The sequence below is a fragment of the Varanus komodoensis genome, unplaced genomic scaffold (assembly GCF_004798865.1).
Source record: "Varanus komodoensis strain SLA01 unplaced genomic scaffold, ASM479886v1 scaffold30, whole genome shotgun sequence".
NCBI classification, from domain to species: domain Eukaryota; kingdom Metazoa; phylum Chordata; class Lepidosauria; order Squamata; family Varanidae; genus Varanus; species Varanus komodoensis.
In genome coordinates, this window is record NW_025335762.1 from 3,348,349 (window position 1) to 3,490,597 (window position 142,249).

The 142,249-nt window shown below is 47.5% G+C and overlaps 4 protein-coding genes and 1 long non-coding RNA gene across 6 annotated transcripts; 4 read left to right on the forward strand and 1 right to left on the reverse strand.

The window, feature by feature from the left end:
• The first annotated feature begins 769 nt into the window (after positions 1-769).
• CHMP7 (charged multivesicular body protein 7) lies at positions 770-19,196 on the forward strand. 2 transcript variants are annotated; one of them, XM_044437548.1, is made up of 10 exons: positions 771-1,117; positions 4,202-4,376; positions 11,291-11,476; positions 12,950-13,083; positions 13,404-13,452; positions 14,027-14,146; positions 14,499-14,597; positions 14,803-14,863; positions 16,066-16,245; positions 17,438-19,196. In XM_044437548.1, the coding sequence occupies exons 1-10, from the start codon at positions 828-830 to the stop codon at positions 17,500-17,502; spliced, it is 1,359 nt and encodes a 452-aa protein (XP_044293483.1). In that variant the 5' UTR covers positions 771-827; the 3' UTR covers positions 17,503-19,196. The 2 variants fall into 2 exon arrangements, with proteins under 2 accessions (XP_044293484.1, XP_044293483.1); XM_044437549.1 differs by lacking the exon at positions 14,027-14,146 and having other exon boundaries at positions 770-1,117.
• Positions 19,197-29,955: 10,759 nt separating this feature from the next.
• Positions 29,956-31,323, forward strand: LOC123027033 (D(1) dopamine receptor-like). The gene has a single exon (XM_044437377.1). The coding sequence runs from the start codon at positions 29,956-29,958 to the stop codon at positions 31,321-31,323; it is 1,368 nt and encodes a 455-aa protein (XP_044293312.1).
• Positions 31,324-37,586: 6,263 nt separating this feature from the next.
• On the forward strand, positions 37,587-56,132 carry R3HCC1 (R3H domain and coiled-coil containing 1). Its single transcript, XM_044437378.1, has 9 exons — positions 37,587-37,682; positions 41,189-41,546; positions 42,965-43,094; positions 43,594-43,731; positions 45,706-47,074; positions 49,350-49,522; positions 50,884-50,954; positions 51,678-51,773; positions 55,911-56,132. Exons 1-9 carry the CDS (start codon positions 37,587-37,589, stop codon positions 56,057-56,059), a joined length of 2,580 nt encoding a protein of 859 aa, XP_044293313.1. The 3' UTR covers positions 56,060-56,132.
• Positions 56,133-57,012: 880 nt separating this feature from the next.
• Positions 57,013-110,512, reverse strand: LOXL2 (lysyl oxidase like 2). Its single transcript, XM_044437604.1, has 13 exons — positions 110,167-110,512; positions 109,078-109,253; positions 91,368-91,579; positions 87,071-87,290; positions 82,782-82,965; positions 78,414-78,565; positions 75,518-75,685; positions 70,106-70,268; positions 68,675-68,918; positions 65,082-65,197; positions 63,931-64,067; positions 62,534-62,645; positions 57,013-60,655 (listed from the first exon to the last, which is right to left on the reverse strand). The coding sequence occupies exons 1-13, from the start codon at positions 110,510-110,512 to the stop codon at positions 60,582-60,584; spliced, it is 2,304 nt and encodes a 767-aa protein (XP_044293539.1). The 3' UTR covers positions 57,013-60,581.
• LOC123027138 lies at positions 70,210-72,467 on the forward strand. Its single transcript, XR_006415455.1, has 2 exons — positions 70,210-70,464; positions 72,311-72,467. It is a non-coding gene; the product is annotated as an uncharacterized LOC123027138 (long non-coding RNA).
• Positions 110,513-142,249: the final 31,737 nt, after the last annotated feature.

Genomic DNA, 142,249 nt, shown 5'->3' on the forward strand with positions numbered 1-142,249 from the left:
CATATTAGGGCAATTCAAATCTCTCTCAAGACTCAAAACAGGGTTGCAGCAGTGCTCAATCTATTTGCATGGGGAATGTGTGGCTGGACCCAAATCTGCCTCAGCTTCACTTCTTAACCCGAAATATTGGTTATGATCTACATTGCAAGGTCGTTGCAAGCCATTCTTTCTTTGCCACAGTTCAGATCACACCACGCGCTGATTTTTGAGGATATTGGAATGCAGTGACGTTTTTGTGCCTTTCAAAAATTACAGTTCTCACATGCAACAAAATATGGCTGGATGGAGCTTGCTGTTATTGTTTCTGGTGGTGGTACTACTAAAATCGTGGATTTCTCAATTAGTTGCTATATGAGAGAGAGAAAAATAGCATCCAAGGAACCAGGACGTTTATCAAAATGAAATTAGTGGGATCTGGAAGAATGAATGATATAACTAAGGGCAGTTTTAATAACTAAAATGAAAGATTATGAGAGAGCTAGTAGTGGAATAATGGTTAGAATACTAGACTGGGACTCGGGAGATCTGGTTGCTATTCTCCAGTCAGCCACGAGGAAACCGGGTGACTTTGGGGTTAAACCTTTGTTTAGCCTACCTCCCAGGGTTGTTATAGAGATAAAAATGAAGAGCAAAGGGACCGCGCAACTTCAATCGGATTATCCATCTATACTTTTCTATCGCTATGGTTGGACTCCTGCCAACCGACTTGGCTCTATGCGCATGCCGAATAGAGGGGAGGCGCATGCGTGGTTCTGTCGCTGAGGAAACGCCTGGCCAGGGACAAGCTAAGGGGACTAGGCCTCACTTGAAGCCGGGGGCTCGCGTGGATGTCTTCGCCGGAGGAGGCGCGGGTCGCGCCAGCCCCGGAAGGGGACCTGCCCCCGGAGTGGGAGACGGACGAGGAGCGCATGGCCTTCCTCTTCTCGGCCTTCAAGCAGAGCCGGGAAGTCAATGCCACCGAGTGGGACAGCAAGATGGGCTTCTGGAGCGAGCTGGTGCTGAAGTGGGGACGCCGCCGGGGAGGGGTCCGCACCTGTCTCCGCGAGCTCCAGCAGGCCTTCGAGCGGCGGGGCAGCGTGCCCCTGGGGCTGGGCACCGTCCTGCGAGAGCTGCTCAGGTACCGCCGCCTGCGCTCATTCGCTTTGATCTATTTTTGCGAGTGGGGGGGCGGGAGGCCGCTGAAGCGTCTCAGCCCCGCGACCCACTTTTGGCGCAAGAGTGCCTCTGGGCGCGTGCAGAGCGCACGTTCCGGGACTGTTGAGCACGGGGGCGGGGGGGTGAGTTCGCAGGCAGCTGGTGAGGCTTCTGGAGGAAGGAGGGGGCGACATGGCAGGTTTTTGAGGCATGGCAGAGCCTTTGTGTGTCTGTGCGAGCGAGCGAGCGAGACCTGCTTCCATTTTATTTATTTATTTATTTATTTATTAAAACATTTTTATGCCGCCCCATTCGCCGAAGCCTCGGGGCGGCTTACAACATAGATAAAACAAGTTAAAATCCATATAAAATAATCTTGATTAAAACTCACATTATAAAATAAGCCGCCCTGGCCAGATAAAATTCAATTTTCACCAACTTTTGTTTATGTTTGTGTGTTTATATGGAGTTAATTTTTGTTTGTTCATTTCTATTATTTATTTATTTAAAGCTTTTCTGCCCTGTCCTATTACAAAGAGTCTCAGGACGGTCTTTCAATAAATAAAGTAGAGCACAGCATCGCATCTTTTATAAACCCCAATTAAAATAACAATTGAGCCTTAAAATATTGGGAAAATAAAAAGGTTTTGGCCTGGTGCCGAAAATAATAAAGTGTTGGTGCCAGGTAAACCTCTCTAACCGGGATGCCACCGTAGAGAAGGCCCTTCTCTGTTTACAGTTTTCTAACCTGCACTTTAACATCTGTTAAAGTGTGACTTTTGTCTTTTGGAGGTACATGACGTTAGTAACTCCATGGATCAAATGATAATCTCAATCTGTTTGTCTCCATAACAACAAGACAGAGTTTTGGTGCTTTAGCAAAATGTCCTTTCTTTAACAAGGCTCTCATTTTTGCAGAAACAGGCTAACATGCTCAGTCCACTGCAGACAATATTGTGAATGGTTACTGTGCTGAGACTGAATTCTCTTGATCTCATATTCAGAACTACTTGTTCTGTGTTACACGGCCTTTGACCACACAGTTACATCCCACCCCTGTGAAATCGTTCTCTTTCATTCCTGTGGTATCTGGGAATAACTCTACATGCAACTGATGAATATGTGGAGTCCACAAAGGCCCTCTGGCCCAATCATTCTTCAGTTTGTATATTTTTAAGGTGCCCTAAAATACATTAAGTAAACACAAGAAAAGAGACCAGGACTTAATGTATTTAGTTTTTCTATTTCCAGCTCACATTCTAGGGCAAGATCTCCCTAAGTAGTTAATAGCATGTTAAAAAATAAAGCCACTGAATGAACATAGGAAAAAGTAGTATCTGATAGAGAACATGTATAGGGGAGCAGTGATAAGATCAATATGAATTCTGGATGATTTTTTTTAAAGAACTGCTTAAAGGCAACATAAGGAGGGGGAGAATAGAGTTCTTGGGAAAGGAGTTCCTCACATATGGGAAACTGAAAAGGTATACAGTAATCTTTTGCACCAGGAAGTAAGACTGGTTTTAGGGTACACATTTGAATAAATTGGCTCTAAACTATTCAGACCTCTGTTTATATCTTATAATGACCATTAATGAAATTAATACTAAATTTAGGCCTAATGTATATTGCATTCAGAATATTACTTCTAGGATTACAAGAAAGGGTCTTTTCTATAGCAGTACCCTGACTTTGGAATTGCCCTCCAAATGAGATACAATTGGGACCAAACTTGCTTGTTCTTATTTGCTCGGGCATTTTAATATTTGATGCTTTAAAAAATCTTCACTGGTTGCATTATTTGTATGTCTTTTCTCTTTCAATGTTACTATATTTGTATTTTTATTTGTTGTCTATAATAAGTGTAACACACAGGAATCCCATGTAGGTAAAGGATGGTTAATAAAATTTTAAATATATACACATGTCTGATATAAGAGAAGGTGCTAACAAATCCATTCATGAATAAAAAAGTGCAGAAATTGTCAGTTAAGATATTCACCTTAACCTCCAGGCCAAGGAAACAATAGATATGTTATCATGGAGCATGCACATATTCACATTTATCTCTCAGAAAGAATGAACTTTTTTCTGTTGATTATTCTTGACTAGTGGTTCCAGCAGCCCTTATTATCCCATAACTCTGAGTTAGGGCTGTATAAATCTGTTGAATTTTCAGAGAGGTGGAAAGTAATGCTGAGTCTACTAAAACCAAGCAATCCAGACTCGGCTTGTTCACTTCAGTCTTCCTCTCCTTAGAACGGCAGTTACGTGGGTTGCTCATTCATGCTGTTTCAGGTGGTCCAGTTCAATTAGTTCATAGAGTTTATTGAGAAGTAGAGATAAGGAACAGTAGAAAAAATAGAGAATACATCTTAAGCATGCAGCATCAACATGGATTAGCTTGACAATGAACTTACTAGGAAGTCTAAAATGTTTTAATAACTGATGTTTCAGAGCACCTGCATACAGGCTTTTCATGGACACCATAAATTCAATGAGAGAATGACACTTGCCTGAGTCAGCAAAGTGGAGTCAAGCTATTTTCCCACATTGTGCTATTTTTAGAAATGAATTCCTAGAAGGGAGAAACAAGGACTTAATGTAATTCTGTTGGGAGAATTGCACATATGTATGGCACATACTATGCTTCCTATGTGTGCACATGTACAGCTGCTTCTTTTTTGACAATCATCCCTTACTAAGCCTGACACACTGCTTTTGTTATGACCATTGGCATTTTCTCTCACTGTTTTAATGCCCGAGGTCTACAACAAGTCCTGCTTCCTCAGTAGCCCATAGTGTTCTCTTCCAAACAAAGCTTCAAGGTCTTTAAGAGAAACTCTTCAGTTGCATACAGATTTCAGACATATACATAACTCCCCAAGCCCCAAAAGCATAAATCTGCACAGTGTGTTCTCTGTATTTATCATTCTCACTCCTCCACAGAAGAAGAAAGATGCAGCATGGCAAGCAAACAAGGTTGTGTGTGTGTGAATTTAGATAAGTATCCCTTTTGCTTTTGCTGCACTTCATTATATTTGCTCCTCTCTCTCTCCCTCATCAGACGTGGGAAGTTGCAGAGGGAGTCTGACTTCATGGCCAGTGTAGACAGCAGCTGGATCTCCTGGGGCGTGGGAGTCTTTATTCTGAAGCCACTGAAGTGGACCTTGTCTAGTGTGTTAGGTGACAGCAAAGTGCCAGAGGAGGAGGAAATTCTGATTTATGTGGAGTTGCTTCAGGTAGGTTGAAGGTCACTTTCTGTGAAGAATTTGGGTGTCCTTGATCCATTTTGCTTATGCCATAATAAAAAATATTACCTTGTGCCATGGCATATTTTGCTTAGGCCATGATTTAAAAAATGTGAAAAAGACATGAAGAGACCTGTGACTGTTCTTGATCTGTGTTCAGAGGATCACACAGAAAGGCTTTCACATAAACTCAGCCTCTGTCTTCCTGTTCATGATAGATGTTCGGTCAACTGATATTAAAATATTGATTCATACGTCTGTTCGGGATCACTAGCAATGTGGCTGTTTTACATCTGCAATATAAGTTGGTATCTCACTGTGTTAGTCCAGCTGGGCTGCTAAACATTCTCATAATAGCCTCTCAGGTATCCCCTTAAATCACTGATTTATATTTGTACGTGCACAGTTTTGAAATGGATTGTCAGAATATCATGTTAAATAGTTAAAACTGTTGCTGTTACAATTCTGCATAGCCTTCTGCTACAGTCAAACAATGTTGCTGTATTGTGTTAACCAGAGGGACCTGCAACAAAATGTTGCATTGTGGAGTGCTCTTTTTCAGGGGGGCAGCCAGTCATCATGCTTGACTTCAAGATGCTCCATTTCTTAGTTCTTCCCCTTCCACCTCTCACTTAGGGCGATTTTTTAATTTTGTTTTGGTTACTTTTGCAGACCTTGAAATTCTCCCCTGCTTGCTGATACCTCCCTTTTGGCTAATGTAAGAATCGATGTTTGGAGAATGAGTGCTATTAATATATAGGATAAAATGCCATTTTGGCCTTGTAAAGACACTTACTTTAGAATGTGTAGAAGCTCAGCCTTGTACCTGGTCTTGTTAATCTTAATGGCATTATATTATTAATAGTTTGACACAAAGCTTGTATCTTCTATTAATTATGCTTAAGACACTAAATATAAAACTTATTCTGTTCTTTTTATAAGGAGCCTCTTGTAATTCATTTATTTATTAGATTTATGTCCCACTTTTTTTGTCCAAAGGCTCAAAGCGGTTTACATTATTTTCCTGCTGCACTCAATCTTATCCCCACAACAACCCCATGAGGTAGGTAGGGCTGAGAGTGTGACTGGCCCAAAGTCACTCCATTGGCTCCATGGCTGAGCAGGGACTAGAACCCAGATCGCCTGAGTCACAGTCCCGTGCTCTTAATCATTACACCACACTGACTCTCATAGCTTCAGTCAATATGTATGATATGTGAATATGTAATACCATATTAGTTTTTTGTCATGTGGTAGTTCTTTAAAAAGGAGCCATGAGGAAGAGGACATGTTTACAGGCAATAATTATGAGCTTGCCTTTACTGCAGCTGTAATTTTGTGGGGTGTAGACTGATTCTGGTTGCTGCCAAACTTAAAATGAAACTTGCAGCCAACTGTTGTGCCAAAAAGGGGATCCCAGGCTTTGTAGCTGGACACATAAGATCAACAAAAGATTATATAGTCCTTTCTTGGGATCTTTTTTCTGAGTATGTGAATGCCTCTTTGTGAAACATGCATGTGCACCTTGATCCAGCAGGGATCATCGTCTGGATCATTTCTTTTGTACGCGAAGCAGTACAGCAGTCAGACAGGATGACATCCTGCAGGGTGGGCTGTGTGCTTCTTGCTGGATCCTAATGTGAACTCTTTGGGACATGCATGACAGTCGTAAATCGTGCCATCACTGAGCAGGCATTTATTTATTTATTTATTTATTAAAACATTTCTATGCCGCCCCTTGCCGAAGCCTCGGGGCGGCTCACAGCATAAAATACAATAAACTACAAAAATAACAATATAAAATTAACAATATAAAGTAAATAACAATATAATTTAGCATGTTAAAACTGACAATGCTAGTTATCTCTCTGATATAGAGATCCACCTATGTAGCAGCATGCAAGAATCCCATGCAAAATGGGAAATTTACTAACTTGAACTGTGCTGTTGTGTTTTGTGCCTCTCAACATGAGAAAAAAATTAAGTTGGCCTTAACAGATCAGATATGTTGGTTTGTTATCAAGTTATTTACATACCTAACTTTATTGTATCTTCTGTTTTGTTCTAAGCACACATTTATGCTTCCTCTTGTACAACTTGTCCCATGCAAGTGCAGCTTTAGTAAAATACTCAGTCGTTCAAATATCATTTCAGCATAGTTGCTATAAGTGACTTCTTTTATATTGTTATTTATTTTATATTGTTAATTTTATATTGTTATTTTTGTAGTTTATTGTATTTTATTTGTGCTGTGAGCCACCCCAAGGCTTCGGCAAGGGGCGGCATAGAAATGTTTTAATAAATAAATAAATAATAAAATAAGCCAGTTAGTCAATTCTGATTAACTGAACATTTTGTTGAAGTAAACATGTAGGACAGATCCCTGTATCCCTGGAAAAGCAAACACTTTGCAAATAAAGTTTTGTAGAAAATATAGCATTATCAAACTTAAATATTCAAAAACCATTTTTGAAAATGTTTGACTTTCTCACCCATGTGGGCTGCAGTGTCCCAACAAAAGCAACGTATATATCTTTCAGATTTAGATCATGTTTTCACTAGAGATCTTTAGAGAGTGGGAAAATAGCTGTAGGCCAATTCACTTCCGTAAACATGTGCTATAATATGTTTGAGGAAATGGTGAAATCGGCAACAGCAGCTCCTCAGGAAAAGGTAGGATTATCCAAAATAACACTGCTAAGCAAGTCTGGTCTAAAAGAGGAAATGTTTACATTTCAAACACTAATGTTTTCATCAGGCACACTTTCATTTCAGAAATAACTAGTTTTTCTTTTCACCCTGTGACCCTCAAGCATAATTGTATCTTGGAGAGATGACTGACCTACTGTAATAAGGAATGAAAGAAAGTGGAAATAAACAGGCTTGTTACTTTTTTGTTTTGGTTTTAATATTTGAACACCTCCATTTTTCTTCACACCTGAAGAACCGTTCAAGTTCCAGACCTTGGAGTTAACCTTAAAATTAATATTGCTTGCTTACTTATTTAAATCATTTTTGGTTATGAATAGCTTATTACTGACTTTCTAGAGGTTTTTAATGAATTACACATTTCTGACCATAGCCACTTAATTTTGTAGCCTGGGAGCTAATTGAAACAGCCAATCAGGGACATTAGCTTTTGGATAAATGTTAGTGGATCTGAAAGAAGAGCAGAGCACCATCTACAAAGAGTGAAATTTTATATTACTGGTCTGCAGTCATTAAGAATGTAAGAAAGGCATTAGACCAAATGTCCATGTTGCCCCAAGTAAGATACGACTGCAACTGCATCTTTCTGTTCATGTACCTGAGCAGGTAGTATATGTAGGCATGATGCTTCTGATACTGAAAGTTGCCTGTTTGTTCAGTGGCACACGACAGTGGCTCAGATGCTGTGCTGAAGAGCACTGAAAACTGTGGGCATCCCTGATGTACACCAGAGTGCAGTGGAGTAGGTTTTTGTCAGAGGTTACTTGTCAGGGATCTGGATGTGTATATATTACACAGAGCCCATCTATGAATTGGGGGAGATGCTTAATCTGTGCCTGACACAATCAGAGGCCCTCTCAGCAATAAGAGGAGCACTGCAGCTGCTGTAATGTTGAACCACAGATGCCTCTGGTCTGCCCTTTATCTTACTGGTACAAAGCTACTTGATCTGGATGTATGACATTAGAGAGGCACTCACCGAGTCATGAACAACGCGAGCTGTTAGGATGTTGACAGCTACACTTATAAGAAGGTTATGTGTCTGGCTTGACAATAAGGGGAATACTGGCATTGTACATATGACCTGGCAGGCATTTTGTTTCAGTTTTTCTTGCTAATAGTACTGGAACTATTCTGTCCTTGAGCCATGGCGTGGCCATCTGTCTCAGGTGTTCTGCCAGCTTCTGGGCTTTTTATTAATTCCTCTTTCAGGTTAAGTCAAGCAAATACTTCTTTTGGGCTTCCAAGAAGACCCAGCATTTGAATGTGCTGCAAGAATCTACTGACTCCTTGTTCAGGGATGCGTTATTTCCACAGAGTGGAAATGTGCATGAGAAGCGATTTAACAGTTCCTTTGTCTTTCTGTAACTGACCCTGGGGATCCTCGGTCCCATCAATTATTGCTTCTTTTTTCTTTTTCTGCTTGGTATGATATTCTAGAACCCTATGGTATAAAGAGGGATTGATTTTAACATGAGGGGAAGAAGAAGGGAAAATAAAAAGAAGTGGAAAGCAAGGATGATTAAAGAACACAGTCTCTTACTTTGCCCACTACTGTCTTATAAACCCCTTCCTCCTCTCCTTCCCTGTGAGTAGCCAGTTTCCAATGCTAGCCACTCTATCTAACTTTCCGGAAAGGCTGGTGTGGATGTAGTTGTCACTGTCCACTGCCTTTTCTGGCAGTCAGTTATTGCTTGTGTAGAGGGTATTTTAAATACTGTTAAAAGCTTAAGTATAAAAGTTAAGCTTGAGGTTTTCCTCCTACTTCCGAAAGTGTGCTGAATATGGAGTGAGGTGCTATAAGGTATAAACATTAAGCTCCAAGCTTGACAGTTCTTCTGCTGGTGTTCTATACCCATAGTTCTTTTCACTCTCTGTAACTTCCGCAAGTAAACTAGAGCATCAACTTTCTCTGTGCATAGCCTCTTTCTGTGATTTGAACCCACCCCCTCCCGCCATTGGCATGCAAGTAAGTTTTACTGGGTTGTTTAGTTTGCATAGTCTTCATGAATTGCTTCTTACTGTCAAAGATGTCTATGGTAAGTCTTATTTTAGTTGGGCCAGCATTCCAGAGTATTCTGGACTGATCCTGTTCTGGTCTACCCCAGCACTTATGTTGAGCAAGTTGGAAAAGGCTGGTGTAAGTGTAAAAGTCTGCATCTAAAATTTTGTTTCCAGGAGATTCAGGACTTAGTATATGATGCTGTTGCACGAGATGCTATATTATTCTGTGGTGTTATGTCTTAATCCTTCCACAAGTTCAGTATCTTCAAAGGGGTGGACTGCATTGCTGTGACATATAAAAAAGAGTGCAGAGTATTGCGTTATACATTGCCCCAAATTAGAGGTCCCTTTGTTTTGCTCTTGGTAGAGGTGGATCGCTTATCTATTTGAATATTATGGTGTATGGGGACATCATGGGCTTTGAACTATTTGGGCAGCATTACACAGACTTCATCTGATGCTAAAATGTTTTTCAGTAAAGCTGTTACAAAGTCTATCATGTTACTTGCCCCCACATGCCTGTTGAACTCAGATTGCCTTGTTTGCAATGTCCTTCCAGATCAACAACTTTGTTTTGCTAAATTGCCAGATCCCCTTGGCAGCATTGCATATTTGCATCCAAGACCCTATTATGAACCTATATCTGATGCACACATATTTTTTTTGGTCCCACTTGTGTGGTGGCCTTGTCTGCCATAGCTTTCAGCTTCTCCATTTCTTGCCTCATGGCATCCATACCTTCCTGAAGGGCTTTTGTTTAAATTCACCTACTCTTTCTTTTTCCAGGTTGCCACGTTTGCTAATGTTGGGGCCTGGGTTGTGTGCTCTTTATTGCTCATGGCTCTGGCCTCGAGGATGAACCAGGAGAGGATCAGAGCTGTTCTTTTGGAGGAAGAGGCAAGGAGGGGTTGCCACCTTTGGTGCCCAACCTCCTCCAGCTTCCTTTACTGTGAATGAAATGTATAGGCTGGTGACCCATTCTTGCTTCTGGCTCCATGTGGGGGGATCGGATGGGATCCAAGTTTGTGGGCATGGCGTGGAGAGTGGTGTTTGTTTTGATTGCCCTTTGTGCTTCTCCTGCCATGCCTGGGCTTTGGATGTTGTGGCATTCACTGAACTGGGGCAGAGAAGCTCAACTTTTTTGCCTGGAGAGCCCACCAGAAGCTCCATTTAAAGCTTTTTATTTTGCTTTTCAGCTGAAAGGTATTCCAGAGCAAGACTCTGTACATGAAATCAATAACAGACAAGACAGGTCTTGCTCCCACACACACACATGTACACGTGCGCGCACATGCGCGCGCACACACACACACACACACACAGAGAAAGAGAGAGAAGAAAGGGGTGGGTAAGAAAGAGGAACCTGAACAAACTCAGACACTCATTTTTTAATGACCTGCTTGAATGAAAACAATTCAGAAGGAGAAGGAACCACATGGAACAGGACAGTGTTCTTCCTTCCTGTATCGTCTCTGCTGTAACTGATGAAATATATACATCATGTGGAAATAATGTGAGCTTCAAAGCACTGAGTGCTACATTTAATAGAGAGATGGTGCTTTGAGTTGGAAAAAGCATATCCATTCAACACAACAGCTGCCTTTTTTTTTTTGTAGCCTGGAGCTTCCAGATCCCATACAAATACTTGTTCTATTCTTTTAACATTCTTTTCTGTGGTTTGGGTGCCAGAAGTAGGTGAGTGTGTTGTAGTGGTTAAGAGTATGGGACTGGGACTCAGACGATCTGGGTTCTAGTCCCCACTCAGCCATGGAGCCAACTGGGTGACTTTGGGCCAGTCACAGACTCTCAGCCCAACCTACCTCACAGGGTTGTTGTTGTGGGGATAAAATGGAGGAGGAGAATGATGTAAGCTGCCTTGAGCCCTTTGTAGGAAAAAGGCAGGATATAAATCGAAAATAAATAAATAAATAAATAAATAAATAAATAATTGCTAGACTGCCTGCTGTGCACTTATTCAGCCCTTCAGCTGTATAGTAAAAACTGCTGATCAAGACAGTCCTCTGTTTCAGGTCATACGGTGGATGATAGGACAATTTTAGATGATGAAAATGTAAGCTGTAGTTGTGGCTTTCCCTAACTGAGCCGTGTTAATATATTGGGGATTGGTTTGTTTGGCAACACTGTACAGACAGGAAGTAGAGTTCTATGCTATTGTTTGTTTGTTTGTTTAGGAGAAGGCAGAAGAAGTGTATAATCTGTACCAGAATTCCACACTTTCTTCACACCCTGTTGTTGGCCTATCAGAGCTGCGCTCCCTGTGCAACAGTGTCTGTCCAGATGAAAGAACATTCTGTCTGGTGCTGCTCCAGCTGCAGAAGGAAAAGAGGGTAACAGTCCTGGAACAGAATGGCAATAAGGTACAAAGCTAAACTGTCTTTTGGGGAAGTCTTCTCAACCCTACTTGGAATTTGGCCTGCAGTAATTCAACAACAGGCTTACGCTTCTAACTTAAAACTCCCTTCTAACATGAAAATCCAAATCTAAGGTAGCAAGGAAGATCTAGAGCATTTAAGTTGGAGACTTCAAATAATAAAAGTAGATAGTTGCTTTCATATGCACTTGTCATTTCATAAATAACAGTGGAAACAAGGAACGTTGGGCCGGAAATAAGGCATGTTCTGTCTCTTTGTTTTACAACTACATAAAAGTCTGGATATATGGGAATTCAAATTTATTTGGCTAAGAATTGCAGCACAAAACCCAATTCTTGAAGAAGCGCACTGTGTTTTCCTGAATGAACAAATGCAGCTGAGATTAATAAAAAAACCTTCTAGGTTCAAAATTGTGCCCCAGGCAGCATGTTTCTTCCTTCTGCTATAGTAGGTATTGTCTGGAGGTGCAAATTCTATCCATCTTGTACTAACAAGATAGCTGATACAAGGAAGGCTGGGGGAGAAATGAAGAAGTTCTTAAGTTGTGGAAAACAAGATCTTGCTGTTGGTTGTCAGTTTGCCATCTCTCTGGATAGACTGCAGCACAAACTTCTGGGCAAGTCCTTCCTTGCCCTTCCTTCTTTGTCTTTAGTGATATGTTGGTGTGTTCTGGGTTATGGCACCTGCAGTGTATTAAGGATGGCCGATACATTAAAGTTGTATGAAGAATAGCTTAACACAAGAGATGAGAGCTCCCAAAGCAAAACAACTTGAAGTATGAATACTTTCGCTTTCCAGCATTTCACAGGTGGAAATAGGGACATAATTGTAACACCTTTTATTTTCATCCCAAGAATCGCCACTTCCCTATACTGTGATGCTTTTCGGCTCCACCTACTCCATTTTCCTGTATCCAGTTACTCTATAATAGCTTTCCCATACTGTTTCAGAAACCAAGAAGTGTTTGTTCTTTTGGTTAAAGAGATGCTAACCTCCCTCTGCCAGTTGTGCTACAATTTCTTAGCACTGGATTCAAAATGAATGTGATTGGTATATGAAAGAGCACTTTGGGTGCAATGTGTCTCCTTCATGTTCATGCATGTACATTAGAGCAACTTTCCCCAACATGGAACTCTTCCAATATTTTGAACTACAGCTCCCATCAGCCACAGTCAACATGAACAGTGCTGAGGGCAGGTGAGAATAGCATACAAAACTTCTGTAGGATACCAGGTTAGGGAAGGCTGCTTTAAAAACACAAGACGGCTCATCCCCAGAACACAAGATATTTAATTTCTAAAGGTGAGGGCAAAATAGGTCGAAACCTGACACAAGCCCAGACAAAAATAAGGACACTGGTTTACCATGGACAGGTATCAGAAAAATATATTTTGTTCCTGGCAAATAAGAGACAGTTGAACCATACGGCTTAAATCCAGTGACAACATTCTTTTGCAGATAATGAAATTTGCTCGTGGTCTGCATGCCAAAGTATCTCCAGTGAATGATGTGGACATTGGGGTTTATCAACTAATGCAAAGTGAACAGTTGCTGTCACAGAAAGTGGAATCCTTGGCCCAAGAAGCAGAGAGGTAATTCGGGGTGTGTGTCCTTTATCACTGCAAAAACTGCCAATTCTGCTACAAGTAAGGCATTGCTAAGCTGTATTCCTTGAGGCAAGGGATAACTCTGCTCCTTAACGCCAGTAGGACAAAAGTGCGGTAGGGCGTGTTGCTGTTGCTAGTCGGTGAGACATTACTGGGAAGTGGTTTGATCACTGGATAGAAAGAAGCATGGGAGAAGCGCTCAGGAGCAGTGCTGAGAACAGGCCAAAAATGTGGGAAGAATGACTGAGGGATTGTCACTTGCCCCCAGTCTAAGTAACTGAGCTGCTGACACTTCGCTTTTGTAGATATAAAGAAGAAGCTCGGAGTGCGTGTAAAGCTGGGAAAAAGCAGGTGGTAAGTACTGCCCTCCCTCAAGGTTCAACTTCTTCTCAAGAAAAGCTGCATTTTCTTGCATTCAATATCTTCTTCCCTCAGCTAATAGTACTTACCAGTTTACCTGTAGAATATAGTGACATAAGTGGTCATCACTACCATTTAATGGTGGTGCTAAGGGGGACTACAAGACAAGTGAGTCCTCCATAGTGAGCAAGTGAAATACACCAGGATAGTACTTTTTTCCCCTGTGCACAGTGAGTTGCCACATCATGATCTTTTCTTCTACTTCTTAAAGGCTGTACATCCTAATCTATAGCACTGAAATGTTATAGGAGGAGAGCAAGAAGATGTGCAATGATTTTTTCTTCGGTTCCAGCAGAAAGACCGTCCTACAAGTGGCCATTATCACATTTGGGGTTTTGCGTTCCATGATGTCTGTATACTGTGCTTTAGACCACTAGTTTACACATTGAGAGGAAGCGAAAACCACCCTCTGTGTCTGTTTTTCTGCACTGAAGTTATTGTGTAAGATAGGGTGTCGTTCAGGCTTCCTCTTTGCTTTTTCATCAAAACAGTGCTGATATGTTCTTAGGCGCTTAGGTGTTTGAAATCCAAGCGAAGGACAGAAAGACGGATCGCAGAACTTCACTCCAAGCTGGATGTTGTACAAGGCATTCTGGATCGGATATACGCCTCTCAAACAGATCAGATGGTATCCCGCTTTTTGCCGTGTTTAAGTCAGCTCTCTCCTCTTGCTCCCACTTCCTTTCCCCTGCCTCGCTGGGTGACTGGTGACCTTGGGCTTGTTCTGGGCAGCTCATATCTCTATGTTTATTTCTAATCTGTCTGTCTGATGAGGTGCATGTATCGTCCTTGGCCTCTCTATGGCTGGGCATTGCACGTGCGCCTGCTACAGGGCATGGTGCACCCTGTGATTCATGGATTCTGCCTGGTATTTCTGCATGCTTTGCCATTCTTGCAGCAGGCCAGCTATGGCAGAAGTACTGCAACAGGCTGATGAAGGGGCTCTTGAAATGACGGTCCACTTTCTTTCCTTCCATGAGGTATTTAATGCCTATCAGGCTGGAGTGGGTGCCCTGAAGCTGTCTATGAAAGACGTCACTGTGGAAAAGGCGGAGAGTTTGGTGGATCAGATTCAAGAGGTACTTTACCACACAGGCAAAGAGAGGGGAGCATGAACTGGATTCACGTGGCAGTTGCTTTGGACTGGAAGATTGTGGTCTGATTTCAGTCTCGTAGCCTGAGCTACCTTGTTGAGATTAAAGTAGATATATGGAAGGTACTTGAACTTATTTGAAGGAAGGTAGGATAAAAATGTAATTATTATTTAACTTGTGTCTTTCCCAGCTTTGTGACACCCAGGATGAAATAGCCCAAACCTTAGCAGGAGCAGGAATTAATGGTTCAGGTGAGTCAAAACTAGTTAAGTTCCAAGATTGTCTCCATTAGACAATCCAAATCCGGGGATTGTGGAGCCTGCTGCTTCAGTTTTTGCCTGTGTGAATTGGGCCCCATAGTTGTAATGCCTTGATTGGTATCTACTGGAAGACTTGATTGTTAGGAATGAAACTGGCTGATTATTTTTACATATCCACCTCTGACCTTGTTTTGCCCACCCTTTATTCCCTAGTGATATCTGACTACTATATCACTGTTTCAATATTTTTTGCAAACACCTGCACAAGATTTGAACAAGAATTATCAAAGAAATCTTCAGTGAAATTAAAAATATGGCCATGGCTAGTTAAAGAAAAATAGTAACAAACCAAGTTTTTCATGGTTTGTGCATCAGTGCAGCAAGTATCACTACCATTGGTTTAAGTGGTATTGTGTTTTGTGTGAAGTGTCTTAGCCAGTGTTTTTATTTTCTGAGCTTGCTCTGTGAACTGCTCATCATTGTTTCTAAGCAAGTAGTCTGTTTACGTGGGGCATTGTTTAAAAATCAAAGCTTCCACCCACTCATATTTGGGTAATAAAATGGGTGGGAATGCTTTCCCTGAAAGGCTTACATTGAAAAGGCAGGTCTTCTTTTATAAAAGCAATTTATATTTGCCATAGAAAACCAACATAAGTTTGTTGGTAGTCGTGGGTTACATTTGCATTGGTTGGAAGAACCAGGCAGAGTTCAAAAGAATAAGAGAGTCTGCCCCTAACTCCTCCACATCTTAAGGGACTTGAGAAGGTTGTGGATGCATCCTGGGGCATGACTTCATCAGGGGTCGGTGTGCCATTTGGGTGGCGGCAGCCTCAGGCAGCAGGTGCTGCAGGCAGGAGGGAAGGCGCTGTGATGGCTTGCTAGAGGACAGGGCCGTGAGTACTGTGCAGCCCCAGGCACCCTGGAAGATTTTCATGCCAGCTAAAGTCAGGTTCAGCTACTGATATACGCCGCCTCTACACTTGTCATGGGAAGAGGTATCATATTTCCCTTCTCTTGAGACAGCAGAATGGCTTGGGCTGGCCTCAAGTTCTCTTCCTCTTGAGCTCATCTTGCAGTTCTACTGGAAGCTGCTTGGTTGGAAGCCCTATTTAACTATGAGTCCTAACTGTGAGTAAATGTACCTAGGATTGAGCTGCATGTCTGAAAGAAATTAATTTGATCTCTGATCATAGAAGCTGATACTGAGGAACTGGAAAAGGAACTGGACCGTCTCCTCTTGGACTCTTCAAAAGACCTTCTGGACCTGCCTTCCATCCCACAGAAGCCATTATTTCCTACCTCTGTGGTACTTCCAAACGTTTCAGATGCAGAGCTGGAAGCAGAGTTGGAGAAACTTACCCTTTCAGAGGGAGGTATGTTATTCTAAGACTGTTTCCTGGGGGGGGGGAAACGGCATGCAAGAGGATTCTGTTACCTGGCTACTTATAGTGCTACCCTGCTGCTTAAAGTGCTGTCGTTCTTCCCAAGTGGATCCTGTGCTCTTCTTTTGGGCTGGTGGCATATTTGCCTGGGCTCCCAGCTGGGAAGATCTCTCTGGTGCTTCTAATGATGGAAGGCACCTGCATTTTATTTGGCTCCATGTCTTTTTTGTCCAGCTGTCGCTACAATACCACCCCAAATTTCTCCATTTCCTTGTGTTGCAGGGTCATCACATCCTTCTAAGCATAACATAGGCTGTTCTTCCAATGACCCTTCTTAGGATTGAAAACTAAGTGTGGATGTTAAAATACACGGCAGGCAGTAGATCTTGCCTCTTGCGGGGACTTAAACTTTCCTGGTCTACTAGAAAGACACCTATGGAAAGATTTTCCTGCTAATTCTAAGTCCCACTAAGGAAAGGCAGCTGTTTGGCAGGGGATGTGCATGTTAATACTTGCATATTTACACAGCAATATAAATGCAATTAATACTTTACAAGTGGCATAGTAAAAGGACAGGTTCCTGTCCCAAGGAATTTAAAATCTACATTTTGAAGATAACGTTGTTAGCAAGGAATGCACAGAAGCTTTCACATAAGTTCTAATCTAAAAAGCCTAATGGTTTGGGACCTCAGTACCTCTTGGAGCACCTCTCTCAACCACAGTCTATTCAGACACTCTGCTCAAATTCTGGGGTCTTTCTCCAAGTGCCCACAGGGTGGCAACAAGGGGGAGGGCTTTCTCCATGATGCTCCCCTCATCTATGAAACAGCCCCCCCACTGTGGCCCAGCTGGTGCCAAATTTGTCATCTTTTTGGCACCAGGTTGAGATGGCCCTTTATGATCTTTAAAAACTAACTCAGATATTCAGGGGCTTAAGGGGTTTACCTTTTCGAGGCATGTTACAGTCTCAGTTTTTGTAGTTGCTTGTTTTAAACTGTTTAAATGTTTTTTCTGTTTTTATGATATTTTTATTGTCTTTTACTGTCTGTCGTTTGTATTGTTGGGAAGAGCTTTGGCTTTTGAAATACAGCAACTACTATTAATAGAATATTTAAGTTCCTGTTATGATTGCAGACCTCTTCTATTCATGCCATTTCTTTCTGTACTGTTACTGCACTTTCAGAATTGGCACAAGAGACTGACCTGAACGCCTCTGACCCCAAGCGAGCTCTTGAACTGCCCCTCTAATGACTCAATACCATCCTCCTACAATGAAGATGTCTTAACTTCAGTGATCATAACTCCAAAAGTAACTTGTGGAATGTGGGCTACGGACCCTTCTTGCTAGACAGCACTTTTGTAAGAAACAGGATGTACTGCCACGACAATCCATCCTCTTTCAGATAGACCCCAGCTGCTGTTTCCATTGTTATTTCAGTGCCAAACTACAGTGTCTCTGGTTGACCTGTGTTGCCAGGCCTGGCTGCCCGTCTCTGACAAGTTGACTCTTCTGCTGGGATTTTAATTTGCCAGGCCACACCTCAAGGGCCTTCCCGCAACTTAACCGGACTGAACTTAGTAGTTACAGCCTTTGAGGAGAACCAAAAATGCAATAGGATCACATTTTCCCAGGCATCCAGTTGTTGTGCAAAACATCTGGTGCACACAACAAAAGATACTGCTCTGGTATCCAGCTGTTGGCAGCAGACATACACTTACGTTGATGGTTGTTCTCTTCTTTATTTGTGTTTGCACGGTTGTGGACGACATAGATGTGTGACAGTTTTATTGTAGGAGATTTTTGGTTGCTGTTCGCACAAGGGGCCAGCACCTGCCAGCACAAAATAAAATTTATCCCCCTTTCCTCAGTGCTAGTATAGCCTCAATGGGACCTGCAAAGGATTTTAAAATGAAAGTGGCTAGGCTTTTGTTAATACTTGAAGGTGACCAAGTCTTAATAAGGGCTTGCCGTCTGCTTGCAGGTAGGACAGGCAGTGTTGTTTTTTGCTTTGGTGGAACACTTCCTTCAATATTTTCAGAAGGTTTAAGGTGTGCTTTTAAACCAGAACCACATAGGTGGTGACTTTATATTGTCAAAAAGACTCTTTAGTCACAGCTGCTGGAAGATGTTTAAAATCACTGAACTCTGAATTGCTATCTCTGCACTTCTGGCATCTTTCTTGGATCATTACTGTTTTCTACCAATCCAGGCAACACATCAGTGTAACCTGACAGAAAACAGGATAACAAGTTAGTGGGTAACAAGCCAGTTAACCTACGGGGAAGGCTTTCATCTCTCTGGAGAGAGTGCAATTGTTCATCCCTTTTGCAGGTCACCTTTTATAAACCATGTATGCGCACAAGAGTGTGAGCTTGTGTTCTTTCTTGATGGCACTTGCTTTCTGTGCAGTCCAAATAACTGGTGGAGAAGAGACTGGCACTTTGCTTGAGCGTTGATGTCCTGCATGGCTCTCCACATAGTACCCAGAGGGTGGGAGCTGGATATAGGGAGAAGCTGTGATAAGTTGAAGCTGGCTGTAGACTCAAAGCTGAGTCTGAACAATATATGCTTGAAGGCATAATGGTGTTTATGACATTTGCAAAAGACATTTGCCTGAATCAGAAGTGGGCAAACAGCTAACTGTGCATCTTCAGTGTGCTATGTCAGAATAGATACTGTGCTGGTTCCCACAAGGCAACTGTACTGTGTCTTTGTTCATTTTCTCTCTCCTTTTCTTTCTCTTCCCTATCCCCCTCTCTCAGTTCAACACATCACATAGCCTTGTAGTTAAAGCAGATGATGGAATTGTGTTAAATAATTTTAATGGCCTTGTACTTTGTTTGTTTAGAAAACAGATGAGAGAGGGAGGAAAAGTAATCACTGTTGGCTTTTTCAAAAAAAAAAAACCCCAATGATGTAATAAAGGGGAGAAAACACTCAAGCCTTTAGTCCTCTTATCATTGTCTATAACACAAGTAACCTTTGCATATTTCCCCTTTAGTTTTGTTTTTCTTTCGGAAATCAGGGGCAGTGCCTGGACAGAGCACTGCCTTGGAGCATCTGATATACTGATTCTGCGCCCAGAGCATGTCATGTCTTTGAGGGCACTGTGCATGCCCTTACCTCTAACTAGAATTGCCGCCAGCCTCCTGCCCTGCTCAGACACGGCAATGGCAAGTTTGCAAGTTCAGTCCCCGCTACTAGCACCAGAGGGCTCCATTTCATAATAATTGTCAGGTGAACAATGCATTCTAATCATTTGGAAAAAGTAGCTCTCCTTTTGTTTGGACTTGTTTGTGCTATTCAGCCAGCCATCACGCTTTGCCACAGAATATAGTCATTCTAAATTTAGGTGCAAATGCTAATTTCACAAAGTGTGCTTTCATTTCATAATCATTGAACAATGACCTTCCTCCTTACAGATGGAGCTAACAAAAATAATGCTCGACCCATTCATATAGAGTTAATTTTGTGCATTCTGCCTTCTCTCTAAAAACTGATGGATAAAAATCTTGGAACTACTACTAATGCTGTAGGAATCTTGATCCTTATTGTGCTGCAAAGAAACACCCAAGGTTAAATGTGCTGATACTGGTTAAAAAGGTAGTAGCACAAACCTTTGCATTCTCTCAACTTGGTTGGAGTGCCTTTTCACCATTTTTGACAACTATCCCCTCCCAGCCCCACCTCTATCCCAATAGAGTTATGATGAATGAAAATACTAATACCCAACTGCTCTCCCCAGAAAAGATAATTTATTTGACTTTTTTAACGCAAACTCCATTACTAAATGGAGAGGCTTTCCAGGGGCATGACCCCTTTGCATAACTCACACAATCACAAGCTTTCTGCCTTGTGAAACTTCTGAGCTATTTGTGTCCACAAACTTTTGGAAGCATATCTTTGTAATCTTAAACACTGGGAACTTTTTAAAACAATCACATTAATAGGAAACTGAATGTTGTACCCACTACTATATTTATGACATATGAGCATAGCTCTAGCTAAATGCACTAATTTTAGGAGATTATTTGTGCTCTGAGTCCTGTATGCCTTGTAAACTGCTCTATTCTGTGCTTATGGGTGTGATTAATTCTATAAAGGTTAAATGCAGGATTAATTCTTTACTTTCCCTAGTTCCAATTCCTGGATCCTTGGGATCAACAATATTTTCTGCTGCTTTCATAACAGCATCCCTTTCTCCCCTAATCTTCTATACAAGAATAACATATTTACTGCTTTGGACGGCTGAAAGAGGCATTTAACAGTTAATACTGAACAGCGTGTGCCTTGTTTGAAGTGGTCTGTAATTTTCATGCCTTGGCAACAAGTGGGAATGTAATCAAGACAAATGAAGAAAAAAGGAAATACAAAGTCACAATTGCTAAAAGAGGGTAATTTATATGGAGAATGCAGATCTATTGGATATGGGAGTGAGATTAAGGAATCACTGCAAATTTAAATAGTGGTGGATGAAATGCTAGATGAAACATAAATAGTATATAACACAGACAGGTTGAAATTCTATGGACAGTGTTTCAAGTCTTGTAGTCTTTCCCCAAATGCAATTTTTCTACCAGAATTACTGTAACATTCAAATACATATGAAGATTTTCTTATTCTTATAGTTAAGCAGTTAAGCAGTGTGACTTGTGCAATTCTGGATTTTTAATTGCTTTTGTTATGAAACCTGATTTGGATGGCATGGTATGGTTCACAGTGGTTCATTTAATTCAAGATGAGCTGTGGCACCCACAATACCTATACAACTGCCACTTGGGAGTTGTGTTGTGAGAACCCAGCGAGTATGGATTATGTGAAGATTAAAAAAGCCTCAAATTACCTTTGGTCTGTTCTAGGGTTCTGCAAATACGGTTTAACCCATGCATATCAGGTTCACATGACACAACAGTCACTACCCAGCAGGTAGACATGCAGCGTCATCATGTGTTACTGTGTAGTTTGAACCAGCTGAGTGTAGTGATAGAAAACAAACTGTAGATAAAATACATTGATGGGTCCAAGGTCAACAGGTAATAGATGGGAAAGGAAATGTTGCTGAGTGATTGTAGGAAAGGGATCAGTCATCCAAGAGTGTGCAGTGGTGTTGACTTTGGAGGTTTTGGCCTTTGCATACCTCAAGGGCTTAGCTGCTAGAATTTTAAGTGTCTTCAAAAATGAAAGTTTAATTTTGTGATTGATAAGCTGATAAACTGTAAGATTCCACCAGGAACAGGCCTAGTTATATGGGCTTTTCTACTAGGTAGGAAGCAAAACAACTTTGGGGCTCGCACATTGTAGGAACAATCAAGACTATTTTGTAACTTGCCTGAGGTAGCCTTAAGTTAGCCACACTTTTTTTAACCTCAGTTGCCTCTTCTGCAATGCAGGGATAATACTGATGACTTTACCTTGCAGGTTTCTTGTAGGGATTATGATGAGAGATAACATACATGAAACATTAAGCCACACAGGGAGTCCAATCATGGGCTATGGTAGTGGCATATAAATTGAAATAATAAGTAAATGAATGAATGCTTTATATTTAAGTATTTTGTATTGTTCAGAAGTAGGCTAGGTTGATAGAGTATGTGGCCCAAGGTCACCTTAATGACTCGGGAAGAATTTGAACCCAGCTCTTCTGGGTTCAGTACTGTATTCAGTGTATGTACCAGAGATGCTTCTTCTGTGTGTAGCCCCAATCCTGAGGTTGCCTGCCCAGAATCACATTCTGCAATGACACAATACATTTAGATTGAGCCCTTTTGTTCAAACTAGATTGAATTATATACGGTCGTTGTGAAACTTAGGATAATTTATCTTTTCTTTTAAAATCTTTTCCAATGTTGGAAAACAGCTCTCTTGAAATAGGTCAGTAATTGGGGTTTGACTGAAGTACTTTCCTATGTAGTGTGTGTGTGCTGAAGCACTTGGTTCTTAAATGAGGACGCAGAGCTCTGTCTGGAGACAAATTATACCTTCCCACCCTCCTTCCCCACAAAATGATGAAGAGACGAGAGTGGCAGTTACTGCCTGTGATCTGTATGCACATCTCTTGTTTCTGTTAAATGATTCTGTGGAGGGGAGGGAGAAATTACAGGTACCGAAAAGATCTTTTGTAGGGGCATTGCTAAGTACCAAAAGGATCCAGAGCTCAGGACCACAGGACTAAAATAAAATAAAATAGATCTGCATATGCTCCAAAGTCCTCAAAAGCTCCTGCCTGGGTCCCTGAAGATAGCCCCAATTTGAAAAAAGTGATGTATACAGAGGGGGAAATGGGGGGGGGGATATGGCTTCAGGAAAAACCTCAGGCAGAAAGGTTTGGGGAGTGGGGAAGCAGGAGGAGGTGAGTCATCCGGTGCTACAGAAATCATCCAGGCTTCTGCACCTCCGTTGCAGCAAGTGCTTGCCACAGCAGGGCGGTGTGCCGCTTCAGGTGAAAAATTCAGGGTTCCTGCGCTTAGAGGCCCATCCTTTAACACTGTGATTGACCTCTTGGACTAGAGAGAACAACAGGCTGAAATGTGGCTTTGATGGCGGTTGCAGGTCAACACATCTGCATCGGAGGGAAAGAAGCCGATATTGTACCTCTTCTACATACCGTATATTTCGGCGTAGAAGACGATCCTTGAAACCAAAAATAGCAAAGCAAAAATTGGGGGCCGTATGGACACCCAACATATGACAAACACCCGAAAAACAGCCTGCTTATATGTGAGTCACATTACATGCTGATATATGATATTTTCTGTCTTTAGCCAGAAAGCAAAACCAGCAGCATATTAAAGAGTAGTAACAATGAAGATGTACAAGCTTGCTTTTAAAACAAACACAGAAAAACTTTGCACTTTTAGTAATTTGGTACCTCTTTGGTGTGAACTGGGCAAGGTGTGCTCAGGCTGGTAAGACAGCGACCATTCAAGAAGCTGTATGCAGTTTTCCCAAAATCCTCTACCTTTTATGTGAAGTCATCTGCATTCCCGAGCTCGAGTCTCTTTGTTTTCACTTGGAGGCATTGAGCTGCTCTGCTGGATCAGTGGGAAGGAAGAGGTACAGCGGTTGCAGTGAAAGAGAAGTCTGGCTGTGGGGCAATGCTCTTTTCCTTCAGCAAGAATCCTGGGATTGTGCACAGGGAGACGATAATTCCACTAAGACCCTTTGCGGGATCGTGTGGGTTGTCAGCAGACCGACTGCTGTTTCCTTTGTGAGAAGGAACACTTTACAAGCACCGAGTCAGGTCACCGTGAAGTGTTGTAGCAAAGGCCAGAGTAATTAAGGAAGGATAGTGCTGAAATGTGTAACTCAGGGCTGGTTTCCAGGGGAGGATTTTAACTTCGCAAGGTTTTGCTGCTTGTTCCCTAGGGAACCTGTCAAAGGAGGAATCTTAGCAAAGTTGTTTCCTCATACTGAAACAGTGAGCAAGCAACTTCCTATAGGGGCTGGCACAATATGGCCCAGCTGCTGCAGCACTGGAATATATTGACGATGGGACTTAACATGGTCCTTCTTGTTAAAGTTTACAAAGTGCACTTAGAAGCTTTAACAAAGCGATATTGCTAAAAGAAATTTTGACAAATTAAATTAATTACTGGAGTAAAATGCCACAAAATGAGGTGGCCACAGGCTTTATGAAAAAAGGACTAGGAAACTGCCATTAGACGAGGTGAAATCTATTTGTCCGCTTAAGCCTGTGTAACCTTCATTGGCCAGCAGCGGATTTCCAGGGTCTCAAGCAAAGATGTTCCCCTTCAGCTGCTGCCTGATTCTGTTAACTGGGATCTACAAGCAAAGCTGGTGCTGTAGCAGTTAGCTATGGTATCTCCCCATGGAAGATGGGTCAGTCATCAGCTCTTAACCAAGAGGTAATTGCTTGCTGATTGCTAGGATTCCTCTGGAAGACGCGGGTCTGTGTTCCCACTACACAGCATTAATCCATTACACAAAAGGTTGTAGCACAGTCCTAGAGCCTCAGCCAGCCATGTAGCAGAACAAGGAGTGTGCATCTCTCCAGACTATGGGCAACAGGTGCCATTTTGGATGCTTCTTTGTAATGAAATTTCTTACATCTAGAGAAACCACACACCAGCAAGAGACATTCTAGCCAAGGCCTCACCTTTGTTGTGCTAACGTTCACCCTGCAGGGAATTCATAGCAGGGGTAGGGAACATGCCACCCTCTGGGTGTTGCTGGACTGCCATTCCCATCATTCCTCATCGCAGTGGGAGTTGCATCTCCAGCAACGTATGGAGGGCCGTATACAGTGGACCATTAAAAGCAAAAGATTCCTCATCCACCCTCTGAGATGGCAAGTCCACTGATTCTGCCATGTTAGTCTGCTGTATGTATAGTAGGCTTGTTGTGAGCGGAGCCGGCTGGAGTCGGGGGGTCAGACTAGATTGCCCAGGAGGCCCCTTCCGACTCGCTCTGTTTCTGTTTCTATGTATCGTCCCAGCCTGACTGAGAAAGGCACAAGCAGAGGAAAAATGGAGGGGATGGCGGAGACACTTTTCTCCACCACTTTCATCAAGCTGCTCTCTCCTTCAGAGGTGAGTTACCGCTTGGGGCAGGACGAGTGAGGAGCCGGGACAGTTAGTGGCCAACAGGAAGAAAGCAGAGTTAAATATAGAAGTTCTACAGTCCCTTCCAACTTTCTGTGCTTGCTGTTGTAAAGTGAGCTTTCAGGATTCTTAACAGCTGGACTTCCTGACATTGGTGTCCTTGCAATAACCTGGTGGTGCAGGTTTGGCCAAGAGGCTGGGGAAAGCATGGTGGCTTAGCGAGCTGCACAGCTGGGCAACGACTGGGCCCTGCAGTTGCCTAGTTCGTGTCCAGTGTCTGCTGCGATATGACACTTGCTCTTGGTAGAACGTAGGACCACATTCTGAGGCAGACCCACTTCCCAAGTTTTGTGGCCCTTTGAACAAAACCCTTTCAGTGGGCTCTCTCTGAGCCTGCTTTCTCACTATTGTTATCACGAGCTGTTATTTCTCCCCTGCTTCCTCCTCTCATTGCTACATGTGCTACAAGTGTCTGAATCAGAACAAGACCTGAGAAGGAAGCAGGTGAAAAAGAGGTGTGGCTCCAGCAAGCTCTTGTCCTTGGTGCCCTGCTTTTATGCCCACTTAGCACCAGCTCTCTTCCGAGATAAACTTTTTCCATGCAGATCCAGTGACCAGCAAACTTTAATCTCACAATGTAGCATTAGCACAACCATCTCTGAATTCTACATGCTGTTCTCTTGTGTGTATCATGTGGGGCATGGAGGTGTGGAAACCCAATTCCCAACTCAGCATAATCCAATCAATATTTGAAAGTTGTTGGCAAAGCTGTTTCAATATAGAACGAATATGAAAAGTTAGCGGTCTAGCTTGATGGTTTTGCAAAGCTGAAAAATGCTAAGCTTGCATCTTTGGAGGGCTTTAATTGGCATCTGGCAGAGACCACCCAACTTTCCTATCGGTGCCATTGCCTAGTTATAGCACTGGCACAGAAGTGATTGTGATTGCATGCAAGCATGGGAAGCACCCCTTTTCCATGTGCCCAAGCGACCCAGTCACCCCTCAGCACGCCGGCATCTTGCAATGCACCTTTAGAAATAGCAAACTGAAATGGGGGGCATAGTTAAAATACACTAGTAATGTGGAGGGGGGAATAATCGATCTGGCAGGAACAGTTGGGGTGCAAGGGCCTTGGCAGAGCTGAAGAAAGAAGTGCTGGAGGGGAGCATTCTAACAAGGACAGATCGAATATTTTAAAAGGAGGCCAGGCTCCAAGAACACAAAGGTGCTGAGCCACATACGCACCAAATTACTCGGATTTAAAATGTTGATCCTTTTGAATACTGCCATTCAACCAATAGCTTCCAGGACAGTCCAAAAACCTCATAAAATCAAAGCAAATCTACACACAATGACATAACACACCACTAATGAACAGTAATTAAATGCTGCAGCTGAGGACAATCAATACTTTAAACTCCTGGGAGAATAAATGGGCTTTCCCCCTCAGACACTGAAAAGAAAATTAGATGCCGGGTGAGCTGTTTTGCACGGGGAATTCCAAAGAACACCATCTGCTAATTGCCTGGCTGTTCACAGGAGTGAGGGAAAGCAAATCATAGGCAATAGAAAGCACATTTTTTAAACATGAAGTCAGGTGGAACATTTTAGTACCTACCAAGAAAACCTAGGAATTTCTCTTTCAGTGTACCATTATAGAAAATGGAACAGTTCGGTGAGCGGGATGCCTTTGAAACCTCCCAGGACACTGGCTTTGCTGATCTGTCCCTTGGGAAGGAGAATGTATTTATATTATCTTTCAATTTGTACGTATTGCCTTTCTGCAATAAAAGCGCACAGAGTGTCTTGCGGGAATGTATTCAGTACAAGCTAACACCAGGAAACTTCTCGGAGGAGAACAAGAACATTTTGGCATGGCAGGCTCGTATTACACCAGGTCGGCAACGGGCCACTGCTCCGCCCCGCAGCGGCATGGTCCCGGATAGCTTGGCGAGCCCTCCCTCTCAGGCTAACCTGCCACCCTCAGATCTGATGGAGCGGCCATTCCCTGCCCTGATTGTGGTGAGGCTCAGCGGACGCCGAGGGCAGACAAAACTTCCTTCTGTGGCCACACCGAAATCCTGCCGCTCTTCAGACCTACTTGCCCATTCTTGGTTATCTGGAAGACAAAAACGTTCCCGCTCAAGCAGACTTTCTTTCTGGGCGAGAGCCATTTTGCTCTGTTTTATTGGCTCTTCCTGTTTGTTATTAAATACTATTTTGGAATAGCAGGATTTTACTCTATTGTATGGTTGGTTTTATTGGTTGCTAGCTGCCCTGAAAGGGTGTGCCAGTTCCTGAAGGGCAGGATATAGCTTCTCACAGAAATCCAACTTGCCAAAGGGACAGCTTGGCAGACTTCCCGAGGGAGGCTATTCCACAGCAGTGTTGCCATCAAGAAGTCCCTGCCTTGATCTGTATTAGACTTCACCCTTTGAAAGGATGAAACTGGAATGCAGACTTTTTGTAAAGTCTTGAAAAGGAAGGAAGCATTTTGTGGTACCTTGTCTCAACCTATGAAAGGCTCAAACGGTACCCTGAGAATGGATCGCTATAGATCAGGGGTCTCAAACTCGCGGCCTGCGGGCCACTTGCCGGGACGAGCGGGGCACGGGGAGGGGCCCTGCGGCCTTCCAAGCGCCGGCGGCCCCCGGGCCGGCCTCCGGGAGCCACGTGGGATGAGCGGCCCACCCCTACTGCGGTGGTGGAATACTTGATGTGGCCCAGCCTCACCCAGACTCCACTTCCAGCGGCCCCCAGGTCAGTTGCGTTTGAGACCCCTGCTATAGAGGGAAGCATGCCTAGTCGAGATGCCTTAGGAATGCCAGTTCATTTCCACTGCTTTCTGCGGTACAAAACCCAGCCTTGCAGACCCCGTTGGGCCCTGCTGGAACCTTACTTGAAATTGGGGATAGCTATGGGCCATTAATTTGAAGACTAACTTGCACTTGAATTGAGGTCAATGGTTTTAGTAGCGCTGGTGGAAAACAGGGCAAGAAAACAATTTTGGACTGAGACTGAGAGCTGGGATTCCAGCAAAGAACACAGCAAGGATGTCTCCTTAGCCATGAACTTGAGGCCGAACAACATCAAGTTGCCTACTTGTTTGCCCTGGGTGTTTTCTTTAAAACCAACAAGCAACCTCAGAGCAAGGTCCAATGTCCTCCACCTGATTGCACAGAAGCCTTCAAACACAGAGACTGATGGGCAGCTTACGCGCAAGATTCATGCAGTGGCTGGTGCCTTGCATTTCATCTAGATGCTCGTTTTCAGTCTCGGGCATCTTCAGGAAAAGCATGGTAAGAATCCTGCCCAAAACCTGGGAGAGCCACTCATGTAGAGCAAGGTTCTCCTGCCAGAATCCCCAGAGAGGAGCTGCCCGTCCGTGTCCAGCATAATGGGCCGGATGGACCTGGGTGGGGCTGACTCAGAATAAAGCAACTCCTCCTAAAATGTATTTATAGCCGTGTCTCTGCTTTATCCACACTTTATCCAATGCGATATGGGCACGCTCTTCCTTTCTGAGGGGGAGGAATTTTAGGAATCTATGCTTTCTTCTGTTTCGTTTGGCATCCCCAGCTCTGCAATGCGCACAGAAATGCTGAGGCCATTCTAGAAGCTGGCTGGATTCTTGTCACCCGAGCTTTCCAGTGCGTGCGTTTTCTCCTTGCAGGAATGAAGCATCGAAAAGCGGCTGCAGGATTTCTTCTGTCGACAGCAGAAGGGTAAGAACAATTACCTACATTTCACTTTGCCTTAAAAGAGAAGGGAAGGGTCAGGGCACTCCAAATGGAGGGCAAATGCCATTTTGATTTTTCAGCAAATAGGTGCTGGGGCCATGCTGGAGAGGGGGCCTTCAGCAGGTGCCCAGCCCTCGATGCTAGCCTGGAACGATTCTGCTAGGAACAAGGAGCTGTTCTCTGTGCTCACCTGTATGAAGCAGGGGGGCACAACGGCATCTGGCGATGTACTGGGGTGCGTGCATTGCACACCCACGCTTGCAGATGCCCTCGTGCATACGCTCATGTCCCAGAGAACGTGACAGAGAACCACGGACAGACTCTTCCATGGGATGGGAGCAGCTGCAGAAGGAGACGGAGAGCCGCTTTTGCCCACTCTTCCCTCCAGCCTCACATGGGCGACACAAGTCCTCTCTACCTTCCCTTGGTGAGCAATTCATGGGAGACTGCAGGGCAGCTGGGCAGAGGCTCTGTTGGGCCTGGGTGTGCATGTCTGTGCACACTTTGCACCCCTGATGTGAATTATCTTAAATATTCACTCAAAGGATTATTGCTAGTGGACGCCATTGAGTCAAATTAAGGGGTGGGGGAAAGAAAGGGTGGGACCCCTGTAATGAAAAACTCACATCCGCCCCCATAGCCCTGTAGAGGCTTGTAAGGGGCTGGCAGGAACAGTAAGACAAGCCCCCCTCCTCATCACTTGAGTGCGGAATGGCACCCAGTCCCTGCCCGTCCCTCCCTCCTGCCTACCATGAAATAAAAGACTCTTGAGAGCTCTTCCTCTTGCTCCTTCGCCTCAGTCCCCGCTTCTTTCCTCCCAGTGAGCCCTTCTGCTCAAGGCACTTGGTCTGGATTGCCTGCCACTTCTTCAGAAAGAGGGACGCAGGAAGAAGGGAAGTCTCTCACCTGAGCGCAAGTCTTGGCAAGCCAGCAGCGGCGGGGAGCTCAAATGCAGAAAGAGCATCTTGCAGGGAGGGCGGAGGAGAAAGCCCAGGTCCGTGTGCCTTTCCAAAGCAAGCCCCATCCCATCCCAGCCAGAGCACAAAAGCTTGCTTCTGAAAGGAGCGTCTGAAAAAGAGAAAGGAGCCTCGTGTTACGGACCCTGCCTGCAAAAAAATACAGTAGGTGAGAACCGGCTGGGTGCTGAAGTGCCAGGCTGGGAAGCGAAGTGGGTGGGGGAAATGTCAGCCTGCCGTCAGGAACCTTGCAAAGGAGTGAAGGGGTGAGCGCTGCTGCTTGAATGCTGGAGAACCAACTGAGATGCCGGGGCTTGGGAGCTGAGAGCAGCTGCCTCTGAGCTGCGAGGGACGATGCGACGGAGCAGGGCGACGGAGGCCCGTGGGCGGGTGGAGACCTAGCGGGAGGGTGCCCTGTGGCCACGTGAGGGCCACAGGGAGACATGGACGGATTGCATCTGCGAGGAGGAAGAGGAGGGGGTGCCTCGGTCATGGCGAACGAGACCCTCATGAGGGGAGGCCGAGTGGAAGAGGGCGACGTGGGGTTCCCCGTGCGGGCGCTGTTGGCTGCTTCCTTGCTGCTCCTCATCCTCGCCACTCTGCTGGGCAACACCCTTGTGTGCATGGCAGTGGTCAAATTCAGGTACCTCCGCTCCAAGGTCACCAACTTCTTTGTCATCTCCCTGGCCGTTTCAGACCTCTTTGTGGCTGTGCTGGTGATGCCCTGGAAAGCAGTCACGGAAGTAGTGGGCTTTTGGCCCTTTGGGGACTTCTGCGACATCTGGGTGGCCTTTGACATCATGTGTTCCACGGCGTCCATCCTGAACCTGTGTATCATCAGCATGGACCGCTACTGGGCCATCTCCAGCCCCTTCCGCTATGAGCGGAAGATGACCCAGCGGGTGGCTTTCATGATGATTGGCGTGGCCTGGATGCTCTCTGTCTTGATCTCATTCATCCCTGTCCAGCTGAGGTGGCACAAGGCGGCAGAGTTCCTTCCTGCCCACGGGGCAGGCTCCAACGCCACCTGGACCCCTGAGGAAAATTGTGACTCCAGCCTCAACAGGACCTACGCCATTTCCTCCTCTCTCATCAGCTTCTACATCCCCGTCGCCATCATGGTAGTGACCTACACCAGAATCTTCCACATTGCTCAGCGGCAGATTCGGAGGATCTCCTCTCTTGAGAGAGCTGTGGAACATGCCCAGAGCTGCCAAGGCAATGAGTGTTCCCACGAGGTCTCCTTGAAGAATTCCTTCAGGAAAGAAACCAAGGTCCTCAAGACCCTTTCCATCATAATGGGGGTCTTCGTCTTCTGCTGGCTTCCCTTCTTTGTGCTCAACTGCATCGTACCCTTCTGTGACCATGACCTGCATGAGCTGGGGGAACTGCCCTGTGTCAGTGGCACAGTTTTCGACATCTTCGTTTGGTTTGGCTGGGCGAACTCTTCCCTCAACCCCATCATCTATGCCTTCAACACTGACTTCCGGAAGGCCTTTGCGACCATCCTAGGCTGCGGCCGCTTCTGCTCCAGCAACGCCGTGGAGACAGTGTACTTCAGCAACGAGATGGTTTCGTACCATCATGACACCACCTGCCAGAAAGACTTGGGGACTCTGAGTTACCCCCACCTTCTCCCCCATGCACCCTCCCTGCAAGGGGAGGAGGACAACGATCTCCCGTTTGACAAAATCTCCCACACCTCTCACGACGGCACGACAGCCATTTTATCAGCCGTCGTACATATGGAGTATGAGACAGATGCATCCCTTGAGAAGTTTGCTCCCTTCGCCTCTTGTGTATTGGACTAAAAGAGGACCCTGGACGGCAATGCAGAACCGAAAAGGGAACTGCAAGGAGCTTTTTCTCCACACTGGGTGAAAATTCACTAGCAGGCATGGAAAGGAGAAGGATGGGTGAAAAAGGAACTTTTTGGGATAAAGTGATGGAGGCTTTGATGGGAAAACAATTTATATGTATCATATTGCTAAGTATGCAGATGATGTGTCTCTCTGTGTGTGCGCACACAACAAGGAGAGAACAAGATACGGCAGCCTTCCCCAGCTTGAGGCCCTCTACATAGTTTGGGCTTCAACTTCCAGTAGTCCTAATCGACATGAGTGATGGTCAAGATTTTCTGGGAGGTGCAGCCCAAAACATCAGGATAAGGAAGGCTTGGTGGCAGGATCTTTCCTGTTTGGTGTGAGGGGTTGAACAAGGCACCAGCTGCTACGGAGTGAGTGAGCATCTCATTTGCCTGGCTTCATGCAATAGCCAATTCATTTTAGATAATGAATGTATGTGTGTGTGTGAGAGAGAGTTTAGATAAACATATATGAAAGATTAGATATGCATTCTTAAATTCCAGTCAGTAAAATTTAGAAGTAATTGCCTCTATTTTCTGAAATTTTCTGAAATACATTTCCATACGTATGTATCAGTTCAGAAGGGCTGACATGTATATTGTGTGTGGGTGTACAAGTACACACACACACAAGTGGCAGAGATGTAGTTCTCTGGGGGTAAATACAAAAAGACAAAGACCCTTTTCTGATGGTTTGTCAGAAATGGATTCTGAGTTTTCCCACTCTCCCTGAGGTCATGAGCTTCGTTTGCACTGCGATCCTGCTGAAATGTAAACTGATGTTCCTCATTACATCCGAAATGGGCCACTCTGATTTAATGTTTACTTACAAAGCCCTAGTGCGTGTTCCTAGATTAATAACTGACACGGTCTATTAAGCAGGAATGTCACCTGATTAAAATAAATGTTCTGTAAAAGAAATTCCTTTTGTCCCTCTCTCTTCTGTCACCCCTTATGTCAGCTTCTCTTCTTATTCATACAATAAACTAGCAAAGTAAGACAGGGTGAAAGTTTAGAAGCAGCTTAGGCTGAATGTTCCGCCCAGGTTCAGCCAGTAAACATGCGGGCAGAGTCTGGATTCGACCACAGTCTCCCTGGGCAAAATCCAGCATTGCCGCTATGTTACACGCCTGGCCTCAGAATTTTCCCAGCGCACAGCTGATGGCTTTTAGTTGCACACAAAAGGCAAATGCTCCTACAACTAGCACAACCCGTGTGGCTGCATTTCCTTGTTTCCTGTCTGGTACCGATTCCCCTACATGCGCATAGTCCAGAACAGGTTTTCAGGTAAGCGTGAGAGATTTGCATGGACATGCATATGGAAGTATACGTATTTTTCAGACGTGTAACATGAAGGAGACTTAAGAAAGAACTGCAGGAAGCCCTTGGCATGTACCAACACTGACCACTGAAACATGGCAATCCGTGTCAGAGCTGGACAACCTGTGGCTATTTCTGATGGTCCCTCTCCATGGGTTCTGCTGGTTAAGGTGATGGGAACTGCAGTGCAGCAACATCTGGAGGGGCACACTTCCCATCCTTCCTCTAAAAGCTAAGGCAGGAGACTTTCCTAGCCACACTTGGAACCCAGGGGCGGTACAGGCCAAAGTGTCTTCTTCTCAATGACCTCTGGCCTTTCCCCAAAGGTAAGCCCTCCAGCTAAAGCTTTCAAGATTTAAAGGCCATTGCCTTGAAAATAATGAAGCAGTGAGGAGGAGCGTTCTTCTGTCCCTGGATGTGTCACATAAGCCATGGCAACATTTGACATACTGCTGCTTCTTCAGATGGTCCTCATAGCCACAGTGCCAAAGAGAATCCAAAAATACAAGCTGCTCTGTTGATGTTCAGGGATGATGGAAGTTGTAGTCTAAAACATCTGGAAGGCACCAAGTCAGGGAGAGGCCGGTTTGCACGGCCAACACCAGGGAGGGTCAGTGGGGGACTGGCCCATTCAAGAACCATCACTTTTAATGTTGCTTTTAATTAGTATCTGGTACTTTTAACTGGGTCCTTCTTTGCATCTTCTCATCCTGTCTGACAGCTTTTGTGTGGCAGATGAAGAGGGAGAAAGGGGTAGGGCAGCTGCCATCATTTCATCGTAAAAGTGACATGGTTGAGTTATAAAAACCCCCCTAAGTGCATGTATTTGAAAGGCACATGCTCAGCTTCATCGCTCTCACAACCTGCTCTGTTGTGGTAGGACCTCTCTAGTTGCTTAGCATAGCTATTGCCCTTTTTTGAGTTTCTCCTTCCGGCAAACTTCAACATAAAGAGAAAAATCAAAAGGTGATAATTACTGAGTAACTGTAATGACTAAATACACCCCAATTACAGTCAAGGTGCTGTTCCGTGGGTGTTTGGGTGTGGGGAAGGAAGCACTTTGCCGGCGCTCTGTGGGGACCACCCTGATGTCTGTTCTGCCGTGCTGACAGATCTGATAATCACTTTCAGAAAGTGAATCTGACATTTTGATTCCCTAATTTCTGGAGCTCTTATGCATATATTCCTTGCTTATGGCATATAATCATGCAGCTGGAAGGCATTGTCTAGGCCAGGAGTGGCCTAAACTCAGGGCCTTCCAGCTGTTTGGGCTCCATCAGCTTTCACTAGCATCGCCACTGCAGAGGAGTCAATGTGTTTTAAAATAGGACACCCTTCACGATGGTGGAGAAGCCTTCACGGGCACTGCTTAAGTGGGTGAAACTAGTACTGGCTGAGTGGAATCTCACAGGTGGCTTGGAAGGAAACAACTGTCAGAGCCTTGATTTAAATGGAAATAAGGGACCTCTTGGAGGAGCAGGAAAAAGGCATCCTGCCTTCAGCTGCAAAGACAGCCCTGCAGCAAGGAAAGAGACTTGATGGGAAATTTGCAGAATGGCTGCACGGATGGATGTCTGCTAGAAGCAACCCTCCTTTTTTGGTGTCAAACTGAATCCTGTTTGCATGGTGGTCTTGGCACAAAAAGGAGTGCTTCCTGTACCATCGCCATCCCATGGTACATGTCCTTTTTGCTCGGCATCTTGTGTGAAACCTAGGACAGTATTTTACCTCCTGCTCTCCTAAACAGCACACTAACTTTTTTCGTGCATTTGTAAAAGGTGTAGAAAAGGCATTCAAGCTGCACCCCCACCATATGCATTTCCATCACAATAGATCATAAAATCAATGGATCCACATGGGATCAAGAAATCACTGGAAGGCAATGCTCTGAGTTGGAGAATATCCTCTCTCTGTAGAGGCTGTTCCTGAGGACTAGAAAGCTGATTTTCTACAGCCTGAATGGAGCTATCCCTGAAATTGGGAAAATCTTTATGCTTGACCAGACCAAAAGCCATAGTCATTGCCTTGGAAATAATAAATAGTATGAATTAATAATACTAATTAATAAGTAAAAATGATCACAATGCATAAAAAATGAGTAAAGGCCAATTGTTCTAATTACAGAATTATAATTCCTCTTCCTCTCTGTACTACCTAATAGCCAGACTTCTCCAGGCAGTTCACAAAAGCACATAAAATATAATGATAGAATATAAAAAGACAAAGAGCAGTAAAACAAAATTGCAGTACAAGATTTAAAAGCTGCATTTAAAACCAAATTTGCGCAAGTGCAATGAGCACATGCATAGGCATCTCCTTCGCCAAGGAGCTTCTTGATGTCACCTGTGCTACTCCAGGGGGATGAGAGAGCCTTCTGGCTATTGGGCAGTGTAGAAATGACATGAATAAATGAGTTACTTACATGCTCCTGAAATGCAAGCAAAAGGCCAAAGAACAGTGGCCTGGCCACTGGCATTATTTACTTATTGCCTTTGCTTGAAAGCCACCCACTAGCATCCTGCTGTCTGGGTGGCCAGTTTTATGCAGTTCCTTCCTCTTTCTTCCAGATGCTGCCAGCTCGCCTCCCTGCAGGGGGAGACGAAGGAAGCAAGCTGAGCCATCCCAGTTAACTTCAACAGAAGCATCCTTATCTCATGAACGGGGCAGGGGATTCTCAGCTCCTGGTAGCTGGTGCTTGATGCCTTCGTGCCACCCTCGCAGGTTTTGCACAACCATTTGGCCGTATTTGCCATACTTTTGGAGTACTTCTAGGGACACTTAACTTGTTTTCACAATGTCTTCTGCTAATCCATCTTAATACAGGCATCCAAGAATGGCATTTCTTAGCTAATGTCCATTCAAGCCATTGCCCAAGAAGGGTATATCCGCAGTAGTTTGAACAATACTTTGGGCCCAAGAGAGCCTCCCATTTTGGGGAGTCCACAGTCATCCCTTCCATAACAGCATTCCTGAGTAATTAATTAAAAGCAAGGTTGACAAGCCTGTGGTTGGTGCTCTCCAGTCATCTTTGAAGTTCCTGGGTTAAACAACCCGAGAATTGCTGCTGTGATGTGTGAACTGCCTCTCTTGGCAAGTGGAATGAAGACAGTCGGTAGCTCATGCAACTGATTGGCCAGGAAAGGTTCCCTAACTAGCACCTCAGGAAGAGGGGGCTTGGTAGGGATGGGAAGGGGCAAGCAGGGGTGGAGGGAGAGCAGGGTGAGGGATGCGAAAGCCCATGCGCTTGAGGCCTCATCCTCGTGAGGGAAGGGAGCAGAGGGGGCCTGCGGAAGGCAGCCTGATCCGATTCATTATTCCTCCCAGTTTCCTTTCCAAATTGGAGTCATTAGAGGTTATTCTCATCAGAGGCAGCAAGGTGGGAGGAAGGGTGCAGGCAAGGAAATGGCTGCATCGCCCAAGGAAAGCCGCCTGCTTGGCCACTTGAAGCCAGACTCTTGTGCAATCAGGGCCTGGTCTTCTCAATCTGTATGCTAATTCCCAGCAATCAGAATCAGTTCAGGGAGATGGAAATGGCAGAGAGATTTAACCCTCTGTGGAGGAAGACATTTCCCCAGGGCCGAACGATGCCAGAGGCAAGGGCTGTGGAAGAAAGAGTACCTGACTGCAGTTCTGTTTGGGATTGTGTGAGTGGCGCAGAACATAGCTGGGGACCTCAGTGGCCAGGTGTCCTCTTTGGCAGATGACAGTCCTCCATTTGCCAGATGGCCAGGGGACCATCCCCCATTGAATGGCAGTGCAGTCCAATGCCTGTTTAAAGATAAAGGGCCATGAGAAAGCAGGGTTGCGGTCTTGAAATTAGCAGTTGGTCAGCAGACATGCCTCCTTGGCTGCAGTCTCCCATATAATGGGGAGATGTGCTTTATTATGTTATGTTATTTGCGAAGTCATGCCCAACCCATTGCAACGCCAACCCCATGGACAACTTTCCTTCAGGCTCTCCTGCCCTCCACCACCCCCTGGAGTGCACCCAAGCCCACACCCACCTCTCCAGTGACCCATCCAGCCACCTCATCCTCTGCCATCCCCTCCTCCTTTTGCCATCAATTGTTCCCAGCAATTGTGATTTTACTATTTATTTGTTAAAAGCTTTTGTATGCCATCCTATCACACAAGTTCTCAAGACGGCTTACAATATTTAAAAAGAGAATTAAAACAACAATTTCAATTAATAATAAAACAGAACAAAACAATAAATCACAAAACAAACAGAGCGACTCAACTTAAAAGCTATTAAAGTTTAAAATACTGTTTAAATAAAAAGATTTTGGCCTGGCACTGAAAAAAGTATAAACTTGGCGCCAGGCTTACCTCTCTGGGGAGGACATTCCAGAGTCTGGCCGCCACAGCAGAGAAGGCCCTACTCCGCGTTGATGACCTTTTTACCTCTCTTAGAGAGGGTTCCTGGAGCAGGGCTTCTCCCATAGATCTTAAGGGGTGTGAGGGCACATAAGGAAGGAGACATTCCTTCAGGTATCCTGGTCCCAAGCCATTTAGGGCTTTATAGGTCAAAACCAGCACCCTGAATTGGGCCTGGACATCAACTGGAAGCCAGTTGGGTTTTATTAGATTTATGCTTTATTGTATGCTGCCACTTTGCTTTGTATTGCCATCCTGAATCTCCTGTAAAGGACAGGATAAAATGCTTCACATAAACAAATAAGTAAGTACAGGCCCTCAAAAGTGGTCCCAGAATAGAGGAGCTTCCTGGTGAGTTTGGGCTTTTGTGGCTCATGGTGACCTCCGCCTGTGTATCTCTCCAGCCTGGTGCTGCCCCAGGTAACTTCCTGGGCAAAGCTGAGTGATGTCTACCCCACCCAACTCTCTGTGAGGCACACCAGGTCAGTTTCCTTATCCATGATCATATCATGAATGAGTGAGGTCTTGCTACAACCTGACCTGGCATTCATCAACCCCATAAACAGCTGCCAGAGGGTGCAGGAGCTGCCCTACCAGAAACCTTCTCAGGTGGGGAGGACATCAGAGAGCGGAATGGCTGCAGCCATCTGTGAAATTACTTTCTCGCCACCATAGTCTGTTGCCTGTTGTCCTCTTTCTCACCAATGAGAGACCACAGGCTTGCCTGGCAGGCAGACAGCCAGGAAGCTGGTGGGGACCAGCATCTTCTGCTTCTCCTCACCAGCACCAGCCAGAATGATGGGGGGTCAGGTGGCCAAACAGGTCACAGTGTTGAAGAGGAAGAGGAGCAACTCCAGGGGTTGTTGTCACTGGGCCCTTCTGGGATGCAGGTCCTAACTTAGATGCCATCCCTGACTAAATAGATCTTGGGCTGATCAGCCACGGCACTGGGCTATAACAGGTTTCCTTCCGGAGCTGCCTTAAGTAATTTGCCCGTTGGATGTGACACATTGTGACCTGGGTGGGACAAGGGATCATTTCCCAGCAATCAGCAGTGTCCCAGGGGCAGTCCCTGGGACGTTAAAATGCATTGCACACAGAACTGCAGAAATGTTTGGCAACATTCCGTACCCGTCACTTCCTGCCTGTTTACTTGCACCCCTGACTCAGTGGGAAGATAAAGAGCATCTCTCCTCGGAGCAACAGCCTGCAAACTGTTTAGCTCAAGTGCCATCTAGTGTTAATCCTGGTCTGTTCACATGGCCCTTGCAAATCCCTAATATCTATCTATTGCATTTCTATGCTGCTCAATAGACAAAGCTTTCTGGGCAGTGCACAACAGTTAAAAGCATAAAACGCAACTTAAGACGCACTGCAAAAGTGCAAACCTTTAAAGCTGCAGTATAAACTAGAATTGCAAACCAAAGGAAAACCTAGTGGCCATCCAAAGATTTGAAATATGGTAACAGAAATAAATTGCATGGGAAAAGAAAGAGGTCTCCCCCTGGGACTGGGGGAAGCACAATGTAGGCACCAGATGCGCGTCTTCTGCCAAAGCTGGGCTGCCACAGCTGAAAAAGTCCATTTCTTAGTAAATGCCCACTTGATTTCTGTTGGCAGGAGCTCCCGGAGAAGGACAACTGAGTGCAATCGCTCCTGTGACTTGGCAGGAGTAGGGTTAGCAGGCTGTTGTGGCCCCTTTAAGACAGACAATGGGGTATTCTGGAATGAAGGAAGATTCTAGGTGCCTTGACCCAAGATAACTCAGACAGCTTCCGGGAATACCCTCCTGTCAAGAACAAGTAAGTTTTCTCAGAAAGGGAGCTATTAATGTATTAATGCTAAAAGTTCAGTAACACCTGCACAGGGACACACTGGGTCACTTTTCTTTCACTTTTTTATAGTTGCAGCAGACAATTACATAAAGTAACGTTTGTGGAGACTATTAATTATTTAAACTCATTTCCAGTTTGGCTGGTTATGGGACTCATTTAGCCTTGGTCACCCTGAGGGATGACCTTCATCCAGAGAGAGACGTGGAATGCAATCCTCTCTCATCTGCGCTTGTTTCCGTTACCCCCTAAGTTGGGCGTTGGAACCACTGTGTTACCTGTGAGGTTGATACCAGATGGTCACACTGGATAACTACTCCTTTGAGCCTGGGCAAATGAGATGTGGCTTCCACAGGGTACTGTCTTGTCCAGAGTGTTGTTTAATTTCTATATGAAGTAGCTGGCAGTGGTCGTTAAGGGATTTGGAGCCAAGTGCATTAACACAGGTCTATCTCCCTTCAACCTCTGATTCAGGGAGGCTGAGAAGGACCTAGATCAATGTCCGAGTGCAGTGATAGGCGGGTGAGGGCCAATGAGCAGAAGCGGAGTCCTGGCAAGATGGAAGCCCTATGGGTGAAGGCTTCCCAGCCTAGGAGGCAACCCCTTTGCCTGTTCTGGGTGGATTCCACACCCTCCAAAAGATTAGGTTCGTAATCCAGGAGTACCCCTGGATCCATCGCTGCTGCTGGAGTCCCAGGTGACTGTGATGGCTTGGAATGCCTTTGGCCAACTCTAAATCGGTTCACCAGCTGCGGCCTCTTGAACAGGACTGTTTTGGCCACAGTGGTAACTGCTGCCCTGAGGGCTGTTCCAGAGCTTATTAATTGCTGGGAGCTACCGTATTTTTCGCTCTGTAAGACGCACCTGACCATAAGACGCACCTAGTTTTTAGAGGAGGAAAACAAGAAAAAAATATTCTGAATCAAATGGTTTACTAAACTGTGCTGATCCATGGAAAGCTTCCTGATAATCACAGGCACATTCCCCATCACTTCCCCATGGGCTTCATTAAAAGACGGGTTGCCATTTGAAAACACACACCGACCTGTGATTATCAGGAAGCTCACCTGCGCCGGGGTGGCGGAGCAGGGTGTGCCAAGTGCATGCCTGCCAGGTGGTGCAGGCGGGCCGGCAGCGTCCCAACAGTGGTCTTCCGGGCGGTGGTGGCGGGTCTTCCTGCGCAGTGGGGGTGGGCAGCCCGTCCCAGTCCGTCTCTCCGTGCGGCCGGCTCGGCCGTGGCCGGTGGGTTAAAGCCCACGGCTCCTCCTCCTCCGCACCCCTCCCCCTGAGCAGCACAGCTCTCACCTGTGCTGGGGGGGGGGGCGGAGCAGGGCGTGCCGAGCACGTGCTGGCCAGGTGGTGCCACGTGGTGCAGGTGGGCCGGCAGCGTCCTGGCGGTGGTCTTGCATGTCCCGGGTGTCGGGCACACCATGCTGCACATCGGGACAGACTTACTGCACACACACATTCGCTCTATAAGACGCACGGACATTTCCCCTTACTTTTGAGGGGGGAAAAGTGCGTCTTATAGAGCGAAAAATACAGTACTTCTTGTCAGCATGTAGAAATAACGAGGACAGCCCCCTTGCTGAAGCAGTGCAATGGCTGCCTATTTGTTGCGTGTCAGGTTGAAGAACTTGGGACCAGAATACAACAAACCTGTCAGGGAGGTTGTCGGATATTCTCCAGGTGGTCCCACATGATGCAAGGACTGGAGGCCACCAGAGGAGCTTTGTTGTGGTGGTTCCATCTCTGAAGGTCAGGCAGAAAATTGTGCCTTTTAGTCCCTGCTGGAGGCATTTGTTCCAGAAAGCCTTTTCCCCCATGTTTTTAATGTTACCCTGTTTTTAATACATTATTAATTTTTTAACCTGTTCTACCTTTCAATTACTCTCCTCTCCAGAATCTGCCTAGTTATGGTGCAGTATACAAATATCTTAAATAATAGTAATAAAAAACAGAAAACTACGACTCAATAAAGCATTGTAGCAATATTACACGTACCTAGACTCATTGAAATGAATTGGGCAAATTAGCTCTACCCTTGGATATAAATAATAGTGGGGGATTGAGTGGGCCTTTAAAAAGTTTATTAATATTGATAAACCGCCTTCTTTCCTGTAAGGACTGAACGCAGTTTGCATAATCCTCCTCGCCACGTTATCCTCACACCAACCCTATGAGGTAGGATAGGCCATGCGTCACTAGAATCCGGGTCTGCCGAGCCGAGCCGAGCCGCAGTCGGTGACCGGTTCTCTTTTCAGCGTTGCCGTTTTTTAAAAGGAAATTGGGGACAAAAGGGGTCCTGCTTTTCTGAAAGCTGCTCTGCGCCCCTCCAGCACCATTCCGCGGGCAGGCGCAGAGCGGCGGGCGCCGTTAGGGAAGCGGGAGGGAGGCGGAGCGCGCGTCCCCTGCGCGCCTCTTGCGCCCGGCGTGGGCCCGATTCCACTGGGAGGCGGCGGCGGCCGCGGCCACGTGGGAGGCGGCCGGGCGCCGCGGCGACGAAGGGGCGGAGCCGCCCGAGCGCCGCAGCCGGGAGAGCGGAGGCGGAGTCGCCGCGTAGCCGCGTTCCCGCTGCCGGGAAAGGAAGCGGGTGCTCCGCCCGCCCGCCCGCGGGAGCCGTTCCAGGCCGGGCCTTGCGGTACGTGCGGGGGCGAGCGGGGTGGCTGGCTGGCTGGCGGCGGGGCGTCCCGCGGCGCGTTGCCGGCTGCAGCGCTCGCCTGCTGGAGGCCGCCCCGGGGGGCGGGCCGCGCCTGCCGGCTTCGCTCCAGGTCCCCGGGCCGCCTCGGCTCGGAAAAAGGTCGAGGAGAGGCGGGGGCGCTGCTGCGCGGGCGCGAGCCGCGGGGGCGACCCGTCGCCGGCGGAGCGCGCTGGCCCCGGGGCGCGCATCCTTGGGAGCGGCCGCGGAGGAGACGCGCCTGCTGTCGGGCGCGCTGGCGCGGCTCCGGCGGGGCAGGCGATCCTGCCCTGCGCCGTTTCCGTGGGCAGCGAGCCCGCATTTGCTGGAGCACCGGCCTCCCCGCTAAGCATGCGTCATGCTCCGTGGCTCCATGCCTGCCGCCTCGGAGGGGTCCTGCCCGTTCAGGAGGGTACCGCTTGCGGCCCCTTCACACGGATGCAGGATTTGGTTGTGCCTCCATCACTCTCCTCCGCTGCCTTTGTCTCCCCAGCGCCCCGCTTTGTCCTGGGTTTTTGGCCGGTGGACCCTTCCGGTGTTGCTACTTCATCTCCAGGATTATTTGATCATGATGCAGTCTTGGTGATTGCTCAGTGATAGATGCTTGGAGAAACTGGGCCGCTTGCTTTGTACAACTGCCTTTAAAAACCCATGTAATTGCATTTCTTTAGTTGCTTGTAAAGAAACAAACACACACAAAAACACCACCGCACCACCTTGCAACTCCTTGATGTTCCAGGAGATAAAAGTCAAAGGGATGAATTGGTTGTACTTACAGACAGCTTACCCAACATTGATCGACTGTATAATTTAATTTTTAAAAAATCAAATAATTTCAATTTTAATTTTTTCATGGCAACGCTTTGCTAATTATTGTTACTATTAATACTGTCAGACCTCTTGATGTTTAAATAGTCTTAATTTTTCTGATAATGTTTACCTTGAAGGATGACAGCTTGGAGAAAGGGAGGGCTTTTCCTGAGGGGACCCTCCATGGATAGAATGACTTCCCCATGCAGCCCACCTGGTCCCAAGCTCCCTTGGTCGTTTTTTGGCGCTAAGTTAAGATGGCCTTTTATGCCAAGGCTTTTAAAGGTCTACTTGGTTCTCCAGGTGCTTTTCTTTTGTGGGGTTACTCTTCACTGGATTTTTTTTTGCTGTTTTAAATAAGATTTCAATTTTTAAATAAGATTTCATGGCTTTATTATATTTTGATTGTATTGTTTTTATGCACTGTTGTAAACCATTCAGAGAGCTTTGGCTGCTGGATGGCAAAAAAAGAAATGATGATGATGATTTGCATATAAAGGCTGGCGAATTGTCTGTATCTGGGGTATTTTGGCTGGCCAGGTGACCAGCAGTACATTATTCTCTTCTTGCAGGCCACCACCCCACCGGCACCCTGGCGCTACGTTGCTTGGACGGCGTCTTCCTCTCCCCCACGGAGAATGACTTTGTCAGCAAGATTGTGGAGGAGCTGGACCATTTCTTACTGCAAAACCAGCTGGAGAAGTAAGAGGCCTCCCACCGTGGTGGAGGGACGTGTGTGCTGGGTCCGTGGTGAAGCGATCAGTTGCTGAATCCTGCCTGAACTCCAGTTTAGCCTGCAGGAGAGCTGGGATGTAGCTCATGTGCTACCCACCTTTAGGGAAGAGTCAGGAGAAGCAGATGAAGGAAATGCTAGTTTAAGTATTGTGAACATGTTCCTTCCTGGGTGCATTTGCAAAAAGTGTACCTGTTTCCCTGAATACTCAGTGGATAACCTGCACGGGCAGCTCCCCCCACCAAAAAGAACCTGCAACAGCACATCAGCTTTTATTTTTTAGCCTACACATCGGAAAATTGGGGAAAGGAGTTCAGTGACAGAGTCCCTGCTTTACATGCGGAAGTCCCAGGTTCAAACCTTGACATCTCCAAGTTAGGCCGGAGCTGCTGCCAATCCGTGTTGGAATTACTGCGAGTGACATTTGACTGTTGGATACTGACAGCTGCTGCTTGTCTTCTCTTTCAGAGTCCTCTTGTTCCCCCCGTTGTCTAGTCGCCTCAGGTATCTGATCCATCGGACTGTCGATGATGTGGACCTCTTAAGCAGCTTTTCTGTCGGAGAAGGATGGAGGAGGAGGACCGTGGTCTGCCACTCAGCGATCAGGTTGGGCTCTCCCCTTCCTCACGGCTCACTTTTGGCCCAGGCTGTCCAGAGTCCGCAGCACACGAGCCGGGCTCTTCTGACCGCTGCAGTCATGCATTCCTGTCCATTCCTGCATCGTGTTTGCCTGGTGGTAGCCGATGCTGCAGTGGGAAGTCCGTGAGGATGCCATGAGCACAGAGTTCTGGCAGCTGGCACACACAAGCACCTGGCTCAGATACCAGAAACCTTGAAGTTAAATCCTTTGCATACACAGGCAGAAAAAGGCCTGCCACTGCCAGCATGGAGTTCATGGTCGGTCTTCTGTCAGGCTTGCACAGGGCCGTGCTTTTAATCTCCATCCCTGGCAAATACATAGAAGCAGGAGTTGCTGCCTGACCTTCCCCTCGGGTTGCTACTTTAGGTTCGCTGATTGTTTGTCCCTTAGGAAAAAGAGACAGGGGATAGCCAATTTATTTATGTTCTCTCTTTTGGTGTGTGTGTCTATGCCTGTCTGTCTACCAGTCAGTAAATTGTGGTACGGAACCTCAGATCTGAGGCCAAATTTGACCCACTTGGAACCTCAGTCTGGCCTGTGGGGGTTCCTCATATTTTATTTATTTATTTATTTATTTATTAAAACATTTCTATGCTGCCCCTTGCCGAAGCCTCGGGGCGGCTTACAACACAATAAAATACAAAAATAACAATATAAAATTAAAATTAACAATATAAAAAAAATAAAATATAAAAGAAGTCGCCATTGCAAGATAAATAAGCAAATATTGTTAACAATTAAAATGACGTTTAAATAAAAAGGTCTTCACCTGGCGCCGAAAAACAAATAATATGGCGCACCTCCTTCCCAGGGCCCATTCCCTTTTTCCCAACCACAGAATGTTTGGAGGTTTGCATGAGGCAAATTTGTATGGGACAATATAAAAAGCCAAATTGGCCAAACAATTGCAAAACAGCAGCACCCAATTAATTGAAATGCAAAATGATGCCAAGTAAAATGAGACTTTTCAAGGGTAGGATAGAGAAAGAAAACACAATTTTAACTTGCAGCAGTGAAAATCCAGTGCCAGCTGAAAAGGATGAATTTTCAAAGACTTCTTGAGATAGTTTAAGTTGAGGCTATGTGTATTTCAGTAGGTGGGGAGTTTCAGAGCCTAGGGTGTCACCACTGAAAAGCTCCTGCCTGTTGAGCCCCCGCAGTATTGTATGGTTTACCACTAGCTTAGAGGTAGAGTGGGTGATTTGCTGCTCACCAGATGCTTTGGACTACAGCTGACATGAGTCCCACCCACCCACATATTTATAGGCTGCCCTTAACTGATGAGGCCTTCCTAGGTGGCTTACAATCCATTAAGCATATTAAGACATAACAAACACATTAGTTTACCTTCCGATTCTTTGCTATCATTAATCTAACAGCAAAGAATTGGAAGGTAATTTTGTTAGCGAATAAATTTGTTATTAATTCTGTAATGTTCCATCTCCATTGTTTTCTTTCACATATTGAAAATTAAGCTATCGGGTCCAATAGTTGGGGATTATGGGAGTTGTAGTTCAAAAGATCTGGTGGGCACCAACTTGCCTGTCCTTGATTCAGAGGATTTATTTATTGCCCTTCATTTAAAAGGGAAAAAAAGACCCAGAACAGTACATCTTTCCCTTTTCTTTTCTTTTCTTTTCTTTTCTTTTTTTCCCAGTACTTCAGTGCCCTGCTTTGCAATTTCCAAGTTGTTCCTGAAATAGAGGGACTATAACATCTCAGCTTGGTAGGTGTGTGACTCAGACTCAAGATAGCAGGGAGAATAAAAAGGGAGAATAAAAAGAAACTCAATGTTATTTTGCAGAACTGTCCTGATGCTTGCGTACTTGACCCCAGAGACACACTGTCTGAACTGGCATTGCTCAGCTGGAATTTACTTTGTGCATCATTTCTGCCTTTTTCTTAGCTCTTTGCTCTCTTTCCCCCTCTCTCGGGGTTAGGTTACCGGATGAGCCGGAGGATCAGGATGCCTCCTGTGCCAGCACTTCCGGTTCAGGCCATCCCGCCCATCCAAGAAGCCGAGGAGGCCGGTCCCGCGGCGGGGCTCGTCGCGTGGAGCCGCCGGCCGCCGGCGCTCCAGCCCGGAGGGGGAATGCTCTGGGCCGGAGGCAGCCCCGGAAGAAGCCCGACCGAGCACTGTATGTCCCGAGGGCGATGCGGAAGAAGCCTGAGGGCGTGACAGAGGAAGGGCCCCTGGATCCCTTGGGAGGCGAGTTGCAGGGATCGGGAGCAGCCGAGGATGGGCAGCCCGTGGCCAGTGCTGCCAATGGCAGGGAAAGGCTTGCGGACGGCGGCTCGTCACCTGCCAGCAGCGATCCTGGTGTGGAGGCCAAGAGCTCCGGGGCGATGCATACAGATAATACGGGGCCCGAGAATGAAAGCGGCGAGGGAACCGCCGAGCACCTGGCCTCCGCTGTGTTGGGCTGCATACCCAGGCTGGAAGAGGAAGGCCTCAGCGAGGCTCAGCAAGCCACCTCGGCCCCAGAGGGCAGTGCCAGCCTGGTGGTTTTGGGAAGCCAGCCTCCCGGTGGGGCAGATGCTTCCATCTCGGCATGTTGTGAGACCTTGGACCTTCAAGAAAAGCAGGAAGAAGGGAGTCCTAACCAGGCACTGCCCACAGTGAGCTGCCATCTCCTTTCCCCGGAAGGCGGCAGTGGTGTTGCTCCGGATGGCATCCCTGCAGAACTGAGTACTGCTCGGGAGGACCAGGGAAGCTGGGGCTGGGATGCCCCCGGGGCAGAAAGCAGCACTCCCCTGCCCCTGCCTGAAGACTGTGGCAAGGATGTTACCAGCGCCGTTCGGCCGGAACCTTGTCAGGATCCGTGCCTGTCGGAAGGCCAAAATAAGGACTGTATCTCTTGCAGCGGAGCAGAACAGAGCAAGGTGCTGCCCTCGCTTGAAAAGGGTTCTGTGGAGGCTGCCACATCCCCCTGCCTCCTGGGAAGGACAGTGGGGGAAGTTCAGGATAAAGATGGCACGGCTGCATCGCCCTTGGAAGCCCACGGGGACCTGCAGGACCAAAGCAGCACTTGCAGCCTTGTTTTGGGGCAGGCGTCCCCTGCCCTGGGAGGCTGCAAAGATCCCCCCGCCCTCAATCCTCTGGCTCCACCCTATGTGAACACCTTTGCTTCTGATCCTGGCAAAGCCCACCTGGTACTTCCAAGCCACGAAGGGGAGGCAGGCCACCCGGAAGGTGATCGGTGGTCTGGGCTGGAGTTTTCTGCCGGGGACAGGCCCATGGGCAGTGCCATGGCAGAAGAAAAAGACCGCTTCTTTGAAGAGGACTGCGGTGCCGAACTCTTGCAAGAGGTAACAGCTCAATCCGTCCATTTCTTTCCAGGTGCCCCGTTCTGGTGCAGTGCTGACCTGTGTGTGCTGGAGACTCAGAGTCGTGTGCGTCTTCCGTTCGTCCTCCCTTTCAAGTCAGGCGTTCCCCTTCTTCTGTGGCAGACTGGGAGCCTCATCCAGCCTGGGGCTGAGTCCAGCTTTGCTGGGGACGGCCATATGCTGATGTGCCACAGTCAAAGGCGAAAGGGGCAGGGCTGAGATAGCAGCAAAACTGGCATTTTTTCTTTTTAGAGTTTACAGTAAAAGATTTACTGGATTTCCAGTGCATCTCTTGCACTCCACATCCAAACAGACGCTGGTATGAGGTGGTTAAAGCAAACAAACAAACAAACAAACAAATAAATAAACAATAAAATAAAATAAAATTGTATCGTAAAGCTCTTACTGCCAGAAGCGAAGCCTTTGGAGAGGCATTTTGAATTTTAAATACTGGGAGAGAAGGTACAAAAGCTGGGAAACTACTGAATTATTGGTGACCGGGGAAGAGGAGACATGGGGGCTTGGATGGAGACCCCAGGAGTGCCAGATTGAGCCCACCAGCCTGAGGTTTCCCTCCCCATTTTATGGTTTCAGACAGCCTTCCTTGGTCGGGTGCTTTCCAGGTGTGTCGGAGGGCTTCTGTTACCTCCGGGCATCTTTGCCAGTGGAAGCCTAGTCAGGCCCAGATCTCCAGTGGGATGGAGTAGCTTCAAGAACTGGAAGGTGTGTTGGAATGAGGGGAGGGGGCTTGATTTCTGGGAGTGCCGTTCAGTGCTGGGTGTGCTTGCCAGGAACTTGGACTCTGGGCTGCTGCAAGATGGACCGGAGTTCAGGAAGCCAAGCCCAGGGAGTCAGATAGGTAGGCACTACGAGTTTAATTGTGGGTTAAGTAACTGTATCAGTAGTGGTTAACTGTTGTCTTGTTTAACCCACAATCAGCCCACATCATCCAGGTTTGGATGTCATGTAGCAGGTCCTAATTGACACAATAGTGGGAGTCTATTCAGAAAGCTGCAGAACATTCTCAGTGCAGCGAGCCCTGTGGCAAATTGTGGGTCATTTAATCAATCCATGATTTGTTGCCATTATATGTGAACAGCCCTGTAGATTTGCTTCATTCAAAGATGAGCGATTAAAGAAAAAAACACCTAAGGCTAAAGCTAGCGAGATGCCTAGTGCAGCATCATTTTGAAAGAAAATTGGGGAGGCCCATCTCCGTTTGGCCCTGACTTTCCCCCATGCAGGCTGGTGAAGCTCTCAGCAGATGACCCCCCCATAAAGTGCAGCCGTTAGCAGAAAGCAGTTCCCCGCCTTTGCTTTATCAGTAGCATTGGAGAGGGGAGAAAAATATTCTTCCTGTTGTTTTTTATTTCCAGCTCCCATCATCCCTGGCTGTTGGCCATGTTGCCTGGGGCTGATGGGAGTTATATTCCTAAGGACCAGGAGGCAGGGTTTCTCACGGGCTGGTTCATTACCTGTGCCTGTTCCTTTTTACCTGGCTTTGCCTGAACCCAGGACCTCGCACTTGCTGACCAGATGCTCTGTCCTGGAGCCGTGGCCCCTCTCCAAATTCCAGGGGGCTGCAGCCCCCTGGGAGGAGCGCCTGCTTGGTGTGCAGACAGCCCCAGATTGAATTCCCAACATCTCCACGTTGGGCACGGAAAGCTTTCTGCCTGCAGAGCTGCTGCTACTCACTGCTGATGATAAAACCAGGCTAGGCAGTCCGAGGTCCAAGGTGGTGTTCCAGGTTCTCAAGTTTAATAATGGGCTGACCAGGTTCTAACACGGGAGTTTCTGGAAATCAGAATCCGCTGAAACACATACATGAAGCTGCTGTTGGTTTCACTAAACTAAGAGCGGTTTTGCATGGTGGAATTCAGTTTCCTGGACTCTACTATTTGATGCCACTGGTGGAATCTTGCGTATTCTAATGCTCCTCCAGTGGAAAAGGTAATCCTCCCGTGGACATAAGCAGCCCAGCAAAATTTGTTGATGGGCAGTCATACATATATAATTCTTAAACTATGTAGGATGAAGCATACTGAAGAAATGCTCACCTGGATCCTTTTGAATACTCTAGTTTTGGTTGGGAACCATCCCTATGTAGCTCGAACTGATGCAGTCCTGGATAAACTTTGCAAGCGGTTTCTGTTGATGTGGTGGACGGTCGTTTCTTGTGTCTGACGTACGGTTGCTTCTCATTCTGTACATGCAAACATTCCTCATTCTGGCCATCGCCCACCCTCTCTTTTTCCAGATCACAAATTATTTGACGATAAAGGACATAAGCATTGAGAAAATCCAGTTTGATTATTCTAGCTATGGAGAGGCACAGATCAACGAGGGCGATTTTGGACATGTGCTGGAGATCTATGAGTTTTCACCCTTGCTCAAGACTGAGCACCTCCTGGACGCTTTTGCAGAGTTCCAGTAAGTCACTGGGGAAGAATCTTCTTTCTCTGTTAAGGACTGGCCCTCGCCCAGGCTTGCATTTTGGAATAGGGATGAGGCAAACTGAGGTGGGACTTAGAGAACCTCAGTGAGGTCAAGTGTCATGGCTTTTCTGATTCTTACTTGAAAACAGTAGAAGATATAATTGTGCTTGACAAGTTTGTGCTGACAAACTGTTCCAAACATGCTTCTTAAGGCTCTCTTGCTCAGCTTAATCCTAGGACTGACCTCAAACTTGGACTCACGAAAGACTAGAGATGGGCACAGAATGTCTTTTTGTAGGTTCTCATTTGGGTTTTAAGCCATGTAGGCCCAGTTGGGATTGGTAGTTTGGCAGTTTGAAATTCCTATCCCCAAGTTGCTGGTTGCCCCACAAGGGCACCCAGTGCAAAGCAAAATGCATGTTTTGTGCCCTGGAGCAGATGAAAGATGGGAGAGGAGGGGTGGGTGTGAAGGCAGCGGGGAAGGGGGAAGGCTCCCTTGCTGTGGTGGTTTTTGCTGTGGTTCATGAATTCATCCTGTCCTTTTCCTCATCTGCTGTCAGGATGCAATCTTGTGTGTGGGGCAGATGGGGTTGGGCCCTAGGCTGGAAGTTCCCCATCTGAGGTTCCCTTGCAGGTCACCGGGAAATGCAGCAGGCTGACGGATGTAGCATTTTATTCATTCATTCATTTATTTCAAGCATTTATATCCCATCCTTCCACGGAAGCACTCAGGGCGGCTTACATAATATAAAATTCTAACATACAATATTAGAACATTTACAATAAAACATATAAACTAAAAAAGGAAAATAAAATAGTGCGACTGTGAAACAAAAGAGACAAAAAATCTTAACATATCTAAACCGCTTAATTGTTAAAATGATGGTTAAATAAAAAGGTCTTTACCTGGCGCTGAAAGGAATATAACGTCGGCACCAGGCGGGCCTCTCTGGGGAGCGCATTCCATAATCTGGGGGCCACTGCGGAGAAGGCTCTCCTTTTGATCTGTTCCTTTTCATACTGAGCCACAGGTGGAAGTATCATATCTTCTCTTTCTTTCCCAAGACTGAGAATCGAGCCACGAGCACTGTAAATCCCGTGCTCTCCCATGAAAGTCGCCTCTTCTCAAGTCGAGTTGGCATTCGCTCCCATGTGCCCCCATCCGAAATCCTCGTGCGAATTCGTTCTGAGCTTTCTGGTCAGACTGGCCCATTTCCCATGTGAAGGGGCCATTGCTGCTGGGGTGGGCGATGCGGGCAGGCGTGGTGGATCCGTTCTCTGTGCTTATGTGTGGGGAGATAGATTCTCTGCGGCTTTCAGTAGCCCATTAACACAGTGATCTGTATGTCTTTTTAGGGAGAACGGATTTAAGCTGCAGTGGGTTGATGACACCCATGCCCTTGGAGTCTTCTCCAGTTTGGCAGCAGGTAACTGACTTTTTGCACAGCGCACATACTGAGTGAATCTACCACAGCGTTCCATAAAATTGCATCGATCCTCCTCTTCCCGTTTTGCAGACGGCGTTGTAAAAGCACCTAATACAGGTTTTCCTGGCTGCGCAGAACAGCATCACCTGTGAATGTTGTCTTGCGTTCTAGCAGACAGAGAGAGCTGGAAGGATAGAAGTCAAGTGCATACAGTGAGGGTGGACATTTCTCCATCTCTCCATTCACTCTTTTCTTGCCTCCCTAGCAGCTAATTTTCCTTGTTCCTCCCTTTAGCAACTCCTAGGGAAAGCTAGTGCTAAGGAGAGTGATAAAACAGATGAGTAACAGGTGGAGAACAGCAGCCAAGTAATGCTCCTGCACCATTGACTTGGTTCACAGGTAACAAGAAACCACGGCTTGGCATTGTGCAAGCAAATCTCAGGTGTGCATGTTTCTGATGCTTTGATGTCTAAATTGGCAAACTGTAGGTTGCAGGAAGTCAAGGATGGAACTGGAAGGGGGGAGGTGTATGAACCTGAGGCTCAACATGGAACTGTTGGAGGGGCACCAGAACAGATCTTGGGTGTGTTTTTGACTGCCAGATAACAACATTGGGCCAAACTTCTCCTGGAAAAACTTTGGTACCCTTTGTGGCTACTCTGGGGAAGTGTTTAGCTCATACTACTTTTATATACCTCACCATTGGCATTCTCTTGTTTTCAGCATCTCAAGCTTTGGAAAAAAGCTATTCTGCCTTAAAGATCCGTCCTCTTATCCATGGCACAAGACAGTCCAAAATCAAGGCGCTTCAGCGGCCAAGTAAGAGATGCGATAATATTGAGCCTACTCCCACTGGAAATCTTGTATGTAGAGTTCCCTCTCCCCATAGCAGTGGCCTCGTTTACATCTGGAAATGTGTTTCTGTCACTTTACAGTCGAGGTCTAGCATAGTCTTGTATTTAGCACATCACCTGGTCACCATAGATGACTGGGAATTCCACACAGGTGAGTGATTGGACTGAGGAAAGATGGACAGATCTGTAAGGCAGCGCTCTTGGTTTCCACGTCAAGCTGGCTGTGGAGAAAACAAAGCTCTCCTGTCAGCGCTGTCCGTCCTCCGCCAGTCTGTTGTTGGGACACATTTTGTTTTACTGGCCTGCCCAGAGGTGGAGTATCTTGCTTTTCCTTGCTGGCTTTGGAGGAGGGGCCTTCAACCCCCCAACAAGTTGCTTACCTCTTAGTATAACTTCTGATTGTTTATACGACTGATCTAGTATGGATTCTAGGATATGTGAGAAGCCCATTGACTTCATCTTTGGTGGGAGATGGAAATCAGCTGTTGATTTGTTGAGAGCATTGATGGGTATGCCTAACATGGTAAAACGACCTCAAAAGCCCCCAGCAGGTGTGTGCACTGAGAGGAAGCGCTGTGCTCACAAATTATTATGCATTTCCAAAGATCCAGAAAAGCCATTTTTAAAGGGAAGTGTCTTGTTAGCAATATCAGTGTGCTGAGATGTGAAGAGTGTTCAGTGTAAGACATTTTGATTCTGGATGGGAGATATCCTGCCCCCATTTGGAATTCTGTAGGACGATTCCTCTTGCTTTTTTGTTTTGTTTTGGGTATTGGAAGCCTTCCAAATACACCTGTACGCATAGTTTTTGCAAATGTCCTCAAGATTGAGAGGAAACTCAAGGCCTGGCTACACATTACATCAGCCCTCATCAACCAGGTGACCTCCAGTTCTGCTAGAGTACAATTGCCAGTACTCCAACTCATTGGGAGAGTACCAGGTTGAAGGATGCTTTGGGACCAAGGGACTTGGAGGACTTCACCCATACCTGCCTGCTTGCGCTTTTGAAAACAGCAAGGGCGGCCCGTCTCAGTTGCGCTACACAAGTGAGGGCTTTTTCTGTGGTGGCCCCACACCTCTGGAAGGGGTTGCCTCTAGGAGTTCACCAGGCCCCATCATTGCAGGCTTTTAAGAAGGCCTTGAAAACTTAACATTTTTCCCCAGGGCTCTGTCCTGGGGCTGATCCTTTTTTCATCAATGACATGGAAGAAGGGTTGAACGGTCTGCTGATCAAATTAGCAGACAATACTAAAACGGGGGCAGTGGCCACAGCTGCGGAGCAGGTGCTCTGGATCCAGAAGGTTCTGGACAGACTGTGGAAGTGGCCAGGAGACAGCAGGATGGCGTTCAATGTGGATAAGTATAAGGTCTTGCACTTGGGGCATAGGAATCTGTGTCATAAGTACAGGTTAGGGGACAAGTGGCTGGAGAGCAGCACTTGTGAAAGGGACCTCGGGGTGCTGGTTGACTGCAGGCTAAACATGAGTCAGCAGTGCGATGCGGCGGTCAAGAGGGCGAACGCCACCCTTGGTTGCATAGCCAGAGGTGTGGCTTCTAGAGCGAGAGAGGGATTACTACCACTCTATGCGACTCTGGTGCGCCCGCAACTGGAGTATTGTGCTCAGTTTTGGGCCCCTCATTACAGAAAGGCTACAGCCAGGTTGGAGTCAGTGCAGCGTAGGGCCACAAGGTTGGTGGCCGGTTTGCAGGGGATGGGGTATGAGGCGAGACTGAGGGAACTGGGTCTCTTCAGCCTGGAGAAGAGGAGACTCAGAGGGGATCTGTTGGCGACATACAGGTATGTGAGGGGGTGTCACATGGAGGTGGGTAGAGACCTGTTCTCCCCTGCAGAGGAAGGCAGGACGCGCTTCAACGGAGCCAAGCTCAGGGAACCAAGGTTCAGTTTGGATGCCAGGAAGTACTTCCTGACAGTTAGGAACCCAAGGGTATGGAATGGGCTTCCACAGGGGGTGGTTGAGGCCCCATCAGTGAGGGTGTTCAAGGATAGGCTAGACATGCACATGTTGTGAGTGGAGCCGGCTGGAACCGGGGGTCAGACTAGATGGCCCACGGGGATCCCTTCTGACTCGCTCTGTTTCTGTGCTATATTCTTGCCCTTTCCTGGTACTGTTTTAGCAGACTGGGATCTACCAGCAGGTGAAGGTTTTGTTTCAAGGCTGTTGTTTGTTGTATTTTTAGAACATTTGTTGCTGTTTGATTGTTTTTATTGCCTTTTCAGCTTTTATAATGTGTCTTGTTTTGTAGGCTCCCTGAAAGGCAGCCAAGAAAGACATTCGGCTAAATAAATCCATAAATAAATACAGTGGTACCTAGGCTCACAAACTTAATCTGTTCCAGGACTCTGGTTGTGACCCAAATTGATCGTGACCCAAGTCAAATTTCCCCATAAGGTTCAATGTAAATAAAGTTAAGCCGTTCTGTAACTATTTTTTTTAATCAGAAAAATTTGATGCAAATTGACAAAGAACAGCAAGGATTGCGGCCCTCTCCCCCACTCCCTGAGCACACCCACAGTTACGCCTGTCTTCCCTGCATGAGTGCGACCGCGATTGTGGCCATCTCCCCACTCTGGGGGGTGGGGAGATGGCCATGATCGTCCCCAATGTAGAGTGTGCTACCTGAGTCAACATTTTTATGACATTTTTGTTTGCGACCCAATTTGGTCGTGAACTGAGGCATTCGTGAGGCAAGGTACCACTGTAACATGGTCCATGTCAGAAGTAGCCCCAGGGTAAGTCGAGCTTTGAAAGGCTGGGTATTTCTAAACTTTCTCCCAGAGGTGGACGCGGCATGTTGGGAGGAGTTGTTGGTGTGCCCACGCAGGAGCAGTAACCTGTTTGCTGCCAATTTCTTCCCCCCTCAGGTCTTCCTCATTTTTTTCTCTGCTTATCTCTCCTGTCCTAAATTTCCCTGCCTCTCAGGCCTAAGGACCAAACAGTGGACCAACGGGCCTTGTCCCTGCCTGCCTCCTTTGGCCTACTATGCCAGCCAGTGTAGCTACGGGGATAATTCAGATGTAACAGGAAACCATGGTTTACTGCACCTTGCAGCCTCTGGATGTTGTTGGGCTGCAGGTCCCATTAGTCTGCAGAGCCTCTAGCAGGGCATGATGGGAGTTTCAGTCCAGCAACGTCTGGAAAATCCTGGTTTACTGCTAGGCGCGGGAGCCAAGGTGAGCCTCTTTTGGCATGTACCAGGAGAGGAATTTCAAAGCATCTTACTTGCTTGGGGAAACTGTGGTTTGTTTGAAGGCTGTCATACTGGTTTGCTCAGTACATAGAATTTTAACAAACCACATTTCTTTGTGCTTGGGCATCATGGATGGCTTCAGTGGATGGCTTCAGCCTTCCCCAGGCACAGAGGAGGAGGACGGACCATGCCACTACAAGGTTCGCCATGGTTCTGGAAGACTTTGGTTTGCACGACATTGAACTGGCCCAGGCTCTTGGCAGGGCTCCTGAACGCAGGGCTACTTTTTTTCTGTTTCATTGGAGGATTATTAAAAATGACATTCCTTGCCTACAGCAATAGATTTTACTTTAGATCCAGTCTAGGGCTTAAAAACATGTTGGAAAAATGTTTTAGCTGGGGCCCAAATCCTAATGCTCGAGTCCTTACATTCCCTCCCCAGCCATGTTGCATTCTTACCCGCTGAGTGGTGAAGGGAGTCTGGAAATGCAGGCAGCTGTGTTGCTCCGTATTAAAACGCACACACCTGATTGTCACATTTCCCACCTCTGCAGGAGCAGGTATTTCATAAAGTGCAGGGGTTTCAGTTGCCCAGTCAAGGTGAAGCAACCCCGGAATGCTTAATGGCGCATAAGAAACAATATATTCTATGTAAGCGCCCAGAGAGCTTATGGCTAATCGGGAAGGATATAAACCAAGTAAGGAAGGAAAACTTATTAGGAGCATTGCAGCTAAACTCACGAGAGCGGGGAATTCTGTGGAGGGTGCGGATGTCAAGGACCCTGCTCGTTAAAAAGTGCTGGCGCGGCCTTCCTGCGAGTCGTCCTTCCACTGCATGGCTGCCCCCTCTTCCTTCTCCCTCACGCTCTGCTCTCTCTCCCATTTCTCCCAGAGCTGCTTCAGCTGGCCAAAGAGAGACCCCAGACGGACACAGCCGTAGCTCGGAGGCTGGTGACCAGGGCTTTGGGGTTGCAGCGCAAAAACCGGCGGAACTCAAGCGGCCAAGCGCCGGAGCCAGAAAACACAGCCCTGCCAGAGTAAAAGGGCCAAATTGTCCGGAGCAGCTCGGGGTGGTGTGACAGCCTGGGTGCAGTATTAAACCGTGCACACAACACCGGCACGGCCGTGGCGCGCCTCGTTTGTGCGTTTCCGTGGGATGTGTTTTTTGGAGGCGCCGGGACAAGGGTGGTCACAGGGGCTGCTTCTGCAGAAGCTGGAAATGATTCGTGCTGATGTGGGATATTGAAATTCCTGGTTCCTTGGTGGGGAGGACGCGGATGTGTAAAAGCTCCACAGGAGGGCGCTGTAACATAAGAAGAGATTCCCTCCCCCTGATCCACCCGCCATTTGAATACGTTGCCAAAGCACAGTTGCGTTTTCATGTGCCTTGGCGGATTTTTATTTTACTGTCATTCATCCACCTGTGCTCTGAAAGGTGGGCATGGCTTGGAACCAGCCGCCCGCTTCTTGGTCTGTAGACATTCCTTAATCTGCTAGGGTGACTCTTCTGTCCTCCAGCCCTTGACAAGAACGACAACCCTACAGATCACGCCTCCACGTGGCACAGCAGAGTTGTGTAGGCACCACAGTTTGGGTGTCCAAATATGTTTGTGGCTGAAAGGCAAGTGTGGAACCCCTGGTGATTTTTGGTTGTTTTGATTTGCTTTTTTGAGAGGCTACAGAAGCAGGAGAAAAGCAGCAGGTAAAGGAAGGTTGTCTGCTTCTCCCCCATTCTAGTTTCTCTGCTGGAAGTCTTAGCACTGACATGCTTTGCAAAGCGATGGCAATGCTGTCAGTGGATTTCCAGCTCTGGGATTCAGCCCCCCACGCAAACGGGCACTTCTCTCCCTGCATGCTGTCACCTAGAGGAACAGCTGCCTTGAGCTACGCCAGAAGAGCCCATGAATGTCCGCCCCTTAACCAATCTTAACCCTAACCAGGTGAAGACTAGATCACAAACAAATGTGAGAGAAAGGCACAGAGGGACACGTTAGCCGGAGTCAACATCTTGTTTACTGAAGTTTGTAAGGATCTTTTTGGTTTTCATTCCACAATTAAAGCTGTTAACACACAAACCATTATGCATGGTGGTATTGCAAATCCTCTTTAGCCCACAGCATTTTCACAACTAAATTGCATTTTTCCCTTGCTTACTTAAGAAAATCAGGGTCAGGACTCCTTCCAGAATCTGAGGCTTGTTCTCCTGGTGAGAGAGGTTGACTACTGCTAGTTTCCCATATTTCTGTTGTTAACCCTGCAACACCCCCCCAACCCCAAGAAAGGTGGATGCAAGCCACCTGGCACCCTTGCCGCTGATCCCAGATTTGTGGAAATTGGCTGTGATTTTCCAGTGGCATGGAAATGGTGGTTTGTGATGCTCAGGTGTGGTGTTTCCCGCCTCCCTTGCCCATTCCAGGACTCTGAGCTGGGATTATGGCAAAGTTTGAGAACTAAATTTCTGGGAAACCCTGGCTCACACTAACCCGTCTAGGAATGGACAGGGCAACCTGAGCATCCAGCCCTGGACAGGAGGACGCATGTCTAATTGCATTGCTCTTAATACGGTTAAACCTGTCTAGCTGGACCTGGTGGATGGCTGCCACTTGAGTGAGGTCACGTAAGGACACACGGCAAATACGGGGCAGTTGGCCATGCCAGCTCCCAGGAGGTAAGAACACAGTCCATGCTTCAAGCCTCCAGTTCCAGCACTGGACTGAACGGTGTGCTGGGGAAGGACCACGCCTTGGTAGTAGAGCAGAATCCTTGCATGCAGAAGGCCTCAGGTGCAGTTCCCGGCTGTTCCAGGTGTGCTGGAAAGAACCTAACCGGAAGCCCTAGAGAGCGGCTGGAGCACTGATGGTCTGACCCAGCCGATGTGTCCCTGTGTTCCGGTGAGCTAGGGATGTGTCCCAGAAACGGACACGTTGCCTCGGATGGCAGGAGTGCTGCTCAAATACATTGTGACCGGGGCTGCTTGGGGCTGAAGCAGCAGAGGAAAGCTGGGTGACTGCCAACCCCGATGGACTTCTAGAGTCCAGAGGCTTTTAGATACTGGTACCTGAAATCACAGTCCTGTAGAAGGGAGCCCTGCATTGCCGGGACAACCTGGAGAGCACCTTTGGTGGAACAGCTCCCGCTCTGCTGTGCATCCCTGCGGGAACCTGCCTTGCCCCTTCCCAAAGGGAGCAAAGCTTCTGGCAAAGTCCAGCATGGAAGGCAGGCCTTGGGTGGAATTCTGCAGCTCAGCCTTTCACAAATTCACATCCCCAGATGTTGCTGGGCCACAGCTGCTGTCATCCCTAGCTGATGTGGCCGCTGGTTGAGGGGGACAGTCCAACAATATCTGGGGAACCCAAGGTTGGGGAAGGCTGGAAAGGACCCTGCGACCCTGGCTGGCATTCTGGTAGACAGCAGGGCTCTGAACAAAGCACTTTTATTCCTCTCAGTGGTATTCTAGCACAGGAGCCGCACATCTGGAGTTGGTCTTCAGAAGGACCACCTCTGGACGTTTGGCTACTCCCGCCCGCGGTTGGCAAACCTCCTGCCCTGGCTGCTGCTCTGCACCGAGGGAGAGCTGCGGCGCCCCCTGCAGTTCAGTGCAGCACCCCTACACTTGCAGGCTCGCGGCCGGCCCACCCTTTGCCTTGTTGATCACGCTCGCACCTGCTGGGTTTGTGTGTTGCCGCCATATGGCTGCTGGTGACGTGCCAGACCGCCAGATTGGAGCCCGATGACACCCGCTGCCACGTGCTGAACGAGAAAGCAGCCCGCCCAAGCGTGGTTTATGTGAATTGGCCGTTCGTCTCACAACAGCCCTGCGAGGTAGGTTATCCATGGTATAAAAGAGAACAGACACTGAACGTTGTCTTGTGCATTACTGCAAAAAAGCTACCGAGGGTAAGCACAATCCTTATTCATCCAGCATTTTTAGTTGTGCAAAGTGTCTTTTATAATCCCCCTCCTATGCAGCCTCCAAACAAACTTGTCTGGTTTTGCTTGCTCCCGTGTTGGAGATCGGAACGGAGGGTGCAACATAATGGGTCACTGTAAGACATTCACAGAGTTCCTGAGCGAGAAGAGGTGTGAGCTCGGCTTGCTTAACTTCTCCAACGGGACGATGCGACTTCATTAGCACCACGTGTGGGTATATAGTTCATTTCTCCAGTTGGGGCAGGCTTTTCTTCTTTCTTCATCACACGTTACAAGAGTAGGTAAGGAGTAAGTTCTAAAGAGAGGGAAACCCCCAAACTGATTTTTGTGCTCTTTGCCTAAGCTTTAGGTATCCCTTCACCCATAGTACCAATGTCATTAGAAGCCTGGCCTGGCACTGGCTGTAACCATGGCATTCAATAGAACCTCCACGGACACAGGCAGTGTACCTCTGATTATTAGGTACTTAAGTCAAACAGTAGGGAAAGCCTCTCCTTTACACGTCCCGTTTTCTGAGCATCCAGCAGCATCCGTCTGGTGCCTTTTGGAGGCAGAATGCCAGGCTAGACTTCGCAGCCGGTCTTAACGAGGTCTGCTTTCCAGTCTCAGACACACTGCAGAAGGCGAATGGGGAGGGGAAGAGCACCACTTGGTTTTCTTCACTGGAAATGGGCAAATGGCATCAACCCTTCCGGGACAAAAACGCGGACACGCCAACAAGGATGGGGAGGGGGGCTTCTGTGGCAATGCATGTCCTGAAAGGAACAGGGGCACGGTTTTTAGCACCATTAGTTGTTCACTAATATATGGACCTTGACTGCCCCCTGAAGATACCATGGGACAGTCTAAACGTGTGCAGGAAGGGTGGGGGTCTTGATGGTATAAGATCCATATATTAGCCTTTTTACAGAGTACCTTTGATGACATGTGCAGTATTGAGTACAGGGTTAAAGCTGGGCCAGGAAGAGTTAAAGGAAGGCCTGGATCAGAGTAAAAGGCAGGTGCTGAACAGCTTATTGTGTTGAGAAAAAGACTTGTCATGATTTTCAAAACTGAGACGTCGGGAATGGCTGGGCAGATGTTTTTCCAGCGTGGTATGTGGAACCTTTCCATCAGAACGAACTCTCAGAATATGCTCTCAGAATATGTGACGGGACAGGAAATGCATCTTCTCAAGATGGCTGCGTGTCATGACAGGCTTCTGTTCTGCATCAGTGGTGTAGAGCCAGATTTTCAAATCTTAGCGAGCAGAAGGTGAAGACCAAGAAAGAAGGTCCTTTCAGAAACATTCCGAGCATCAGATATCCTTTCCTTAGGAAGGTTGTCAGCCAGGTGGGTACGGCCTTTGTATGTCACGGTGGACAAAGGCTGGAATAAGTTAGGGCGTATGCTGAGGGCAGGAAAGTCTTCTGGCATGTGCAAAACCTCCCCTCCTGCGAGACGATATGTGAAGTAAAAGCCAGCCCTACTGCTGCTGCTGAACACCATAAAGTAGGCATGGAGCACACCCTTGAAAATAACTTACAAAGCTAATTTTTAAAGTTCACGGTTGGTTGCTTGATTGCTTTTAGTTTTCTGAGCAGTGGTTAGGAAAATGGTGGGATTTCTTCTTCCTTAAATAGGAGGGTGGAAGTTAAGATACCTGGTTGTTCATAAGTCCTTTGAAGTGATCAAACTTCTCTTCCCATGCTTCACTGAAGGAGTCGGCTGTGGGGCAGAGAAAATGGAAAGGGGAGTCACGGGCAACCTTTGGGGTGTTTCTTGTGACTAAATTTGAATCCCTCACAGTGGGGGAGTGCTGGTTTGAGGACTGAACGTGGGCCCCAGCCCGGGAACATGCAGGCTTTGTTCATTTCGAACCCGGGCTCCTTGTCCAAGGCCGCACTCTCCAACTTGGGGGCTTCCAGATCTTTTGGACAGCAGCCCCATCACTCCTAATCATCATGGCTGAAGGCCAGGGATTCTGGGAGTCGTACTCCAAAACGTCAGGAAGGCACCAGGATGAGGAAAGCTGGGCTATAGAACCATTTTTACCAGGAGTAACGGCTGAGCGGCAGTGCCATTTGCCCCACTTAATGGGATATCCACTTCACTTTAGATGAAGAAGTTACGCCCACAGTTACACTCATGGGGTATGAAGAGGCATCTATACGTGTGGGGAGCCTTAGGAAACAAGAGCCCAACTTGCATTAGGGATATTCTAAGTCACCTGAGTAAACACCTTAATATACATTTCAGAATACACGCATCTCCCTCACTCTTGTGTCTTACAGAATCACCAGGAAAATCACACACTTTCAAATCGGAGGCAAACATGCTCTCAACTTCCTGTATTCTGGCCAGTCAACAGAAAGGCTCCGTGGGGAGAGACAGCGTGACCAGTTGCCGCGGGGCTTGGGGGCTTGGGCAGGAGGAGGCCTTGCACTCATCCTGCCCAAGGGATCCTGTGGGCTGGATGGACCTCTGGTCTGACCCAGCAGGGCTTTTCCTGTGTTCCCTGGCAGCTCCCCGGATGTTCTGGACTCATTAGTCCCAGTCAGCATAGCTAATACTCAAGAATTACGAAAGTTGTCCACCAAAAGGACACCAAAGGCTGAGCCAAAGGTCGTGCGGACTTAGGGAAATACTTTCCTACCCCTTTGTCTAGAGCATCCGACCTAAGGTTGTATCTTTATTTGAAAAACAAAAATGTGAAAACAAGGGCTTTTTTTACTTAAGTCATAAAAAGGGGCTCCTTTCAGTGAAATGCATTTCAAACAGCAATCCAGTCTTTCCTATTTCAGGTTTCATTCATTTCAATTCAAGTCCTGCAGAAACAGGCTGCACAAATTGAAGGAAGGTTGTTGGGAAAGGAAGGAGGTAGCTGGGACAATGGACTTTCGTTTTACAGGCAATTTTAAAAGGCGCACAGATACAGCCTTCCTCAGCCTAGTGTCTTCCAGATGTTCTGGATTAGAACTAGCATTTATGACCTTTGTCTATTCTGGCTGCAGCTTATGGGAGTTGAAGTCCAAACGATCTGAAGGGCTGATAAGATGCTATTTAAAATCGTCTGGAAAATGCAGATCCTTGTCCTAAAGATCTGAAATATGATGTGTCAGAGTCTGGTATAGTTGAAACATGTATACCCATCGGAGGAAAAACATGTTACAAACAGAAGAACATTTGCATCTTCCAGTGAAAGCAATTGAAAGTTGGGTGGTTGCATGCTTCTTAAAACTGCCCTCATATGAACTAGGGGCCTGTGTCTTATCTTTCAAAAATTCAGCAGATCAGATACCACAAGGAAGGGTACAGTCCCTGGAAAGTGTGTCCCAGTAGGATGGGATGCACCAGAGCAACAATAAAGACTGCAGGTTGGATCTCCCTTGGACCTTCAGGGCAAGCAAAAATTACTGAGCATTACAGAAATGAACAAACTGGGCACAGATCAGAACAAGACAAATGAAATTCTAACAGGTTAGTAATGAAGTAAACAAGATTCCCAGAATGAAAACTAATTGTCTAACTTAACAGAAGGGGTTTTCTTGCCTGTAAATATCCTTCGAATGGCCTTTCTGATAAAAGCAAAAAATGACCACTCACCTATATGGCAATTGTACATCCAAATGCGATGGACTTCGTATTTGCAGTTGCATTTCATGACATTGTTGGAAAAGTCAGACTCTGCCACTTCAAAGTTCGGGTTGACAATTATCTGAGAAAGAAGTGACAGGAGAGCTTTAGAAAGGTCAGATCAGGGAGCCGCTCATCAAAGAGGGGAAATGCATGCTGGCTTTTATTACCTTACTATTTTATGGTTCTAATGTTTTATTGTAATTTGTGATCCATATTTTTATATTGTATTTATGGTTTTAGTGTTGTAACCTGACCAGGGAGCCATGCAGCTAATGGGGCACGTTCGAAAACTAATAAACGAATGAATAAATACACATGTTCCGGCGTGCAGAGGACGTCTAGAAGCACTGCATTTGCATGCAACCACAACGGCTGCATTCCTGGGAAGCTTCAGTGGTCCATTCCTGGGAGGCACAGAAGGGAATAGTTTCTTTCCTGAGTTTTTTGCACAAACGTTTGTCCTGAGCATGGGTTTTTCAGCCCTTGTGAAAAAACCAGCTGCACTCTTCTATTTTTGATAGGTGCTGCTAACAATCCATTCTGCTGGAATTATTTGCTACCTTATCTACAGAGGCTCAGGTTCTGTTCTCCCCTACAAACGCGCGCACATACACACTCACACCAATGAGAGGAGAGTTCCAGTTCATGAAATGAATGTAAACAAGTGAATTCTATAATTATTGCAGTTGTGGTTTCCTATCTATAGATATTCATCCATAGCTTGACATTTAACTTTACTGCAAACAGGATCTTTGGAATTTTAAAGTTGTTTGTAACTGACTGTTTAGTTTGAAGTATCCTCTTCAGTAATACAGACCATAGCTTTATGGGCCAGCCCACAAGTTACACTGGGATATCAAATCCCTTTTGGTACAAAAGCTGAATTCAGCTAGAGAATTGTCTTCCAGGGGAATCCAAGCAAGCGGCATTTGTCTGAGGTTCAACGCTCCTGTTTAACAGGAACTACTAAAGAATGAAACCCTTGTGATAAACTTTTTTTTCCATGTGCAGGGACAGTTCTAATTCTACATGGGGGAAGGTTTAAATAAGCGCCCCCTTGCTTCAGCAGCCTAAGCAGTACAATCCAGCAAATCCTTTACTGTTTGATGGAGCTGATTGTATCAACTGGATGTCGGTCCAACACTTAAGACCAGAGTGCAAAACCTCCAGTCTGCAGGCCACCAAGTCTCCTGGGATTTATAGATTCCACAGAATCCCCTTGGGGAATATCCCTGCTGCCAATTCTGATCTGGGTGGCATGTGCGTGTGATCCTGATGCCACCTGGCCTTGGGAAGAGGGCTGGGGGGGGGGGGTCCTGCCCCAAGACAACGGCAGGTGTCCCTTGCTGAAAATCACAGCCTACCCGGAAGAGGTAGTCTCCTGGTTTGAGATCCGTGACGTCAATCCACTGGCAGTCAATATCATGCCGATATACATCAAAGCATCCAACTGTGATCCCTTGCTCCCCAAAATTGGCACACTCGTACTGCTTTGAGACACCTGGAGGAGAGAGGGAAGCAGAGGCAAAGGCTAAGGTAATTTCTAGAGGCCTTGAGAAGCAACCCGCTGGCAGGTTGTCTATCCTCCAAGGGCAAAAGTGGGGCCTTGCTGGAACTGGGATGGCCAGTATCTACCAGGCTGGCTGGCACTTCTCCTCTGGCCCTCCTTGCCGGGGGCTCTCTTTGCTCCTACAGTGTGCAAGGAGCTTGGGGTCTCATCCGGTCCTGGTCATGTGCAGTGAGTTGCGAGCCTCAACCAGTGGTTCTGAATGGAGAGGCACAATCAACACGCACCTGGCCAGCACAGCACTGAGATGGGGATCCGTCTTCAGAGGTGCACAAACGCAACCGGTGGCTGTGTGCCTGGCAACTCATCTGTGCACACCACTTTTTCACCGCTCTTGGTGTATCGCTCGAGGCTTGGTATTTGCCACCATTTTAAGTGGACAGCAATGTATGCATAGAGCTTTCATGCTTGCAACACCATTTCAGTTTATTGCCATGGTGGGGGCAAATCCTATGGAGAGTTCTTTCCACTAGCAACTCCAAGGAAGACTTTAGAAGTGATTTCTTGAATGCAGAAACTCCTGGGTTCCACCACCAATGAAAGAAGTAGTTGACGGGCCAGAAAGGCCTCAGACCGCGACTCTGGACAGTCTCTCTCACACAGAGCAGACAAGTATGGGGCCAGGCTTACTGGTGGTCGGACTGTCCCAAAGGGAGCCACATGTGCCCATTGGAATGAATGAAGCATTTCATGCACATAAGATAATCAACCACATTGATATCAAGTTTGATATAGCCAACTCTCTGGATCAGAGCTTGTCTCCCCAGGGAGTCCCTTTTAAATGGGCTAGAGAATACGGGGAGTATTAGAAAAACATTGACAGACAATGTTTCTCCAAAGAAGTCTTTGGAGAAACCTTTGATCAGACCTTGTTGAAATGCGGAGGTGGAAGAGGTGGAAACGGCCTCTCTTTTATATTGGAGCGCACTTTGGGTGCACACTGCTTACCTTCGAGGCATTCACTGTCTTCCAGGCAAAAGCTGGCCTTGTGACCTTCAGCCACTTTGGTCCCATTGAGATCCAGGAGATCATAATGTGTGAACACCTCCATGCTGTGGTAGTGTCTGTGTGACAAGCCAGAAGGAAAGCAAGCGTTTTGATTAAAGTTCGCTCGTCCTCTTGTTGATATTAATTAAAACCAGCGCCACAGTGCCGTTGCCCAGATCCATGGTCTCCCAGCCCAAGCCATGGTGCGGGTGTTGGCGTTACTCTCAAAAGCTCTGCATGGCTTGAGATGTGGGGTTTGGTCTGCTCGTGCACTCCTTGCATGCCCCGATTTCTTCAGGGGCAGAACTTTAGACACCCCAGCCTAGGTGGGCAGCTCTAAGGTGCAGACCTGGGGAGGGGAATGCCTTTTGCAACTGAGCAAATGCTGAGGAATTATGGAAGTTCGGGTCCAAAACAGCTGAGAACACCAGATTGTTCCACCCTACGCTACAGGGCAGGGTGCTTCCTTCAAGCCTGGCTGGCAATCTGAGCAACCTTTCCTATGGGGTAACCAGCAAACACCCCCATGCCTCACTTATCCATCCAATATTTGGCATGTGTCCCATCTTCTGTTGCAGGCCTGACCCTCGACCCAAGACCTTCGCTCTCAGCCCCCTCCAAAAAACTACAGTTCAGAAGCACATTTGGGAAGAGCCATGGCAGTTCACGCACTCACACGTTTGCCACGAGTGTCCGCGCATGAGTCCCCCATGCTTTGGACTGCAGTTCCCAGTATTCCTGACCATTGCCCATGCTGGCTGGGGCTGATGGGACAACACAGAGACCGGGCCAAGTTTGCCAGCCTGCAAAGTGCTCCTCTTAAAATCTGTGCCTCCGCTTGATTCTTTGCAGGATTTAGGTTTACAGGCTGGAGGAGGGATTCCTGGGTGTTTGCCCCAGCAGGACTGGTGCTGCACCATGGGAAGCCGAGTGGAAATTCCCCAAAGGGCGTGTCCCCGGTTCCTCAACCAAGCTATTCGGGTCCCCACCAGCACTTCCCAGGAGGCAATCACTGGCCAGATCAGAACGTTGCCCAAATGTGGGAATTCTCCAACCAAATTGGAGAGGCTTTCGCAACAGGACGGCGTAGAAATGCTTTAAATAAATAAATAAATAAATTCATTCCATTTTCGGAATGTTATTGCGGAGGCAGGAAATTAACACCATCTGCAGGCACTGGATCTGAGAATTCATGTCACTCTGCCCCGAACGATAACACAGATGAGTTCACTTGGTGTGGTAAATTGCATAAGAGCCACCAAAGCACATGTCCGCTCGCTTGCGCCTCTAATCCTGGGGACACTAAGCACCGTGCCGAGCATATCTTAAGCCAGAGACCTCCAAGCAAAAGAGGGTCAACAGAACTGGGCTGTTCTACTGCTGGGTGAAGTCAACTGGAGAGCTGGAGTAAGGTGTTGCCCAGATAGAGAGCACCTCCCCGCAGCCCCACTGAATCCAGGAGAAGCAGTGGGTATTCTGGATCTTCAGCCCTGAAAGTCCAGCTCCGCCAAGTGGGCATTGGCTTCCTCCACTGAATGGTTTTGATCTTTTTGTGGAACGCAGAATTCTTCCTCATAGAAAGGCAGACTCGTTGTCGCCCTAGCCCAGCAGAGCCGCACCCTGGATATGGGGTGCATATCCAGGGTGCGGCTCCTATGGGTGCCATGCCCTCCACTGCAGCCAAACCCCCCGGCCTCTCCCCTGCCCCACCCATCACCGAATGCCACCTTTCTCAACCGAGAGTGAAGTACTAAAAGCAGGCAACTTCTTTGCAACCTAAGCGCAACATTTTCAGTGCTCAGCAGTGCTAACCCCACCATTTATTTTGCTGGAAAACACTTCTTATCCTCTAAATTCGGCAGCGAGTCTGGCAGAGAGGTGTGGGGAGCCGTGTGCGGCGCACAGACCTTGCGTTGCAGACCTTGCGTTGCCCACGCCCGTCCTACACCCAGGCAATTTCTCACTCCTGAGTCTGCAATAAATGCAAACAGGCTTGGGCTTGGAGCCACAAAAACCAGCCACATCCCAGTTAAGCTAGAGAAAACTGAGAGGCTGAAAAATGCAGCTACCTATCTCTCTTTCACCTGTAAAAATAAAACTTAGCTGAATATTAAACACATGATATTGGGCATAGGTAGTACTACCTAATATATCTATTTTTTCTACTTAAATGTGTTGATATAAGGGGAGGTGAAGAGGGGTTTTTCCTCTAAAAGGAAGTTTGTTTGCCTGTTTTTTGCCCCACAGTTACTGTAATTAAAATTCCTACCAGATGTTTTTTGGTTTCCTTTTACCTGCCCTCTAAGTCCACCCCCCCCCCACCTGGCCTGTTCCTACGTCCTGAGCAGAAATGAGACCATCAAAAGGAGGAAGGAAAAAAAGAAGGCCTTTTGAGACATCCAAAGTATTTTCTTTGAAGTTGGATGCTCAAGCTATTTCGAATGCAAAAAATGAAAAAACCTCAGTCCTGACGCTATTCCTAAAATATGTCTGCTCACTCAGGTGTTTATATTAGTGTGTTTACAGACTGGAAATACTGAAGAGAATTTGGCTTTGCTTTCCTCCGTACACAAAGAGGCTGGTTGAGGCACGCTGGCGAGCTGCAGCCGCCCCACTCAAACGGAGCGGTCTGGAAATGCCGGAGAGCAAACGGGCTGTGATGTGGCACAGCCTTTTTGGGTGGGCTGTGGGGTTGAGTGGGGGGGGGGCTACGGAGCCTGTGCCTCACCGGAACAGACGTGGCCCACCAGCCACGCTTCCCAGCCCTCCGGGGCTCAATAACGGCCACGGGTTTGCAGTCTGCCTGGGTCAGTGAGGGCCATGATGGAAGGATTGGTCACGCGTCTGGTGGCCCAGAACCCATGCTAGGTTTGGCTTGACCCTCCCACAGGCAGCTGTGATGTCATTGGTAGGCTCCTGCTGGTGATGTCATTGCAGGCCTCTGATGTCACTGGAAGGCAAAGGAGGAGTGACGTTGGCTCCCCTGCATCAGCTGGGGACCTGATGACATCAGTGCGGCTGGGACCCATTGTCAGCATGACTTATCAGATCCCTATTCCCAACTGTGGGAGTGTCCCAGGACAGGTACAATCCGGCCCTTGGAGTTCCCATGGCTCCCCACTCCCCAGACCTCTAGGTTCCTGCAAGGCAGGGCTGGGAAAGCCCTCTGAGATTTTGGTAATACACTGCCCGTGAGAGCCGGCAGGATTCAACAGACCAACAATCTGGTTTGGTTTGTGGTGGCTTTGGAGGTTCATTTCAGGTGTGATGACTCACCCTTGTCTGCTGGCTGGTGGACCCAGACCATCGATTGCAGGATTAAGCAAGAGAAAGGGAAAGGAAGCGGGGCGAGGCAGGGTGGGATGAAAGGAAAACCAGCATTTCAATCCACAGGACCAAGCTCTAGTTCAGAGCTGCCTTCCAGTGGCTTGGCTGCAACCAGTGCTCCCAGCAACCCTGGGTTTTGGCCACTGGGGCACTCAGCACCCTGCCTTGCTTTGGGGTGCGTTTCCTTTTGCAGACAGTCAAGATGAAGGTGAAAAGCAACACCGTACCTGTGACAGTCGTGCCATATCCAGGCGTGGCGCCCGCTTTTGGGGCGGAAGTCAGACTGCCCGTTGTTGTGGATCTGGGAGGAGAAACGCAGGAGCCTCCTGTAGCCGTGGGTAATGGACGTGTTGACGGCTGAGGAGGCCAGGCAGTTCTCCTCCAGGGCACACTGCAGCAGGCTCATCGGGCGGTCCTCTAGGTAGGACGTCTTCTCCACCTCCCTGGCGTTGAGGACAAGATCCGCTGCAGCTGGAGGCGAGGCAAGGAAAGCAAGAGCATGATATTCAGCAGCCGTCGGCTTCACCAAGCAGGTGGCTCAGACCACGATCGGCACCAGCTTTTCTTAATGCTGGGAACAGCCATAAGCTGCTGCTCGTGATTACGAAGCGTGCTGATCCTGGGTCATGGCAGGGGAAACAAGCACGGATGGGACAGCAAGGTCCTTCCTAGAAAATGGTCTTACAACAGAACCCGGACAATGCAACAGCCACCTGAAGTCCATAATTCTGGGGAGCCAGTGTGGTGCAGTGGTGAAGAGCAAGGGACTGGGACTCGGACGACCTGGGTTCGAGTCCCCGCTCAGCCATGGAGCCAGCTGGGTGACTTTGGGCCAGTCACAGCCTCTCAGCCCAGCCTACCTCACAGGGTTGTTGTTGTAGGGATAAGATGGAGGAGGAGAATGATGTAAGCTGCTTTGAGCCCTTTGCAGGAAAAAGGCAGGATATAAATCGATAAATAAATAAATTCTGTATTAATGTCTGGAGGAAATGGAGTGTTCTGGCATGTGCTTACAAACAGAGCCAAGCTGAGCCAAACCACATTCTCAAGTTATTAAATTACAATGCAGCAAGAATGGAACATAAAGAATTGCCAGTGTGACTTTGGGGGAAAGAACCTGAATGAAAGATTGGTGCATTTCAGCTCAGAATATATTTGTCTGAATTTATCAGAGCTATTCCAGTAGTACCCCTGAAAAATGTTAATTTTATTACACAGTCATTTCCTCTTCCCTTCACATTTCTTTTTCTAATGACATTTTAAACCTGTGGACTGTTTGGTGGTTTCTGTTTGGCTTAGGAGGGAGAAAAATACTTTAAATAAATAAAACCAAGTCCTAGGCATTCCTATAGAAATAAAATCCAAAGGCTGCTGCAAGACTGAGAGCAGTAAAATTCACCTTTGCTGTGCGTGGGGCAGGGACAGAGCTACCTTTGGCGGCGGCAGTGGCTTTTACAGTCTTTTTAAAATCGACATTTGGCCATCACATGGGGACACCGCCAGAAGTCCCTCCCGCCCGGCCATCTGTCGTTGTTGCCCATGGACCGTCCCAGGTAGAGCACCATTTCAGGGCACTGGGTGGGAGCGGCGGCAACCACAAGCAACGGGGCAGGTGAGCTCAGGGGCAGCCTTCTTCTCAAGCGTTAGCGCAGGCTTACTGTCAGTGCAGGAAACACCAGCGGCGTAGCGCCCGCCTCCCCGGGGGCAGGATATTTGAGTGTCGTGCTGGCAGTGCGAGATGGCCATCTCCGTTCCGGAGCATTTCACCCCGCTCATGACGACGTTGTTGATGCTGACTTCCCCGTACCAGTACCAGGTCTCCTAGCAGGAAGCACAAAGAAGGGAGGGGGGATTCAGTGCATGTCCTTCGGCTTTACCGAAAAAGAGGCCACAGCAAGCGGTGCAGAGAGTGATACGATTCCCAGTTTCAGGCAGCAGCTGGTTGCGCATTTCTGGAGCTCTCCCCCCGCCGCAAGGCCCATCTCCTCACAGTGCTGCAGGGTTCGTTTTGCACAAGGTACGAGGGCGTTTGAGAAGGCCGGAGGCAGGTTCAGAGAATTATCGATCTCTGCAGTTTTCCTCTTGTAGCTTAAATCAGGAGGCCTAAACTGAGGATGGGGAAACCGAACGTGGCAGCTGCACGAGCTGTCATCGGTTCCATGAATGCGAATGCAAGTGCTGTACAAGATTGCATAGTGAAGAAAGAAACTTCCTCACAAGTAAACTGGGGGCGGGGGGAGGTGGTCCCGGATGCAAACTGACTCAGATGCAACTGGGTTTGTGTGGTTTTGCCAGTGGTGAGCAGACTGGGGCCTTGTCTATATCTGTGATCAGGGCGTCTAAGACCTCCTAATACCTGCCTCTTAAGGCAGCCAGGAGAGCTCCACAAAGCCCTGGTCAAAAGCAACCAGGATCCACTGGTGAGAAACAGTGAGCGAAAGCCCAGCTGAGGCAGTTTTTCATTTTTAACATGACTTGATATTGTGGGAGCCAGAAACACTAGCAGATCCATTGCAAATCTTCCCAAGATACACCAATATCTGCACCCTGGGCGTAAAATCTCGAATCATATCTCTTGAGTTTCCCGCAGGTTCCTTCCAATGCTTTCTGGGACCCAAGCGCTCCATTAGGTGCTGGGAGATCCATCTGTTCATGCACATGCACGCAACTGCACACACACAGGCGTGCGCGCGCACAGAATTCATCTTCTTGCATTATGGTAACAACCCAGGTTGGCATGGAAGCCTCTTCTCCTTGAGGACAATGCCTTCTGTTGCAGCTAGCCTTTTAATTGTCCAAATCAAATGTCTTATTTTTGAATTTATGGAGTAACTGAAGGTGGGCAGCTGCCCTGGAAAGCACAACAGCTCAGTACTCACTGCATTAAACTGCTCCCCAGTTTTCACTCCCGTCCTGTTTACCAGTGGCCCGTTTCAGCAGGCAAGTGCCCTGCCCAACGGATAAGATCTTTCTTAAAAGTTCTGCACTCAAAAAGAATCGTATGGGGCGAGAATACGCGTAGAATGGGTTTGACAAGCTTCAGCTTTGCACGCCCTAGGAAAACTTACCTGTTTTGCTGCCCATCCTGGTAAAATCTGTATTATTCCATTTTTAATCAATTTTTAATCTCACCATTTTATGGTGTTTTATTAAATATATATTTATTGGTTTTAATTATATTTGTTCTGTATGGTTGCATTTTTCCTTGAGAAGGTGCCTTCCTGAAAGGCTGCCTGGAAACAATTTTAACCAATTAAATAAATGATAAAATAGGCCCCCTAGTTGTTTTGAACCCTGTTATAATATTCCATGCCAAGGGTTTTGTGGCTCTCAGCCTTTACCCAACTTTATGTTCTGCCAATCACAGAGACCGTCCTGCATACTCTCTGCCTGTCTTCTACATGTTAATGTGGTTCTCGACATTCTGCCCTGCATCTACGGTGCTACAAGGCAGCATTGCCTAACACTGGCTGGCAGCAGCTTTCCCGGGTTTCAGCAAAGTATCTTTCCCAGCCCGGATGCTCGGGCTCAGAGGCAGATTTTCAACATGCCAAGCTTATACTCTGCTACCATTTTGCTGTGGCCACACGTGGCAGAAATATCACATAGGAAAGGCGTCTGATTAACACACACACTCTGAAGATGAACACACTCCGTCGTGTGTGCTGCTGAAAGGGGAACGAACTGTGTGTAGTCTTCCCTTTTTGGCAAACCAGCAACCAATTATCGAATTCACTTCGTTGCCAGCAGTCCTCTTGTGTGCTTTCAAACACAGGTCAAGCCCTGTTGCAGGCACAAGAGTGGCTGTATATTCAAATGGAAGGCACAGCCTGGAGCAAACACAAGGGCCCTTTTTATTACAGATTTTGGTGGGCCCAGTTGCAGGAACATGCCTGACATCAAACAGCATCAGCCCTGCTTAGGTCAACACAGATGAGAGATCGGAAAGGATGCAGTTACCCTCGGCTCTTGAACTAGGAATTGGCAGCTGCACAAGAAAATAAACCAGATCTGCAAGCACTGGCTTTTCTGTGTTCTATGGTGAGCAAGCAGTGGACTGCAGCAGGAACACCCCTCCATCAGCTCTAGTCTGGATCAGCTTATTGCAGCAACCTTTTTTTCCCGGGGAAACATCCAGGAGTAGCGGCAGCTGTTTGCAACTCATCATGGCCTTGGTTCAGACACAATAACCCACATTCAAGGGCTGAGGACAGGGTGATTCGAGCTGTCATTGAACTGTGGGTCGCTGTTGAACCATGGGTTATTGAACAGTCTGAACCCAGCTGCACTAACAACCCATGGTTTGTTTAAACCAGGGGTCTCAAACTCAACTTACCTTGGGGGCCGCTGGAAGTAGAGTCTGGGTGAGCCTGGGCCGCATCAAGTATTCCACCACCGCGGTGGTGGTGGGCCGCTCATCCGGAGGCCGGCCCGGGTGCCATCGGCACTTTGAAGGCTGCAGGGCCCCTCCCCCATGCCCTGCCCATCCTGGCAACTGGCCTGCAGGCCGCGAGTTTGAGACCCCTGGTTTAAACCACGAACAACCCACAGTTCACAATGCAACAACAAACCTCTCAGGAGCTAGGTCTCCTCCTTTGCACATTCAAAGCAACAGATTGTTCCTTTGCAAAAGCTATTTATTCTCCAAAGTACATCCAGTAAGCATAGAATGAGTCTCTGAGCATGCACAGAGTAGTTTGTTGAACCCAATCTACCAACCGCTTTCAAGAACCTTCCTTTTGAGTACCCTTGAGCCCCTTCCCTCTGGGAGGGTCTGTTTGGAGGTGGCCAAGCCACTTCAGTGTATGCTGTCCCTCTGGTTGGTTAGCCCTTCTCTCCTGATGCTGCATCATGGGATCAAGAGTCATACCAGGCTTGGCTGGCTCCCGGAGCTCCTCCTGGCACTTGTATGTCCTGGCTATTCTCAGACTCTGCCTGAGCCCCTGAAGAGGTTGGCCTTAAGATAACCCCCCCCCCCCCCCAGCTTTCCTCATGTCAAGGTCTGGGCGTGCTGGTTTCCAACCCCCCTCCCCACCTGACAAGTCTGAAGGTATGCTTTGGACTGGGGCTCCTGTGCCTACTCAAGAGTAAAAAAGGAAGCAAAAAAATAAAAGCTGCTAAACACCCATTAAAAGTAATAACTATTTACGCCTATTTAAACTAATGACTGTTTTGGGCCAGGGAAGGAGTTCTGAGGAAGACCTGGAAGTCTGGGTATTGCCTAGATCAGAAGTTTTTAATTTTTTTCCCCAGGCACCACTTCAAAATTGCTGGGGGCATCAATCTGTGAATCAAAGCACTTATGTAAGTCATATTTTAATTCTGCCCCCCTCATTGCTGATGTCACCAGTGCCATCTTATGGAAATCCCAGACCCGAACCAGGCTGTGGAGCAGGGATGCATTTCAGGCTCCACATATAATTTTTAAAAATAAATGACTAATAAATGTGAAGGGAAAGAGTAAGATGGCATTGGCGCAGTCTAGTATGGGCCTTGGCCAGGGTCATGTGGGAGTGATAATCTTGTCCTGGACAAAGCCAGCCGTAATTGCCATTAAGAAGCTAAGTGCAAGATCACATGTGGCTCTTCTTGGCCCTTCTGCAGCCATCCTCCAGACCGAGTGAGAACCGCCAATGACTCCTGAATCAGAGCTCAAGAACGTCTCACCTTGCGGATATTCTTGCCCATTTAAGGTGTTACAAGTCTCAAGAATTTTATGTTTTCCAGGAGAACATTCTGGAAAGAACGATCAGGAAGAAATGTTTCTCCTTCCTCCATGACCCAGAAGGAACCGGGTGGTACTGTATAAGCAGTTAGGTTCTGCTTACTTAGATGGTTCCACGAAAGTAAAGAAGCTAAAGTAGATCAAGCAGGCAACTGTCCTCTGGAGAGGGAAAATGTGAGTTTCCTCTTAGGAGGCCCAGAAGAATCAGAAGTCAGGATTGGGGAAGTCACCACATGGTTTGTGCAACCTCCAAACTGCAACCTGACGCTCAAAATAGGCATCCTTAAAATGCTTCCTTGAGTCCCACATCCATAAAAGGAAGAGCTGTGAATGCCGAGCCTTCTAAATTGCCTGTCTTCAAAGACCCTGGAAATAGACCTTTCCACAGAGTCCCAAAATACCTTGCCGAGCAAGCAGCTGCACAGTTGCCCCCAAACCAGGACTTGGGTTTTGAAGAGGGGGTGAGGGCTGTACTTAAAATGGACCCATTCCTACCTAAGCCACCCATGAGCTCCTGGGAGGAAGGGTGGGGATAGAAATGGGATTAAGCGATAAGATTTAAAATACAGCAAGGTGGATGACAGGTAAACTGAAGCTCAGTGCCCAGTGGGGAAGGGACCCTTGACGATGCTGCCGAGCAAGGAGAACTATTGTCTTAACAAATCCATGGCATGCCCTGCAAAGCTGGCTTGCAACCCTTCTCCGCCTAAGTACGCAGTCATGAAAATATGGGTGGTCTCCTTCCCATGCTTGGCTGAAAGCGCTATTTTGTAAGTATCCTCCTGGGGTCCTTCATTTCTATATTGGACCTCACAGGCTGGTGCAAAACTATTATACTGTCCAGTTTCTTTCTCTTGGCTTAATTCTGTTAAGAATTTCCCATGGATATTGCAGATAATATAGCTTAGTCCATACAGAAACAATGACATGCTTACAGTTGTTTAAAGCAAATATGTTACACAGAGGTGCTTTGAAGACACGTAAGGGCACAGATCAAGGGAAAAACACAGATCAGACTAATCTGGATACCAGTGTGGCCAACTTAGGGAAAAGTAGATGCGGATGATAGGCTTGAACAGAAAATGAATGCTTTGCATGGGGGTTTAAGAGTGGGATGAAACGTGTATTTATGTATTTATTTAATTTCTCTCTTGCCCAATATCCAGAACTCTCTGGGTGATGAACAACAGCGATACATACAATAAAATATAGAATAAAATAGCTCCCAAACAAAATAAAATTTCATAAATGTCCTTCTCTGGATATGGATTTCTAATTTCCCCAGAGTCTAAGTCACACTGCTTGGACTGATCCACAGGAAAAGCAGCAAGATGCCTGCACGTACCTGGAAAGCGTGGTCCGCGTACCCGAGGCCCAGCTGGCGGCATATCACCATGGCTTCGATTATGGTCCACCTTTCACTGCAGATTGTCCCCCACACAAGAGAGCCGTTCTGCTCCCGAAGGATTTCCACCCGCCCTTCATAGGGTGTGCGTCCCCCACTCAGTCGCACCTGCAGACGAGAAAGCAGAAGCAAGAGAGAAATGATGTTGGTGATGTTCCAACAAGCCAACCTCGTGCCATGAGCAAGGACGCAGGATGCCCTTTATGTTCAGACAGCGAGTTATTTCGGAAGTCACTGTAGTTAAGTGAGATTGTGGTGGGCCACACCGACCGAATTCTGACTGACAGCTGGATTCAGCTTAATGGCTCCCTGGAGCTGCATACCTTTTGGCTTTCTGGTATGGACCCTGTGGGTCGAAACTGCTCCAGGGAGGATCTTGCTTTGACGAATTCAGTGGACGCAGTGGCCCCTTCGCTTCCTCCAAGCTTTGTGGCTAAGAATATTTTGCAATAGGCCCTTATGCTTTCTCAGTCAGGTCTGTGCTTAGATGATAGGTGCTACCAGACATTTTACTTCTCTTTCCTGTGCCATTCCAAGCTGTTTTTCTTGCAAAATGGGCAGCTTCTGAAATTTGCCCTTGCTCCCCACTTTGGATGTAGCTGCATATTCCTTGGAGGCTGATTTACCAGCGCCTGTGTGGACATGGCCACCACATGGGGACTTGACTGCCATTTTGTGACCTTGGGAGACCGTTGGCAGACTACAGCTGGATTGATCTCTGTACGTGCCCTTTTGCCCAGTGCATCAGCCTCATTTTTAAGAAAATTCCTTTAATTTACAGAAGCTACAGATGCCTTCTGGCTGAGGATTCCAATAAAGCTGTATGAGCCATACCCAAAAACAGCGTCCCTTGCATCAGGTATGGCATACCTAGCCACAAATGTTTACGTGTAATTTCCTGTTGCACAGGAAAGAGAAATTGAGAGTTTTAATGATTCCAACCATCCGTTGGAATCTTAGTGGTGATTATAAAGCATAAACCTTGCAGAATGGCTCAGATGCCTCTCAAAATACGTTGTGCTCTCTGGGTCTAAAAGAACACAGATGTTAAAATGAATGGAACAAGTGGATTCCGGCCAAACGACTGGGAAACACATCTCAGAAGTTCAATGGACTGCCGGCCAACAAAGCTTCTGAGCCAGCATTTGATGTGACCTCAGTCCAAAGGCAGAAAAGCAAAGCTCCTCCCTCTCACAACACATATTCCATAAGTACGTTAAGAAGTAGCACAAAGTCTGGTTCACGTGACCTTTTAGGGTCATGCTAGGTATCTGAATAGCCTGTACAATGAGCTTTCCATGCTCACTGGCACATGTGCTTTTAGAACATTTGCAATGTGCTGAAGTTTGCATCTCCCGTGTGGGCTGAAGGTCAACATGGACAGGCTGAGCCAAAGGGTTACCGTTATGCTATGACAGTTCTGCAGAGCCAAACCGAGTGGTGGAATTGATGAATGCACAACCAAAGGGTGGTTTGCATCCATGAGCGATCCCTCACGGATGAAACACCAGACAGAACTGACAAATTGTCTCCAATGCAGCGTTTTTCAGTTCAGGAACCAGCTGTCAGCTCCAGTTCAGTGCAGAGAATCGACTGCCTCTGTGACGGAACCCTTGCTCTGGTTTCTTTTGCAGGGTAGCAACGGTACCCCAACGTGGGTGGACAGCCCCCACAGGGTGAGATGACCCTGCCCAGGCCTCTGCAGTTTGGATGGTATCAAAGAGGGGGGCTAAGTGGAGGATGGGAGGATGAACCTCGTGGTGCCTCTGCCAGGAATTAGCTTCGCTGCACGGAGGGCTTCTCCCACCGGAGGAGGGCAAAGGACAGGTGTGGTCACTCGGCTGCTGCTTGCGAAGCACAAGCAATTTTGCATTGTGAGTGCCTTGCTGCTGCCCTCCCAGTCCCCTTGTTATCTCCGGTCTGTGACTGGAGATAACCAATGGATCCCCTGCACGGCATCCTGGAGATTGAACAGCGCGCAGGAGAAAACGGCCTTGCCCTGCCTGATATTAGAGATTTCATGAGTAGAGATCTGCCTCCTTCCAAAGTCCCTGGTAGCCTCCAGGCCAGGGACAAGGGCTGGGAGACGGACCCATGGATGTGCCCAAGCCTCCATGCACCAGTTGGGCAACCCCTGCCAACTGGAGGTTGCCCACCCACATACTGCATGGACAAAACCACACGGCCTCACCCAAACATGAACCATTGCCTGTCTGCAAACGTGCTGCACTGTGGGCATGTGTCTGTCCTTCGCTTGCCTTGCACTGGAGTGGCTCACAAGGCTTTTCCTCGCTCTTTGCCACGACCATCCCTCCAATGCAGATAGAACAACACATCCACAAAAACACGAGTGAGAGGCCTCCCAGTAAGTCTGCTAGATTGGAACAAAACGAATCAATGCATTTTGAATGGATCGATATAGTTTTCAGGGGCTGTTGGCAGAACAAGGCCTGCAAGATTATGACCTTCCCTGATTAAAATTAGGCAGGGCAGATGCGCAACAAAATCTTCATCTGGACTCACATGCAATCAGTCCAAGAAAGAGCCAAATTTGGGGAGGTTCTGAAATCTGATGGAGGAGCAGTAAATTTTGCAGCGTTCAGCTGAGAACCTTCACCCTGCTGAACCTGTTCATTCGTACATAAAACACAAATAGCACAAAACTTCATGGCCTCCAGTGACTTCAATCTAACGCAAACTCTGTAGTTGGGTAAGAACTGGCCTCTCTGAAATTTCTCACCATTTAGGAGATTTGAGGGTGCATGGGTAACAAAAAATGTTTGAAAAAGAAGCAGAATTATCCTTCCATTACTAGCAAGATACATCAGCAGCTCACCTGGTTTTGGAAACCCATAGCTGGAATATTGCACCTGACGCAGGCATCTTGCTCATGGGTACAGCTCCTTATCTGAGTGTTGAACTTACAGTCTGTGATGGACTTTTCAGAACCCGTGCAATCTATTTCATTGAGATGAATGGGGCCAATACCTTCAAGGGAGAGAAACCCATATTCTCATCTTTCCATAGTACATAAGATGAAGACATTTCATATTTCAAATATTGTACTTCATAACTCTGGACATATCAAATCCCAGATCTCTTGATCCAAGTACCCCAGACATCAGCCCTCCAGTATCAGTAGATGCAAGATTACTGCAAAGCTCTTTTATGCAACTTGTTTTTTCAATGGCTTGAGAAATTATTTCCAGCACATTATTTTTCTTTCATAAAGATGCCAAAAACAAAGGAGAGGCCAACTTTCCACTTCTCCATAATTTACTCACTTCAGCTGAAGAACTGGAAGCAAACTGTATATTAAACAACATTTTTGGCAATTTTTATCCCATGGGAACCTGCAGTTGATCACGTTGTGACATTTCAGTGGGAATAGAGAGGTATTTTTTCCAGGAGAACATGAAGGAATGGATGACAAATAATCTTAAATAGAGGGTGGATTAGTTGAGGATTCCAGAATTGTTCTGGCTTCCCCAACAATACAGTGCCACTGCCTTGGGTGCATTTGGCAGAAAGTTAATAAAATTAAATAAATATACAAAGGGTTGTATGCAATTCTAGAACTACAAAATGATTTTGTTTTGTTTTTCATGTACAATGAAATGTGTTTCTAATTTTAATTCAAGAAAACAGTGATCTAATTAACCAAAGTTGGTGGTTTATTAAATTCCCTTCCCCATCAGATACAATGTGGTCTGATACATGTTTGCTCTGATGTAAATTCCACTGCATTCAGGTGGGTATAAAGAAGATGAAAGGTTTGGGCACAATATTTCATATGCTCAGACAGAATAAAGGTCTACAATTCCTGGAATGGTCCAGCCTACAATGTTGGCTGGAGCGCATGCTCAGAGTTGCAGGCCTTTTTCCTGCCCAAACATACACAAGGTTGCACCGTTAGTGCCTATGGATGCACAGCTCGTCATCGACAATCAAGATATTCAAGTTCACTGTTTTGACCTAATGACAAATCTACACTGAAAGACAGCTTGTACAACCTGATCTTTTCTCAGGGCCAATCCCTATCTGTGTTTAATTCCCCCTTTTAAAGGATGGAAAGCAGTGCATTCGTGGAAGCTGGTTCATTAAACAGCTAACAATCTGCTAATCATCTCTGTGTACAGGCGGCATAGCATCTTGCAATGGCCCCCATCCTGGCCCCTGTTCCTTCTTCCCTCTCAAGGTTCTATTACAATAAATTTAAGTGCAAAAACCTTGGCGTGGGGAGCGCTTCCTTTTGAGGCTCCAGCCGACCAGCGGAGACTTTTTCCAGGACACTTTATTCCATTCGTCTCCATCCTCCCACCCGGTTTTCCATGCCTTCCACTGAGCATTCCTGGTTCTTGTTGGGTTGTTGCTTTCTTTTCCTCCTCCCACAGGCGCTTCCCCACTCTAAATGCATGTGTTTTGCATAGCTGCGAGCCCTTCACACCTCCTAAGATCTCCCTTTTAGAGCTCAGAGGTGCTTTTCTTGCAAAATATCACAGCCTCAATACCCATTATCTCAGGGCGAGCTGAGGAACAGAGACCTGCTAGGAGCACAGGAGAACCTGATGGGCAGAGGAGACGATTCTGGACTCTCTTAACAAACAACCTGCTGCAGCCTAAGGTGGCTCTCTATGTTCTGGAAAAGAAGCTTCCATATAAGTGCCTGATCCTGCCTGATCCTGGAAGCTAAGCAGGGTCAGGCCAGGTTTAAATCTGGATGGGTGACTTGAATGCTGTGAACCACCCAGAGAGCTTTGGCTATGGGTGGCACAGAAATGTATTAATAAGAATAAGAAGAATAAGAAGCCACAGTGGTGCTGCGGGGTCCCCAGGTTTGGGGACCTCTGCATAGCACTTGTCCCGGAGCAGCTGCAGGAGAGAGCCATGGACAGAAAGGGCCAGGCCACTGTGGGAAACAGGGGTGCTGAAACGGATCACTTTGGCTTTAGAGACGAAAACTGTGACGCACTGTGAAGGTGAGGCTAGCGGAGACTTCTCTGTGGTTAGTGCAGCCAGTTAGGCTCTTGGACACAAGCAACGGGCTTCCCATACCAAAACTGAGCCGAGCTCACAGTCCTTCCACAGCAAAGCCCAGCCTCTTCACTTCGGCAGCCTAATTTAGGAGGAAGAAGATCACTCTGTTGTAGCTCCCGTCAAATGCCTGGGAATCAGAACCTGCTGCCACTTCTCCTGCAACGGGTGAGACTGCTCCTGACCTCCATTCTGTCCACCGTGACCCTTAACCCACCTTAGCAAGAACCCTTTCCATATCCACTGCATGGAAACACCCATTCCCAAGTCCCTCTGGAAGTCACATCGTGCAGTGCACGGGGCCCTGGGAGAACGATCAGCTTCGGCACGTTGCTTTTAGCTGGAAATGCTTTCCCCAGCATTGCTTTATTTTCAGGAAAGAAAACTGCAAGCTCTGAAGCAGCTGCTTGAAGTTTCCAGCCTCTAGCTGGGCAATGTGGCTTCAGGGCGCACGCACGAGCTCATCACGTTGCAGGCAAAACGTTCATGTGACACCGGCCCTTCCGTAGCCATAACCGCAATTAAATACACATCATCTCCGTGCCGTTTGGCTGGCAAGCTGGCATTTTTAGGATTCCAGAGAGTTGCAGCACGTCTCCTACTTGTAACTCATTTTCCTTTTCCTTCGCCCAACCCACACAGGTCTGGATACGTTTCACCTTTTCATTTGTTTTATGGTGTGGTTTTTGGTTTGGTTATGGATTTCCCCTCGCTTGCTGCGGGGTGTGGAAATAAAAGCCTCAGGAATAATTTTAAGGTTTGGGGAGGAAGAGCTGCCAACTCAAAAGAATATCTCAGTTATCAGCAATGTCAGATTTAGGAAACCTAGACCAAGAAGGAGATTTGTGTTTTGCAAAGTTCTCGTCTCTTGCTCTCTCTCTAAGACCATTTCCATCAGACCCCTGCATTTCCTTTCCTGGTGTCCCTGGGATGGCTGGGACTTCAGCTCAGGAATTCTGCTAGCCCTCGCCCAAGATATCTGGGGGTGGGGGGTTAAGAGCATGTCCAAGGCATGGAACCCACGGTTGTGGCAAACAAAGGGTTAGGGTTGCATAATTAGGGGTCATCTCAGGTCTTAACAGATCTCCCTGTTGCATTCTACAGAACGAAGTAAATCAGCTGTAAGGGCGGGGTGCAGGAGCTGACCACAAATGCACCCTTTCCCTTTACCTGTTATCAGTGAAACGCTTCCACTTACACCCCTGGGGGAAAACAGATGGCTTCATTTCATGTTTTGGGAGGGCAAAAGCTGCCCACCTCCCGACAGGTGGTGTTTGGAGGTGGAGTCCTAAATTTTTCATTTGCAGCCCCGAACGTCTGCGAGGCCACCTGCACGAGCACTCTTCTGTCCCTGGGCACTTTCAGAAATAAAGGCTCAGGGACGCCGGTGGTCCCTGCTGCCTCCGAGCCCCCAGGATCAGCTGCCTTTTTGCCCACACATGCAGCCCCTCCCGCTGCCCCCATGAATCTTTCTGCCTGAGGGGCTTCAAAGACCCTCTTCCTCCCTGTCCTTTAAAGGGTCCAGACAGGGCCCTGTAAAGATACAGCCACATGCAAAATAGCTTGTGCAAAGGTGTGCATTTCTTTTGCCCTGTGGGCCTGAGTCCCAGGTCTTTCTGGCACCCAGCCCCACTTCTGTCCCTGAAGCCGGATGCTCCAGCCTTTACAGATGGGGACCCTGTGAGTAAGCACCTGGTGTCATCTTCCGTCAAGGTTCTCTGACGAAGTCGAGGTCACTGGAAGTAGCTGGGCGCACGGGCCACAGTACTGCTGGACACGACGAACAAAACTGCTGCAGGGGCTGCCTAGCCAACCCACTGTTGCCTACACTGACTGGCAGGGCAGTCTGGTCCCTTTAACGGGAGAGGGCATGCAAAGCCCGTGCTCTGCTCCTAAGCTGGGACTCCATTCCTTGGTCCAGCCAGTCCTCCTGCCCTTGGTCCCTTTTGGCAGCAGTTTCCTAGGTTCTCAAGAATTTCAACTTGCCCTTCAGGGGAAACCTGAGTCTTTTATCCAACAGGCCCAGCTGGCATTGCCTGGGATGGAACGAAGGACCTTCTGCACAGCAGGTGTGCTCTGATCTCATGCTCCCCTCTGAGCCTCTTCAACAGCAATTCCATTATTTTAAGCATTCAGTTCAATTCAATTCCATTCAGCATTGCATGCTTACCTTGCCCAAGCCGAGCTCCTGTGATCGCCTCCTTAGCGGACCCAAAGCCCAGCTCTCGGCAGACCACGCTGGCTGCAGCAAGGCTCCACTGGTCGTCGCAAACCGTTCCCCACTCCCCATTCATCAGGACTTCGACGCGACCTTCTCCAGTCTTGGCTCCACCCTTGAGCCTCACCAGGGGGTGCTGAAAGAGGAAGACCCACCAGGTGGGGAAACACTTATTGCTTGGGCTGCTCCAAAAGGATTCTGTAGAGCTGGGAAAAGTGTAGAAATCAAATGATCAAGGAACTACGAGGAGTTCCAGAAGATGTTATACAATTATGCAGGGGGCGGGGAATAGTTCTGCATGTTGAAACCTGCAGATCATCCCATAAGACTGAATGGTGATTCAGGAGAGCCCAAAGGAAGCACTTCTTCACCAAGCAGGTAAATATGGAATTTGCGATTGCGAGATAGAGGGAAGGCTGCCAATTTGGGCAGCTTTAAAAGGGGATTCATTAAATTCATGGAGGACACCAGTATCCATGGCCACTGATTTATGAGTCAGGGTAGACAGGGCGACCAGTGGCCCCTCCATCATGAAAGGAAATGTGCCTCGCAGTCCCAGTTGCAGGGGAATAAGATGGAGAGGGGACTACTGGACTTTCCATCGCATGTGTTGGAATTATATTTGCAACACATCTGGAAGGCACCTGGTTGGAACAGCTGCCATGAACATCTGGCTGGCCACTGAGGCTGCCGAATGCTGGGCCAGGCGGGGCTTGATCCAGCGGGGCTCTCCATGAGATCGGGCAGCCTTCCCAACCTTGCGCCTTCCACACCCGTTTGGACGGCAACCCAAACTGGTCGCGAGCCAAATCAAATTTCCCCATAAGGGTCAATGTAAATAAGGTTAATCCATTCTGTAAATATTTTTTTAATTACAAAAATCTGAAACAAAGTAACAAAGTACAGCACAGTAGAGAACACTAGCCTTGGGGAGCGGGGAGAGACGGGCGCGATCGCGGCCACGATTGCGATCGTATTCGTGTGGCAACATGGCCGCGATGGCGGTCGCCACCCAATGCAGAGTGCGTGAACTGAGGCACAATTTTTCTGAAATTTCTGTCTGCGACCTGATTTGGTTGTGAACTGAGGCGTTGGTGAGCCAAGGTACCACTGTATCTACCAAATCTATATTTCTCATCACTAGTCCTACTGGACCCTCTAAGTGCTTTACAACAATACATAACAAGGGGAACTGAAATAAAAACACTATGTAGTAAGCGAATAATAAACAGCAAAATGAAGATACGAAGGAGCACGTAGCAATAAACAATACGATACAGTGGAGAGTTAGAGATGAGAGATTAAAATAGGATAAATTTAAACAGTAGGGCTATATAAAAACGGAACACCTTTAAAATTATACAGACTAAAATTATTAAAATGTCTGGAGAATAAAGTTCTATGCAGCAGAAGCCCCAATAGGCAAACTTTCTACATTTGGGGGTGGGGGCAGGATTGCACAGTTTAGATTTACTTGGCACAAGGTCCAGATTTATTTAGTATATAATTTTGTATCATGTATAAATGTCTCATATACTTTGCATAAATAGGAATTAAAAAGAGACCTGCCCATGTCCACTGCAGACTATCACTTATTAAGACTTTGAGAGGGCCCCAAATCCCAGCAAGAAGATCAACTATTCACATGAGCCGTAGGAAATATTTTGAACAGACTGACAGATGATCCATCATCCAAGGACATGATGCACATACTTTCCCATAAGGTTAGAGGGAGAAAAACACATGTCCATTAAAATATCACACATCCAACAATTCCTGGTACTGGAATAAATGCACTCCCTTGATGATTTGCACAGTAACTGGCTGTCCCAGCAACTCCACCCCATCTGGCTTGGTTTGTGATTTAGTTCCGAAGAGGAGGAGGAGGAGGGCAGGAAGATTGATCCTGCTAATTTCAGGATCATTGTGTGGTGCATTCTGGAGCCAACCTTGCTTCTGACTATGCAGAAATTCCCCTAACTGGAATGTTTGCTTGCTTAATGTTCTTCATGGTCCATCAGTGGATGGTGGACCAAACTGAGACTGGGTTGCCCACTTTTGCCCTCAAAGCTGCTGCGTGGGTAGAGTGTGGGAATTCATCCCTGCCTCGCCACATTCATGCTGTAGCTAGGCACGTTACGCTCAGCCAATAGTATTGTAATTTACCAGCCAATAGTATTGCAACTTACCCAGCCAATAGCATTGTACTTCACCTGTGTAACCATATAAGGCTTGTGACCATATATAGCAATAAGTACGCTTCCTGTTTCCTGCGCCTGCGCATAAGCAATCAGTAAGCATTTTGAATCCTACGCTTGCGCACAATGATTAGGGAGTTGGCTGATTAACTCAATGGCGATTGGTGTAGGCAAATACAAATGTAACAATCTGTGAATTAATAAAAAGGGGCTGCCGGTGGTGAGGAAGGAGGACATCTTTAGGAGGACATCTTTAAGAGGACATTTTAGGAAGAATTCCTAAAGAAGAACTTCTTTGTTCTCCGGAGTACTCAACCGAGCATGCTTTGAAATTTTATCTCTCGTCTGCAGTGTTTTATTTCTCTCTCTGAACTCTCTCGCGCCGATTGTCGGAGCAGGCACTCCGACAGTAGAGCTGTCTTCTGATTCTGCAGCATCAGTAGAACCAATCAGTCAATCAATCCCGCCTAGAGGCACCTCTTCCCCCGGCCCTAAAGCACCTTAAACACCATTCAGCGCATTTTAGTTTACAGATTGCAACTGAAAACAGTGTTCTCTTCAAAGGTGAGAGGATGGGTCAGGGCAAGGTGAGGGAAGCCTCTTTATAATTGGCCAAAGGGGCAACCAATCAGCACTCTGCACAGCCAGTTGTGGAGGCAGGACAGAGATAGTGCTGCAACCAAGGCCAGCCAACCAGTGCCCTGCACAGCCATCTCCTCCCTGAAATGGCGCTGGCTGATCGCTTCTGATTTCAGTGCAGCTGGGAAGTTCGCACTGCTCTCCGAAGGGGCTGTGTGGTCCTGCAGCAAGTTCATGGACCCAGCTACGTCCATCTGGCTGTAACTTACACGATACTTGCATTCCCTGTGTGAGGATTTGCATCTCTGTGCTAACATAAGCAGTCAGGCTTGCAGCATTTTAAGCAAGAATGCAGGCCTGAATTCCCCAGGAATGGTGCTAGTTTGGCTGTTTTTACCAGCATCAAGTTCTCCTCTAAATTAAAAACAACAAAAGCCCTTGCTTGTACTGGATGTTCTCATGAACAGTTTATCAGTTACAAGCCACTGTTATGTAAAGCACAGGGATTCTGATGCACAAGTGTCCCCATTTAACATTTACATAATAAGAATAATCAACAGTCTGAAAGAAATACTGAGCAGCGAGTCCAGCCAGATAAGCAGTCAACTGGTTTGAACTAACAATTTAGAACAGGAATGTGGCAAATCTTTTGCCAAGAGCCTCACCATTTCCAGCAATAAAGGAGCCACACTGTCCTTAGCCAAAAGACGTTCTGAGTCAAAACAGGAGGAGAGCTATATAAATGAGGCACTGGAGGATTAAGAATGCTAATGTTGTTCCAGAAAACAATCTGGGCTATGCTACTGAAGTTGAAGGCAGATTTTAAGAGTGGGGGGGGGGGGAAGGGGGGCTGAAAAACATCTTCTGCCGACCTCCAAACATGCTCATCGGTTTATGTGCTGGGCAAACCAACTCTGGAAAATGAGGGCCAGCGGGTTGGTTTTGCATGCAGCGTGGTTTGCTCTGCTTCTGGGGAAGCCCTACTCTGGTCGGTCTCTTACTGTTTAGTGCCTGTAAGGACACCAGCACCACTTGGCCCCCAGTTCTCAGAGCAGTTTTGCAGGTTTACAAATTGTGACTTTGTTGGCGGTAAGGGGAAAGATGAGCCTATGCGTGGATGCCCCCTCTGCATGCACAACTGTGCAACCCACAAGAAGCAGGACAGGAAGAGGAGAAGACAGGCGGGGTGGGGAAGGCACTCTGATGTCCTTGGAGGAAAGGTGGGATAGAGATGTAATGAACGAATGAGAGCCCTGCAGATCTTGGAGCCACTGCCTCCAACTTAATGCCATGAGGATGGCTTAAGAGAATGAGGTCAGACACCGAATGTGGGAATGTGAGACCCTGCCCATGTGCTGACCATTCTTTGAGAGCCAGCAGAGTGTGTAAAGATCCACAACTTGTTATCAGCTTCTCAGAAATCCCACTCCCTCCACAAAGAACAAATGGGGTCCTTTCTCTTACCTCCGCCCGGAAAGCCTTTTGGAAGCCGCTGTGGCTGCTGGGGGCGAAGGCACGTCCGGGGGTGCAGCTCACCACGACTGGCATCCCGTTCTCACATGTGATGTTTCCCCGAGCTTTGCTGATGCGACCGCCCAGTTTGCAGCTGGCGATGTGTGCCTCTGTGCCCGTGCAGTCCATGGAGTAGGCCCAATACCTGTGCTTCCTTCTGTTTGCCACCATCCTTGAAGAAAAAGAAGGAAATTGAGACTGTCAGGGGGGTTCTAAGGAGTTCTTTTGGTAAGCCTTAAACCTTGCCTGGTAGCGGAGGGAGAGCTGGTGCAGTTCCCTCGTAAATGAGCTGCATGCCCAGAAAGGACAGCTGTTCAGATACGTGGGGATTTAATCAGAAAGGTAAGACACACATGTTGGCACAAGTGAATATTAACTCATATTTCTACTCCTTGATGTGCCCCCGTTGCTAACATGCATTTATTTATTTATTACACTTATATCCCATTCTTCCGCAGCACGGACTGAATGCTCTTCCCCACACCACCCCCATCCTATCTTCCCAGCAGCCCTGCAGAGCAGGCTTAGGTGAGAGAGGGTGCCAGGCTCCAAATCCCCAGCGGCTGTCATGGCTAAGCGAGGATTTGAATGTGCGTCTCCCCAGCCCTTGGACTGACACGCCAGCCAGGACACAGCACAAACACTCCTCTGCGTACGTGGCTGCAGCCTGTTATGGGGAATGGGAAGCCCCCTTTTTTCTCCTGATGACAAAAACATAGAAACACAGCGAGTGGTCCCCCGGGCCATCTAGTCTGACCCCACCTCCAGCCGGCCCTGCTCATATAATACCCAACAAGTGCTTGTCCAATCTTTCCTTGAACACCCTCACTGATGGGGCCTCCACCACCTCCTGTGGAAGCCCAGTCCAGATCCTAGGGGTCCTAACCATCAGGAAGTACTTCCTGGCATCCGACCTGAAACCAGTTCCTTGAGCTTTGCCCCACTGGATCACATCCGGACCTCCACTTTGGGGAAGATCAGGTCATGACCCTCTTCTGTGTGACACCCCTTCACATACCTATGCGTCAGTATAGGATCCCTTTTGAGTATAGCAACATGACCTGCCATCTTGGAACACATCCTTTCAAGGCTTTGGTGCCAAACACGTCCGTCAAGGACCTTCATGGGGGGGGGGGCAGTCATCTAATGGGTCAGAGGTGTCTTGAGAGCACGTAAGAGCAACCTGGTGTTTCCAGATGTGCTGAACCACGACTAAAATCATCCCCAGCCAGCATGAGAAATGGCCCAGCTGCTGCTGCAGTCAGCACATCTGGAGGGGCTCTCGTCTTCATGCCCTACTTGCCCGCTCCCTCAAACATCTGGTAGACTAGTGTGTGAAGCAGGACGCCGGCCTCAGTGGGCCTCCAGTTAGGCTAGAGGTGATGGGCACTGTAGTCCAACTCATGGACCATTGCCTTCATGCTCCCCTCGCAGCGCTCCCAGCTGCATGCGACACCGGAACAAATTAGCAGAAGGCTTGACAAAGCGTGCCAAGGAAAATGCAATCAGCAAGGAAGCTCCCCCAGGTCGCGAAGTTTGCCTTTCCTTTAATATAAACTGCACTGTTAGAGCAGAAACTAAATGACATTCCAAGGCGAGAGTCTGGCAGCAAAAGGGGCGATGAACGAGGCTGTTTCCTTCAGCAAAAAAGCCATCTGTGAAGCATTACGCCTCCCACCAGCACAAAGGGTGCTGCCTCACGTGGACTGCCCAGTTGTGGCTGGGTTTGCAAATGCAATTGCTGGGTTCCCTGGGCAAAAGAGCTGTGGGGGGGGGGGGGATCTCAGGGGAGGGCTCCTTTTAATCTCCTTCCCACAGAAGGACTGAGTCAGCTCGTTGGAACAGAGACCCACTCTGGGAACTGGGTTTCCAGCTGCGGAACCACATGTGAATTGGAAGACCTCACCCTTGGGACAAGGCTGTTTATTACGACACTATGTGGAAAGACACTGAGAAATGAGAAGCATGCTAACAAGCTGTGGGCTCACGTGTCGAAAAGGCAGGATCCAAGTGACCAGAAGCGTTGCTTTCCCTTTAAGGCAGTGAGTGCATTAAGGAACACATGGAGAAACCAGGGAGCTTTTGCTCAGGCCTTTTCCACATTTGCCAAGACAAGCGCCAGGATAGCTGCATTCTGCAGAAGATACTGGCCATGTTCCAGAGCACACAGTAAATCTGACATGAGGAATGGGCCAGGCCTGCTCCTGTTGCCCTGCATGAGCCAGACGGTCAGCTTGCACCCAGCACTCTTCCTTGGGAAGTCAGAACGCAAAATTGGGAACAGGGGACCAAATGGCTTCCCCATATGTTCTGAGGAACATGGAGTCATCAGGCTGGAACTTCAGGTTCTGCTTGTTTCCAGCCAAACTGGCCTCTTTGGAGACCCTTTTTGGAGTCCTCAAGTCATTGGCGGTATGGCAGACAGTGACACATGGACAAGCCTTTCTCAGTGGGTAGTGTCACTGTGGCCCTAGAGCAAGACACTTTCCAGGAAACCCTTCCTTCAGGAAGTCTTTCCCTGCCATCCGTGTGGCCACCAGCTGCTCTCGCTCCTCATCTGCTTTCTCCTCATGGCTGCCCTTGTTTGCTTGGCAAGTGGAAAGCCAGGCAGCAGGGAGGCTGCGGTGTCCCCTGCTCCTCCTCCTCACCACTGCCTCTGCCTGGGTCAGGTGGCAAGCATGAAGAGGAGGAACAGCCAGGCCCTGTGGGAGCAGCATCCTTGGCCGGGCCTCCAGCCCTTTTGCCAATTCTGGCTGTTGCCCTCTCCTTCGAATCCATTCTTTGCACAGACTGATCTCTGTTTGCTTTTTGCTGCCTTTCTGTGTTTGTTCACCTTTTGCCCCAGATCTTAAGTGGTTTTAACCATTTTCTTTACATCCTGATATTCCGACATTTTTTAATGAGTTGTTTTAATGTTACCGGAAAGTCTTTAGAGATGAAGAGAACCACGGAAACCAAGCCAGTCAGAAGGGATCTCCTGGGCTCTCTAGTCCGACCCCCAGCTCCAGCTGTCTCCACTCACGTGGTTGTCCAATCTTTCCTTGAACACCCTCACTGATGGGGCCTCAACCACCTTCCTTGGAAGCCCATTTCATATCCTAGGGGTCCTAACTATCAGGAAGTATAAGAGAAGGATGGAAACAGATGTCTTGCATGCAGACAATGCACAAGGAATCTCTCCCTTCTTTAAACTGGTCGATATGGCTGTTGAGGTGGAGCAGGGAAGGACTGACTGCCTTCCAGAATCTGATGCTCCCAAAATGTGTTGGGCTGCAGCTCTCCCCGTGTCTGGCCAGCATGACCATTGACTGTGCTGGGTGGGAAAGGTGGGAACTAGCTCATCCTATCTGGGAGGACTTCAGATAGGCATCCAATTGACTACTGCAGGATGCCAGCCTTCATCACTGGCGAGGCTGAGCATCTGTACAACACTGGCTACAGGCATGAGTTAAGACATAAGGTATCGCTTTAGCTAAAGAGCAGAAGCTGAGCTTTATGTTGGCAGAGCACCAAGTCAACTGAATCAGTGCCATGTTGAAAAGAAGACATTCATGCAGAGCAGTCTCTCAGCCCTTCTTCTGAGTAATCTTGTGTGTGTTTCTGGGTGTGTATGTGCAGTGTATGGCAGACTGAGATGTAAGTGGTATATTTCAGAGACCCAGAGTGGGAAAGAGCATTGGTGTAAACAGATGATCTTTTTTCCTCTAGTGCAGAACAAAACATCAGGACACCTGGAAGCTGTTATTTGCTGCAATATTATATAGCCATTCTGGATGTCAACAAAGAGCACTACAATATGGCTTCACATGATTTCAGTCCATGAACCTGTTTTTGTTCGTTTGGTAATTTCTCCCTAATGAAGTCCATGAAAGCTCACAGGCAGAATCCTGAAAACAAGAGCTTTGAGAATTGGGATCATGTGAGCCAATTGAACAAGGACAAACTCCACAAACAACATGCCTTCAGACTGTCTCCTGGCATAGTTGCTCCCTGTCTTTGGATGGGAAAAATAATGCAAACTATTTCTCAACTTAAGCTGTTCTACAGTTGCCGGAGGGCCTTACTGGTTAAAAGTGGTGGAGGAAATTAAAGGAAGAAACAAAAACACAGAATCTATTTGCCTGGATTTTTCCAACTCCAGTTTGGAAACCAGCAATTCTAAAGAGAGCCGTGTATGTGTGCTTTAGAAAACCTTACCCACCTTTGAGTTTTAAGAACACAATAAATCCTTCTGAAAGCCTTTGCTTACCTGTAGACTTTGACATTGTATTTCTTGTCAGCTGGAAACCCAAACATGCCACAGATCACACGAGTATTCCTGATGTTCCAGTTTTTGTCACAGATTTGCTTCCAGCTGCCTCTTTCTTTCAACTCCACGTAGCCCTCCGTGATGGGAATCCGCTTGCGGGAGGCAGAAAGGATGGGCCGTATCCGGACATCTTCCACATGAACGTTCATTTGCTAGAAAAGGAGGATGTATATTTTATCATTTAGCTATCACTTTGCTGCTTAGCTGTTGGCCACAACAAATGTATCAATCTACAATAAAATTGGTAACAGATCAAATATTTGTTATATAGATTTTTACAAAAGAAAATTTGTCTGTGCAAAAACAATAATTCAACTTTTCAACTGGGATCTAAATTGGTTTCTATGGTGTGGAATTAATCTGAGCCCCCCTTTTCAGCCACTACTCTGACCCCATCTGCTCCACAAGCTGGTCCCAAAGCTCTGAGGAACTTTACAAAGAGGATGGCCAGAACATTAGCTGAATCCTGCAAGCTTTCTGCTGCAGTCCCAGTGCCAAAATCTGGAGACAAAGCAGTGGGAAAAGGCACTGATTTCTCCTTAAAACAAGGCCTTCCAGGAGCATGATTCTGCTTTCTGACAAGGCATACAAAGCCCATGTGTCTGGTTTCACTGGAAAATCATGGTCTTGCGTGCACACGTGTGCTTGTGTGTACACGCTTCTGCAGCAAGTAGCATGTCCCACAAAAACACTCATGGGAGGAACTGTTGCTTATCCCAGCTTTGAACACAGAGAGATGCAATTCCTGCTTCCTCCCCAGTTCCCTGAGCACTGGCGATTCAGTTGATGCTCCCCTAGCTTCAGGTCTAGAGCCACTCCAGCCCATAAACCGTGGTCCCGTCTCAAGCTCTAATCAACCTCTTAAGACTATTAACAGGGCCGTCTGAACGCAGGGGCCTGATGGGCACTTGTCCATGGGCCCCACACTAATCTGTGTATGTTAACCCTTGGAAAATGGGAAAACTTCCAAAATTAACAGTAGTTGTAGTTGTCGCAGGGGCCCCAGCACACGGCTTTGCCCGGGGCCCATAATGCTGTTCAGACGGCCCTGACTGTTAAACAGAATGACCCTGATCCATCCACACCAGAAGGAGATGACGCAAAGAAAACCAAAGCCGCTGGCTAAAATGGCCCTGCTTGTTTCTCTTTCCGGGAGTGACTGGGTCCTGCCAGAGGCTGAAGATTGATTGGCCCATAGAATGGTTTCTCTAAGCTTTCTGTGAATTCAGTCCCACTCGTGGAGAGAACCTGGATTTCCTTTGGACAGAAGAGGTAAGGCTGGAGTGACGGAAGGCATTTTTACATGTTGTGCCTATGTGAGGACAACCGCAGGGCAAACCTCACCGCAACTTTGGCCCAGAGAGACTCAAGCTGAAAGGAAAACAAAGAATGAAATGCTTCTGGAAGTTCATGCTAATTTTTCAAAAGCGGTTGGTTTCCTTTATCATTACATCACTGCAATGGAATTAGTCCTTTCCAGCTCATGAATGTAGCAATGCGGAAACGGGTGGGGGGGGGGGAAGGTAGCATACTAAGGGATGGGGACTGGTTTTATTTTGGTTTTGAGTCTAGTGTTAGAAGTCAGTTGTCTTCTGACTGACACACACACACACACACACACACACACACACACCATTCCTGTAAAATTTTGTGCCTGAGAAAAGGTGAAGGTGCGGAGATGACTCATCTGGAAGCATCTATCCCTTGGACCCAGCGCTGGCACCTAAACAAGTTCTAACCAGAGAAGTGCTGGTCAGAACCTGTAAGCACAGCCTCTACCATTCCTACTCCTCCTTTATGTCCTGGCTACTGTCCCATGAAGGAAATGCAAATGCCGCGAGTCACGTAGGGAGCCAAGGAACCTTTGAATAATCCATTGATTCTTCATATTAGAGAGTGAGGAATTGCAGCTTTCCACAGCTTCAAAAAAATATCAACTTGTCCATACTCAGCACAGATTTTGGGGTTGGAAACAACTGAATGCATGAAAGGACAAGCTGATTTTGTTCCCTTTCCTATACACTGACAGCCTTTCTAGAATATAACCTGAGAGTTTGAGCTTAGATCCCCGGTTGGCCATCGTCTGAGTAGGTGGTCATGAATAGGTTCGCTTCTTTAGCTTCCATCTCTTAGAAGGAATATAAACAACCAACTTCCCAGAAATATGTGGACAAGATGAACGAAATGGCACTACTGAACAACCTTGCAACACGAAACACTGCCAGAGAAATTATCGCATTTACGACTTCCACAGTTTCCTTGTGGCTTCCAGATTCTTCTGTATTTATAAGTAATCTGTTCCAATGATGCAAAATGAGCATTTCTGTGTACACCGACTCCAGTTCAGCACTGAAAATGTTTGTGAGAATTTGCAAAATACTCTATCATGTCATGCTATATGCATCTGAGGTGATGTTGTCACTTCCATCACTAAAGAGCTTGCCCATTGTTGTGTTAATAATGCTCTCGGGCTAATCTGCACAAAATATTTATGACACCGCTTCCATTTCTATGCCTCCTTTCCAGTCTGTGTCCGAGGTGGCTCCCATTAAAAGGATTGAACCATAAAGGAAGCATAAAAAACATACAACAGCACAATAAATACAACAGAACCAGAAGCCAGAGGGGTTTTTTAAAGGCATATATCCTTAACCTTATATATCCTTAGAAAGCACAACAGGATGAAGGACACCCAGAGGAGAGTAGAATAGATGCCCAGGGAGCTGTCTCATGGAGACTGGGAGAAGGTGTTTCTAAGTCCTAAACTTACTGCCCGCATTGCGTAGGGGGTGTGTGGTCCTGGATCTACCAAACCCCTAATCCTAACCCTCATTCTCTTAACCCTAGGCCCCTAGCCTTACTCCCCCAACTGTCAGCTACCCTCACTAACCCTCATCCCTAGCCCCCGCCCCTAAAACTATCTTTCCATACGGGAGAGCTTTCTTCTCCATCTCATGCAGTCCCTATCTGAGGACCTTCTGGGATCAATACGTAGCAGCCTTCTGGGGCAGATCTGTCAGAAAGCCAGATGGATCATTCCTCATGCTGCCACTTGGCAGATCTCGAGCCAGCACTAACACTGGCAGATCTCAACTATTGGAAGGTATTATCATTTATCGTTATCATTTAATGACGCTTGTGGCTAACTCAAGGAGCAGCCAAATAGCCAAATGGCCATGATAATGCTTTGCGAAACCTGCCCTGGGACACACGATGCTTGACAGTGGATGCATTATTAAGGACCACACGATCCTTGCTGCAGGGAGTTGAGCAGATGGAAAAACACACCCTCCTGCAAGCTACACTGCATGGAAGCCTATTACAAAGGAACGTTATTATATTTCTTGTGGGCACCATGGTCTGGGAGCGGGTATAAGATACGGCAGGCAAAGGTGCGAAGGGCCTCTGTGGATGGCTTTTATTTTTATTGATTCTATGTTATTGTTATATATGGTTTGGTTTATTTGCTGCATCACTGTATGCATTTTAAACTGTTATACTGTTATATTGTTATTTGTTTTGTTGTAAACCTTTCTGAGAGCTTTGACAGCTGTGAATGGTATACAAAAGCGATAGATAGATAATACGGTTGCTCTGGCCCTTTGCCCAAGGCAAGCCAGCAGAACTGGGCAACTCGGCCATCAGGTGTCTCTAAAATAGGGGTGCACAACCATTGATCACCCCCATCGCAGCCTGCTGACCCAGTCTGACCCCATCCATTTGTCTCACAACACAGGGAGCAGAAATAATAATAATAATAATAATAATAATAATAATAATAATAATATTAATTAGAAATGCTGTTAGGAGCAGCAGGTATCACTTCCAGAAACGGAGAAGAACTAATTCCCTTCTACTCTGCCTTAGTTAGACCTCACCTGAAATACAGCGTTCAGTTTTGGGCACCCAGGTTTAAAAAGGATGCTGATAATCTGGAGAGGGTGCAGAGGAGGGCATCAAAGATGAAGTGACATCTTAGGATGCGAGGCTGAAAGGATTGGGCCTGGTGACATGACGGCACTCTACAAGTTCCTTAAAACCAGTCCCAAAGAAGGAGGAGGAGAGCTCTTTTCACTCATCCCAGATTGTAGGACATGGAACAATGGATTTAAACTACGGTACATCAGGTGCAGGCTAGACACAAGGAAGAATGTCTCGACTGTGAGAGCAGTATGATGGTGGAACCAGCTGCCAAGAGAGGCTGTGGGGTCTTCCACACTAGATGCAGTCAAGATGCAATGGGACAGTTATCTGATGGGGATGATGGAATGGTGTTCTGCACCAGCAGAGGGCTGGACTCGATGGCCTTCCTGGCCCCTTCTGACTCTATTATCCTATGATTCAGTTAAGGGAAGGAAAAGCAGAAGCATCCCTCAGTGTCCAATAAGACCCTCCCTCAGCATCCTTGCTTCCTGGATTCTCCACTGCTAGTGGACATCACCAAGGGATGAGAGTGAATTTCCCCTCTCTCAACCCCTGGCAAGATGGCCCTTTCCCCATTGCTAGCGGTGGCAGAGAAGCAGCTCTGCAACATACAGATTTTAGGACAGTGTGTATATAAAGCGCCATGTGAGGAATACACAATGTGCAGTGCATCCTCTCTCTCTTTTCCCAGCATCTGATGGCACTTTTGCCCAACCCTTAGTTTTTCATGAGGCTTTTCCAGTGATCGTGCAGCAGTGTGGTTATTTAAAGTTTCCACTGTCCATCCTTTCCATAATAACTCTGCTAGCACGTGCAGGCAGTGAATGGAAAAGAAGAAAAAAGAAACATTTGCCCGCAATGAGCTTATCACCACTCAAATGGGTTGCAAGTGGATGGCCTGAGTTTTTGTACCATATGTTGGCTTAGCTCTAAATGTTACCTTCCCAAAATGGGGCATGTAAACAACAAGCAATCAGCTCTTCTGAAACTAAGTTCGCTGAATTCAAATGTTTGATCCAAGGATCCTGGAATAAACTTTGGCATTAGGATATAATTAAATTTTTCTAATTTAAAACACTCCTTTTCCCTCCTTCTTTCTTTGTGGTACATATTCAGCTTTGGTGATCTTTGAAGAACAAGAGAATTTGGGTCTCTGTGGGATGCAGAAATGAATTCCTGAGCCTTCGAACTCCAAACCAAAGCTGCACAGGACAATCCCCATCAATGCACGTTGACTGCAGCTCAGCACGCAACGCTTTGCACCCCCTGAAGCTAAAACATGAATCTGGACCCTTCCTAGGAGGACTGAGTCTGTCACTCCCCCCCCACAAACCCCACCGTTTGGGGCACGTCTGAAGCAAGAGTGCAAAGCAATATTGGGTGATATAACCGAATCAGGCCTTGTGGTGGGGGCACACAAGAGAAGAACACAACGCCACAGTTTGAAAACAGCGTCCTCTGAATGCTCTGTAAACAATGAGTAAACAGAGGGTGGCAATCTCAGGAAAAACTAATGGGAAGGTGGCCCCGAGTTCTCCATTTTATAGAAAAACAGGCAGACTCATATTTTAACAATTAGGGCTACAGTTATCTTTTACTTGGCACAGATTTTCCAAAGTGTGCTGAGGGGTGAGCCAAGAATACACCCATCAGGATTCTTCTTTGCTCCTGTTGCACCCCAGTTCTTATTCCTAAAAGATTTCCATGGAAACAGAATGCTGTGTTAAAACAAAAAGACGAAAACTCTTTCCTCTTTTGTTCTGATTTTCATCCTGTGCTGGCTAAGGACACATATGACCAATTTCTTAACCATTCTGTCTAACTTCTGTCCACAGAGGATGCTTCAGCCTCCTAATGGATTTACCAGGTCAGCACAAAATAGCATTGTTAAATCTTCCAGACAAGCTGACGGAAGTCTTGGTACTCTTCCTACTCCCTGATTTTTCTTTGATCATGTACGCACTAATTTTATACCCCAATATATCTGGTTGGGTAGTATTACATAGGCAAGAGTAATGGAGTAAAAGCTATCTCGTGAGTGCTTTAACAGACGTAGGATTACACTTTCTCCTGGAAAATGAAGGGGTGCCGAGAAGGGGAATGGAGAAAAAGGAACTCTGATGTAACACGAGGTAAAGGCAGCTACACTCGGATCCTGTATTAAAATGGAAGAAACATGTCCAGCTGTCTAACTGTATTAGCTGAGTTGCAATGGTTCATCAATTCATTCGGCAGATTAATTCAATGAAAACATTTTGAGGAATGAAATAGCAACCCCTTGGTGGACAAGGCAACAGGGCAAAGGTTTTATTTTTGGGTTGGGGTCCTGCAAGACTTGGGGCTCCCCTCATATGTGTTAACACCAGTCTCTTGTGTGTGGATGGTGCCTTTTTGGCTCTGGGTGTAGTTCTCACAGCCTGAATGTTTCCAACAGAAACAATTATGTCTCTGTGTTATCTGGATTGTCCACCAGCAATACAATAACCGTTGCATATGTTGTGTTGGAAAAAATACATTTCTTGAAAACTATCCAATCGCCTTGGTAGGCTTGGATGATTTCCTTATGTTTCAATGGTCTTTAGGTAGCAGTTAACTTGAGAGCCATGGATAATGATGTCTAAATATCTGAAAAGAGATGGGCTGATGGAGAAAACATTTCTTATATGCAGTGCAAGACAATAAAATACTAGGTTGGTTTGAAAACTGGAACAGTGTCTGTGCAAGTTTCTCATCAAAGAGTGAGTTATTGGGTAAGGTTGCTTCCCAATTTCCAGCAAGGCTCTCATGTCTTAAACAGCTGCAAAATAGGCAGAAACCTAACAGGCAAAGTGATGCTGAATTTCTGCATCTCAGGCCGGTTTTCAAGATATGGACCTGGCCAGAAAACATAAATGGGTGGCTTGCTTTTGTACCTTTCAGATATCAGTTACCTCAAGGTCTGTCATAAGATGGGCCTAAGGGCCAATATCTGCCCCCAACATCCTTTGGGCAGTTGCTGGAGGGCCAACCGCCAAGAGAACCTGACATGGACACTTTTCAAAAACAAAATGCCTGTTATCACTCCCAGGCAGCCACCATCTTTGTGTTCCTGTTTGACAATGCCCTGGAAACTGGCTGCCAGGTTTTTGTGATGCCAGCCCTGTTTTTTCACCTCTGCATTCTGGAAGTCAACTCAGTTTGAGGGGGATTATGGGAGGAAAACGTGGTTGCTGCACAGATCTGTTGCTGTCACAGAGCCAAGTCCCCCAGGCTTCCCGCAAACCCGGGCAGATAGCCCATTGCTGTGAGCTGAAGAGCACAGTCTTTGGATGCAAGGGACCCAGGTTCCATCACCGGCATCTCTAGGTAGGCAGGCTGAAAAATCCCTTGTGCAAAACCCTGGAGAGTTGCTGATATTGGGTATTGACCTGTTGGTCCACATAGACCAATAGTCTGACTCAATATGAAGCACCTCCTGATGTTCCCCACTGTGCTACTAGCTCTGGGCTGGCTGTTTGGATGACAGCTTTCACCATCGCTGCCAGATACCAGCCCCATGGAGCCAGAGGCCCATGTCTTTGAGTCTGTAGACCTCCACTGTTCAGCCAAAGAAGCCATGGACCTCCTCTACCCTTTTTTTTTTTAAATTCCTGAAGGCTTTGTTCCCATAGCCCTTCCATCCGACCGCCACAATCCAGGACTCTCCTGTCCCCGGGGGCCTTCCAGTTCATGCGTCTTCTTTCCCACCCTCCCTTTCCTGCTTTGCCTGATATGAACGATCACTTTGGAAACGGCGACCATCAACCCTGGGCCGGATCACTCCTTCAAGTGAGTCAAGTCACAGGAGTCTTCCATGAACTCAGCTTGGCCGTCTGCCCCTCGGCTGTAGCTGCTGTTAGCCAAACTCCTGACAAGCTTTTACCTGGTAAGTGTAGCTGGCTTTGCCAAAGTTCTGTGCGTTTTCTCTTTTTTTGGCCCTGTGGTAATTGCCTCCAAAAGATGATTTAAAGCAAATGTAAACAAATGTTTCTTCTTCGACTAATCTATTACCCTTTCCAATTCTAAACAACTCTTTGTAAGCAATAAACTTTTCCTAAGCAAAGGAAGCACCTGGTTAAAAATCACAATGTTATATTACTGGTTGAACAGCCCAAAGATTTCCTGAAGAACTGCTGTATTTAGAAACATAGTAATGAAGTGAGTCTCCTGGGCCATCTAGTCTGACCCCTGGCTCCAGCTGGCTCCACTCATGACATGCCTACCATTGGGGTGGAGTGGCCTAGAACAGTCCTCTCAGCCAGACCATCCCAACTCCACCTTAGTCTGGTCTAAGAGGAAGGACCCCCCCCCCATATTTCACAACCAACTGCAGCTCCGCCCAACAGAAGAGATCTCAGTTGCTTCTTGCTAGGTGCTGGCACTGAAATGACACCTCAGGACCAAGAGCCTCCAGTTAGAAACCCCCAGTGCCCACCATTCCAGCCATGCTAGAGGGGCGATGGGGAGGCATGGTCCTGCATTCCCGGCGGCTCACAGTCTGGTAAACTATGGCTTGGCATGTGCAGAACATGGCTGGGAGCGGCTGTTGCCCGGTGGGCAGCTGGAGAGCTCCTGTGTCAGCAGAACCCTGGATGAGATGGGGCCAGGCTGTTCTTACGGCTCGGTGCAGGCAGGCACGATGAGCAGCCCGCGGCCACTGCAGCCATGATGGAGTCATGGAGACACCATCCACACCTCCCCTTTTGGTGGGAGCTTCTGCAGTTAGTGCTGGTGGTGTGCACAGGTGTGTGGTACGTATGGAAAGCAAAGGTAATTGAGTGTGCTTGCACACATTTGTGGGTGTAGGTGTGCGTGAGGGTATGAAGGAATGCAGAGGGCCAGTGGCTACCTATCTATTTTCTATAGAAGATGCCAAAAATTGAACTGGGGATCTTCTGGATTCTGCCACTCAGTTATGGCTCCTCTCCTTACTATCTTCACATCCTGACCCTTCACTAACCTCTCCCAGTTTTCTTGGGGAGGGGGCAGGATGGATGCTCCCAGCCTTCTGTCTAAATTTTCCCATGGGCCTGGACAGCCCCAGCCATCTGGTGATCCTTCAAGAGACCGCAGAATCCAAGGAATGTCACACGAAGCATATTAAGTATGTACTTAAGAATCTCAGCCTAATGCCATCTCAGATGTGACACAAGGTCCTACGTAAGAGAGCGCTGCTCAGATATCTTTCTCAGTGGGCTGCATATACATGGTAATCTCGGCACAGGATCCCCTTCCCTCTTCCCTTCTGTTTTCATGCCTTGCATACCTCACGTTCTTGCGAACTCCAGGAGAGTTCAGTTCACTCCCGTTATGGTGAAAGGGAGGAAAACGGAATTGCACTTGCAATCAGCAATCAGAGGATCCCTCGGTCAGTTGACTCGGCTGTTGGTGTAGCAACTTTAACAAAATGCAGAATGGATTTTGCATTCAAACATCCCAAACATCCCATTCAAACATCCCAAACATCCCATTCAAACAAGTCAAACATCCCATAACAAGATTTTTAAAAGAAACATGAACTACAATGAGTACAGGATACACCCCAATTCCTTCAAATATGGAAGCTGAGATAACTTACTGGGAGGTAACACCAAAAAAGGCACCCTCTGGAAGTGTCAGAACACAGCACCCATCTTTCCCAGCCAGCATGGTCAATAGGTATGGTGGCTGAAGCTGAATGAAGTTATACATTTGCAGGATGCCAAAGAATTATTGCATTGCAATTACACCCTGCCTTTCTTCCTCTCACAAGGAACCCAAAGCAGTTAATAGGTTCTTCTGCTTTCCATTTTGACTTCACAACAACAGCCCTGTGAAGTAGGTTAGGCTGCAAGTCTGTGACTGGCCCAAAGTCGCCCAGTAAGCTTCAGAGAATCATACAGTTGGAAGGCACCTAAAAGGCCATTGGGTCCAACCCTCTGCTCAACACAGGACTCAAGTCTCCCATCCAGATTCTAACCAGGCTGGACTCTGCTTAGCTTCCAAGATTAGGCAGGATCAGGCATTTCAGGCTATACAGAATACCTACATGGGGATTGGAGCCTGGATCTCCTGAGTCCATCTTGCTGAATATCAGCTGTCCACAGTTTTGGGCACAGGTTTTCTTGGCCTAAGATCCCTTTAGCTGAAGTGGCCCGAGATGGCCTCCCACAGGGTTTCTGCACCGTGCTACAGCCTGACTATGAAATGATGCTTCAGTGGCACTGGTAGGAGGTTTCCTCTTGGGGCTGCCAGCAACTATGGGATGGGGGAAGATGCTTGGCACTGCAGTGTGGAGGAAACAGTCATGCGCCACTCTTCCAGTTAATCCGCAATTATTTATTTTTTTCAAACCATGGACATTAACTGTTTACACATAATTAATGCCACTTTTCAGTTTGACCCCCAGGCAGACTGTTTGCTCTGCGGCCCTTTGGGCTGGAGGTGCAAAGATGGGGCTGGGAGCCCATTCCGTAAGCTTTCCTCTGGCCCCTTGCAGTGCACGTACACACGCATCTGGGCGCCGAGCTCAGTTTGTGCAAGTCAGATGCCACGTGAGTAAACCGCAGCAGATGCTAGGGAAATCCCAATTACAGTGTTAAACACATAGCACCCACTCGGTGACCTCATTGGAAAAACAGCTGGAAAGCGGCTGGGATGATGCAAGCGAGATGCTTCCCCCACAGATAAATATTGTTCCAGCCCTAACCACAAATTACTCAGCCTCTCAGACAGAGATTTACCCTATCTTGTTGCAGGCGTTTTCCCCAAGGGCCCGGCGAACAGGCCAGCTTTTACCTTTACTCATTTCTGCCAGGCAGCGTTCATTCATTCTGCCTTCTGCTCCCTGACAAAACGTGGGAGGTTTTTAAAAAACCAGAATTCCATAGTACCTGTGCTAATTCTCATTAGCACTAGTTTGCGCTTGTGCAGAAATGCACTCAGGTAAATGCGCGTCTCTCCTGCCACATTTTGTTCTAACTGACCCATTTGCATGACACAATTGTCTAGAGTTATGCAACCCAGGGGCTGCCTTGTTCAAGTTGTGATAGTGAGACCGGTAGCATATTTGTTAGCGTTCACCCCAAGGTCTCAGGAGGGAAGGCCTCCATGATTACCTGCAAGTACGATCCGTCCAGCTAGCGAGGACTTTTGAGCACACCTGTACGGGGCTGTGCACAGAGGTTCTCAGTGGGTTGGGGAGCCAGTGCATCTCATGCCTAGCGCACATCCATATGAAAGTGTGTGCATGGACAGTAAGGCACCAGTGCGGAGGGCAAGTGGCCATTTCTTCAACTGTAACTGCTCAGGTGTATTTGGAGCAGTTGGTAACACATCTTGGTTCTCATCCGTGTTTACCCTGAGATAGTGAGCACGTGTTTGGCTTCTTGGTTGCTCAACCTCTGCTCATAACCTCAGGCAGCTCAGTCTTCCAGTACATATAAACAGATCCACATTGCTCTTTAATACTCCAGCAGTTGCCCTAGATATTTTATTTGAGGTGCTCTATTATTTTACTGTTTTTTCTTTTTATCTTATTCATAACTGCTTTATTGGAATTCATGTATTTTTATACTCTACTATTGTAGGTCAACCAGGAGAACTTTTGGGTTATGGGGCAGCATAGACATGGAAATAAATAAATAATAAAATATTCTTAATTGCAAGATGGCACAGAGCAATACCATCCCCACCAACTGCCTGGTTTGCATCTCACAACCACTGAGTTGCGTGCCTGTTTTTAAAACCTGGGTGGTTGGGAATGAGCGAGTGTGCTGGTGGATACTGCATTGAAATCATTTATTTATTTGGACTTCAGCCTCTTTTGCTTACACTATTGCTTTCTGGCATCAGCATTGCACCCAGACTATATAATCACCCCATCATTTCATTTACTGAAAGTGGTAAGTGGCACCAAAACCAAGTCCATTAAGAAATTAAGTGTTTTCACTCCCATGAATAACTTGGGGAAACCAGTGCACTGCCCAGATTGCAAAGCTTAAGGCTCAATCCTATGCATGTTTAGGATGCAAACACGCAGCATTTCCCTCGTCTAGCCAAGTTGGATAGAGAATGCAGAGTGACACAAATTCTTTTCTTTCTGAAGATGTTTAGGAATGTACCTTCAGTACAATCAGAGTAATACATCTGGAATTTTTTGATCCGCTAAAAATGTGATCCCAGTTAATTGGGGAGCTGATTTTAAAATGGGAGAATGTTGAAAATGCAAGTATGTATAAACATGAGGGCAGGCCTCTGGAAATGAGAGGGACTGCGATTTCTATCTCACCTACAACAGAACGATTTGTCTGCCCATAACTGTCCTGGTGCTAGAATTCAGAACCACAAAAATTCTGTTTACATAGTGGTTTGATATATTTAGTAGCAAGACTTATAATAAGCAGAAAAGGGCAGAGACAACAACAAATATTTTTCAAAGGAAGTTCGAGGGGAAATTCTTTCAAGAACTCTTCTGTGTGTGTGTATGAATGTGTGTCAGCATGATCGCCTGGTTGACTTTCCTGTGTCCATTCAGGGCAAACTGCTAATGAGCACATTTCAACTATGCTTGCTAGGCAACATCGGGCGATGGCATGAGCCGCATGAAAAAGCGAGCATCCAATGGAAACCGATACACCAACTCGCCCAGTGAATTCCAAATAGGGCCAACTGGAGCTTGTTGATCTCGCTCAGCCCTTAAAACTGAAGAAAATGACAATATTTACATGTTTAGCTGAGCATTTCCATGCAACAACATCCGATTGATGGCTGATTAGTTCCCCTCTTCCTGACGTCAGGTGCTTTCCTTCCTCTCCGAAGGGGCTGTAATGGAATTATGGGGCACATGCTTTGCACACAGAGGGTGGAAGGCCCCATTTCTGGCATTTCAAGGTAGGGCAGGAAAAATGGCTGCCTAAAACCCGGGAGAGTTGCTGCCAGTCAGTGTTGACAATACTAGGCTGTATGGCCCAGGAGGAGCTCCTCATGCTCTTCTGTTACCCAGCATGTAGAGGTGACAGGAGCAGCAGAAAGAAGTGGCCATCCTTGAAAAAAATAGAAATAAGAAGCATGGGGACTGCCGAGCAAAGCCGCAGCCATTTCTGCCTGCTCGGAGTGCTTTCGGACCCATAGCTGCCCCATTACTGAGCCCTATGGTCACTCAAGCATCAACCTTCCCCTCTGCAAAGGAACGGCACAGGCTTCCCCACTCTGGTACCCTCCATGCTGGCTGGTGGATGCTGGGGACTGTAGTCCAACATAGCTAAGGAACACCTGCCTTGGAAGACTAGCTAAAATGCCCATATGCTACGGTTTAGGTAAAAGCTGCATATGCGAACTTAGGCACAGAGATCCACATTTTGACATAAAAACTGCAATTTAAACAGAAACATAGTACAGGCCTTACCCGAGGCGGAAGGGGGGTGACTGGGAGACCCACACATCCTCATGTTACTACAGATGTGCAACTCGAAGGTGAATTTCAGGAAAGCAGCATTAAAAGGGCAAAGCCAGACAAATCAGTGAGATCCATTTTCAAAGAGGCATCTGCAGCCATGTGCAGACTGGGCCGGGTGGGGATGTTTCCTGTTTCCCCCAGCACCAGTATCCTGCCCCCCATGTAGGCACTTTCTCTTTGCAGAGCAAACAGCAGCCTCCAAGGGGGAATGGGTCTTGGACCGTTCCCCTCCACTCCAGCAGCTATTTAAGGCTGCGAACAGGATGCAGAGAAAACGGGACCCCGAGTTCCATCACTGGCCACATCTAGGCAGCCCTGGTACAAACCCCAAAAATGTGTGGGGATACGCGACACGCAAGCTCAGGAACGAGTCACAGAAACGGCCGTGCCCACGTGCCCCATTTCAGCCCAGCTGCAGTCCTGCCATTCTGCCCAGCAAGAATTAACTGGCTGCTTCTTCTCTTTGGAGGAGCAAATGCTGACCATTCTCCAGTTTTCTGTGGTGGGCAGGAAAAATGTTTGCATTAGTTCTGCTGTGGAACTGAGGTGGCATTTCAGTGAGTTCTGAAGGGGGAAACATACCTCTACCAGGGAAATAAAAGGACGCTTCATCTAAACGCTTAGACAGTGTCTCATTTGATACTATGGAGGGTGGAGGCAACCGGTAAATGCAGTTGGCTCTTGCAGACAGTCTTGCCCCTGGCTGCACATACAGAATTAGGAAAAAGGATTGCAAAGGTCTGCCAGCTTGGCTGCAAAACAGCTAGAGGGTCTCCAGAAGAGCACTACAATCAGTGCTTCTTTGCAGTGGGAGAAGGCCAGAACTGTGGGCACCTTGTGGTCCTCCAGATGCTTTGACCTACAGCCCCCATGATCCCTCACTATTGGCTATGCTGGCAAGGGCTGATGGGAGCTGTGGGCCAAAGGTGCAGGAAATGCGCATCAACCAAAAGTTCTCTGATTGCTCGGTGGCCTGGGACTATATATTGAGTCCTTTCATGGAGTGGTCTTCCCCATAAAAGTTGACGCTCATGGAAGAGAGTGCTATCTAAATACATGCGCGAGGAACCCACTGCCTGGAGTGTGTTCAAGCCAGACCAGGCCAGCTGAGCACGGCCCATCCACGCCTCCCAAAGAGCACGCGACACAGGCGTGTCTGGGCTCCGCAGAGGCATTTGCTGCAACTTAGGGCAGAGCTGGGCTGCCAGCACGTGGGGCGATGAGAGCTGTAGTCCAGCACAGCACAGGCTGTGCATACTTTTAATTGGACGTACAAACAGGAGCAGGCTAGGAATGACCCCTATTGGACCACACCGCTCGCCACGGAGACCAGTTATGCGGGGTCCTTGCACAGCTGGCCCCTCGCTTCCGAAGTTCCACCTCAAGGGAGGTGCTGCTGGTCTCCCCGTGATGGCTTTCGGCAGAGCCCTGCCGTCTCACTTGCTCCTGGCTGCTTTTGGACGCTGCTGACTTTTACACAGTTTCTTTTGTTTTTTGGTGTGTTGATCATTTGCTTTCGTTTTAGCTGGGCTGATGTATGCATTACAGGGCATGCTAAATCTTCCTTTCCAGAGGGACAGCTGCAGGATTGTGCTGCAAAACAACCAAGTATTGTGCGGAACCTCAAAGGTTAAGCAACTGAGTATAGCAAAAGCTTCTGTGGATATGATGTCCATCAGATGTCCAAAGAAACTCAGGACAGATTGCATTTGCTAGTTTTCCAAATATCATATGATTTGCTGTTCCTGTTATTTCCACTCTGCTTTCATTGTATCATCCTGTTGTGAGTTCAACCCACTGCATTATGTCTGAAAGCTGATAAGGGGACTTAGAAAACCCTTCAAGAGACAAATGAATCCTTTCCTCGACTGGGTTTTGCTCATCTCCCAGTTTCCCCAGCCCAAGCCAGATTTCGAGGCCAGAATTAAATTCAGCTGGAATCAAGTGCAGGCAGAAGCAAGGTGAAAACAATCCCACCTGACTTCACAGTTCCCCCATGCAGATTCCTCTGTACCTCCAGATGTTACCTAGCAAGGAGAGGTTTGGGAATGAACATTTGCTATGCTATTGTACAGTGCTAGTTTAAGCTTGTATTGATGTTTCCAAAAGGTCTGAAATAAGAGTCAAACTGAGCACAAGACAGGATGAATGGGGCTGCAGGAGGTCCCACCTGTTTCCAGGCTAACCCACAAACACGGGTTGCAAAAACACTGGTACAGACCAGCCAGAAGCAAATAAGTTTCCTAAGAGAACAAGGATCCATGTTCCTTGCTCCTCCGTGACCGTTTTCATGCTTTGCCTTTCTGCAAAGCTCTTAGGTTGTGCAATCTCTTGGAAAGAGTTAAGTCAGTGTAAGCCACTGACTCATCAGGCCAGAAAGTAATGGCCTTGAATTAACCCCCTGCACTTTGATCCTTAGGAAATGGGAAAGCAGAGGGCCTGGCTTGCATGATTAATACCTGAAGCATCCCAGAGAAGGCTGGCCTCTGTCTAGACCACTCTGTATCCCCCCACCCCCGCCTCTGCTGTGAGAATTCAGCTGTGGCCCTGGGGAAGTGCGTGGGCTGCCAAAGTCTTCCCCTTCGCACAGAGTCACCCCGGGAGCATGTGGCTGCCGGAGTAAAAAGCCTCCGACTCATTCCAGGGCCAGCTTGACGCAGCCAGCCTTACTTGGTGTTCCCGAAGGCAGCAGCCCAGAAGCAGCATGTGGGGAAACGGGACGTAGAGGCCCACGTAGTACACATCTCACATGGTGGGGACCCATGCTTCTGGGAGAAACACGCTTGTCTCGAAAGGGAGTCAAACCTTGGACTGGCTCTTCCTCCTTCCGGGAGAAGCCGTCCGTGCGGGGCCATCACCCGCTGGCTTTTGCTTTTGCACGAGGGCCAGCTCCGAAGCCAGGCATGCTTGGGCCCCTGCTGGGGGTCCACGGATCAGCAGGGGCCCAGGAACAGAGTGGCTTGTGGCCTTATCGCCACGGCCTGCTTGTTCACCTGGCTCTGGCTCCGGCCTGGACAGCAGGGGTGGTGCAAAGGGGAGCAGGACATGCGCTGCCCGCGTGCCCCCTGGTTGCCTTCCTGATAAGCAGGCAAGGGGTGAAAAAAGGGAGGAGGAAGAGAGGCAGCCCCTGGTGATGGAGATCCACTGAGTGCGATTTGCCCAGGAGGCTCAGACACCTGGAGCCTGCCCGGCACACGGCAATTCCCTCCCATCTTCCTGGCCAGAGCCTGCGCCCCTAATTGGTTAGCCCTTCCAGCAATCATGAAGCCCAGCCCGCCTCTGCATTACTCAGAGGGCTATTTCAAGCTAAAACAGCATCCGCTGTTAAGAGGGCATCACATTAGCATTTAGATGCATCAACAAGGCAGGCCTCTTCAGACAAAAGCAGAAAAATACCCCCTAGCACATTTCTATGGGGGGAATGAAATCTTCACTGAAATCTGAACCAGGTAAACATGCAAAAGTGGGGGGTTTGGAAAAACAGTGTGTGCCACAGCAAAAAGCTCTCCCCCATCTTTATCCACACACTATTATTACATTGCACTTATATCATGCTTTCTCTCCTCTTGCAAGGCACATAGTCCTCCTGCGCTACATTAGAGCCTCAGAACAGCAACCCTGTGAGGTAGGTCAGGCTAAGAAGGAGGGTCTGCTCAAAGCCACGCAGTGGCTGAGTGAATCCGTACTTCTCAGGTCTTCCTGTCCAGCCCTTCACCACTGCATCACCGTGGCTCTCGAAAATCACCAGAGTGATGTGATAATATATTCCTCAAAGGACATTACTTCTGAATTTCCCTGGCTTAGGACAGAGTAAAAGAAACCTCACCTTCTGCCTCCTTTGCCCGATCAACGCAGCCAATCTTTATTTCATTTTACTCCTCTACTGCCCAATAACCCAAAGGTTCTCTGGGCAGCCTGCAATTGCTTATCTCCTGCCTGCTGCAGGATCCATCCCTCAAGCCGGCTTTCAGCACGTCGAAAGCAAAGACGTGACTTTGGTGTTCCCCCAGCCCATGAGCACCATCTCCAGCAGGGCTTTGGCACGGGGCTAGGCCTGCAGAGCCCCACGCGGCCAACACCACCTGCTTTCGCATCCTGCCTCAGCTGGGATCGGATTGTTCCCTTTGAGCGTTCCTTGAAATGGAGAGGGAACAGCAGGTGCCCTGCCTGCATTTGCAGAGGAAAGAATTGGAAACAACTTGTCCTCACAGGCCTAAGCAGAGCTGCGGAAGTTTCCGGGGCTGAGCCCCTTTAGTTCTGAGCCTTGCTCACCTCAATTTGGTTGGGCAGAGAGTCGTCCAGTTTGAAGCCAGGGATGCGCTGCTCGCTGCAGATCACGCCCACGTCCTCGGTGTGCTTGCAGTCCGACACACCCCACCCATTTGAGCCACAGGCGGCCAGGGTTGCTTCTCTGCCTGTACAGTGGACATTGTCCAGCCAGATTTTGCCTGTGGAGGAAGAATATTGAAAGAGAAGGAAATAAGAGACTGGAAGCCATCCTCAAACTCTGCCACCCCTTACAAGCACCCAAGCTTACGATCATGTGAGGACCTCTTCCAAGCGCCTCTGCCCAATAGGCAAGCTTGGTGGCTACAAGCAAGAGGGTCTTTTTGGTGGTGGCTCCTCATCTATGGAATATTCTCCCCAGGAAGGTTCACTTGGCATCTCCATTAAAATCTCTGGGGCTCTTGGCAATGACCTTTTTATTTGCCTGGCATTTAGGAACCCCTTTGTCTTGTTTTGGTGCACTGAGAGTTTCCTGCTGTTTTCCTCTATTATTTTACTTCTGACTTTCTACACAGCTGCTATTTTTATCCTGTTTTTATCTAAGTTGGCAACAGCCTCCTCCTGCCTTCTGCAATCCTAAAGAAATACGTGCAGATTTTTGCCAGAGGCAAAAGGGGAAAGACCAAAATTTGAGCCCCTACTGCTAGTAAACTAAAGACATTTCCACCTTTTTAACAGGAAAAAAGTCAGCAAACCACATAAAGATCCCAGGTTGTGGAAACAGATAAAGCCATTTGGAGTAGAGCTGAGGAACCCCACAGATTTGGTCCATCAGCTTCAGCTTCTTCACCCTGTTTCTACACACTCATCTGGGAGTAAGTCTTTTTGAAATCAATAGGCTCACACTCCTAGTATGGCAATTATTTCACAGTTTGTTTTTTCTCCAATAGAATTGGTAATGGTATTCTGCACAAAGGGTTTTTAAGCAAGCCTTTATCCACCCTGTGGGATAAAGTGCGATGGGCCAGATCCCACTCTGGACATGGTGGTCTGCTTTTGATGACCACTTGCTAGCAGAAGGCCAAAGAGAGGGCAGAAATATCCTTCACTTCGCATGAGTGGGGAATCATCTACCTTCTCCTTTGCCGTATTTGGAACCAGGAAACCAGGATACGGCCTCTTCGTAGCCCATCTCCCGACAGGCCACGTGGGCGGAGTAGAGGGAGAAATCGTCATCACAGACGGTGCCCCACTCGGACTGGTAGAAGACCTCCAACCGCCCTTCGTTGTGCTTCCGCTTCTGCCCCACCAAGCGCAGCTGGATCTTGGGGGTGTGAGCTGGGGCTGGGTCCTGCTGGGGCTGGTGCGCGGGTCTGTGGGGCCACTGCTCGTACTGCGCCCGGGCCAAGAGGGCCAGCTGCGCCAACAGGAACAAGGCGGCCATGCAGTGGTTCAGGCTGAGCTCCAGGACCCTTTCCATTTTGGTCCCCCTCAGAAGCCGGGAGGCAGCTAGGCAGGTCTGCTGGGAGGAAAAGACATTCAACATGGAAAGGACACGTGTGAGAACACAGAACGGTTGCTTTCCCCCTCACTGGGGGGAAAGCTGGCTCAGAGGCACGTCTCCCACGCCCGAGGATGGCAGTGTTGAGTGAGGACGGGGTTAGCATTGCGGGTGACGCGCCACAGACCAGTTTGTGATATGGTCCCACATAATCGATACGTCTGGTTTATGCTGCTCTTCAGATATCTACCGTATTTTTCGCTCTATAAGATGCACTTTTTTCCCCCTCAAAAGTAAGGGGAAATGTCTGTGCGTCTTATAGAGCGAATGTGTGTGTGCCCAACGCCCGGGACACTGCCGGCCGCCTGCACCACGTGGCACCACCTGGCCGGCACGTGCTCAGCACGCCCTGCTCCGCCCCCCCCCCCGGTGCAGGTGGGAGCTGTGCCGCTCAGGGGGAGGCGTGCGGAGGAGGAGGAGCTGGTCTTCCCCTTTAACCCGCCGGCTGCATGGAGAGACGGACTGCTCACCCCCACCGTCTGGGAAGACCTGCCGCCACCGCCACGCCACCCGGAAGACCACAGCCGGCACGCTGCCGGCCCGGCTGCAGCACACCTGACCGGTACGCGCTCGGCGCACCCTGCTCCTCCGGCGCAGGTGAGAGCTGTTAATCACAGGTTGGTGCGTGTTTTCAAATGGCAACCCGTCTTTTAATGAAGCCCATGGGGAAGTGATGGGGAATGTGCCTGTGATTATCAGGAAGCTTTCCATGGATCCCTCCTCTAAAAACTAGGTGCGTCTTATGGTCAGGTGCGTCTTACAGAGTGAAAAATATGGTACATATCAGACAGTACTGATGTCATTTTTTTCTTGTTTCTGTTTGGTTTGCTTTATTTTGTGTTGGCAAAATGAACAAGAATAAATAAATAAGACACCCCATACATCACGGCTGAAGAAGCACCTCACATCCATGCCTTGTAGTGGCTCTTCTGCTTGGTCTCCCTGTTTGTTTATGCTTTATTTATTAGATTTATATCTCACTTTTTTTTACAATGAATTCAAAGCAGCTCCCATTATTCCCTTCCTCCTGCTCTCAGGCTTATCCCCACAACAACAACCCTGCGAGGTAGGCTAGGCTGAGAGTCTGACTGGTCCAAGTCACCCACTTGGCTCCATGGCTAGGCAGGGACGAGAAACCAGATCTCCTAAGTCCCAACCCCACAGTCTCAACTGCACCACACTGTCTTTCTCTCTGCTCAGTTTATCCAGTGGCAGTACTCCTCCCCTTGGAGAGCAATTACATTTCCCACAATGCTTCAGAGGGATGTTACGCTGGGGGCATTATGGGAAATCTAAAATGGTGTCTGCTGAGCCACTGAAAAGTAAAGGGCACTGGGCCCAAGTGCAGCTGATGTGTATTGACCTGAGCCTTTCTCACTTCCCCTCAGACATATTTGATGGAAGAAATATATAAATAAAGATGGCAGAAATATGACATCATTAAAAACAGCAGCAAGACCTTCAAGGAAGAGGTGCCCCTGAATTCAGTGGGACTTCCTTCCGAGTAACATGGCATTTCAATGTTAAACGTTTGGGCCTGGGTTGCCTTGTCTAGTCCTTGTTCCTGTGGAGATGGGCCACGGCTGCTCCACAAAGAAGGGGAGGCATTGCGTACCTGTGTCTGTCATACCTGTCCTCTTAGGGCTCTGGTCCCTCCTCTTACAAAGCAATTTGGGGAATCCATTCCCTGTCAGGCTAGCCCAGCCACCTGAAAAGAGGACAGTGCCTGCCCCACCTGGAACTGCTGCGCTGCAGGTCTCTTGAAAATGCCCACCTTCACACACCTTTCCTGATCTGCAGCTCTCCACTCCGTTTCTGCTTCCACCTTGCACCTGATGGGTAGATCTTGCGGCTCAGGGAAAGACTCGCTGGACCCCAGCTTGGCTGGAGCAGCAGCCAAGCAGCAGCTGGGGGCAATGCCCAGCGCTTCGGACTAGAGGAAAGAGAGGTCCCCGCTGGAAAGATTTCTGTGGAAAAGGCTGTGCCAAACTGAGGTATGGGCAAAAGGCTGCCAGCTGGGGCCTGTGGGGTGCCGTCCACCAACTTTGAGACCCTGCTCACCACAAAGAGATCTCCCCCTCCCCCCAAAATCCTGCCTGATAATTCTGACACACTGTCACAATGTAAATTTCCATTACTGAATGTCTGGTTTTAACCAAACTTATATACAGCTGAAAAGCCCAGCGGACCTCACTCCCCTTCCCACTTTTATGGTTTGGCATTTTGCCCTGCCTGTGTATCATTCTAGCCCTCAAGGTCCAGCCAACAAAGACAATTTATGTTGAATTCCGGTTGTTAAACCCTGTTGCCTTGGAGTGTCTCTTGAGACTCTCCACTCGAGCAGGCAAAGGGACTTAAGACAAGGGAAAGAAAACGTGAGCCAGACTTCTCAGCTTGGAGCAGAGCGCTCCGTTCCCGCAGTATTATTTATTCCCTTTGTCATGTGTGCAACCGGCACATGAAGCGGTCGGGGAGGCCATGTGTGTGGAATAGTTTCCAGGTGAAGCAAAGCCAAGGAGCAGCAAGCGAAGCCTACCGCCGGACTTCCAGCTTGGATCAGGATTATGACTCCTTGGCAGCCGCCAAAACACAGGAAAAGATCCGTTCATAAACATACTGCTAGGAAAGAGGGTCCTTTTCAGCACTGAGCATGCAATGTGATAAGGAAAGGGCAGAAGGAAAGAGTGAGTGAGTGAGTGAGAAAGAGTCCTGTTTTGCCAACTATTCGTTTATTTTTTGAGTGCACCGTTCAGCTGCATCTAAGTTACGTAAAACAGCCTTCCCCAATTGCCAGATGTTTTGCATGATGACTCCCAGCATTCCTGTGCATGGGCCCTGCTGGCTGGGCTGACGGAAGCTAAAGTCTGATGCAGCCAGAGGGCACCAGGTTCTGGAAGGCTGCATATATATCTACCCACCCATTAAGATCTGGACATGAGCTCCTCCTGAAGGATCTGTCCCTAAAGGAAATGAAAGGTGTGGTAATTAGAAGCAGGGCCTTCTCAGTGGCTGCCCCCACCTTTGGAATGGGCTTCCTAGAGAAGTCTGCCAGGTGCCGTCACTACTTTCATGCGGGTGCCAGGCAAAAGCTGAGCTCTTTCATAGGTATTTTGAGACCTGATTTTAACAACTGGTTTTCCAGCAGGTCTTTTCCCCTCAAGAAGAGCCCTGGATAATTGCACCAATGGTCTGTTTGAGGCTAGCATCTTGGATTCCGGGGGGGGGGGGGGCATTGGCTGCCCTTGGGAAGCCTAGAAGTACAGCATGAAGGTAACAATTCTCTCCTGGAATTGCTCCCTGATGACTGGCATTCTGCCTCTGAGTGGAAAGGTTCAGCCAGACTCCTTTGATAGCGGCCTTAGGCAAGCTTTGGGAAACCTGAGCTGCACAGCAAACCAGAGCTGCTGAGAAGTGTGCCACTTCTTTTCAGAATTCAGAATCAAGAAGCTCTTCCTGAGGATTAGCATTCACAAGATACGCTGTTTAGGATCAGGGAGAGATGAAACAGAGGAGTGATTTTGCGCAATAGCCTGCAGTGGGTGAGAAGAGGTATTCCTTTCCTGTGTTAATAAAAGCATAATAACTTTGCAGATTTCATCATAAAAAGATGAAAAGAACTTGAAATTTTAAACATTTATTTATTTTTATTTATATTGTGATTTATATCCTGCCTTTTTCCTACAAAGGGCTCAAGGCAGCTTACATCATCTCTCCTCCTCAATCTTATCCCCACAACAACAACCCTGTGAGGTAGGTTGGGCTGAGAGTCTATGACTGGCCCAAAGTCACCCAGTTGGTTCCATGGCTGAGCGGGGACTCGAACCCGGATCGCTTGAGTCCCAGTCCCATGCTCTTAACCACTACACCACACTGGCTCTGTGAGAGCTGATGAAATGGGTGGATTTCTCCACCTGGGCTGAAGACTTGGATTGTTTTGCTTTTCAAAAAGCTCTCTTTGAATCTCAGCATGTTCAGCCATGTTTCTGGTGCTGAATTAAGTTGGCCACCTCTTTTCTTCTTCTAGTAGCCCCTTCCTCTTTAACACCTGGCTGATAGGCAAGTACTACATCATCCCATCCAGGCTGGGAATAGCTGTACCTCCTGAATTTGGCCAGTACAAAGCTGGTCATTGCGAGCTGCGCAAACTGAGATCTGACAGCATGCATTGACTCAGAGCTATGAGCAACCAAGTCCTCAGAAAAATTTAAAGGCAATGAAGAATCCACATTTGCTATGGTTTCATGGTGGTGTTCTTTTATTCATTGGCAGATTTGATAAATACTTATAACTTAAGTAGTTTTTATTCCAGAATGCAAGAGAGCTACACAAAAGCCTTCTGCCATCATTCAACATAAGAACCACTTTCTCCTTGCTGGTTTGCCTCTCATGGGGGCTATTTTTAACTTTTCTTCCTCTTCCAAATGAAGAGCTGGGCCTCAAAGTTGCCCATGTACAGTGAACATGGTCTGGCAGGCTGGACAGAGAGGCACAAAGCTCACCTGGTCACACCTTAGGGAGGTGCATTGTATTTCTATATAAGATGCGATTGTAACATTTGCATCTATGCATATAAAACAGCCTACGCAGGTGTCAGGCAAATCAGTCCCCTCCCCCTCCTTCCTTCTTTTGCTTGGCAATGCAATTCTGTTTTGCTGATGAGCTGGTGGCCGTCCTAACGGCAAATCAGCCCTGTTTATTATTTATTTATTTTATTTATTTTTCGATTTATATCCTGCCTTTTTCCTACAAAGGGCTTGCTGGCTGCCTTTCCGGAGATCTGGCCTGTGGAACAGCAGCCTCTGGATGTCTGTCACAACCTGTGCATTGGTACATAGACTCTGCTATTGCAAACCCCCAATGCGCTTCCACTGACCTCCTTCCAAAGGAAGGCAAAGCTGGAGAAGGGTTGCAGCCTGCAAGTTCTTGCTACTCAGAGAAGTGGGGCGAGTATAAGGGAATCAGAAGTCATTCGCTGGGACGCAACCTTCCCTTGTTTGATAGCTCTTCCCTAACTTCAAAACTCTCTATGCATAAGCACTTTCCATACTGAATGTTTTTCTTTTCTGTTCTCCTTCTCAAAGTAGAACCATTAAAACCAGCACATGCTGAAAAGCTATTAGAACAGATCTATCCCCCACCCCAAGGTGGCTGTTTCCGGAGATGACTGATTGGCTTAATAGCTTTTCAAGATGCTGAAAAGGCTGCAGTTCTTCAGGTTTCATTGCAGCAGAATCCTAGCCTGAAAGGAATCTAGAAGTATTCAAGTCCGATTCTCTTCTCTTTCTCTAAGGTGAAAGACTTCTCATGTCATTACCCATGTCTGCATTTATGATGGCATTTAGAGAGACAATATGGCACCCACACTCAAAGGCTGACTGGGAGTTGTTGTTGAAGTCTAGGCTGTTGCTGAAATGGAGGTTATGTTGCCTGAAACCAGCTAAGATGACAAATCAAGTAAACAACCCTCAGTTTGCAACCCAACAATAAACCACAGGTTCTTTTCTTGGGTTGTTTATACTTAACAAGCCATGGCTTATTGGTTGTAGCTAGGTTCAGAGAACATAAAAACCCATGATTCAGCAACAACCTATGCTCATAGTGGGTTGTCTGAAGTTGGTCTGCAGCAAGAACTGAAGGATGGCTACAGCTGTGTGAAGTCAGACTCTTTCTGAAAAGGGGGCAGAAGAGAGACTAGGATCTAGTCTGTGCGATTCATCCCACAAGGGCAACAACGGAAAAGCTCCTCCACTCCTCTCGACTGGTTGTGGAAAAAAATCCCTTGGGGAGATCCAGGTGCAAAAGGACTTAGGAGTCTGAGCCTGGCACTGATCCAATTCCCGGGCTGTGCATGCTCCGAGAGGCACCCTGCTTCTTAATTCTTGGCTTCTGTCCAGCACCTGAGTTACTGTTTTGCGCTGAGCACCGACTGGTGGGACTCAAAAGTCACGTAGAAGAACAGTGCAGAGCTTGCCCATCCCTTTGCTACAGGAGCAGAGCTCAGGCCAGCTGTCAGCCTAAACGTTCTGCCAGGGACCAACAGAAAGGGAGCACAGAAAGGGAGCACTGTGGGACAGTGGAATACTGCAAATACACAGGAGGAAATCCCACTTTCTTTCACCACCAGAAATAATATTCCATTTCCCCCGCTCTAAAAAGATTTTGCAGAAAGTGCTATTTACAAACAGAATTGAAACTCAAGGGTCACTACAGTTTAAAGAACATGAAAACAACTGTGAATAGGGAATAGTCGGTGCACAAAAATACCTTGTGTAGAAAACCCTCATTAATTCCCCATCATGCCTGCTGAACAGGGGCCTCATAATCTGAGCATCATCTAGACATGAGATATATTTTAATAATATGAGGAAGGGACTTTGCAGAGCAGGTCTTACTTGCAACCAAATGTAATAGAAAGATCTTGAACACTGCTGGACAAAAAAGCCCTGTGTTCAGTATTGTATGGAGCCCCTATTTTGATTCCACATTCAGCCGGTGGCCAAACAGCAAACCTCGACAATGCTAAAGGGCTCTCATCAGGAAGGAGCTCTCACCAGGGGCCAAGCACCACCCAAGGGGGTGGGGGTGATGCTGGGGCTGTTGAGCCAACCCACCGTTAAGCCAGTGCAACCTAACAGGTGAAGAGGAACAATGCGCTACGATTCAGCTTAGTGCTTACGGGATTATGCTAAGAGTCCAGATATCCCCGGTTCACCACTGCTCAACCGTGAACTAACTGGAGAGCCTTAAGCGACTCATGATATCAGCCTTCGCTATTCCAGTACAGGTGGGTTGGACTATGACCCCCATCATCCCTAGCCAGCAGAGTTGTTGACTAGAGGCAAGTTCACTAAGGCATGTGCTAACTCTCCCAGCTGGGTGTGCAGAAGGATGCTGAATATACGGGACCTAAGAGAGGGGAGCTCAAGCATCTGAGGGCAACAGAGCGTTCAGCAGTGCTGAAGCTCCGGCCTCCACCCCTGCCACCTCCAGGTACGGCCAGGAAGGAATCCTGCTCAAGGCCCACCACCCCTTGCCAGATCAGCTCACGGTCTTGCCCAGGGCAAGGCGGAGCCCTGTGTTGCAACGCACAAGAATGTGCGCGGATGCATGCGCTCCTTCCACAGCAAAGAGCATGCGATCAAGGAGCCCATGACAGAGGTGCTACCATGTGCCAAGGAATAATATTTGAGCCATCAATGCCTCCTCTGTTGCTTCGAAACACCGAAACACGGTTACCTGCCTGCAGCGAATGTAAGTTGGCACAACGCTGAGCCCTCTTGGCTAAGAACATGCCTTTGGCAGCCATCACTGGCAGGGTCAGCACTGCGGTTTCCTGCAATTATATTAAGCCGCTTCAGCCTTTGCAGGGAATGGGCTGTGACAACACCACGTAGCTGCCCTCTCCATGCATCACTCTGAGAGTGGCATCATGCTTCAGAGAGCATCCTAGGCATCAATCAGCTACGTGTAACCTGCCCGTTTTCACATCCGTTGAGTCTAAATCAGGGTGTGTTTTATTTTCAGCGTGCGTTGAATTTCAGGTATGCAACAGCAGCCCTTGACAAATGTATTTGTCTTCAGATCAGTGCCGCTGATACCTGGGAGGCATTAATTCGGCACTCATGATTCCTCTCTCCCAGGGCTTTACATGACATTGTCATCCTCCGGGATCTCTCCCATACTTCCTAAGCATCTCATGTGATTTTTAATCATTATTTTTAGAGGGAGGATGGTATTATCTGAAAAGGGCAGAAGGAACAGAAATGAAAAGCTGATGTATTTTTGCAATTCTGCCGCACCGTACTGCCATCTTATGGTTGTGTAATGGAACATACAGAAAGAAAGAGAAAAACGGAGAAAAAAAGCACAGGTAAAGGAGCCTATTTTAATTCCTTTGAGAATCAAGAAGCAGAAACTTTGGTAAAGTGATGGCTTAAATCCTTATGCAGAGGATGTCTGTGTTGGATTGTTCTGTTAATTCTCCAGTCTTGCTATTTATGGAGATACGAAGAGAAGACAGACACCTCTGCGCTAATTGCTCATTAAAAGTCAACCAACTTCTGCCTTTCAGTGGGTGACAGACCAGCATGGGGAAGACAAGCAAACTGCAGTGCGAAGACCACCTTGTGCTTGGTCTTTGCATTCTCTTTTGCCCTCTTTCAGGCGGCACTGGCTGCTCAAAAAGGCTTTGAAACTCCCTATGTAATTAATGCACCTGCAACGTATCCGTAAATCTGCCACTGAGGTGGGCCATTCCAACGGCAGCAGTGTCACACGATGCTTGTTGGGTGACTTTGGGCCAGTGAATGACTCTCAGCCTAATCCACCTGGGCGGATTGTCACCGACTTAAGATGACTGATATGAACTATGGTAGTAGTATATTGTGTTGAAGTATTTATTAATCTGACTGGGATTTTATGGCAGATGATCTTCAATGTATTTTCTTCTTTTTAAAATCTATCTATCTATCTATCTATCTATCTATTTATTTAATGGAACTGGTCTTTGACCATAATAAAGTTTTTATCTATCTATCTATCTATCTATCTATCTATCTATCTATCTATCTTGCAGGGTTATTGTGCAGATAAAATGGAGAGGAGATGGCAAATCATATTTCATTATTAGATTTATATCCCGCTCTTTTCTTACAAAGAACTCAAAGCAGCTTACTTCACTCTCTTCCTCTTGATCTCAATTGTATCCCCCAACAACAACACTGTGAGGTAGGCTAGGCTGAAACTCTCTGACTGCCCAAAGGCATCCAGCTGGCTCCATGGCTGATCAGGGGCTAGAGCCCAGATGAGTTGAGTCTCAGTCCCACATTCTTAACCACTGCACCACAATGGCTCTCAGAAATTGCTTTGGGAACAGCAGCTACATAGAAATAGCATAGTAAATAAAAATTAAATAGTGTGCTAAGACATTTTACGCATCAACTGAGCAGGACAGTGCAGTACCTGCAATATCTTTTTACAGTCTTCTCCCCTGCCCCCAGTATCAGGGGATCTACCCATTAAAAATATGACTAGTCCTTGTGGGCTTCTCTCCATGAGGTTTAACCCACTACTTTGTTGAGGCTTCTTCCATTTTCATTGCAGGGGGAACAGTATGTTTTTAATAAGTTGTATTTCTCTACCCTTTCCCTTGGGATTTGTACATCCATGCATTTCTATGTATTCTATCAAACAGCCACAAGGTGGCGCTGTAGCACAACTGAACTGTGGTGGATGGCAGCAATACCCTTGGCTTTTGCTCTGGTTTGTTTGGCTTTAAACTCTAATACTAGACTTTCTTCACTCCAATCTGCCCCCTGCTAAAATGGCTAGAAAACAGAGGAGAGGAGGAGATGTTGTCACAGACATTTGTGAGGGATCATAAATGGATAGTAAATGCCGCTTGTAACAAAGCCCTAGGTCTGCCTAGTTGTCTTGCACTTCTGTAATTAAAGGCTTCCCTACATGAGCTTTTAAGCTCACTGCTTTGCCAAGGCTTCTGTTTCCCTATATTTTGCAGAATGAAGATTGGTTTATACGTATTTTTCCTGGGTTTTCTTTCTTTGCCTTTTCTAGATGTTCAGTTCCACAACCACTAGGTGGCACTGTGGTATAGCAGAATTACACAAATAACACAAGGGTTTCATGCCACCATTCATGGGTAATACCAGTCTTTCCTCAATCTGAATAATAATTGTAAAGAACCCGTGAAAGCTCTTGCAAAGCCCAGGAGAATCCTTGGAAAATGACAACATCATGGAAAGCACTTGCAAACTACCACTGGGGAGGAATCACAAATGCACAATAAATGCTTCCTGTAGAAAGGCTCATTGTCTTTAAGAAAACCTAAGTATGTGTGAGCAGGTTAATATCATCATCATCAGCAGCAGCAGCCCTATTCCATTAGATGTCTATGCCCCCCTTAGCCAAAGTTTTCTGGGCTTTTCACAACATTTAAGTCACCCATCCACATTTCAACCTGGCCCGATCCTGCTTAGCTTCCAAGATGAAAGCTGATGCTATGGATAAATACGTTGATCCTAAAGATGGTGAAAGAACCTGCTGTCTTTGCTGTACGCTTACCCCACCCTTCATCCCTGCTAAAAGTGCTGCAAATTTCTCATTTAGTACAGTTGCTGCTTGTTTTCAGTGAATTCCATGCACGGCCTCGTCCCTCCTCCGCGTGGTGGACATGGTGAGGATTTGATCCCCACCCCTGACATCCAAACACGGCACACGAGGCGCTTCTCTCCAGGGACAGGCAACTCTTCACCTTCCCCCACATGTCATTTTCTCAGGGATGCTAATCAGGGATTCATGCTGAGATCGTTAAAAGCAAAGCCCTGGGCAGTGATAAAGATGGTCTGTTTTCAATTTCTCATACACTGATTTTTTTAAAAATCTTGTTCTTTCTTATGAATTTTGGTGCATTCTGATAAATCCCAAGCGGAAGCAAGATTCTCACTCACACCCACTTTTCTCTCATTCCAACACTGTGGGCACGTCTTGTCATGCACGACAGGCACACACGGGAAATGTGTTATTTGCCACACAGAGCAGTCTTCCTGGTCCGCCTTTTGTAACACCCCACAAAGTCCCTCCATCTCCACGTTCTGCAAATGCTTCCCAATATAACTTTCCTCCAAAGCCAGTCTCACTAAATATGGGGTCTGCCAACTACATGTCCAGAGGTTGCTTCCATCTCTTCGGAGGGTTCTTTGATTCTCAGAAGAGGCAGAAAATCTGCTAGAGTTTTGGACCGAGGGCAGCTGTAAGGGCTGCATTCCTTTCCCAAATAACCCATCAAGCAGCTTTCATATTCCCGCCTCTTGCCTTTGCTGGCTGAGGCACATCTGGGCTCACTTTGCAAAAACCACACACACCTCTGAACAATCAAGATATTCACACTCTGAGGGCTGTTCCAAACCCTGCCGGGTCTGGCTCAGAATCGAGGATCTATGGAGCTAGCTACATGCTTCCTGGAAGACGCCGGGAAGTCTTTTCACTGTGTGCTCTGGACTGGGGATCTCCCCTCGCCATGACCATCACCGGGTGTGACTGAGCCTGGTGCATGCCATCTCAGCCTAACCTCCCTTGCAGGGTTGTTGTGCATTCAAGGGGGGGTGGTGTTTGGAAGAGCCAGCCCCATGAGAAAAATGAACAACCATCTCCATTCTTGGGGCACTGTATATGCTGATTCTGGGAAGTATATGCCGAGTTTATGCCGAGAGCAGGCTGCCCTGGCCGGGTCCACCCTTGCCTTGAGTGACCCGACAGTTTGCCATGATCAAACCTTTGACTCGTCTGCCTTTGCATGGAATCAAAGCCATCGCTTACAGAGGAGTGACTGATAATGTTGCAGGAACCAGAAAACCAGTGCTGTGTGTTCCTTGAGGATCTACAGGCAAGGGCTTCTCCCATCAACTGAGGTTTGGGAGACCCCTGCTCCATGTTTCACCATCTCTAGAGGTTGCAGTAGTTGGGAACAAGGGACAGGGCCTTCTTGCTGGTAGCTCCATTGTGGAACTCCCTGTTAACTCATTGCTTGGCCCTTTCCCTTGCAGGAAGTCAATCTGGAAGACAGACCTTGATTCTACTGAGCTTCTGTTACTGGAAGGTAATTTAGGTTTTCCCCTGCACTGGGTCATTTTCTGGGGTTGGGTTTTGGTTAGAAGAGACATTAGAAGATGCACCATGAAGGCCAGAGCAGTCTGACAGTGGAATCGGATTCCTTTGTGATAGGAACCATGGCTTTCCCTCTCTCAAGATTGGACGAGGAGGCTGGCGAACCATCTGTTTAGGAAACTACCTCTGGCTTCCTGACACTTCCAGCTCTTGTGATTCTGGATGACTTCAGTATTGACAAGTTATTCCTGATCAGGGCGGTTGGTTCCATCACCAATTCGCTTTGCCCCTGCTTTGTGTGCTGTATGGGATTCTTGTTTTTTACAGGGTCTAGTTTTTTCTCCCTTCCCTTTTGGCAGATCCTTCTTTGTATTTATTTGCTTTGCTAAAAGCCTCTTTTCCTTTTGGTGGAAAAGTCTTTTATAAACTTTAAAACCAATAAATAAGCAAGTGCATCTTCCCATGCAAATTAGGCAGAGCTTCACTGGTGCCTGGAGTCCCAACCTTGGAATGTTTGAAGATGGGATACACTACATTGCCCCCTGCGGAGGTGCAGAGTGCATTTCTCTTGATGCTGAGAAACTGCAGCATTTCCAGGGGATTAGAGGGAAAGGTTTCCAGCCGAGAGAGGGTCTGTTGCCAGACAGGCAGGTGTGGCTATGAATGTTTTCTTTTTGTTGAAAAGCAGCACTGAAATCAGGGAGAATGTTGATTTCAGAGAAGCAGAGGGCTGAGCTGCCTCTTCCCCCTTAAAACAGCTTTTGCTCAGTTCAGTTCAGTTCATTCACTCAAAATTGTGACTCATCGCAAAACTTCTCTCGCCGCTCATTAAAAGATCAGGATTAAAAATGCACCCATCCCAGAATGTGTGTGACATTCCACACCACATCACAATCCAACAAGTGTCCTCAGCTTCTCACACACACACACTGCACCCCAGCCTTAGATTTGCAAAGTGCTTTTCCTCCTTCAGTCACAACAACCCTGCATGGCAGGTCACAAGTCATTTTGGCTTTAAGGATCTGATGCCACCAAAGCACACTTCCAATGATCTTAAATCACAGGCATTTGGCTCTGATTTCAGAAATGCTGGAGCAGCAGGAGTCGAGCAAGCCAAGACGATTCTGACTGGAGGCTTCCTAAGGTGACCTAAATGCAGAAAATGTTGCTGAGCACTAACTGCCCCAACTTGCCAGCAATTAGCAGCCTTCTTTCTGCCTCTTTAGCTCGGGAGCACAAGTGAGAGAGACTCAGCCAGGCTGCAAACACATACAGAATCTGCAAAGGCTTCGCCATCCAAGCAGAGTTTGCTTAAAAAACTGAACCAAACACACACCTCTTTCCCATTCACAGAAGGTGCATCTTCAGGGTGTCCTTAAGTCCTGCGCTGCAAGAGAGCAGCATTTCTTTTGATAGCTGTCCTATGCATATTCTAAAGAGTCCTGGTGAAGATTTGTAGCAATATTCTCTCCCTGTTCTAACAACAACCGTGCAAGGTAGTTCAGGGTGGAAGGCAGCATGTGGTCCAGTACGGGCCAGCGAGCTTCATGGCTGAGCAGGGGCCAGAATTTAGGCTGTCAGCCTAAACCCTGTGTTCCTTCCCCTAAGCCAGCGCTCTGGCTCTCCTTTCCCCTGGATAAGGAATGGGGCAACATGAACTGTGACATAAAACTTCCTGCAGAGCCCAGGCTGGGCTGCTCCTGCAGAGAGGCTCCCCCGCTGAACAGAGGAGTAAATTCCACCCAGGAAAGCCTCGAGGAAACATTCCACCATGTTATTGCCTACCTAATACACCCCCGTGTACGGGACAATTTGCAATGCCCATTCAAAGGTCCACAAGAGGAGCAAAGGGAAGCCAAGGCCCTCTAAGTTGGCTGTCCATGCACAAGCAGCCCTGGAAGAAAATTATCTTTATTCCTTGCACGCTTTTTTTGGGGGAGGGGGGAGTCACTGTTGTTCTCAAAAAGACCCTGCCATAGAAGATAGGAACATAGCAAGCTGCCTTCTTCCAGGGTTCATCTCTTTTCTGACTGGTCTCCACAATCCAAGTGAGGATCTTTCCCCCCCTCACCTCTACCTGCAGATGTCAGGAAATGAAGACAGGCGCTTTTGCATCCAGGTGATGCGCCTTCCCAGAAAACTCAGCCCCCACCCACTAGCCTTCAAGAGCGTCTTGGCTCTGTTGCGTGCCCCTCCCTCGGGATGCCCCCGACCCAGTCGCTGAACTCCTGCGAAAAGATCCAGGAAAACAAGCTTGCAAGGAGGATACGCGCCCCTGCACACGCACCCTTTCTGCTTTGCTGCTGTTTCAGTAGCTTCCCAGGTAAATATCCACACAGAGATCCTGCATCCTCTGCCTATTCCCTTACCTGGCAGTCACTGGCAGGAGGTGGAGATGGGAGAGATGATTCTCTTGCATAAAGTGCCTCTCCCAGACTGAATCTTGCAGCAGCTGGGGAGCTAAGTCCTTCTCACTAACCCCTCCCCGGACCGCCCCCTCCACACTCGGCCAACACCAGCAGAGGTTCAAATGGGTGATATCACGTCCTTTTTCTTGTAACCCGAGACCTGCCTTGTGCCATTTCATTGCCTAGAGACTACAGTGCCCCTGCTTGGAAGTATGCGTGGGATGGGGAGCGATGGGGGGGGGGGGGCGACTGCTTTCTAGGAGGCTTCACTTCAGACCTAGCCGTGGGGGGTGACTTTTTGCTTTGGATGCTGCGAACTTTAATATAGATGTTCCTGGAACAGGGAACAAGGAGTTCACTGAAGGGAAAACATTCCAGAACACATGAAAAGGTCTCTCTTTTATTTTTTTTATTTTCATGGATTTCTGATCCCTGATCTTCCTGGGGGTGGGGGTGTCTTGCAAAAGGATGAAAAGGACAAGAAATGCAAATAAAAATGACAGCAAAACTCCCTTTGGAGAAGAAACATAAAAGCAGCCAGCAGATTTTTAAAAATAACTACCAACAAATACAGAAGAACATAACATGGATCAGGCAGAGATCAGATCAAAGTGTATGAGGTATTTGCCTGGCATTGTGTTGATACCAAAGCTGATGCCAGATGAGCCTTGCTGGGGAGAGCATCCCACGGTTATGGTGCCACCACTGAGCAGGCCCCGCTCATTGCAGCCACACACTGCAAGCTCACCCACGCAGTTGCCGACGCTTTGTCTGCCATGCAGGGAAAGCCCAGCTCTTCTCAAGGATGCCTGAGGTATCGTGTCTACATCTGTGTGTGTGCGCATGTGTGCATGCCTGAAGAACCCAAAACACAAGCCACTAATCAAAACAAGGAGGGACTCTTATACAAGAGTCTTATAAAACCCAGATTGTCTCCTTCATGAAGTTAGTAACAGTGCCATGCCTTTCTTCGGCCAACTCAAGGTCATAAAAAGGCTCAAGATCTCTGGATCTCTTCATCAGGCAAAATGATGCAAAATGTAGGAAGGTGAGGAGAAGGAGGGAAAAGTTTTACTTGATACAGTATCATGATGTTTGCATGACATTTTCAGCATCAAGTTACCCAAGAGGCATCTGGGAGGGATGCTTTAACTGGGAATCCTGCATGAGGCAGGGAGTCGAACAAAATGGCTTTTTAAGCCCCCCCCCCCCCCCCACTCCGCCCTTCCATGATCTCTCCACTCTGCTTTGGCAAAAACCTGGCCAAGGAATAGTCCTGCAGATTAGTCCTGAATAGTCCTGTTGTGAATTTGTGACCTAATAAAATTATTACTCTGTTATGGATTTCAGTATTTTTCTCATAGCCAAAGCAGCTACCTTTGCTTTTCATTATAAGAGGACTCTCCCACCCACAATTCTATTTATTTATTTATTAAAAGCTTTTGTATGCCGTCCTATTATACAAGATCTCAGAACGGCTTACAATATTTAAAAAATTCCATCCATTGTTTATACTCTCTCTCGAGGGAATGAATTCAACTGACGGTACTTCTCTCAGCTTCGATTTTGCCTGGCCAGTGGATTCACTCCCTTTCCTCACTCCCTTTTCTTCACTCCAAGAGAATTCATCTAAATATCTGAGTACAGTCATTGCCAGAGAGAAAGAGGACAATCAATAATCATTCCAAATCCTGCCACTACAGTCCTCAAACTCCTCTAAGCGTGCCAAAAATCAAATCATTCTGGCTCCATCCAGTTCACTTGTTTCTCGGGCCTTGGCTTGGCAACTGGTCATGGGGTACGGTGAGCTAAACTTACTGGCCATGACTGCGCAAATTACCCCCTTCCCTTCCTCTTCCTCCAGGCTGAGTTCACCTTCATTTACAGGGATCTGTTGGGTGGGTCTCCAGGCCACAGGTGAGGTGAGGTGAGGTAGGAAGAGCACAGCAACTTCACCAGCAGGGGAAGCGTGTTGCTGGAAAGGACAATCCCTTCCAGTTTCACAGTCACAAGAGAAGAGGCGCTCTCTAGGTGCAGTGCCTTTGGGGGCATAACCCCCACCTTGGTAAGCACGCCCAGGGTCAGGCTTCCACTGCTGGTAGGTGAAGACGCCATAAACCCCATGCCTTCACCCACAAGCTGGGAAAGTTCTGGAAGAGAACGGAAAGGAGAGATGGCTGAACTTGAATTGCATCCATGTCCATCATCATCCATGGGAAGGGTCAAGGATGGGAAGATAAGATATAAGGCTTGCTTTTATCATTTTAAGATAAAAGCAAGCCTCCAGCCCAGGCAGAACCTGAAAGAGGATGTAATGTGCAAACCATTCTGCTCATTTATTTCCTGGGAAACTTGCCCACACCCACTTTTACCATTTTTAGCCAGTGAATGAAGTCGCAGCGATGGTTAGCATGACCAGTGTTAAGCTGGGTTAGTTCTTCTGCATGTGTTAACTCTTTCTGCGGACTTCCATGTAAGGAAGGAATTGCAGACTTGGGGAAAAACCAGTTTAGGAATTCCAGGATTTTCTTGTTGTTCCGTTTGCACAGCAGTCCAGAAAAAGGAATTCATGATCTTTTTAGCTCAGGTCTTGTTGATACTTCTTTCTGAGTTTATAAATATGAGAAAAAACTAGCATGACAATCTGTGCAGATAAAGTTAATTACTATGATATGTGTATGGCAGGGCTGTGGCTGAGAAAATGTGGGTCACTTGAGTCCTGTGAAGTGTGTCTGTTGGAAAAATGCATGGCTCTGCAGCCCAGAATTGTTGGTGTTTTCGGAAAATGCAGCTGGAGCAACGCAATTTATGAAGGGAGAGAATTGGAGCTCTTGCAGAAGAACTTGATGGAGCCCATGCCTCTGCCTTCTGCAGGGTTAGCCCTGCAGGGGAGACAGGAATACCAGCAGAGACCTGGCATGCTTGTTCTTGAGACAGCTGGACATGGTCGTGTCTTCAGGTTTTTGCTCTTCTTCCGAGGTGTTTGAGTTTTGTCTCTCACTCCAAGTCCTGATGGAGTTCATGGTGCTTCCTGAATGAAACTCTTTTGCATTGCTGCTGTTCAGTTCCCAGGACCGTCCACTATCCTGCACCAGTTTTGATGTGCTGGAAATGTGACCCTAAGGAACAAAGAGCCCAGATCTTGAGTTTGCGTTATTGTCTTGTCTGAAGCCATGATCATTTTTGTACCTTGCCTCCAGTCCAATGATGGACTGGAGGCAGATCTCACACAGTCTTTTGTGTGAGACAGGCAGTTGTCTCTCTCTGCCTGATGGATCGTTGATAAATTTAATAACTTAATACATTAATACACCTGGTCCGAGACTTTTCTTCTGGATGTGCTGCTTTATGGTCTGCATGAATTGCTTTCAGTTATTCCATTTGGAAGTAGCAGAATATCTAGGAAACCAAGAGTAGTACTACCAGTACTAGAGAAATTGCCAAACCTAAGAAGGGACCAACAGATCAAGCCAAGGGCTTATCTCAACCAGCATTCTGTCCTCATGATGACCAGCCAGATGCCTATGAGAAGCCCATGGGCAGGACATGAATCTGGTCTTTTCCAGAAACCGCTTCCTCCAATAGCAGAAGTACTAAGAAACAGACCAGCCACTTATGGGCATCAAAAGGAATTTTTCCATGGGTTGTCCATGAAACATGGTTTCTTGTGTTACTGGAGCCCAGCTGCACCAATAAGACCTGGCTTGTTAACCTCAAACAAAACATGAACAGAAACTATGGTTTGTTGCAGAGTTGCAAACTGTGGGTTGTTCACCATGGCTGGTTATTCTGGCTGGGTTCGGGTAACACAGGAACCTGCATTTCAGCAACAACCCACACTCAGCCCATGGTCAATCCTTGAGCTGGGCAATGGCGTTGCCTGAACCCAGTCACTGTCTGTAAGGAAGGATGGTCATTCCATCCTCAGAGTGCATCTCAGTAGGCGAAAAAGTGTGCAAGGTTCAGCTCTCTACCTGTGCCATTGAAAAGCTGGATCTTTCTACGCTTGATAGGACAACCGGGAGTTTAGAGACATCTGTTGGACATTTTCATAATCTGTAACTTTGGTCCTTGGCTGGGACCTGCAGTGCAGAGCTTCGCTCGTTCAAATCCCCGCTCATCCATAACAAAGAGAGCTGCACATGCTAAGCATCTGTGATGAGCACGCGTGGAGTCAGCTGCACTTCATCGGACATGTGACCCGTTTTTACTGAAGCCATCAAGCCGGCCAAGTGCCTAACCAGCCTAGCCAACCTTGCAGGACTGTTGGGAGGATCCAAGGGGCCCAGGAGAGGAGAGTTGGGGACAAATCCATCAGAGAAACAGGTCGAAGCACTTAAACGGAAGGATGTGGGGGACAGAGGCATCGATGGCACTACGGGCACTGTCATGGCAGGTTGGTCTCCTGTTCATTTAGCACCTGGGAGTGGGTGCCTCCTGGCGTGTCCTGCTCAGCTCCTGTCAGCTCAAGCCTGAGGCTTCCTTGATGGAATCGAGCCAGCTCCTACTTGGTCGTCTGCCTTTGACTTTCCCTGGCATGATTGTCTTCTGCCTGCCTTCTCATGATGTGCCCAAAGTACGACAGCCGCAGTTCTGGCAGTTTTGTTCTAGGGAAATCTCTTGCTCGAACTGATGTAGGACCCACGTGCTGATCCTTCTTTGGGCCAGGGTAATCCCAGACCTGCTCCGGTCCATCTGTTTTCTTCCTGGCAACTTTTTTTCACTGTTGGCCCAGAGACACCACAAAGCTCTGTGTTGTCAAGGCTGAGAGAGAGGAGCACAGCTGCTCCTCCTAGACTTTTCCTTTGGCGTTTTGCCCAGGGATCCTCCAAAGGCTGCTGGGAAGATAGCATGGGAGGAAGGCAGTGCAATCCCAGGGGGCTGCCTGAAAAGCCTTGGGTGAAAGCAGAGATGAAAGTGCCCCAGGGAAGGGAAGGGAAGGGAAGGGAAGGGAAGGGAAGGGAAGGGAAGGGAAGAGAGAAGCATCAGAGTTGGTTTGAAAGTATCTCTGCCACAGACAATGCACCTGCGATTTTTTGCAGTCCAGACAGAACTGAGGTTCTGGAAAAGCAATTCTGTATGATTTCAGCACCAACAATTTGGATAAAAATGGTGGTGAGGAAGAGAAGAGCCAGTATGATGGAGCAGTCAGGAAGTCAGATGACGGGGACCCTGGATTCAAGCTTCCCACCTGCTCAGCCATGAAGCTGCCTGGGTCCCTGTATCTTTGCTTAGCCTATTCCATAGGATTGTTGTGAGAACTGAAGTGGGAAGCAGGAAGCATCTGCAGCGTTTTGGAGGAAGGATGGGATTCAAATACAACGATTGCTGGCCGGTGTGCAACATCCCTCTTTCCTTTCTCTGGTTGCTATAGCAAGGTCACAACTGTTTTGATTTGGGGATTTCAGGGGCAGCCCATAAAGTGATGGCTGAACAGACGAGTGCCCATGCAGCTCTTGAGAAAATAAGCCCTTATCTTGGGCACTATGCACAGTGATGGAGTGACAACTCTTGAAATGCTTTTCCCTCTTGCGATGCTTTTTCTTTTTGTCTTTCCGCATGTTCTGTTACGGAAACACGAAGTGGTGCTGCCACACAGTGGAACTGCAAAAATACACAAGATTCTCACTTGCAGTCCATTCTCCTGTTTCCAGATGATACTGCATTTCCCTCACTGGGAAGAAAAGCTCTGCAGAAATGCTCGGAAAACACAGAGGAAGTTCTGGAGGTACACAAAATTGTGCAAAGCACCTGCAAACTACAGTGACTGAGGAATCACACGTGCATGTGAAACGTCTCGTGTAAAGTAGCATCCAATCTCTTCCTGTGTATTATAGGTGCGTGCAGAGACTTGTTCAAAACAATGCGCTATTCCTGGAAACATTCATCCCCCCGCCCCCCCCGATCCCGCCCCCTATTGTGAGGATTTGAATTCAGGGGGAACTGGAAAGCCTGGGGGAGGTGGCTGATGCTAGCCTAATTCCTGATCATCCCAAACTCCTGGACTTTGCCCCTATGAGCCCCGGCTGCACTATACCACCACCGGGTGTGTTAGAGGAAGCAGAAAGCTCACAGCCCATCAAGGGCTCGATTTGCTGGAAAGGACAGAAGAGAAGTCATGGGAGGTTCTTCCCATGGCAGAAAAAACAATGACCTTTGCTCCATTCTTTGCTCTAGGATCAAAGGCACCCAGAGGGTGGGTTCTCTGGACCAAATGCCCGCTTCCCGCTGACTGCTCCCAACCTGCTGTGGCTGGAAAGAGCCTGTGCTAGCAGCTATGCCCACGTGGACCAAGCGGAATGGTGAGCTGTGATGCGGTCCAGACAGATGGAAGGATGCCAGCTGCTGTGGAAAAGATGCTAAAGCAAACATCCATGCTCGCTGCGGGACAAACAAGTGGCAGAGGGAGCTTTTCGTCTGCGGGCGGTGGCATGCCTCCCAAGGGAACCGAAAACAGAAGTTTCCTGATACCAGGGTTTTGTTTTTTCCTGATGGAAAAATGTGACCTTCTCTTGGAATCAAAGAGAGCCGATGTTAAGGTCTGGAATTCCTCAGTGGGGTAACTGCAGGCTGGAAAGAGGAGAATAAGAAGAATGGAGCTCTACATGCCAGAAATCAATTAAATCATGGATTCTGATGTAATTTGCTTTCCGCACTTGCTCGTGTACCTTATTTCTCTACCAAATAAACCATACAATGAGAAGCGCCTTTAAAGCCAGTGAAGTGCAGCGGTGAGTGTGGGACCAGGATCCAGGAGGTCCAGGTCCTGGTCCCACTTGACCACAAAACTCACCGGTGACTTTGAGCTGGTCCCCAACCTTCTGCCCAACCCACCTCACAGGGTTGTTGTTGTGAGGAGGGGAAGAGGACTATGTAAGCTATCCGAGGTTCCTCACAAGAGGAAAAAAGTCAGGATATAAATGTAATGTTATTATTATAACTACTGTTGTTATTATTATTAAGCCAGAATGCATTGCCTTGCAGGTTCCACATGCTGATCTAGTCCTTCTCTCTGGAGCAGCAGGGAACTCTCCTGCTCTGTCCTCTGTCCTTCAGATATTTGAAGAGTGTTTCCATGTTCCACTTAATTCTCTCTTCTCCAGGTGAAACACATCAAGTCCTTTCAACCATTCCTCAAAGGACTTACTTTCCAGACCTCTCACCATCCTGGTCAGCCTCCCACTTTTATGCTACATCAAAACTGAAGCATATCCTCCATTTTGCAGAGGAACACACAGTCACACGGTCTCTAGATCATCCGCCATTGTCCAAGAGGTTCCTCACACAACAGCTCTGCAGTGCCTAGTCCATTTCAAGGCACTGAAATGCCAAGGAGGCTGTTGGTTCTTCAAATCAAAAAGATATGCTCAAAAAACAAGTGGTTATCAGGAGTTCAGACTAAGCCTCGCCTGGAAGCCTGGAAGCTGCATGGGGCTGGGTTGGCATGACATGCTAAGCCACCGTGACTTCAAAACCGTTGTGTCTTAGCCTGCTGTGCAAACGCAGGACTGTCTTCTCAGGTTGGTTGAAGTTTGGCCCGAAAGCAACCTTGAGCAGCCCTGGCTGGCCTGGCTTGGCTTGGCTTGGCTTGGCTTTTCGCCTACCTACCATGGCCTGCCATATCATCTGAACCCATATAATGCAACTGACCAGGAGGCAGCGGCCACTGCCAGCACTCCCAAGTGCCCACACGGTGGTTGGGGAGCGGGGGGTGGGGGGGGGAAGGCTGCTCTCCCTCCCTGCAGCTGCCGGGAGCCAGTTTGTGCTCCCCATTTCCCAGGATCGTGCCAGCTTTGTCATGCACAGCTGAGAACAACAATGCTTCTTCATTGACATCCACTGCTTAATCCATGGGAAAGTATCAATTTATCCCTCCAAATCTGCACAAAAATGTTTTCATGCTAATTTTTAAATTTGGATTTCCCCATGGAATGGATTAAGCATGAGACAATGGATCAAAATGTATTTCATGTGGGAGGAAACTTATCTGTTTTAATGTGCCTCTGGGCATCGCTTTGAAGAAAGGATTCAGAAAGTAAGATTCCAAAACTGACCAAGGGAGAAAATTTAATCTAAGTGGAAAAGAACAAAATTTAGTTTAGACCAACAAATAGTTCTGAAGATATTAAGCAAGTCAAGTCACCTTCTTTAAGGATATAGATAAATAAAACGGAACTATTGCATTTCTGTTTAAATTAGTTACAATTTCTACATTGGCATTAGCATGCACAAAGATGATATACGCTGAGAGCCAGTGTGGTGCAGTGGTTCAGAGTGCAGGTCTGGGACTCAAGCGATCCAGGTTCTAGTCCCGCTTGGCCATGGAGCCAACTGGGTGACTTTGGGCCGACACAGACTTTCAGCCCAGTCTACCTCACAGGGCTGTTATTGAGAGGATTTAAGATGAGGAAGAGCATTACATAAGCTGCCTTGAGTTCCTTGGAAGGAAAAATGGTGAGATATTAATACAATTCTATCTCCTTGATTACCGTCAAACCCTGATGGGTCGTTTGTACAGTGTGCGGTAGGTTTAACCGTAAATGTTAGGTTCTCCCAGAATGCTTTTATTTCCTTTATCTCAATTATTGTAATTTACTAGTACGGCATTTTTCTTATTTTTAACTAATTGCAATTTTGTATTTTATTTATTGGCTGGTCAATGAAGAATTGATGGATTGATTGATTGACAGTATAACAAGGAAATAAACAAACTGGTGCCCTCTTTTTAGGCAACGCATGAGAGGCCCGGCTAAGTGGCACTGGGCTCCCGCTCCGGGTTTCTGCCGCCGGGGCAGTTTGCCTTGCCCATGCAAAGCAAGGCGCTCTGTGGCTCAGCGCATGCTCTTCTGGCGCCTCTTTCCCAGCCCCCCTCGTGCGCACGGGCTCTGCCGGGCCCGCAGCATCCTCAGCCTCTCTGGAGGCCTCTGGAGCCCGAGATCCAGGGGAATGGGCCTCCCGCATGCTGTGCCTCGGTCCTGCCCCCAGGCACAGTTTCTGGCACGGCTTGGCTAATCCAGGTCCTATGCCTGACAGGGCCGTCTTAGCAGTATGATGGGCCCTGGGCAAAGCCGTGTGCTGGGGCCCCTACGACAATGACAACTTCTGTTAATTTTGGAAGTTTTCCCATTTTCCAAGGGTTGACATACACAGATTAGCATGGGGCCCACGGGCAAGTGCCCATCAGGCCCCTGCGTTCAGACGGCCCTGGTGCCTGGTGCTGCTCCGAGAGCCACATATCGCAGCCTGCGGGAGCGGACTGCAGCTGGGCATTTCGCTTGGCTTTTGCATTGAGCCTCTATGAATCAGTGCTCATCCGCTGAAACAAGGGAGATCCTGTGATGCCAAAGTCAAACCCCTGTCCAGTTTCTCCTTCACACACACACACACACACACAATGCAAACTGTGATCCTGGGGCACCATGACCTCTTGTCTGCAGTTCTATCACTCACGTAAAGTTGCATGCTGCATTTTCAGGATGGTGCCTTTCAGATGTGTGGGACTACAGCTCCCATCATTCCTAACCAGCATGGGAGTTGTAATCCGGGATGCCTGGGAGGCAGCAGCTTGAGGAAGGCTTAGCAAGCTTACGCATGCCTACTCAGAAATATTTCTCAGCAAACTTTAGTCTAAGTTCCGGTAGGGGCCCTCTTGGCTTTTGGGCAGTATGAACATGAAATAAATAGATACTACATGTGCTGTCTCCCAGGCTGGATGGCAGCCCGAATATAAGTGGAGAAGTGCAGAAGAGGCCACATGAGACCTTTGCTGAACGAGCTTCTGGAGGTGCAATCATGCAACATTTGAAGTGACCCAGAATTCTTTTTTGGCAGAATGGGAGGAAAGACAGCTCTGTGAGATGAACAAAGGCCATGTGAAGGGACACATGGAAACAGGACAGGCTGGGCACTGCAGCCAGATTTTGGCTAATTTGCAAACATCTCTCACACAGCCACAAAACCCCTTGGCCATCAAGGTTCACTTCTTCATTTAAGCAGCCGCATCCTATTTTGGGTCCCTCAAAAGGAGGCAAAGGATAGATTTCAAACAGTGAAAACATGATAAATTAAGTTACATGCACTAAAATCAAGAAGAGGATCAATGAAGAGAATATAAAACAACTGGGGAGGAAAACTTGCAATGAAAGTAAAACATAAGATTAAAAAAACCCAGTTATTGTAAAATTTAAAAGGAACCTGACCCGTTTATGTATTGCAGCAATGATTGCTATGTTGCGAAGGCCTGAGAGGCAGATTTTTTTTTAACTCCTATTTGCACTTAGGAATCATTGTCAAGTCTTTTGATGCCACTGCGTTTCGATGCAGTCCTTTTCTCAAGTATTGTAAGCAAGCAGTTGAAATTACCCTTCTGTTTAATCATCCCCTCTAATGGCAACTTCAGCTGCTGCGTGCTGATAGCATTCCAGGCAAAACATGATCACAGAGAAGCAGGAGGGAGGTACTGGCATGCCTGAGGGGATTCCAGGGTGTGCCGAATGTCCCTTCCCTACAGATCTTTAGAAGGAAGAAAATGGGGCAGCGGCTTCCCTTGCCAAACAGTCTAGTGAGACTCAATGTCATCAGTTGGTCAATGAGATTTGCTGAAATTCATTTGTCATCTCAGCGGTGCTGCCCAATCAGATTAAAAGATGCGCGTTAAGAGAGGCTGTAGAATGTGGAGTCTCTCTTGCCAGGCAAGGAAGGGCATCTTAAAAGCAGGGAAGAGGAAAGGGGGTGGGGTGCTGGGGGCGGGGGGATGGACCCTGGGCTGGCTTGCTGACTGGAACCCTAAACAGGAGCACTCCAAGTTGCAGCCTTCTTTTTAGGAAGGAGCTGCAGTGCAAATGAAGATGATCGCATTATGCGGATTCCACACTGGAGAGCACCACCTTGTGGCGCATCATTTAACCGGGTCGGCCACCTGGCTCAGTGGCAAGGCAAATATGCACCAGAGCCTTGCAGTCCATTGCACATTAGCTGCAAAGCCGCGAAGCAACCCCCGTGAGAGCGGACTGTGGGTGGAATGCAAGAGCCCCACTGTCTGGGCACTGAGCAGAGAGGATGACAGCCAGCGGTCGGAATGCTTGCAGAATGCCCAGGTGAAGGGGAAGGTCGGATAAGGATACAGCGCCCAGCTCGCTGCCAATGGAAAGGATGGCTTTCCAGAAGACATGAATGGTTCACACAGAAATTGACTGAAGTGCTGGGAGGGAAAGCCAGTGATCTCGTCCTAAGTTGTCAGCAGTAGGTTCCTCCTGGATTATGTGCGAGCGTGATGGCCAAAACAAACTGCAGTAGGTGTTAAAGTTGCCACGTTGAACCGAATTAATCAGTGCATTGCACAGATCCATTAAGCCTGTTTTCCCCAGACCTGTGCCCCCCTCTAGACACTTGCTGGGGATGATGGGTGGGTGGGCAGAACCTGCAGTCCACCCCTTCCAAATTACCTCCTGGAGTTACCTTTCATTCTCCTATCAGAAGGATGGCAAACACAAGCAAGCGAGCAAGCAAACCCCAGACAGAAAGACTCATGCAAAGCAATCAAGCTGTAAAGGCAAAAGGGGTTTAAGATGGGTTGGAAGCAGAGGGAGAATCCTGAAGTTGAAAACCTGCTTGACTTGCCTTCGCAAGGTTCTTTAAAGGGTATTTTAGGGGTGTTTTGACCTGTGCTCAGTGCCAGGTCATGTCCTTTGTGTGCCAGAGGCCCAGGTTCAATTGGTGTTGCCATGTAAAGGTCCAGGCAGAACAGGAAGTGAAAGACCTCCACTGGGGGCCCTGGAGAGCAGCTGCCGGTTGCCGCCCTCAGACTGGGGGCCTCCACGGCACCACCTGGACTACAGCTCCCACGCCGAGACCCAGTGGGGCAGAGCAGGTGGTGTTGGGCTGAGACACCGAGACCAGAGTCAAGTTCTCACTGGGCGAGTTTGGACCCCTCACTGACACTCAGCTTAACTTACCTTACGGGGCTGTTGTGAGGAGAAAAATGGAAGGGAGGGTGAGAATTATGGGTTCTTTACAGGAGGGGAAAAGGTGGGATATCAATATAAAGAAATCAACAAAGGTGGTGGCTCCGTACATCTGGAGGTCAACATTCCTCCAAGAGAGGAAGGACCTGTCTTGAAGGTCAGGTCATTCCAAGAGAGATGGACCTCAGACAAAACCATGTCCCATGGCAGTCAGCTTGAATTCCTTTCCAGAATAAAGCAGAATATGAATTTGGGAATCACAAAGTCATCTGAGACCAGGCCAGATACTTGCCCTGCGTGAGCCAAAGGGGTCAAAACTCCTTCATTCTAGGGGCCAAATTCATTTTCAGCAAAGTACTTGGGGAGAAGTTCTGGTGGAGGGAAGGCCAGAAGCAAAAGGAGAAGGCCCCAAACCCCCCCAGCATAGTTGAGCTTGAAGATCTTATGGTCTTTGACTAAACCTTAGAAGGGGTTCGGGGCAAACGGACTGGGATTCCAGCTGGGCCGCACTTGGCTCACTCTGCCCCCTGCTCTTGCCCAGGAGTGTTTGCTCTGAATGGCAGCCACACTCTGGGACTCAGGCAGGGAGTGGAACCAGCCCCGCTCATGTCCAAGAGCCTATTCGTCGATTCTACCAGATGCCTAAACTGCTCCATATCCAGGCAGGGAGATTTTGGAGCATTAAAAATAGCAGAATAAAGCAATAAGGTTAAAATGAAATCAGTGCAACCCGCGTTTCCAAGAGGCACTGAAAGCAATACTGTGTTGGTGCCTGCCTGACCTCCAGAGGCCGGATGTTCCAGGGAAATGGGGCCACCTCACTGAAGGCCCTTCTCCAGGAGGCCTCTAATGGGGCCATAGGTCCATGTGGAACCACCAGGAACCGCCTCTGGTGGCCTCAGTGACTGGGTAGTTGAGAAAGGAGAAGACACTTCCAGGTATCTTGGTCCCGAGTTGTTTAGCAGTTTCTGCAACAGCATCACAACCTTGCACCTTGCTTGGATATCCTTTAACTGTGTATGGAAATGTTACATCAGCTCAAGGCCTGTCCTATAGCCAGAAATGGTGCATGATGAGGGCATCTCAGAATAGCGAGCTGGGAAGAAGAACAGACTTCTGCGTGGTCCTTTTCATACCTCACATTTGTACCCCATTCTTCTTGCTCTTGCAAGAAACCTAAGACAGCTACACATTTTGGCAGCTTACGAAGGTCTCCTGCTCTCCATTTTATCTTTGCAACAACAAACTCGCCGAGCTGGTTAGGCTGAGTCAGAACTGGACCGAAGTTACCCAGTGACTTTCCTGGCTGAGTGGGGACTAGATCCCAAGCCTCCCAAGTATCAGTTTAAACTCTAAGCATGCACTACACAGGCAAAGGGAAGGCCAGGGCATACTGAGGGTGCCGAACCTGCCCAAAGCTATTTAATTGTATTCCCTTTTTAAGAGAGCCGTGGAGAAGGGCATGCTCTCCACGCTTTCCCTAATATTCCCCAAGAGTGAAAGAGTAATTGTCTGGAACCCTCCTCGGGCAATTAGTTCAAACCTCTGTCAAGAGCACTCTGTCCCTCTCCAGAACCAAGGAACAGAGAACTGGGCACCTCTCAGTGGGGCTTGTGAGACCACTAGATGACCAGCAACGATTGAGAACAATGGTTGGACCTGCCCTGTCACACACCCACAACCTTCGGGTGCCTTGGCTTCAATGCACTTGTGTGTTCCCTGGTTCTTGCTAACCGGTCATGCATTCTTTCTTTTCAGCTTGTTAGATCTTTCCAAACATTGGCCAGGGATGCTTCGGCAGCCTCTGCCCTTTATCTGAGCCATCTAGACTCCTTGGAGCCATTGGTTCCGGCCTCCCTGGGTCACCTCAGCCTCTCCTATTGACTGATGCACATGAGCGGGTCTTTGCTGGGCTGCTCGTTTGGGGAGATGACTTAAGGCGATACCCAAACGAAAATTAAACCTGGCTTACTGCAGGCTGGCTTACCACCTCCCTGGTAGCCGGCCTCCCAAAGAAAATCCCTACATCACCTTCAGGAGAGCGGCGGCAGAGTCTCTGTCAAGGCTTTGCGAGTGACTTTGGCACTCTCCTTTCTTCTGGAAGCCCATCCTGCTGAGAGGTGTGAGCTGGCTGGAGCTGGCCTTCCAGTGGAAGACTTGGGGTCCCAGTGAAGTCACTGAGGTTTGAAAGAGTTTTGCTCTGTTGCCCTAGGTTATGCCTTCAACCAGGGGTTGGAGCTGAGGACTAAATTATCTTGGTGGAAATGGCTGGGGCAGCCAGCTCTGGGTGGGACCAAACCCTAACATTGTTGAGAATGTCTTTTCTCTCTCTTCCTTTTCCTTCCCTTCATCATCCATTCAGATATTCTGACTCACACACGTCATCTATCCATTCACACGGACATCTATACATGCACAAACATCCATCCATCCATCCAGTTCAATCGGCTTTTGCTTTCAGCCCTGCTTGCATCCGTGGCCAAGGCATTTTCCAAAGCTGAATTCAGCTCTTGGGCTGAAAAAGGTTCTGCTCTCCTGTTCTGGATAAACCTTCGGTTTGATGATCCAACTCATATTTTCTGTCCTGCCCTATTGCTTGCACAAACTGAATAACATTTGTTTATAACACCAAATTATTCCAGAGACATTATAAGATGTTGAAGAAACATTTCCCTAACAAGCATTTTGTAATGTCTGACTACTAGCAGCTGGAATGTTTTCCAAGCACATATTAAACATTTCACTAATATATGGCTGAGTTTAAAACAAGTGGAGAATTTGAAAATACCACGCACACAAACATTTTCCAGTCCCTTAAAATATTGATCTTTGTGTGCCTGTCTCATTAATATTTTCCCTTATCCCTTAAAGATCAATGGCAGAAATCCATTCTCTAGAAATGAATCATATACTTGTTCTTCTGTGCTGTCAAGTAATCTCTGATTTATGGCTGAAAGTCCCCCAAAAGCCTGTTCTTCAGAGCTCTACTCGGCTCCGATAAATTTGAGCTTGCTGCTTCCTTCGTGAAATTGATCCCCTTCTTCTTCTTCTTCTGTCTTCGACTCTCCATCGCATCCACAGCATGTCATGTTAGTTTCCAGGAAAAGTTCGGGCTTGATTTAATCTAGCACCCATTTCTTCATCTTTCTGTCAGCCCAGGTTATGCTCACAGCTCTCCTCCAGCACCATGTTTCACACAGCTTCCTTTTCCTCCTGTCAGCTTGATGATACTTGATCTTTTCTAGTTCCTTTACAGCTACCCTTCCAAGCCTCAGTCCTCTTCTAAGTCCTTGGCTGCAGTCTCCATCTGAATTGATGGCTGAGCCCAAGTATGCTGCTTGTCACATGCTACCTGACATAAATTTTTAAAAAACCTACAAACACAGCAAAATTGAGAGAAAAAGGGTTACTAATATGATGGACAGCAAATAGAGACATCGAGGCATCTCGAAGACAAACAGACTCCTTGAAATGCTCTCCTGGCCATTAAAGCTTATGCCATTAAAATTTGTTAGCTTTTAAGTGTGCCATGTTAGGCAACTTTCGAGAGAAGGAAAGCCAATCACACCCAGCATGGATGCTGGCTGAGGTATGCAGGGAGCTGCAGACATGTTTTGATGTCTGAGCTTGTGCAGGATTGCACCTTAAGCAGCCTTTTCCAGGGTGGCACAACCTCCAGCGGTGTTAGGTCTAGGGGTGTTTAGCCTGGAGGTCCTGGCCCATCAGCACAGATCTTTGTAATGCCCACACATGCTAATTTGTATTTATATGTGCAAATTTAGAAGGATTTAAAGGAAAAGTAAAGGAAAATTACTAGGACTTCTTTATGTTCCAAAGGAGGGAGGCCAAGCCACACAATGAATTCATAAAAGTCAAAACAAAACATATTAGCAGCTTGCTCCATATCATCCCAAACCCTTGGAAATTTTGTTTTTAAGTTTAATTGCCATGCAAGGGAATATTCCACCCCTACCCCATAAGGGTGGGTGTTGCAGCATGTGGAGAGGGAAGAGTTAACTCCCTTGCTGCTGCCTCCCTTGAAAACTATACCCTGCAGGGAAGAGAAACCCCTTCCACTGATACCATTGGATGCTCAAGGCTCTGTGGAATACAAGTGGGGCCCTGGGAAACCAGTCTGGGGTCATGGGAAACTGATCTGGGGCCCTGGGAAACCAATTAGGGGCTTAGGCCCCGTGGACTCGCACCTAGCGACTCCCTTGGTTGGGCAGCAAACCTTGCCATCCCCGTTGGCCATACTGGTTTGGGTCGGGAAAGGTTACTTTACCAGGTGTGTGTTGAGCACGCTCTTAAACACACGGCTGCGCCGGGCAGTTTGGCTCTCCTGAGGCATCAGAAGCACAGACTTTGCTTTTAGAAAGAAGGGATCCTTCGCCTCCCTTGACCTTGACCTGGCTGCACCATGAGGCGTCCAAATGCCAGCTGTGGGTGGGAATGACCTTTGCATTTGCTCCTCGTCACTCTGCTGCACATTGTTAGACAGTGCCGTACGCACTTCGTAAGAATATTATTTTCCATATTCTGTGCCAGCTTCAGGTTCTATGCCAGGAACGGCCAAATGGTGCCATTTCAAGACTGTTGTTGTTGTTATTGTTGTTGTTTTAGTCCTGATTTATGGTCGGTGCTCAAGAGACTCTGCAAAGCATTGTGGCCTTTGGAAGGTTTAGCAGAGTCATTTTTGGCATGTGGGTTCTTTTAAGCTCAAAGCCCATTTTTGCCATTTTGAGGGGCAGTGGCTTTCTAGTTGTTGTTTCAAGGGAAACCAGAAGCATTCAAGACTTCTTATATTCTTAATGGCAAGAGTAGCAGCAAAGCCACCCCCAGGTCTTGGGGGTTGGTAGAGGCACCCTTGCTGAGGTGCGGACCTTGGCAGAGACCCAGCAAACCTGGTTGCTGAGTATTCCCCAAGTATTTCTGGAACCTAGATCTTTCCCAAAGGGGATCCCAGGGACTTCCTGTGCTTTCCACCACAAGGCTACATTCTCGCACAAGTTTTTGGTGCCTGTGGGAGTAGTCAAGAAGGCTTTTCAGATTGGCTTCCTCCCTTTATGTTTATGCTGCTTGATAAATTGCAAAATTGTGCAAGTGAGTAGCTTCTTAAGAGGTGCCTGGGAAGTGGACAAGCAAGAAACATTGCTCCAACATTCATACAGTCTACGCTTTAAATATTACCAGGTCCATTAAGTAGAGTGAAGTGGCTGCCTCAAGCATCAGATCTGGGTTATGAAAGGACCGCAAGTTGTTCTTTAACTTTCTCTATCTCTGGCAGTAAAAATAGAGTAAGATGCTATCTTATCTACCAACCAACCTGGCTGGCCAGCTTTCAGAACTTGTAGAATCCTAGGCAACAAAACATCTCAGGCCAGAGTTGTAAAATACCAAGAACTGTTTTAAGAGGAAATAATTTCAAAGCTGTATATAACTGGTATCTGACCTGCTTAGAATTCAGCAAAAAATCACTCATTTTTGCTGGTGATGTTTGCTTTTTGGTGCTGTTGCTGTTCACTTAGGTGGATATCTGCAAAAGTTCAACCATGTTGGAAAGTAGTTTGAATAATGGACTGAAACACCCCAGTAGTTCCCCCCAAATTGCTGGTGAGATAGATGGAGGACATCATCACTAACAACGGTTACAGCAAGAACCA

Bases quoted from the DNA above. Each gene is read 5' to 3' on its own strand.
- CHMP7 (XM_044437548.1), top strand. From the start codon at position 828: ATGTCTTCGCCGGAGGAGGCGCGGGTCGCGCCAGCCCCGGAAGGGGAC. The intron at 1,118-4,201 runs GTACCGCCGCCT...CTCCCTCATCAG, and splicing joins GTCCTGCGAGAGCTGCTCAG to ACGTGGGAAGTTGCAGAGGG. The intron at 14,864-16,065 runs GTGAGTCAAAAC...CTCTGATCATAG, and splicing joins AGCAGGAATTAATGGTTCAG to AAGCTGATACTGAGGAACTG.
- LOC123027033 (XM_044437377.1), top strand. From the start codon at position 29,956: ATGGACGGATTGCATCTGCGAGGAGGAAGAGGAGGGGGTGCCTCGGTC.
- R3HCC1 (XM_044437378.1), top strand. From the start codon at position 37,587: ATGAGTGAGGTCTTGCTACAACCTGACCTGGCATTCATCAACCCCATA. The intron at 47,075-49,349 runs GTAACAGCTCAA...CTCTTTTTCCAG, and splicing joins GTGCCGAACTCTTGCAAGAG to ATCACAAATTATTTGACGAT. The intron at 49,523-50,883 runs GTAAGTCACTGG...ATGTCTTTTTAG, and splicing joins GACGCTTTTGCAGAGTTCCA to GGAGAACGGATTTAAGCTGC.
- LOXL2 (XM_044437604.1), bottom strand. From the start codon at position 110,512: ATGGAAAGGGTCCTGGAGCTCAGCCTGAACCACTGCATGGCCGCCTTG. The intron at 109,254-110,166 runs GTAGATGATTCC...CTTCCTCCACAG, and splicing joins CAAATACGGCAAAGGAGAAG to GCAAAATCTGGCTGGACAAT. The intron at 91,580-109,077 runs GTGAGCAAGGCT...CTCCTTTTCTAG, and splicing joins CTCTGCCCAACCAAATTGAG to CAAATGAACGTTCATGTGGA.